At 44.2% G+C, this 144179-nt stretch overlaps 1 protein-coding gene across 2 annotated transcripts; it reads left to right on the forward strand.

Moving 5' to 3' along the window:
* The first annotated feature begins 8846 nt into the window (after positions 1 to 8846).
* LOC142489292 (uncharacterized) lies at positions 8847 to 97451 on the forward strand. Of its 2 annotated transcripts, XM_075589795.1 has the most exons (4): positions 8847 to 9186; positions 10800 to 10843; positions 78307 to 78434; positions 94010 to 97451. In XM_075589795.1, exons 2-4 carry the CDS (start codon positions 10808 to 10810, stop codon positions 94518 to 94520), a joined length of 675 nt encoding a protein of 224 aa, XP_075445910.1. In that variant the 5' UTR covers positions 8847 to 9186; positions 10800 to 10807; the 3' UTR covers positions 94521 to 97451. The 2 variants fall into 2 exon arrangements, 1 of the variants encoding a protein (XP_075445910.1); XR_012799834.1 differs by lacking the exon at positions 78307 to 78434.
* The last annotated feature ends 46728 nt before the right edge of the window (positions 97452 to 144179 follow it).

Here is a 144179-nt window from a genome sequence, read left to right on the forward strand (position 1 = left end):
AATGCCTTTCGGCTTATGTAATGCTCCTGCTGTCTTCCAGGATTTCATCAACGACGTCTTTCGTAAGGTACTCAATATTTTTGTTATTGTATACTTGGATGATATCCTGATTTTTTCCAAAGATCTCCAGGACCATATACGCCACACCTCCTACGTCCTTTCCCGTCTCCGTGAACACCATTTGTACGCCAAACTGGAGAAGTGCACCTTTCATACGACCTCTACTCTGTTCCTGGGATATATCATTTCCGATGAGGGATTTATGATGGACTCCGGTAAACTTCAAGCGGTCACTGAATGGCCAAGACCCAATTCTCTCAAGGCCATACAACGTTTTTTAGGCTTCGCTAATTATTATCGTAAGTTTATACAGAGTTTTTCCACCATTGTGGCACCCCTTACTGCGCTCACCAAAAAAGGAGCTGATCCTTTTGCTTGGTCATCCGAGGCCATTTCCGCCTTCGAGACACTCAAGAAAGCCTTTATATCCGCACCTATTCTCCGTCATCCCGACATTGAACTTCCCTTCGTCCTGGAGGTCGACACTTCTGATTGCGGCGCTGGTGCCGTTCTGTCTCAGAGACCCACGTCCCAAGATAAGTTACATCCCTGTGCATATTTTTCCAAGAAATTCTCGTCTGCCGAGAAGAACTATGACGTGGGTAACAGGGAACTTCTGGCCGTGAAAATGGCTCTTCAAGAGTGGAGACACCTGCTGGAGGGGTCGAAAGAGCCGTTTACTATTCTCACGGACCACAAGAACCTTCTTTACATAGAGAACGCTCGACGCCTTGGTCCACGACAGGCTCGTTGGGCTCTTTTTTTTTCTCGATTCGATTTTCACCTATCTTATATCCCCGGGACCAAGAACGTAAAGGCAGACGCACTCTCCCGAATACATTCTTCTGAAGAGAGGCCAAAGGAGTCATTGGAGACTATCCTTCCACATGAGAGGATTCTCGCCACATCTACTTTCAAGAATCTTGACAAGATTTTGCACTCCCAGAGACGCATTCCCAAGGACTTGGTCGTTCCCGACAACAAACTCTTTGTACCATCCAAATTTGTTCCAGAGGTCCTGTCTTGGGGTCACTCCTCTAAATCTGCAGGTCATCCAGGTTTTAAGAAGACTACTGAGCTCATTCATCTGAATTTCTGGTGGCCAAGGATGTCTCAAGATATTCTGGAGTTTACCCGCGCATGTCCCACGTGCGCTCAAAGCAAGACTCTCCGTCAAAAGCCTCAGGGTGTTCTGTTACCCCTTCCAGTTCCCGACCGCCCCTAGTCCCACATTTCTATGGACTTCATCGTGGAGTTGCCCAGGTCCAGAGGAATGAACACTATCTTGGTGGTCGTGGACAGGTTCTCGAAGATGTCCCATTTCATTCCACTTAAAGGATTACCCACCTCCCCCGCCCTTGCTGATATCTTTACGGAGCAGATTTTCCGGATTCATGGGATTCCTTCGTCCATTGTTTCTGACAGAGGTTCTCAGTTCGTATCCAAATTTTGGAGAGCTTTCACGAAGAGATTGGGCATCTCTTCTTCCTTCTCTTCCGCCTATCATCCTCAGTCCAATGGACAAACGGAGAGAATCAATCAATCCCTGGAGAAGTACCTGAGATGTTTTATATCCGATTTCCAGGATGATTGGGCTCAACTCCTCTCTTGGGCAGAATATGCCGTCAATTCTGCAAAAAACGAGTCTACCCGGGAGTTATAAATACCCTTCTTTATAAATTATGGGTTCCACCCTCCCTGTCTTCCCATCCCCAACATTCCTTCTGGAGTACCAGCCGTAGATGAACGCATTTCTTCCCTCCAAACCACATGGTCCAGGATTCAGTCTACCCTTCTCAACTCCTCCCGCAGTTCGAAACTACAGGCCGATCGTCGTCGTCTAGTAATCCACTGTGACAATCAATGGTTTTATGTTTCAAATGTTTCTTTATTTTTGTTAATTACTGTATGTGTATTTTATTTTGATTAATGTCCAAAACCACTTCAAGCCTCATTTGGCTTATAGGGATATTGGTCATTAGTCTCGAGGGGTGGGGTGAGTGGTAAGGCGGGAGGGTTTAACCCCTTCAGTACCGTAGCAGTTTGCCACTAAGATAATGAATCTTTGCTTTTAGTTTATTTTTATTTTAAGTATGCCATATTGAAGCAGGAGGTCTCCAGAGCTGAACTCCATTCATTTCAGGTCTGGGAATCTGGTGCTGTTTAAATGTCCCGGTCACATGGGCCATGACATGGGGAGTTAAACTTGCAGGAGATACTGGCACCCCATACAAGGCCTGTACCTCGGGAAACATGGGGTCCCTGGACCTATTATTAATGCGGCTTAGCTCTGGAGATGCCCTGCTTCAATACTGCGCACTAAAAATAATAATAAAAATAGTGAGATCTGCTGTAAAGCTGCACAGGGAGACACAGAGAGGGGGACTGTGTCTCTCTGATCTTTCTGCACAACTCTTACAGACTGTGGTGGGCCGTTGGATTAATGCTGTGGGTGTTCCATTCACAAGGAGGGACCCCCACTGCGTTAATCCTTCTGGGAGTGTCACTCGGTGCGTCATGGTTGCCACCACTCGACCCTTACACTACGGTTTCTGCTAGGTATCACCGGGTTACGGGTTTAGGTTTTAAACCCCTTGGTGGAACAGGGCCAGATAGGATGTTTGGTGCAGGGATACGTGCGGGTATCGGCTCTTACCTTCTTCTTACCTTCTGCACTGGTGGCATCATCCGGCGGCATTTCCCCTGTTGCTATGACAATGGGACGTTACGGCGCAATGAGCCATCACGTTGTCACGGTAATGCCACAGGACGTCCCATTGTCACAGCAACATGACGCCACTGCACCACGTTGTCATGCTAATGCGGCACCACAGGACATTCTGTTATCATGGCAATGTGACGCCATTTGATATTGCGGAGCCATGTTGACGGGACCACGAAAATGGAGATGCCACTGGATGATGCCACTGCTGGAGAAGGTAAGAGAGTTAAATATATAAATACCGGTATATAAATTAAAAATATAATAAATAAATAAAATGAATTGTAAAAAATCTCTGGGTTAGCCTTGACCAGAAGGGGACAACCCTGGCCGTGATCGCTCTTGGTCGCGATCACAGCTGTACTTGGCCACGCTCCACTTGCTCCAAGTGCCGCACAGTGAAATTAAATCACGCTGCATCTATATAAGGCTATTGATGCTAATAATTTGCCATTCCTTATCCATCTATCATTTGGGAATTAATGGTGTTAAACTGCCATAGTGCCGATTGGGGCACTATTGCACAGAAATTTCCATTGACTTAATTGACTCCATCTCACTATGTATCGTTGATACACTACACCAGCGGTGCGCAATCTGTGGGGCGCGACCCCCAGGGGGGGCGCGAGACTGCCGACGGGGGCGCGGGGTTTACAGAGGCCCCGCGCGCTTCCCGAAGGCACTTAAATTAAGTGCGGGGGGAGCTGCAGGGCCTCTGTAAACCATACTTACCCGTGGCTCCGGCGGCTTCCTCCCGGCGTCGCCATGGCAACGCGGCGTCAAAATGACGCTGCGAGGTCATGTGACGTCACGTTGCTATGGCAACGTGACGTCATTACGCCGGTGCGAGGGTAAGTTGGGGTTGGGGGGGGGGGGGGCGCGGGAGTGAGGGGACAGCCGGCAGGGGGGCGCAGGGAAAAAAGTTTGCGCCCCCCTGCACTACACTATATTATTTTCTGTCAAATGTAAGAAACTGTAAGAAAGAGAGTTTTTTTGACACATCAGACCTCGTGTAGAATTATTAGAGAAAAAATTACATGCAGAGACTCAGAATTTGATACATCACATTATAACAGAAACCTGGTGAACATAGGGCAGAATTAGAGCAAAGAACCTTGATACCCTCACTCATCGTGAAACTGCATCAATTGTGCTTCAAATTTACCTTGATACAGTACACCGACCCCCAATGTTTCTTTCTGCCTATAAGAGACTGTAGAACCATGTGTGGAAGCCCTAATTGCAACCTGATGCATACTGGGGTACTGCTTGATCCACATTTTCGCGGCTTTGAAAGGATCCATTTATTCATACCACGTTTACCCCCATAAGTCAGGACCTAATATATTATCACCATGCATCTTGGTGTAAGCATCTGTAACCCATAGACGCCCCCCCCCCCCCGTTTGCAGATCGGACCCCTAGGGTGTACTAAGGTCTGGCTACATGTGTCTAGGTGGTGCATACCTGTGAGGAACAGGAGGGCCTGAGTCTCCCGCGATGGTATGGGGGACAACAGGGACAGGTTTCTGGGGTTCTTGCCTTCATCTGGTTCTAGTGGTGCAACGCCTCCATATCTGGCAAGCCCTATCAGGGTATGGTGAAATCCTTCCAGAGAACCCCACTCAGGGGTGAGAGATTTCAGTCTCACTCAAGTCTTTGTAAAACAGCAGCAGCTTTCTTTATTGCAGCAGCACACAGCAGAGTTATTGCAGCAACAACAGCATATGGTATGGCAGGTACAGGGTCTTCTCTTCCTCCACACTGCACACCCTCAGGATGGTCTGTGGGTGCTCACTGTCTCCCTGCCACCACCCCAAGTCACGGGCACTCAGGGTGGGGCTAGCTCTTCCCTCACCCCCTAGGCAGGGTGAGAGGCACTGGTCCACCGTAGCTCTATCAGCTCTACTGAGGGCCTGCCTGAGCTCCTCCAAATGTAACACACTAATCCTCTCCAACTCATTACTCAGAACTGACACACTACTGACTCAACACACCTAAATTGATTGTGCACTGCCCTTTATGACTTTGGCAGGCCCCTCCCCTATGTCTCTTGCCTTAGACACAGAATCAGGTGGCCTACCTCCACCACTCAGGGCAGGGCTTGAAGCGGGGGAAACCCATGATAACTACTGGCAGCCTGCCCTTAGCAGGGCTTATACCAGTAGGAGGATAGACATATAGCCCCATTTCTTACCAGGGCTACACATGTTTCTCCTATTTGCTTAATCAGGGGAACCATGACAATAAAGATTTGTACACAACCACTTTTTTAGTAACTTCAGACATTGTCATAAGGTTTCCAGCATGTGAGGCCCCAAAGATTGAAAGAGCTGTCTGTGAGCAGGTTTTCTGCCTATACACTTCTTTAACCCAGGCTGTACGTAAAAGCTGTGTAATACGGCAGGAATAAGCTTGTAGGGGTCCATTTAAAAGGAACAAGAAAGCAAAAAGTGACACACTGCGAGTGCTCATTTGCATGTCATTACCCAGAATCCTTGGCTACAAAGGAAGCATTGTATGCTAATAGATAATCGGGAAAGACAGGGTTGCAGACCTGTGTGAGACATGCAAATGTCCCCACAAGTAGTATTTTTATTTGCTGTACATTGTACGATGGATGTTTTTTTGTCACCTTTTTACTCAACATAAATTGTTTTGTGTCCAGCATGTGAGGAAACGTCTTTACATATATATCATGTGACTTTTCTGGGGCACCAAGAACTGCAGGCAGGTTCGGTTAGTATCAAGGAATCTTTATTTACGAGTGCACAAGGAGATGACACATCAACAAGCAGTTTCAGTGTGATCTGAGGTGGGGTCATCCCAGTATTTATACATTACATATAACCCTTATCTTATATGCATATATTACCACTTCATCTAATCCACAAGTTCCACATTGCACATTCCAGCTATCCCATAATAGCTGTTTTTCCCAAACTTAGGTTTAAATTCCCAGGAAGTATATGATTTACCTGGGATAATCCCAGAGCAAACCTTGCCCAACCACACATTCCATCACGTACACAGAATGACCAAAAAAACTCTTATCAGATATACACACACAAAACAGAGGAGACAAAATGGAAGACCAGTAACCCAAGACCCTTTCTCTTCTCTATAGCCCTCCTGTCCATAATTTATTCACAATCATCCCGTGGAAGATTTTTTGGGAGTGAATTCCAATAACAGATAAACATTGCTTATATTATGGCAAGACACTAAAATATCTACTTGCAATGTTCCTGTTTGTTATTTTTGGATGTACTGACCGTATCTTACCTTTCCATGCTTTTCTGGAAAAGGTTTAAAGTTGTTTTATATAAATGTTGTTTCCACTCCCATCAAGACTTTTCACCAGTCAGCAATCATTTCTAGAGCTTTACATAGTCATTGTTATATTTCTCATAATCTTAGTTATGTTGATAAAATGATATACACCAGCAGCCTCCTGCAAAGCTTACTGAATTGTTAAGCTCATCATCACTGGTTCCTGCAAGAACAGATTCAATACTCAGCTAGTACTGTTTGTGCTGCTTTAGCTTTGGATAGAATACAGGAACCATCTACACAGCAAAGTTATTGTGATGCCTATAAAGGAAAGTGGTAACATTACATTCTTTATGACGTCTTATTAATAATTCAAAAGAGAAAGTTACTTTTACTACGGATCGTAAGTTGTGAGAGAATTTCCATCCATATATTCAAATATCGATAACCTTTTACAACTACTGAAATGATTCTTCCAGATGATGCGGCTGCAGTCATTAACATTTCTCACCTTTGTAAGAGGTTGGCCCAACATTTGTTTTTTTAAACTGTTTATCTTAACAGATATTATGTGGTACAAAAAGAAGAAGAGGGAACATAACACACAGAAATAAGGAGCAGAACAAAGCTATGTATAAGAGAAGGAGTGGCTCAGTGAGTAAAGACACTGACTGACACTGAGATTGCTGCAGGGGAGCCTGGTTCAATTCCCGGTGTCCACTCCTTGTGACCTTGGGCAAGTCACTTTATTTCTCTGTGCCTCAGGCACCAAAAACATAGATTGTAAGCTCTACGGGGCAGGGACCTGTGCCTGCAAAATGTCTCTGTAAAGCGCTGCGTACAATTAGCAGCGCTATACAAGAACATGCTATTATTATTATTATTATTATGTAGACTCGCATGTGAGTAAATATAAACATAACCCCACCCCTGCCCCCCAAAAGGAGAAGTTACTGCCTAGATCCCGCTGACTTTCCACCAGGACCCCGTGTTGTGCCATATCCATCAGCTCCAGCACTTGTCTATCAACCCTAATTCAACTCGTGAGAAATATTACAAGAGAGCTAACTCTATATCAAGCCCAAGGCTACATTCAGATGCCAGCCATGGGCCCCATGTTACCATAAACATTCTCTTCCTCAGAAAGGCCATGAGCCTCTCCATGGTCAAGAAATGCCAAATCCTGCCTTTAACCGCATTCGTATCTGAGGCTTTACTTTTCCTCCATAGGGCTGCCACTGTAACGTGTAGCTCACCACAAACGAGGCGCGACCGTGGGGCTGAGGTAGGGATTGGTATAGAACGCCGATCACAACCGTGAGGGCACGTCTAGAGTGTAGGATAGTCTTGCAGGCTGGATCAGGGTAATAGAGGACAGCGTAAATGTGGTACTTGCCGGGTCTAGGAGTAGCGGATCGTTGGGGTACGTAGCCGGAGTCAGGATTGGAGAGTGTAGAGCAGTTGTAGAGCCAAAGCCAGGGTCAGTGCAGGAAAAATCAGCGTCGTCGTATTCCAATGCCAGGGTCAGTGCAGGAGAGAGTAGCGTCGTCGTATCCAAAGCCAAGGTCAGCGCAGGAGAATATCACAAGGTACAAGGTTCCAGGCAAGGACAGGCAGTAAGGTAAGGCAGACAGGCATGGAGTAGTGAGGTTCAGCGTCACACACAGAAGTTATGCTCGGCGAGGTATGGAAGTGCAGAGAGCATATTTAAAGGACCTCCCACCAATGGGAGGCATCAGGAATTGGGGCTGCGGTTCCTGATAGGCTGCTGGATCGTGCAGGTGCATCCTATTGCACAGCCAATTGAGACCGCATCAGACTGTGCACGCGCGCAACCCACGCATCATACTGGCGACCTGGTTGCGCACCGTCATCGTGCGCCACGACACCCGCGCCAGTACGGGGGCAGAGAACAGAAGCGGGACCGCGGGAACAGAGGAGGAGCACGGAGCACAGCCACGCTGTGTTGTCCTGACGTCAGGGTGTGGCGGGAACAAGGGGCGGAGACCGCAGACCGTCAGGGAGACCGCGCACAGCGCTCGCGCCGCGCGTCAATGCCAGGGGAACAGGAGCACGCCCTGTACCCAGAAGCAGAAGAGGCCGACGGAACCCGCCCAGTGCTCGCGCACCGCACGTAAGTACCACCGTTAGGTTGCCTCTCTTGAGTGCCACAGGTATCAGATGAGCGAGTAAGGGTTAAAGGGACAGAAGCACCAGAATGGCGAATCCTCACAGCCACACAGCATCTAGCTGCCATTATAATGTGGCTTATACGTTTAGAAGAGCTTTTGGAGAGATCAGTAAACAGAAGAACTATCTGGGGCTCGGGCCTCAAAGAGCCTCACTTCCATTTTAAATTTGTAATTATTGTAGAAATTGAAGAATAGAATTAAAAAAAAAAAAATCTAGCTGGATTGTTGCTTTAATTAATTACTTGATGAATGGATGAATTTATTTGGAAGTGTAAAATAGTAAGTAAATACTGTACGTGAATACTTTCATTCAAACACCATTTCCAAACTGAGTTATAAACACTCACATAGCCAGTTCAATGATAAAAACAATTTCAAAAACAGAAAGTGTGTAAATCACTTACTGATGTTACATGTCAGAGTAACTGGAAATAGTGGAAACTGTTCATAGCTCTATATAAAGACGCTGCAAGAAAAGGCCTGTGCACAGTTCAGATACATTTTATGCAGATTAAATGCATTTACTGCAGCTCACGCAGCTTATGTACTCAGCAGGGATTCATGGGGTTGGATATCAGTCAACCACAGCCAGCGGCTAAACCACAGGGCACAATCTGCTATTGTGCTTCAGAAGAGTCACTTAATCTAGCCTAATGGGGGGAAAACCCATGGGACAAATGTCTATTAAAGGCAGCAACTTAGTTGTTCGGTTGAAGTAAAGCTCTGAATACGTTTGTGTGATAACACTTTAAAATTTTATTAATGGCACTAAAATCCTCTTGAATAACATAGTGTTTGGATTGAGAGAACAAGACCACTGTCTGGCATCCGTACACGGTTACTGAAAAAAACCCGACCCAACTGTTTTGAAGATTAGCATCAGAAATAGAAACCAAGAAGCAGAACGCAGCACAGATTTTCACCGGCCAAGATGGACATGTAAGTTCTTATTCTTATACTGTATAATAGACATACAAACAGCCCCTTCCCCATTGCTTTATATTCTACATTGTGTACAATATTTGTGAATGTTTATATATATTTAAAAATCTTGAAACATGCTATTTTTGCAAGGTTAGTGATCTGTTCACCATGCCAAGCCAATTACTAAATTGCACACAAACTAACTTATTATAACATGGTTTTCTGACTCAGTGTAGGCTAGTCTAGTTTAATTGTGCTAGACATAACATACATACATTGCTCCGAATTAATCGAAGTACGATCGGCTGTATTGTGCCCGAATCATCAACATTCGCCATTGCCTTTTATAGCAGATATCGCTGATTCGGGCGAGATATAGCTGATCGCACTTTGATGACTCTGGGGCAATGTGTTAGAGAATGATCAAATGTGAGTATACCAGGAAGCAGATTAGTAAAAAGTGCTTGTCAGAATTACATGAAGGAATAAAAAAAAAAATATTTCCTATTCATCAATTCAAACAAAATTTGTTTTACGGTTAAATTTACGCTTAGGAAAGTGATTTTGATATTTTTTTTACCTATTATTATGTATTCATTAAGCTGCGATAGTGCTGATCAGAGCACCATGCCCAAGTTTTAGGGGTCTATTCTTGCAGTTTCGATAATTTAATTGCAACATCGAATTTGTTGGCTTGTTCCAAGCACACAGTATGAAGTTTGTGAAAAATGGTATTCACTATTGCAAATCGCATGTTACAGTATATATCGTTTGTTAAAAAAATGACATACCACATTAGTTTGTAGTTGCTTTACATCGAAATGATCTAAGGTACGATTTTCCTCCATCAGTCTGTAAGAGCTGTACAGAAAGAACAGAGAGAAGCTGCATCTCACTGCACAGCTCTTACAAGAGATCACTCTGTTTTTATTTAAATTTGTAGTACATAGGATTCAAGCAGGGGGTTTCCGGAGCTTAACCGCATTAATTTCAGGTCACCCTTCTTCCCGAGGTACATACCTCCGTATTGGCTGCCGGTATCTCCTGCAAGTTTAAATCTCCCGCAGCATGTGACGGGACATTTAAACTTGCAGGAGGCCTGTATCTCTGGGAGCAGGGGTCCACAGACCTAAAAGTCATGCAGTTCAGCTCTGGAGACCCTCTGCTGCAATCCTATGTAATAAAAATAAAATAAAAGCAGAGCTTCATTACCTTGGTGGATATCCGGTAAGGTAATGAAGTGGTTAACCATCAGTACCTGATTTGTTTGTGGTCGAGGGGGTCGGTCAAGGTTGTAGTTGCCCCAGGGTGGGTGGTTAGACCTTTCAGGGTGGGGTTAATCCCTTCATTACCTTAGTGGTAATTAAGGGTTAACCCCTACCGCTACCCCCGGGAGGCCTAAACACCCATCCCAGGGCAACTACACCCTTCACCCAGACCCTTCTACCACCAACACCACACACAGGATTGGACAATATCCCTATTAGCCCAATATGGCTAATAGCACTTTTCCCCATTTAAATATACAGTACAGTGCAATACAATAAAATACAAATTAAAATACAAATGTAAAACAAATAGCCATGTAAACCATTGGTTATCACTGTGGTTATCTATGCCCTCAACAGGAGCACACATGACGTCACACCCGATAGCGCGATGGACAACTCAGGTATGTATAAAGAGGCAGCTTATGTAGTATCTTGTCACCTTGATAAAGTGCTGTTGCACGAAACGCGTAGGTGCGTTCGTGTGGTCCTGTTATTGTCTTTTTAGCCTGCAATGAACCTGACCTCATTGCTATTTTGGAGTTGCTCGCTTTCTTCCTCCTTCTTCATTCAAGTTAGAAGTTGGATGTTCCTGGCTGTGCTACTCATCATCTGCTGTTACCCACCGTATGAAAAGTAGGGTGAGTGTAATGTGTGTGAGCGTGAAGAGTGTGAGAGTGAAGTGTGATGAGCATGGGTGCAATGGGATTTAAAATGTTTTTTTCCAGTGGTGCCCATGTTCAAACAAGATTGAGAACCATTGCTGTAGATGCTCCCTGAATGTCATAGGGACACACGGAAAGTTACATTATATTGCACCTTTTTATCCAACTAGCATCAGTGAGTGTTTTTGGAGCAAAAGTAGAAGTCAGAAAAAAGATATTTGACTCACTTACAGTACTTGACACAACCATACTGATATAGATTGTATGAGTGTTTTTGTTTAAAATGCTTATACATTTTGTACCATAATTGGATTGTGGTCATATTTATCTGTTTAGAGGTTAAAAAAATGGAAAGATTGAAGAAAATACTGTTTGAAGAATAAATTGCGACAAGGGTGAAAAAAAAAACCATCTGGCTCTTTTTACAAGAAAAATTTATATTTTCCTTAAGTACTTTTGGCAAAACCAGCTTTCTATCTTCGGCGGTTTTCAAAGGGAAAAAATAATTGAAAAAAATCTGATCATGCACAGTGGGGATGTCTGCTGCATTCAGGGCAATCTTGGCACATGGTAATTTAATATACTTTATGCAACAATACAGAGTGTTTTGTTCATTACATTCTAGTGATCTCTGTACGACCAAATATTGGGTCTCATTAGTCAATGTCCTCTGGTTCCCAGCAGTCCAGAACAATTTATATGTAAATGGTAGTAATATAAATGTTTTCCTGTGTAGCGCAAATAATTTCCACAGCACTGTATATACAAGTACCTGCCCCTAAGAGATTACAGCTTACAATTTTCCATGCCATGGGCACGGGGCAATAAACTAGCCAAGTCCAAAGTCACAAAGAGAGCTGACACTTGGGTTTGGGTTATCCACATCAAAAGCAGTGTCCTTAACCCTATGAGGAGTAATTCTGTACTCTGAAGCAGGGCTGCAGACAGATTTCCCGGGGCCCAGGACTAGAGTTATGACTGCCCCACCCCACCCGTGTCGGCGGTGTTGTGAGCCCCCCTTATTTCCCCCCTCTTCCAAAATGTATTTCTCTCCCCACCGTCTCACTCCCTCTCTTCCTCAATCTCCCCCCTCCACCAATTACCCTACTCTCACTCAATCCCGCCTCGTATGTATTTCTCTCCCCTGCGCCTCTCTCTTACGCCCTCTTTTCCTCACTCACTCCCTCACTTCACCCCCTCTCTTACACCCCCTATCTTCTCTCTCTCCCCCTTCCTCCACCAATTACTCCACTCCTCACTCATTCCCTCCCCCTCACATAATCCTCCCCACAAAATACATACTAAAAAGCCCCACCCCCCCACCCAAATACAAAAAATCTTTCCACCACCAAATACATTAAAAAAATCTCCTCCCCCCCAAATATATACAAAATATATATACAACCCTCTCGCCCCCAAATACATACAACCTCTCACTCCCAAATACATATAACCCCACTCCCAAATACCACCCCAAAATACATATAACACCCTCCCAAATACATAAAAAACACCGCAATACATAAAAAAAACACCCCAACAAATACATTAAACTAAAACCCCACCCGCAAATATATTTTTAAAAAACCCCACCCCTCAAATATTTTTTCTAAAAACCACCCTCAAGTACATTTAAAAAAAAAAACACCACCAAATACATAAAAAAACAAATACATTAAAAAAAACCACCCACCCCCCCAAATACATTAAAAAAAACCCCACCCCTGAAATACATTAAAAAACACCCCCAAACACATTAACCCCACTACCCCCAAATATATTTAAAAAAACACCACTGAATACATTAAAAAACATCCCCGAATGCATTCAACCTCCCAAATGCATTAAAAAAACCTCCAACCCCCAAATACATTAAAAAACCACCCCCCAAATACATTAAACTTCCCCCACCCCCCAAATATATAAAAAAAACACCCCCCAAATACATTAAAAAAACCAGCCCACAAATACATTAAAAAAAAAAACAACCCCAGAATATATAAAAAAACAGCCCCCCAAATACATAATAAAAAATCTCACCCCCAAATACATAAAAAAAAACCTCCACCCTCCAAATACATATACAAAAACACCCCTAAAATACATACATAGCCTGGGTCCCCCTGGTCCCCTGTTTGTCCCCTTACCTTTCCATAGGAGTATAGCAGCAAGGGGAACTGCAAGTTCCAAGAGCCTCAGGGGCTGCAGTCCACATGTTGCCAGGTAACCAATAGGGCTGAGAGATACTAACAGTTGGGATTCTGACAGTAAGGCTGCGATCCCAGTCATCACTGTGACACACGCGCCCGGCGGGGGGGGGGGGGGCACACGGAAGACGCTGTGTGGTGATCGCGGTCTGTGGTCTGGGACCAGACCACCGCGGTGTTAACAAAGACTCTTAAAGGTGAGACCCTCCTACCGGAATCCACCCATCGCAGAGGCAGACACCATCGCTGAGGGCCACGTCGCGGATCCTCATTTCTAAGTCGGTCGCACCGAGTACTGGAGTACTCGGCAGGTACCTCAACAAGTGCACCAACAGTTCACGGGAGAGCGCTACTCCTTACACTTTTGAGTGAGCTGGACACTGGGAAAGGGACAGTAGGGTATTGGTGCCTAGCACCCAATGTTCTTTTGGGGCACTCACTGGTGGTACTGGGTGGGGTGCTCATTATACTGTGATGTGGTGTTATGTTGCATAGTTGTTGTTATAAGTTACTGTTCAGTAAATACTGTTACATATACCCTTGTGTGCAATAACTGACTGTATTGTCTTGGGAGGGGCTATCCCACTGTTTGAGGATCCTACCCAGGTGGAGGCGCTGTTAGTATATTCATTACACACACCCCAGGCTCCCAGTGGCGGAGGATCAGGCCTCCTGTTTGCCACTCAGGTAATAGCGTCACACGTGGTCACCCTAGACAAGGGGGGAAAGGGGGCTACACATATAGAGAAACCCTCCACCCCCAAATACATATTAAACAACCCCCCACCCCACAAAAACATATAAAAAAAGCACCCTCCAAATACATTGTAAAAAAAAGTGTGTGGGTGCCGAGCACGTGCATTTTAAGTGAAACTTCTTTGTCTTTTGTCACTGTTTTGTCACAGAGGTTGTATTTGTGATGGTGATGTTTTTAATTAAAAATCAAAACACAATTTCAGTGCCAAAACAAAAAGAAGTTTGACTTAGAACTCATGTTATAGCTATTTGCACTTCTATATTTATAGTAACTGTAATTTCCTTGTGTTGTGTCTGTGTCTCTGTTTGTGTGTGTCTCTGTTTGTGTGTGTGTGTCTCTGAGTTAAATACATAATGGCATGAAGTGACACATTAGCGAAGTCTGTTTAGCATTTCATTGCTAGAAAGACTTCAGTGACATCTGATTTTAAACGATCTGCTTTACCTGACTTTATTTGAAATCATTTAACCCCGTTAAGTTTCTAACCAGATACCTTTCGTTCGAAACATACTTGTAGCGAACAACTTTTCAATCCCCATCTGTATAATAATACTCAGTGTCAGAAGGACCCACAGTCATACCTGTGCTCAGAAAAAGACTCCCTGTAACAGGCCTCCTGGTTTGCTGCAACAGCTCCCGATCACGGATCGACCATGGACTCACCTCTCCATGGATTTGATCATGGAACTACCTGTATCCAAAGGTAGGAACACCATTCTGGTTGTAGTCGATCGATTTTCAAAACAGGCCCACTTCATACTTCTCAAAGATCTACGCAATGCCCTCAAACTATCCGACATCTTTTTAAGGAGGTGTTCTGCCTTCATGGGGTTCCCAAGGTCATTGTGTCAGATCGAGGCTCCCAATTTATCTCAAAGTTTGGCGGGCCTTCTGCAAGCAACTAGGGATCTCTCTGCACTTTTCTTCTGGCAATCATCCTCAGACTAACAGTCAGACGGAGCAAACTAATCAATCACTGGAACAGTTAATCCGTTGCTTCATCTTGGATACCCAACTCGGATAACTGGACGGATCTTTATCCTGGGCCGAGTTTTCTCATAACAAGCTTCGCAACGTTCAGTCAACCCAAGACTCGCCATTCTTTACCAACTTCAGCTTTCATCCCTCAGCTCTCCCTATTGCAGGACCCAGGTCCGGGGTACAAGCAGCAGACAACAGGATTTTGCATCTTTGTATTGTATGTCTTTATTTATATAGCACCATTAATGTACATAGCGCTTCACAGTAGTAATACATGTGGTAATCATATAAATAACAAATAATATAAATAACAGGTCATGGGGATAAGTGCTTCAGACATAAAAATAACATTAAGGAAGAGGAGTCCCTGCTCCGAGGAGCTTACAATGTAATTGGTAGGTAGGGAGAACGTACAGAGACAGTAGGAGGGAGTTCTGGTAAGTGCGTCTGCAGGGGGCCAAGCTTTATGTATCATATGTCCAGTATTATCCACAATGCTATTCATATGCTTCTTTAAGCAAGTGTGTCTTAAGGTGGGTCTTAAAGGTGGATAGAGAGGGTGCTAGTCGGGTATTGAGGGGAAGGGCGTTCCAGAGGTGCGGGACAGTCAGTGAGAAAGGTTTAAGGAGGGAGAGGGCTTTAGAAACAAAGGGGGTAGAAAGAAGACATTCTTGAGAAGAACCCAAGAGTCGGGATGGTGCATAGCGAGAAATTAGGGCTGAGATGTAAGGAGGGGCAGAAGAATGTAAAGTTTTAAAAGTGAGGAGGAAAATTGAGTGTGAGATGCAGGATTTGATCGGAAGCCAAGAGAGGGATTTCAGGAGGGGAGACACTGAGACAGATTTAGGAAAGAGTAGAGTGATTCTGGCAGCAGCGTTTAGGATAGATTGTAAGGGAGACAGGTGAGAGGCAGGAAGGCCGGACAGCAGGAGGTTACAGTAATCAAAACGGGAGAGAATGAGGGCCTGAGTCAGAGTTTTAGCAGTCTAGTAACAGAGGAAAGGGTGTATCTTTGTGACAGGTTTTAGAAACGTTTTGAATGTGAGAGGAGAATGTAAGAGAGGAGTCGAGTGTGACCCCTAATCTGTGTGCTTGGGCTACTGGGTGAATTATCGTACTTCCAACAGTTATGTGGAAGGCGGTAGTAGCGCCAGGTTTGGGAGGAAGTATGAGGAGCTCTGTTTTTGCCATGTTAAGTTTAAGACGGCGGAGGGCCATCCAGGATGATATCGCAAAGGGAGATTAATTGTAGCTGCACAGCTTGCCTACCTACCACCAGGATGTGAGTATTGCTTACTTTCAGGGGAACCTGCCGATGAGACTGAGGGTGAGTGGGCTTGTACCATCTACCACCTGTCTTCAGGAGGATTGTACCCATACCATTGCACATTAAGTACTATATTATTTTTATTAGTACCCTGGTTTAGTGGTTTGGCTTATTTTATTCATTGTACCTGCATTTGAGCGCTTTAGCCACTTTCCACATTGATATCGCAAAGAGACCTGGGCTAAGATTCAGGAGAATCTCCGTAAAGCAGTCTCGGTGCAGAAAAAACAGGCTGACCGACATCGTCGCGAGACTCCTACATACAACCTGGGACAAAAGGTTTGGTTGTCCACAAAAAACATCCGATTGAAGGTTCCCACAGCTAAATTGGCGCCGAGGTATGATGGCCAATTTCCCGTTATCGAGAAAGTCAATCCAGTGGCCTACCGGCCATGAAAATTCCATTAGTGTTCCATACGTCACTACTCAAGTCCTTCATACAGGACCCTCAGTCTCCAGCTTCGGTGTCCCCGCCTGAAACACTCTTGGATGAGGGACAACAGGAGTTCGAAGTACAAACTGTCTTGGACTCCAGGCTTACCCGTGGTAATATCCAGTATCTGATTTATTGGAGGGGCTTTGGTCCCAAACAGCGTTGTGTTCCTAAGGACCAACTTCACGCCCCTAGGCTTGTTCGGGCCTTTCATCAAAGGTTTCCCTCCAAACCATCCCTAGGACACCCGGAGGTCGCCCCTGAAGGGGGGGTACTGTGAGGATTGGCCTTCGGCCTAACCTCTGTGATGCGACCCGTGATGAGACGGGTGATGCGCTTCATGCTACCAGGCTGGGGGACACCGCACGCACCACGCTTTAGCCCCACCCCCATGACACATCCCGTGATGTGACAGGCGCGGCCCGCCACACTACCAGGCTGAGAGACACCGCACGGATCACGCTCAGGCTCCGCCCATGACTTCACGGGTGATGCGCACTGCACGCAAGCTATGCGCAGCCGCCGTGTTGCCATGGGTACGCGAGGGGTTAATTCCATCCACAATTATTCTTCACCTGCACTTCTCCCTGCCCCTGCCTATCAGTGGACTGAATATATCTAAGGGGTGTTTATTCATTACCCTGCAGCTGTCTGCTATTCTATCATTGGCTGCCTGTTCCTTAAATGCTCAGCCAGCCCTGCTGTAAACTGGCTGAGCGAGAATGGCGGACTAATTCCGCGGCTGCTGCGCGGGGCAGGAAGCGTGCACGGGGGAAGCTGAATTGACGCCATTTAAAAAAAAATATAACGGGCCCGGCCATGCAGGGGACCCGGGCAGCCAGGCACCCTGACTCATGGGGCCCGGAACGCCAACCCCGGCAGACCCCACCTGTTGGTGGCCCTGACGGCGAGTATTACGACCATTCTGACCTCTCCTACCCTGAGCCAGCTACATGTCTACCACTCTGCACTCCGGACACGGTTACGCGGTTGTAGGTCGGTGTATATCAACATCCCCACCTCAGCCTCTCTGTCCCATCCAGTTTGTAGTGAGCACGCGTTACACCGATTAAACGGATGACGAGGGTGCGACCATCTCTGAGGTACCGGTCGGGGCCACCCACGCACCCGAGTTGGAGGTTGTCCTGCCCGTTCCGGAACCGGATCTCTGCACTGGGGTGGTGATCTGGGATGTCGACCCCCGCTGGGCACACGCCCAGGGAGCTGCCAGTCAATTTCTACAGCGGTGCCAGGAGATGCGCGAGGCCCGTGCACGTGCTGCTGCGTATGTGGCGGCCTCTGTGACACACTTTGTGGCCCTGGGTCTTCAGGAGGAATTCAACAAGGTAGTACTGGCCGGTACTACTTCCTCTGCCTCCATTCTTATGCCGTCCCCATGGACGGAGGGGGTTGAGTGGGTTGAACTATCCAGAGAGTGAGTGATCACGCACAGACCCTTTTCTTTGGCAGTGTCGGGGAAGGAAGGAAGAGAGAGATCACCGGGAGCCTGAGGTCGTTGCTGCAGCCAAGTATATCACTGCTCGGGGACGTGGTAGACTGAGCTTTGCCGGGACTATGGACACTGCCATTGCTCCGCCAAGGGAGGTATCTGTAGTTCCCCAGAAAAAGGACTCTAAAGTGCCAGTCCCGCCCCATACCACAAGTGTACCCTATTCCGACCAAATCTCTAGCTATAAACCCCTATAACCTTGGCCCTTGTCACTTGTGATGTCTGTGGCTCCAAGGGGCAATTCTGGTCACATGTATGATATGTATGCTACATATGTGGGGTGGGCATATTACCATGGTGGGACTTATTGTATAGAGGGTATGTGTCACACCTGAACAGGACACGCTTCGTTCTGGAGAAGGATGAAAGGTGAAATGCTGGTGGAGGGAGGGTCAGTTAACTCTGGAGGAAGAAGCAGAGATAATGCGCGAGCGTGTTAAAAAGTCTCAAGAGGATAAGCTTTTATCTCCCGGCTGTGAGGAGGGCCCTATGAAACTATTATGGGAGGGGTCCCTGTATTGGGTTTTGCCCGGTAAGGCCTGTGGCTCAACCTGATGAAGTGTAGTCATGCAGAAAGGGTGCTTGTACAATGCTTTAGGAAAATGGGATATGATTATCCATAACTCCCTAAAACATTAATGAGAAGTGCTGAATAGCATAGGGATGAGTGGGTGAAGTCAGCCATTCTGGATTATATTTTTAGTAGTACTAAGGGTTCAATGCTTTGTGGAGAAGATGGAGCTAAGGACTTAGTGAAGGTAGGGATTGTGTGTCGCAATATCCACTTCGACCAGGTGGAGTATGTATCTGAGTCAGGTAGGAGGCGCTGTCATTTCATCACAGTGGCAGATAGTGAAGGCAGGTTAGTAAAGAAGCCTGACCCTGAGCATTATTATTAATCTGGTTCAGTAGTTTAGCTGCGTAGGGCCAAGGGTTCTACAGGAAAGAGGTACCAGTATGCCATATTGCTAAATGTAAGGATGTGTATACATATATATGATGGTTCCGCGCTGTCACTGACATAGGAAGCGCCATACTGTTCTTTGCCAGCAAGGTCACTGAGTAAGAGTCAGGCTGCGCATGCGCGAGGAAAGCACGCGAACGGCAACCAATCTGGAGAGACTTTGGGGGTTGCACTCTGAACTCTGAACTGTGAGAGAGTCAGCTGAGGCTGAGGACCAATAGGGTGCGAGACTCTGGATAGAGAAGACAGGATGCGTGTGGGCGGTGGGACACACGAGTGAGAGGTGAAGGAGGAAGGTGGCGGAACCTCGTGTGCGCGAGCGGAGGGTCAGTGACCCTTCCGCTTAGGTGAAAGACATTCCCCAGCCCCCAGGAGCATTACCCCTGTCATCGTAGGGTGCCGCTTTTGTAGGGACGGCCGTAGTAGTTAGGGACCCACCCCTTAGTGCGGTTCAGCTGCGGAGTTGCGGATGCCATCTTGGTCTGGAGGACAGACCGCACAGCATAACGGAGTGTCGGCGAAAGGCTGGAGCAACACTGGGTACCTGTGTGAAGTGGTGTGGTCACCGTAGTGACCAGAAGGTATCTTTAATCAGCAAGTGCACCTACACCGGTCATCAGGCGCTGATCCCGCCTCCCACTAACTAATTGGGGGCACCAGTGTGCCAGCGTACTATGCTGTACAGACACTAGTTACAGGACATACTCCTAGGGAGAGTGGCAGAGCCACCTGTGTACAGAACATTATACCTAACAAGGTGTGGCTGAGCCACTGTGTGTGTGTTACATGATGTGATATATAGAGTATAAGGGTTAAGACGTGTCATGTATATTCTCTAAGCTTTCGTTACATATTGCAATAGTAAAAGGTTGCCTGTTGCACAATACCGTTGTATGTTTCTTACTCAGGGCAGATTCTCTAATATGGGGATCCTAGGTAAGTGGAGGCGCTGCACCATGATAGTTAAGGGTATGACCCCAGGCTCTCCCATGGCGGAGGCTCAGAGCTCCTGAAACCACAGGTATATACAGCACACCAGTAGTTCCCTTAGATCTGGGATTCACAAAAAGGGCTACATTTGGAGGCACTGCTGAGATACTTAGACCTGGGGTGCCCCTCATTTTTTTTCTCATATTTTGCAACCAAAACACATCATGTCGGTGCCCTCGGCGCTCGAGGTGCGCAAGTGGGCCCAGCGGCGTGGGATTCCCCTAAATCGTGCTTTCGCGCTGGGCCATGTTCCCGCCACAATCTCGTTAGGTACAGTGACCGAGCAAGTCCGCAAACTCCCGCTCCTGGACAATGCCCAAGTACAAGACCATTTCTATGACCGCGACCATGCCTGGCGCCGGGTCTTGTATGCCACTGAACAAGATATATGCCCCGAGGCCTTGCCCCGTATACTGCTGTTGCCCGAGGCCCCGGGGGTGCGCTGCCCCATAGTCCAGGCGGACGCCCCTGCGCCTCTGGCCACTTCCACCCCACAGAGAGAGTATACAGCCGCAGTAGGTGCCGCGACTGGGGTCACAGACCATTCCCCTGACCGTGGCCTGCAACTGCGCTGGCCAGCAGCCCTGAACCTAGGCTCCTCGGCCACCCCGCCAGGCCTGCGGTCCAGCCTCAACCGACTTAGCTTATCCAGACTGGACACTTACCCCGCAGTCGGGGATAGCCTACCGGGAGACACCTCTATTCCCGCGATAGCAGCCGCTCTCCACAACACAACCCAGTCGCTCCAGTATAGGAAGTTAAAGGCCTTCTCCGGCGAGAAACCCACGCCCCAAGGGGAAGTAGGGATAGAGGACTGGTTGGATCACACAGAACAAGTGCTGCCTGAATGGACCTGCACGGACGCGGTCCGAAGACAACGCATCGTTGAGTGCTTACGGCCCCCCGCGTCCCACATGGTGCACTACTACCGAGATGACAATCCGGAGGCTGATGCAGCAGATCTCATCTACTGCCTGACAAAGGCGTATGGGGCTCCAGTGGATACTTATGCGTTGATGGCCAAATTTCACGCGTTAGCCCAGAAGGAAGGGGAAATGGTATCCGACTTCCTCAGGCGACTACACCTGGACTTATGGAATCTGGTGAGGAAGGGCGTGTTGCCAAGGATAGAAGCCAATGGACTGCGCACCACTCAGCTGTTGAGGGGGCTCCTGCCCCTACACCCCGTGTCGGTACGGGTTAGTAGCTGTCTAATTCCCGGGCAAGCCTTATCGTTTCACGACCTAATGGATCGGGTCCAAGCGCACGAGACGGTGTTGTTAGGACGTGACCTGGCTCCTGGGAAAAAGCCCCCGCCCGGCAGTAAGGAAGTCAAGAAAGTGGAAACCAAGGCCGACGGAACTGAACCTGGGGACCTCGATCCCGACCACGAGGACGCCAGCACGCCAGTGGCGCCCCGCCCTCGTCTCTCGACCGGGCGAAGCTCACCAACCGGGAAAAGCGAGAATTACCTCAGCCAGATTCAGTGCTACGCGTGCGGGAAGATGGGACATCTGCGTGCCCGTTGCCCCACCTTACGGAAAACGGCATCCCGGCCCGCGCAGTCAATGCCGTGCAAGACTCTGGAGGATGGAGGGACGTCGCCGCCATCCCCAAGCAGCCGAATCGGCCCCGCCGCCATCATTCGGGTAGTTATCGAAGGCATCTACGCCGCCGCATTACTGGACACGGGATCTCAGGTGACCATCGTATACCGGCCCTTCTACGATCAACACCTCCATCGATTACCGTTACTCTCTGCGGATGCCTTGCGACTGAGGGGATTGAGTCATGAGGATTACCCCATAGACGGTGTAGTAAAGGTGCAGTTAGACATCCCACAGCTGAACACTGGTAAACATCATCCCATGGAAGTGGAGGCCCTAGTGTGCCCTGAACCGCAGGATCACCCCAGTGCACCGATCATCTTGGGCACTAACGCTGACATTGTGCGCGCGGTGTTCCGCATGTATTTGCAAGAGGCGGGAGAAGCCCCGCTGTTGGCCCTGGCCAACTGCCCTGCTCTCCAAGAGGTCTGCGGGAAAATCGCGACTGAAGAAGAACATGGGATGCTCTATAGTCAAGAGTGGGGACTGACTCAAATTCCCCCGGGGGAAGGAAGAATGATGGTCGCCGCATGCCACTACCCGGGTCGACGCCCGGAGGATCAGCTTTTCTCCTTAGAAAGTGTGGCCCAGGATGAGCACCGGCTGGGCTACGAAGTGTTGGCCTCCGTCAAGAAGTGGCCTGGAAAAATCCCTGAGCGCACCTGGGTATACGTGCAAAATATCTCCCCATATCCCATGAGCATTGATCGACGCCAGCCACTAGGCAGAATATACCCCGTGACCCCCGAAGAAAAGAGCGTAACGGGGCGACCCCATAACTATGGTCATACCTCCGGATCCCGGCTAGAATTCGACTTCGGAGATTCGCCGCTCCCTGAGGAGTGGAGGGAAAGGCTGCGGATCGAGTTACAAAAGCGCCAACAGGTGTTCTCCACCAGTGACATGGATGTGGGATGCAGCCGCAGTGCCCGCCACACCATTCGAATGATTGATGCTACTCCCTTCCGGGAACGTTCTCGACGACTCGCCCCCCGGGACATAGACGAAGTGAGAAGGTTAATCGCCGAAATGGAGAGGGCTGGGATTGTGCAAGGGTCCCGGAGTCCTTACGCCTCGCCCATCGTGGTAGTCCGCAAAAAGAACGGGACCGTACGCCTATGTGTGGACTACCGAACCCTAAATACCCGCACCATTCCAGATCAATACACGCTGCCCCGAATCGAAGATTTATTGAACGCTCTGACGGGAAGTACTTGGTTCAGTGTACTCGACCTCAGGTCGGGGTATTACCAGGTACCCATGGGCCAGGAGGACCAAGAAAAGACGGCCTTCATCTGCCCCTTGGGGTTTTATCAGTTCACACGCATGCCGCAAGGGATTTGCGGGGCACCCGCCACGTTCCAGCGATTAATGGAAAAAACTCTCGGAGACCTGAACCCGCAAGAATGCCTGGTGTACCTGGACGACATTATAGTGTTTGGGCGGACTCTAGAAGAACACTCCGAGAGACTAATGAAGGTACTGGATAGGCTTCAGGGGGAAGGCCTCAAACTGTCTCTGGACAAATGTAAATTGTGTCGGTCCTCTGTGACGTATGTGGGCCACATCGTATCGGCCGAAGGGGTGTCCACCGATCCTGGGAAGATAGAAGCGGTGGTGAACTGGCCTAGGCCTCAAAATATTCAGGAGCTGCGGTCGTTTTTGGGATTTTGTGGCTATTATCGGCGGTTCGTGGAAGGCTACTCTAGCAAAGCAAAGCGGCTGAACGATCTCCTAAAGGTGTACCCAGGGGAAACCGAGAGGAAGGGGGTCACGGCGCAGACGCCCTTTGGGGAGAAATGGACCCCAGAATGTGAACAGGCCTTCCTGAACTTAAAGACTAGCCTCACTCAGGCTCCGGTTTTGGCCTATGCGGATCCAGAACGGGAATATGTCCTACATGTCGATGCTAGCCTTAGCGGGCTAGGAGCGGTATTGCATCAGAAGTATGAGACAGGGCTACGTCCGGTGGCCTATGCGAGCCGAAGCTTGACCCTTAGTGAGCAGAACTATCCGGTCCATAAACTGGAATTTTTGGCCCTAAAATGGGCCGTGGTGGACAAGCTGCATGACTACCTGTATGGGGTACAGTTCGAAGTACGCACGGACAACAACCCCATGACCTACATAAATACATCAGCCAAATTGGATGCCACTGGACACCGTTGGTTAGCTGCCCTGGCCAACTATAGGTTCAACCTCAAATACAAACCCGGACCCACCAACATAGGTGCCGACGCTCTATCTCGTCGACCTGGCCTTCAATCTACCCCTGATGAGGAAGTATGGGAAGAAATACCGGGTCCCGGGATTCGTGCTCTCTGTTCCGTGGCTGCGATAGTCGACAATCAGGTAGCATTCTCGGAATTACGGGTTGCTGACTCTTTGGGATGCCATTCACGAGCCATTCCTCGGGCCTATCAAGGTCGAGAAGGGATGAATATCACGGAAGACAATATCATCTCATGGAGGGATCTAGTGCATTACCAAACTCAAGACCCCATAGTGAAGATGGCTCGTCAAGCGGTACAACGAGATGATCCTTCTATACTGAAGCAAGCCCCCAAGAACTTGGTGAAACTCCTGTTGAACGAGTTTGGGAAGTTCGAAATGGACAACTGTTTGTTATATCGGGTGATACCATATCATAACCATCCCGATCGGCGTCAGCTGTTTCTACCGGAACGCTTGAGGACCCTAGTCCTTCGGGCCCTTCACGATGACCATGGCCATTTGGGCATTGATAAGACATTTGGGCTGCTACAGGATAGGTTCTACTGGCCTAGGATGAGGGAGTCCGTGGCGCAGCATTGTCGAAGGTGTACCCGCTGCCTACAAAGGAAGACACTGCCCACCAGGGCGGCTCCCATGGCACACTTGAAAAGTTCGGGCCCCATGGATCTGGTGTGTATGGACTTTCTCTGTATCGAGCCCGACAGTCGGGGCGTTAGTAATGTTCTCGTGATCACTGACCACTACACCAGGTACGCCCAAGCGTTCCCTACGAAAGATCAGAAGGCCGTAACGGTGGCCCGAGTCCTGTGGGAGAAGTATTTCATTCATTATGGATTACCAAATCGTCTTCACTCTGATCAGGGCAGGGACTTTGAGAGTACACTGATAAAGGAACTGCTCACATTACTAAACATTGCCAAGTCACGGACTACCCCGTACCACCCCGAAGGGGATGCGTTGCCCGAACGGTTCAATCGCACCTTGTTAGACATGTTGGGGACACTGACAAGCCCACAAAAGACGGAGTGGAGTAAGCACGTCGAAGCGTTGGTGCATGCGTATAATTGTACCCGGCATGAGTCCACTGGGTACACCCCGTACTTTTTGATGTTTGGAAGAGAAGCCCGGTTACCGGTGGATGTGCGACTACGGATATCTACCGACGGGGTATCCAATAGGACGCATTTTCGATATGTACAGCGACTGAGGGACAGTTTGCAGCAGGCTTATAAATTGGCTGAACGAACGGCAGCACAATTGAATGCGGGAAATAAAAGACGCTACGATCACAAAGTACGTCACAAGGAAATTCACCCCGGGGATGCGGTCCTCTTACGCAACTTAGGTGTTCCTGGGAAACATAAATTGGCGGACCGGTGGCGAGAAGGTGTGTACGAGGTGGAGTCACAAATGCCTGGCCTCCCTGTGTATCGGATCAAGGACTCCGATGGCCGCGTAAAAGTGTGGCATAGGAATCATCTACTTCCCATACCTCAAGTAGGGAACAAAGAGTTAGAATTTTCTGCTACGCCAATAGATGGAGAAGCTGAAACTCCAGAGGATGGCCTAGAGACTGTAAAAATTGCCACCTCTGAGGATCCGATGGAAGGAACCTCTAAAGGGGCCTTCCGGCCGCGGGGGCATCTCCCGAAGGAGCTACGGGTAAAGAGCCTCTTGGCCCGGACATTGATAATCTGACTCCAGTGAGTCAGTCCCTAGATCCACAAAGCCCATGTTTCACACCCCAAAGAGACTTTAATAATGTTGAAAACCCCTCAAGGGTAGAGACGGAAATACCAGATGAGACTGGATACTCTGCAGAGGAAGCAGAGGAGAATCAACCTCGGCGAAGTCAAAGAACCAATCAGCCTCCCATGCGAATGGCATATGATCAATTTGGGGCACCCCATTATGAGGCTCAGCAGTGGGCTCGGCATAGAATGCAGGCTATGGTGGTACTGTTCAATGAAATGTGTAACCTGATCTAGGAAAGAGAGAGGGTGTAAATAAGTTCACATATATGTTGTTTAGATAGTCCAGCGGGGACATTGGAATCTGGAGAGGGGAGAATGTAAGGATGTGTATACATATATATGATGGTTCCGCGCTGTCACTGACATAGGAAGCGCCATACTGTTCTTTGCCAGCAAGGTCACTGAGTAAGAGTCAGGCTGCGCATGCGCGAGGAAAGCACGCGAACGGCAACCAATCTGGAGAGACTTTGGGGGTTGCACTCTGAACTCTGAACTGTGAGAGAGTCAGCTGAGGCTGAGGACCAATAGGGTGCGAGACTCTGGATAGAGAAGACAGGATGCGTGTGGGCGGTGGGACACACGAGTGAGAGGTGAAGGAGGAAGGTGGCGGAACCTCGTGTGCGCGAGCGGAGGGTCAGTGACCCTTCTGCTTAGGTGAGAGACATTCCCCAGCCCCCAGGAGCATTACCCCTGTCATCGTAGGGTGCCGCTTTTGTAGGGACGGCCGTAGTAGTTAGGGACCCACCCGTTAGTGCGGTTCAGCTGCGGAGTTGCGGACGCCATCTTGGTCTGGAGGACAGACCGCACAGCATAACGGAGTATCGGCGAAAGGCTGGAGCAACACTGAGTACCTGTGTGAAGTGGTGTGGTCACCGTAGTGACCGGAAGGTATCTTTAATCAGCAAGTGCACCTACACCGGTCATCAGGCGCTGATCCCGCCTCCCACTAACTAATTGGGGGCACCAGTGTGCCAGCGTACTATGCTGTACAGACACTAGTTACAGGACATACTCCTAGGGAGAGTGGCAGAGCCACCTGTGTACAGAACATTATACCTAACAAGGTGTGGCTGAGCCACTGTGTGTGTGTTACATGATGTGATATATAGAGTATAAGGGTTAAGACGTGTCATGTATATTCTCTAAGCTTTCGTTACATATTGCAATAGTTAAAGGTTGCCTGTTGCACAATACCGTTGTATGTTTCTTACTCAGGGCAGATTCTCTAATATGGGGATCCTGGGTAAGTGGAGGCGCTGCACCATGATAGTTAAGGGTATGACCCCAGGCTCTCCCATGGCGGAGGCTCAGAGCTCCTGAAACCACAGGTATATACAGCACACCAGTAGTTCCCTTAGATCTGGGATTCACAAAAAGGGCTACATAAATATGTACTGTGTTGCTGCATATATGTATATGTATGTATGTTCAATTTCATGGTTGTTGGTGCAGTATGTCGATGGTATATATATTGTATTCCTCAGCGAGGTTGTGGAGGTTTTTTTTTTACCACAAGGAGGGTGTAGCCTAGTCCCCTGGCTATCATCTTTTCTTTGGCCCAACAGTATAAGTCCTGTTAGACACAGGCACTGTGGGGGATAAGCTCTCTCATGCAGGCCTAGCTTGTTGTTGCAGCCTGGATACACTATGGCTGTATCCAGGGGCCTGGCCTAACAACAACTAGAGAGTGTCATCCTTGGGGAGGATACTGGCTGGGTCACATGCCCATGATGTGATGCCTGTCAGTATCGGACCTGCCCTGTTATGGGGCAGGGTTACAAGTCCCTCCCCTGGGGTACATAAGCTGACACTCTCCCAGAAGTCAGGGGCTTTCTCCCCCCCCCCCTGTGGAGTGGAAGCACTTACCCTTTATCGCATTAGGGAGTAAAGAAGCTGAGAAGGGGCCTGCAGGGCCTCCAGCCCTGTGGGTACTACTTCAGGGAATGTGCCTGTCATGACTACATGTATGCTGCTAATAAAAACCCAGTTGAATCCATCTGTTGTGGCTACTTGACTGGGCCACTACCTGAGTTGCCAGTGCAGACCATCCTGGCTGCACCAGGATCCTCACCGGCTGGAGGCGCTGCACTTTAAGGATTATCACTGAGAGCCTCTCCTGATGCCTCCCCATACCATCACGGATTTCCCAGGGCCTTCTGTTCTACCAAACAGGCATGCATCGCACCAGAATACACCGGTAGCTATATGATCTCACTTAGGGTGGGGGAAAGGTGCTACACATATAAAAAATACCCCCAAACCTCCAAATACATACAAAATACAGACTTACCTTGGGGATGGTCTCAGAGATCTGGCCAGGCCCGGTGGCTGCGGGGGCTGGTCTCTCCCCCAGCTACGGGCCTCCCTCACTGATGTCAGTGCGTGTCGGACCACTCTCTCATGCTGGTGCACGTCGGAAGCTGAGCACAGCTTGCTTCCGGCGCACGCGACATCAGAGAGGCACATTGCGTGCCAGAATCAGAAGCTCACGTGGGACAGTCAGTGAGGGAGGCCCGCAGCTGGGGGAGAGCTGGGCCCTCCAGCAACTAGAGCACCGGTAGCAGGGCTCCAAACAGCCACCGGGCCCGGGACACATATTAATCTCCGACACCTGTCCCGGCTCTTCCCCCCTGTCAGCGGCCCTACTCAGAAGTGGCCGTTGACTTCAATAAGGATTTTTGGCCCAAAATAGCCCCTTTTGGAGTATATAGAATTACCCCCTAAACTACTCGTTCAGCCATTTAACAAAGTACAATGTATATAAGGTGTATTAATTTACTCTCTGCATGATCGAGAGATACCGTTTTAGCCCACGCTCCTCTAAATTGAAGTTAATTATACAATAATATTTGAAGTGCACTGTGTGGCCTAAAATGGCTGACATGGGTTACACAACAACACTGAACTATATAATCCTACTGTGTCCTCTTTAGCACCAACCTGGTACTCCCTCATCTTAAACTATTTATGAAGCCTATGCAAAAAAATGTAGTTGACTGTATATTGCCAGTTTTGTTGTGCAAAAAGAAAGACTGATCATTTCTTTAGTAGTGGAGAAATGACCTCGGAAGCTCTTCAGAGCAGAAACTACATCTACATTACTAAGATGCTCTCACCAAATTCACTAGATAAGAACAAAGCCTTATTATTATTATTATTATTATTTTACGCAGCTTATTCCCGCAACGATTCTGTATAATATCCTTGCTACACGCCTCTGGTTTTCATTGCTCTCCTGCAAATATCTGCTTGTCCCAATGCTGATGTGCTTTAGCATTAATTAAGTACATATCGGGAGCACTGATGCTCACCCCTAACATTTCTAGCAGCACTGCTCCCAGCACATGACTTGGGTCTAGGCCATGCAATGCTCCCTACCAGCTGAGAGAGAGGCTATTATTGAAAGGATGCAAGCTTGCAGTGCCCTTTTTCTTCAGCTTTCATACCAGACCCAGGGTTATTTTAATTGTTTACTTGTCAAATGTAGCTGGGCGCATGCATCTTTGAAGCACTGCCAGTTTTCCTTGCTGTGCTGTCAGCTTCTGTCTGGCTTCAGACCAAACAGCACAGCTTGAAAAATGCACTGTTTGGTCTACAACCTGACAGTTACCAACCTCCTGTTTGTGAGCACAGTGCTGCTAGAAAGCGGCTATACTGTACGCTGAAGTCCTCTCTCTGCTCTTGTGCTTTTCTTCTACAGCAAATTATGGCTGCAAAGCTGGTTCCTATAGTGATCACTCAGTCAGAGGCAAGATATGCATGCCTGTATTTCTGCAATACACTATTTCAAATGCACAAATACAGCAGTGTTTTTTTTTTTTTTTAAGGGCAACAAGGTCCTGGAACCTTAACCTATACGTGTCCTAATTACGTCCCTGGCACAGCATGGGCCCTTATGTTGAACCATGCATGTCATGGACACTGGTTCATTTTCTAGGGACTGATCTGTTGCCAGCATCTGGGGTCTGGGCAAGTCATGTAATCCCTCCAGGGATCGGCCACATGATGCTGAAATGGGGGGACCCCTAGCACTGTAAAGGTTAAGTAAGGAAAAGTAATTTATGTCTAAACTACAATATAGCATTCATTGGTATAAAAAGCACATATCCACTCCCAGTTACTAATCCAGGCCCAATGCTGCTTTTTCAGAATCACTTAACAGAATTTCTTGTTGATCTGTATAAAAGGGCCTGAAATGGATAAACAAGTCCTGGGACTCCGTTTCCCTGAGTTCCCCTACAAATCCTACTTAGGCAAATAATGAGCAAAACAGCATTTGAGATGATATTGGTATTGAGAACAGTGTTTCTCAACTACAGATGGCCCACGATTTTGAATGTGGGAATTTTTCTCTCTTTATAAATGTGGTGCTGTTTATATTCCACTCTCGTAGCCAGGAGACTCTGGTACATAGCCTACAAAATATGAGTAGACAACTGTTAAATTTCTACTTCCCAAGCATTGTGGATGAATGGAAAAAGACTTGTTGTGAAGTCATCTTCCATGTGACTGAGAAGCTTTTAGTCCCGTTTATATTGAACTGGGGCCAAAGACTCATCTAGACTACTCCAGAGCTCTTGGGGTTATTTAATAAAGTCTCTCAGCTGCCAAACTAGGGCAAAACCTGTGCAAAAGAAAATCACCAGATTTATCAAAGGAAATATGTACAGTAGAGGCAACTCTTATTCTAACAAAAACCAGTGGCAATTCCCCAAAAGACCCAGGTACATTCTGAATACATGCCTTAAACTTTCCTTAAACTAGCCCCAGCATTTCTGCATTGATTAATGGCCTATCAGATTCACAGCGGGGGTCCATGGCAGTCCCATTCAAACTGAATTGGACTGCCAGGGATCCCTGCTGTGTTAATCCTATGGGTCGTTAGTCAATGCAGAAATGCCTTAAACGTGCCTCAAACTAGCCCAGAACATACCCAGCACATACCCAGCACATACCCAGAATGTAACCCGGCTAGTTTACAGCAAATGTTAGAATAAACGTTGCCTCTACTGTATATTTTGTTCTATAGAATTGATTTGGCCCAGTTTCGAAGCCGGAAGACTTTTGTAAATAAACTCCCTTTAAACCAGTTTGTTTGCCTGTATGGTTTACTTGTGTCTATTCCAGTCATACTTTAACTGTATGATTGTATTCTCTGCCACCACTTCTGCTGGAAGCCTATTCCCTGCCTCTTCTATTCTTTCAGTAAAAAAAATATGCATCTTCACGTTTCCCTGGAATATTCTCCCCTCTAGCTTCAAAGCAGGAACCTTTACCTGGTTTTTCTTTTCTACTGAAAAAAAAATATTTCCCACCTGTACCTTATTGATGTGAGGAATTTTAAAGAATTAGAAGGACGCAAACTGTTTTATTCCAACTAGTGTTTTTCTCACAAATGTTTCTGTGTGCCCCGTGAAAGCTTAAACTCATTTAGAAAGAATTGGGCGGGCCAATGAATGCATTTCCTGATAGGATGCAATTCTGTATATTAAAAAAGCCAGTACATGCTAATTATAAATATTTGGATAGACTTCACATTCAGTTCAAAGTGATGGCAATGTGCATGGAGTTTTCTTCTCTGGCAAATTAATAGTAAGGATCAGTGCAGTTTTTCCCATGAATATATGCAAAGTGTTTGTTACTTAAGGGACAGAAGTACAGATGGTCTAAAAAATACTGGTCTGAATAGCCGTTGGCCACACCTGATACCAATCTATTGCTTATAAAAGCCATTCTGTCATTGAATCTGCGTCTGTCACTCAGACAGGGAATCCATTAAATAAGCAATTATTTCCTTCAATTGCTTATGACAGCATTTCTCTGCCCCACACCCCTAACACATGACAATGTTTAGTCCCTCAGTCTCATTTATACGGGATACTGGTTCATATAAGCAGCAGTAATACCAGTGGTGTAAACATACTCACAAACACATTATAACATCCTCTCTCACCTTTCCTGTCACCTGGCTTCTTCATAGGCTACGAGACGGCTGTTCTGTGATTGGTTTTGCTGCCACATCAGCTCCCACAGCACTTGTGATCGAGAAATAAGACAAAAATGTGCTTACTTTATGGAGTGAAAATGGCCCCATTTTTCTTCAGTGCATTTTTTTTAGCCAATGCCATTTTTTATTGTGGTACCATTAGCAGGGCTCTGTTTCTTACATGTCTACTTACACTCAACACATACTGACATTGGCAATGTTATCCTATTGTAAAATGGTCTTCTTTGGACATACTGTAGTGCCAACTCCAAATGATTGTATTTAACTCTTAAGTGCTAGACGGGAAATGCAACATATTACATTGCATACACCTCCAGAATCTAAGATTACAATGATAATTGAGATGTTTATTTTCACTGGATGAAATTGAACAGTTTCAAATGAATACAAGGTATGAACCAATTTTTTAAAAAAGCTCTCATGAATGATAATAATCATATAAATAATATTAAGAGTAAAAACATTCTGTGAGCTGAATGATCCTGTTTCAAATTAATACACGGTATAGACCAATTAAAAAATAAATAAAGCTCTGATATAAATAACAGAAATAGTAATATTTAAAGTAAAAACATGCTATGAACTGAGCGATGTGTAAGCTGGTTGAGGACCTTTAAGCAGTTGTTTAGTTTTCTCTTGTCAAGAATCACTGCCCTTCATCTTTGTAATGCACCAGTAAATTGTGTAAACTCAAACATGTTAAAAAAAATAAAATGCATAGAAAACTCATTTTTCCTATGTGATGACTGCCGTTTAGCATAAATAGCATATGTTATCATCCACAAAGGATATTGCATATTCAAACCCACCGTTGTCCTTTATTCCCCCGTGTGAAGCAGTCTGGACATGCTTTAGGAAATCACTTTCTGTATTAGCAATGGGTCATCAATCACTAGAGAGAAGCAAAAAGTACATGCGGTCCAGAAAGAATAGGGGGAATAGCGCAGAAATAGCTAGTGAAACAGACAGGATCATGTCTAAACATGAATCACAGATACACGGCGTGTTGGAAAATAAAAGCGGAGTGGATTTTATGATGGCTGAGATGAATCGTAGCGCCATACAATTTTGAGTCTCACTATAACGAGGCAGGGAAGCCGCCAGGTTGCTTTGCATTACCCGACCTTTTCCTAATGTATATATGTGGCACTCAGGTTCCAGAGTGTAAATAAAATGTACATACCAGATCAAGTAATAGCCCTTACTACAGTATGTCTTAGATGTATTTCACTTATCCAAACAGAGAGAGGAAGGAACAAAAGCTTGAGTCTTACTGCACTGAGGCTCTTTTGGGAATTTTATCATATGAGAGATTAACTCTGCCTCTAATTAAATTGGATTTCAGACAACACAGTCCCACGTGTAACAATAGCTCTGTTAACTCTTCTGCCACGTGTGCTGGTTAAAAAGCAAAGCAAGGAAATTGGCTAGTAGCAAAGAACTTTAAAAGACTCATTTTGAACAGTCCACAGTACGAAAGAAGTGAAAGATGCTTTATTAGCAGCGCCCCAAATTCTTGTAGTTGAGAAGTTAGTTCAAGTAGCAAACCTCTCTGCTTCTGAAATAAAATATACTGTATTCTTTTCCCTTTTTTTTTTGATCATTGTGGAGCCCATCTGTTGTTGTACTTCATTTGCACTATTGGGACATTTGTGTATAAAAACAATTTCCACAGTGGGAATTTAAAAAGGCTGCTGCCATGCACACCCAATAAAGAAATAGAAATTACTATGCTACCCGATGATTCCTGTGGGATTTCTGTCTGCACCCTAATAACATATTTAATGATTTGTCCAAGGTGACTATTGGAAGGTGACGCAAGCTCAGGCCTTTAACCCTCCTCCTAAGAGAAAACGGTATCCGTTACAGATGGGGGTTCCTGTTTAATCTTATTGTAGTCAAAGATGGACAGCATCTCGCCATTAGGCACTCAGAGGTGATGGAACAATGTATCTGTATATTGGGCCTACCTCCAACTTCCCAGACTCGCGAGACCCCAAGATGTCAAAGACCGGATCGAGGAGTGGGATCCTCTAGGGCCTCGGAGAGACTTGCGGGGCAAAACGCGCAAAGGAGGGAGAATTATTTTGTAATGCGGGCCAGAGGCCCGACCATGGCTATGACCTGGCCTGCTTATTTTCCTGGACCGGGGTCTAAATGGGAAGATCAACCGTCCATCTGGAATGCCTGACAGGCTGTTACCCTCCATAGGTCTGAACTAAGACCGGGGTGGAACTGACGCACCTCCTATCCGATCCCCAGACACCCCGACCTGGACTCTGTCGCACAGGTTTAATCGAAACATTCTCTTCTTTATCTTTTTTCTAATGTGAGCAAGCCGTATCCTACCTCTGTTGGTCGGATGAGAACTGAGATTTGGGTGGGCAAGAGCCCCCCAGGGTGGATTAAAAAGTTATATGTTATGCTCCCAGTTTGAGCTGTTTAACTGTGTACTCTAATGTAGCATAGTAGAAACCAACTGCCTTTTGCCAAAACGATTCGGGTGCTTGAATTTTAGAATTGAGGCAACAATCCACTAGGATTTATATGAGATAGCTGGTCTATCTGTAGTGCACCCCCCTACTAGGGGCTGGAAAGGAAAATATTTACCAAATTTTATTTTACTGGTACCTTACACCTAGTAAACTGAAACAAATATAACCAGAGATGTCTGGCCTGTGTTGGAGGGGTTGTGGACAAAAGGGGGATATGGTGCACATTTGGTGGACTTGTTGTGCCACTCAAAAATTCTGGCTTACCATACAAGCCATTATTGAAGAAACTACAGAACTGGCTATTCCCCGCGACCCATTGATCTACTTACTCGCAAAACCAGTAGAAGAGATAAGCCGCCCCATGCGGCGACCAATCATTCATTCTCTGTCACGGGACTATAGGAGTGCTCACCACAAACCGGACTGGACCGCGAGGCCGAGGTGGGGATACAGGAAAACCACCTCCCTACAGCCGCGTGTGCGGGTCCGGTAAGCAGAGTAGTGTGAATAGCCTGGGTCGGGGCAGGAGAGTGTAGAATCGTAGAGGTACTTGCCAGAGTCAGGGTCGGAGAGATCAAGAGTAGTCGAAGTCCAAAGCCAAGGTCGAGGAGAAAGGTAGAAGTCCGTAGGGCGAGCCGGGGTTCGAGGGTGCCAGAGGTCGGGAGTCCAGATTCAAGCAAGGGTCTGTAACGGAATACAAGAGCAGACTGCGAAGTAGCTTGTAGCAAGCACAACCAGAGACTGACTATGCTCAGCAATCAGCTCTGGGCTGGTAGCACTAAATACTGATAGGAGCCAATGAGAACTACCAGCGTGAGGTTAGATGAAGGTAGAGCGCTGATAGGCTGAGGCTGGATGCAGGGCAGGTGTGGGAGGAACAAGTACATTGGCGGCAGTGGAGATGGACATAGTGGCGTTCGCGCATGCGAGCGACGCCCGCGATAGAAGGGGAGGCGGGAGCAAGCCAGGAAGGAAGGCAGAAGCCGTCGACGCGCGCGGGGGTCTGCCCCGGCAGCGCGCATGTGCGGGAGCAGATGGAGGGAGGGAGGAGAGACCACGGGACCGGACGCCGCGCGCCCCGGCGGCGGAGGTAAGAGCGGGAGCGGGAGCCGTGGGTGGCGGCCTTACATTCTCACAGCAGCTAGATGCGCTATTGCTGCATCTTGGAAGAAATTAGCCCCCCCTCTAGACAATAAAGTAATTGAGTTTAAGTTGAATCGAAGTCTGGTAATTGGAAGACCTAAACCAAACCACCTAAAAGATAAGAAGACCCTATAAATAGATTCTGTTTGCAGTTAAGAGGACTGGCACTGGCGGGCGAGGAGGGCGGGGAGCCACTCCCTACCCCCGGCGCACCTTTCCCCCCTACCTTCCCCATCCCTCCCTTCTTTCTTTTTTCTTTCACTGCCCCCTTTATAGGACATTGACCTGACAGTGCTAGTTGGTTTCTTTTCACCAACTGCTTGCAAACCTATACACTCACTTCTAAATGTAGGATCTGAGCTATAATTATGACCCGGTGCTATAACAATAATAACCACTGTTCCCCCTTCCACTATACTTATTGCAAGCGTAACTGTATGTCTCCTTCTCAATGTCACCAGATGTTCTTTTCTTTTTCTGAATACTCAATAAAAAATATTTGAAACAAAAAAGGCAATGCAATGAAATAATTGCCAGCATTTAGATTTTTAGCACTCCTGCTCTTAAAGTGCCTTATTGTATATTCCCAAAATAGGCTGTTCTGGCCACTTTGGCCTAAAATTGGCCCGTGAATGGGGATCTTAATCCAAAAATTGCCCCTTCAGACTATTTAGAATGACCCCATAAATCATGTATACTAAGCATGCTGAATTTAATGCCACTCTTATAAAAGTTATCACCAATATATATGAATCTATCATAGAAATGTCATCTCAACTTTTACCTATCACTGTCAGGGAAGGGGGTATCTAAGTCATTAAAATAGGTTTATACTTTATACCAATAATTAGAACTAGTCAAGAAGAAAAATTAAATACAAAAGATGAAGGCAAATAACATAGACATGAGGCCATGAATGACCAGCAAAGCAATACAAATGTTATGTATTATCAAAAATAATGCTAGCAAATCTGATATGATAACTATATATAAATATATATATAGACAATACAAGAAGCTTTCATAATAACTATTCATCCCAAGGGCAGTACAAACGACACAGGGTCATCCCTTAAGTTTGGAGGAAAGGAGATTTCACCAGCAACAAAGGAAAGGGTTCTTTGCAGTAAGGGCAGTTAAAATGTGGAATTCATTAACCATGGAAACTGTGATGGCAGATACAATAGATATCTTCAAAAAAAGGTTTGACATCTTTTTAGAAAGGAAAGGTATACAAGGATATACCAAATAAGTAAACATGGGAAGGATGTTGATCCAGGGAGTAATCTGATTGCCAATATTTGGAGTCGGGAAGGAATTTATTTTTCCCCTTATGAGATATCATTGGATGATATGACACTGGTGTTTTTTGTTTGCCTTCCTCTGGATCAATATACTGTAAGTACATATATAGGATAAAGTATCTGTCGTCGAAATTTAGCATAGGTTGAACTTGATTGACATATGTATTTTTTCAACCTCATCTACTATGTAACTATTGTGACATAGTCCAAAGATGTTAGGCAGCTTTCTGCCCCATTTTAGGTCAGAAAGTGCAGGAATAGTTAAAAATGATCCGTTCCACAGCTTCCCATTAACTCAGGCAGCTGGATGGAAAATCCAGACCACAGATTACAATGGCTCTAGTTCTCCCTCACCTGCTCTTCTAATCACATGCACAGGTATTTAGAGCAGAGAGGTTTTGCATTTCACTCTCTCTCCTTAGAGCCTGGAGGCTGGGGGTATCGCTGCTCCCCGGAATCCAGTTTGGTGTGGACGGCCCCTCCAAGTATCATAGTACCAGAGGATTTGCCTGGACACTTGGGACCGTGTTCCCACCACGAACAGATAAGACAAAACAAAACAAATGTTTATTGCTGTTGCTAAAAGACTGTGCTGTATCTAGTGACCCTAAATGAGAGGGCATTGTTTTAAGCTGGGGAACCAGGTTAGTTGGCCCAGTTAGTTCGCAGTTAGAGGCTGATTCTGATGTGTAGTTAGTTCCCTGAAAGGGATAGGATTTCTTTATATGATTTGGTTTTTATTTCTTAAAAGTGACACTGTGTGAAATGCTATGACACTGATATAAGTGAACCGCTGAATGAAAATGTCTGAGTGCCTCTAACCTACACATGTTAAAGCTGCAGTACCTTACTTGGATGAAAATAAAGCAGGCAGAAGCCTGACTTAAGCAATATAATACTTTGCATGATCCTGTTTGTTGTATAATTAACCCTAGAAGACTGTGTCGGGAAGAACCCAGACAGACGTCAGCACTACAAAAGAGGGGCGTTTGTCACACTATGTAAAGGAAACATTAACTTCTCCTCTATTAAAGACACTCTCCATTTATCCACTGAACACAGATAACAACCAGCCTGTTTCTAATTGTCAATTTTTAGCTAAAATCATTGAAAAACTAGCCCTAAAACAGCAGTGAACCACTTAACCCGATTTCATCTGTTCGACTCAAACAAATCTGGATTTTGAAAACATTGCAGCACTGAGATGACCCTGATAGGTGTCACTGACTTCCTGCTCAACACTGTAGACAAAGGAGGCGCCGCTGCTCTGATCCTTCTCGACATGAGCGTGGATTTCGACACAATTGCTCGCACTCTTTTGCTGAGCAGACTTCAATCAGATGTTGGTGTAACACCCCTTCCCTATCCATAAGGGAACAAGCTGCCACTGGTGCTACCTGTTTATGCTTACAGAAGGCCTGAGCCTCCGCTCAAGGGAGCCTGGGTTGACTGGGTGTTCTCTCTCTCTCTCTCTAGTGCAGCGCCTCCACCTATGAGGATCCTGCGTAGCAGGATGACTCCTCATAGGAACACGTATACATTTATAGTATACCCCAAATAACTCAATCACAACACGATTACAATAACTCCTTTACTGTGGTTCCACAATAGGCCCAAGTATTACCACCAATAATAACACTAACAGGAATAACAATAAGAACAATCCTCGGGTAGCTAATCCCAATAATACTGAGGGTGCTTGGGCATCTATAACCCGGTGTCTGGCAAACAACCAAACCCCAAATGAATGTCTGAGGCCAAACCCCAAATGAATGTCTGAGGTCAATGCTACCCTCCCCCTTGTGGTAGTGCACATATACATTCCGGGTTAAGGCCTTAACCAGGGAATACTTCCAGACGGAGGATGATCGGCGCCAGGTTCCATGCCGCGGGGTTTCTGACACCAGTCCCTCACGCCTCACGTCCGGCTGCTGCTCTGTGATATCTCCCACTGGAAGAACTCCTCTCCTGGCTATGGTTCTGCACCGCTGCTCCCACTCACTAATGGGAGATACCTAGCTGTGTGGCCAGCCCTACACACTCCACTAAGGTGAAGGGACTGCCTGGGGCCTAGGGGTAGTAGTTCTGGCCTTGTCCTGGACACTACCTTCCTCTCTGTTGGCTCCGGATCAACTGAACATGCTGTCCCGAGTCCGCGGAGGAAATCCTGCTTCACTAGGACCTCTTATTCCGACAGCGCCAACCAAAAGATGGCCCCCACACTACACATAGTTACAGTCTATGTGGCTTCTCTCGAGCGACAGAGCTAATTCCCCCCAGGAGGTAAGAAGGGGGAATCCTGCTACACTCTCCCTCTGGTGAAGACCTCAAAATCCCTGCATGAGAAACCAGCATTAACATACAGTTATATAATAAAAAAATGCAATAGCATAACATATAGCATAATAACTTAATAACAGCAGGTATTTAAATAGTTTAAATAGCATTAAATACTTCAGTGAGTACCGCCATTATAGACGCAAGCTTGCTCCGAGACGACTGCTGTGATTCATAATGGGGTGCCCACCCATGCGGGAGGGCGTCTCAATCTCTGACCCCGACGAACTTCTGTAATAAATCACATTCTTCCTCGACATCTTCTTGGTTGGAGAGTGTAACGGTGCTCACCACAAACAAAAAGGGACTGCGAGGCTGAGGTGGGGATGTTAGTATAAACCGGCCTCTAGCCGCGTGAGCACGTCAGGATTGCAGAGTGATAGTCGTATAGCCGGGTCAGGGTTGGAGAATTGAGAATAGTCATAATACTCGCCTTGGTCAGGGGTCGGAAAAGTCAGATGGTCATAGAGGGTAGCCGGGGTCCAGGAGTGGAGAAGGTGGAGGTCCAGATGCAAGCCCAGGTCGAGGTAGAGAGAAGTCGGGGGTCCAGGTACAAGCTGAGGTCAAAACACTGAGGAACAAACAGGAACAGAATGCGCAAGGCAACAATGCAACAGAAGCTTGAGGTAAGCACTACGTTAGGAACAAAAGATTATGCTCAGCTAATTTGCCATAGGGCTGGCAAGCAGCTGCCAGAGATTAGGGTGAACCGCCCACTCGGTAGCAGGCGCCCAATGGTAAACGGAGGCAGAGTGAGCTGCAGGTGTAGGTGATACTAATGCAGAGGGGAATTATGAATTAACCCCTTGTGTGCTCCGTGGGAAACTTCCAATGTGGAAAGTGTTCTGTATGTAAATATTTACATCCAGATAGAAAAACTTTTAGGTCATTTTCTACTGGGAAGTGTTTGATGTCACCGACTTCATCTATTGTAATTCTGACCATATAGTCTATTTATTAGAGTGTCCACGTGGCCCACAATATGTGAGCCGCACCAAACGTAGTTTAAAAGTGCGGGTTCCTTAGCTTCTTGGCTAGAGATAGAGTCTCACTACGCCCGCCCCCTCTCCTTCCAGGTGGCAATGTGGTCCACTGGCAGCAGCGGGGCCAAACCACCAAGGTTTGCCCTGGGAGCAATGAGATGCACGTGGGAAGTATGGCTTAAATGCAAAGGGAAGTATGGTCTGGTAGCATCCCCCTCACAGCTCACCCCCATCTTCGGGAACCCCAAATTCCCACCAGGGTGTTCCCCAAGTCAATTTGACCAATTTCAGAGTCACAATATTAGGATGGTGGCCGATCTGCTGCAGAAAGATGAGATCGCTACTTACCAGGCGCTTAGAGACAAATTCGAAATCCAGGGCCTCCACCTGTTCAAGTATTTGCAAGTTCGACACTTCCTTTTGTCCCTTTCCCCAACCTCCAAATTCCCCCAACTAACTAGATTCGAAACTTTGTGTGCCAAAAGCACTTAACAAAAAGGTCTGATATCCGAAATATATAAAGGATTGGAGTCACCTTCCACTCCACCGAACCACCGTTACATGCAAAGATGGTCTGAGGAACTAGGCCTACCAATAGACCTGGAGGACTGGGAGGAGATCTGGGAGCAGGCCTCTAAAACATCAATTTGCACAACAATAAAAGAAAACATATATAAAACCCTATTTCAGTGGTACCTGACTCCCGCTAGGCTGAGCCAGATCTACCCCGGCACAGTTGACCTGTGCTGGCGGGGATGTGGTCAAAAGGGGGACATGGCCCACATTTGGTGGTCATGTCCGGAGATTCAGAGGTACTGGACCATGATCCAGAAACGTATACACGAAGTCTCGGGACTATCTCTACCCATGGACCCGCTGACCCTGGTGCTGAGCAAACCAATCGAGGACCTGCCCCCACCAATGTCCAGACTAATAACAGCCATATTGACGGCGGCCAGATGCTCTATAGCAGCCGCATGGAAGCAGATTAAAGCCCCCTCGAGAACGACCGTTACTAGGAGAATTAATGAAGTTATGACTATGGAGAAACTAACAGCCATGATCCAAAAGAAAATGCCCCAGTTTCTGAATACCTGGGATCCCTGGCTAGCAAAATAGATCCAATCGAGCTGGACTGCGATGGCGGGCGCGCGCTCCCCCCCTTGGTCCTCAGGGGAGGGGGGGAGGGTGAGGGGGGGTCGCCTGGGTCGCCTGCGCGCCTCTCCCTCCCTTCCCCTGACCCTCCATCCCCTTCTTCCCCCCTGTATGTCTTCCTCCCCCCCCTCTTGCCCCTCCCTCTATTCCCCCCCACCAAAGGAAACGGAAATTGTTATTTGGTCACTCACAGATTGTAATAAGCATCACTGTCATGGGCTCATGACACCCCTGTATGTACTGTAATATCTGAATGTGTCCAATAAAAAAATTGTTATAAAAAAAGTGCGGGTTCAAGAGCATGTACGTAATATTAGGAATGGCTTTGCCAAACATAGTCTCTCGAGGCATTATGCAGTACACCATAATAGAGATCCCTCTACACTTACTTTTAAGGGCATTAAATATGTCCCGAGAAATAGAAGGGGGGGGGGGGGGGTGACAGACTAAAAGAACTCTCAATGAAAGAGATCTTCTGGATACATAAACTTAATACTCTGCATCCAGGGGGTCTCAATGAAGACATTGACATTTGGTCCCTTTATTAAATTGTGATAACAACATTTCCTCCATCACCTTGTGGTCATTAGTTCCCCTTGATTTAATATTGTAAGAAAAATTATACCTAGGGGATTTGTGAATAGATCCATGCACATCTATCCCCCATTCTTTTTGTGCTTTGTTTTGACGTCTTTGTGCTTTGTTTTAATTTTCTGCAATCTGTTATTATTGTGAGTTTTAACTCAAATTGTGTTCGTGGTTTTAACTTCTATTTCTTTTCCGTTCTAGCTCCTCTAGCACTATGTGTGCCTTATAGGGCTTTTCTAAATGTTATGTGCTATTTTAATTATCATGAATTATCTTTTGATTAAAGTTTAATGCCGTTTTTACGGCTGAGTGTTATGTATGTTGTCTGTGGTGCTGACTCCTCCCTGCTCCTCCTATAATTGGCCGAAGGACCCGAGTCACGGACCAATCGGGAGTGAGCGAGCGGTATTTCAATGCCACTAACTTTATTGGCAATTATTCCCTGATGAAGAAACCGTCTTTGGTTTCGAAACACGTTGGGAATACATCACTACTTTAGATCTCAGTGATCAAAGGACATCCCTATCCTCTCTGCTGCTGCTGCTGGGACCCGAGACCTATGAGAACTGGGACGCGCGGCATACGACATACTGAGTCGCAGTGTAGTGATGTCATTGACGGCCGGACTGTGTAACGGTGGGAGGTTTATCCGCAGTGAACTACAGCTATCACACTACCCCCACGAACGGGCTCTTTTCTATCCACCAGTAGCACAATTGTACTTTTGGGATACTCCGATTAGCAGCCATTCCACGGACATATCCTGGGTACTATCAATAGGTATTAGTGTGACGATCTTGGATCTGCCTTATCTGTGGGAACACCAGATGACACCTTGCTGGAGAGACCTGGTCCTGCTGGTTGTTGCTTGGGTAACAATATCCCTTGAATTGCTGTTTTAACTTTTCCTTGATGTACGCAGACTACCTACCGTGTATTGTGTTAACCCAATAATATTTTATTTAATGCACTATGAGCGTTGTGCGCTGTCTTCTGTGTTTATCCACTGTGAGGGCCTTTTGATCTTTGGTGGGGAAGGCTTGGCATATCGGGTATAGTGGTCGGTTATCACGAGAACATTTCCGATACCTCTGGAATCTGGTTCAATACACAGAAAATCCATACACACTATGTCCATAGGACCAGAACTCTTCAGGTGGCCAATTGGGGTTGCCCGGGTAGGCAGCGGTTTACGCTGAATGCACTGCAAGCATCGTCGGTAATGATGTTCTACTGATTCCCTCATTTTGGGCCAGAATAATCTGTCTCGTGGAGTACTAAGGTCTTGTCCACTCCCAAGTGTCATGGTCATCATGCAGGGACCTTAGGACCATATACTGCAATTTCCTTGTCAGAACTAGCTGTCTCCAATCTGGATGGTTGTGATAAGGAACCACCCGATAAAGTAGTAAAGTTGTCTATTTGAAACTTATCACTTTCTTGCCATCCTTATTCTTTGCCGCCTCCTCTCTCTGTTTCCGGACGATTGCTAATCGGGCCTTGTCTGCCTTCGTCTGATCCATCTCACCTGCTAAATGCATCTTCATGTAACGCTCTTTAGCCTTCTGCTTTCATATTACCTCTCTCTTTCTCTGTGACAGCTCCTTCGGCTGATTCAGATCGAGCTGGGTGACCTTATTTTAAGCCTGTGCTGCCCGGTTTGGGTTTTCAATGTCTATCAGACCTTCCACTCCTTTGCGCTTTTGCTGAAGATCATCATCTTCATCACTCTCATACAAACTCTGATCGGTCTTCTCTTTCGTCGGGTCGCCTGTGGCTCCCTCTCAGTCTCTATTCATGTATCTATTGCTATGGGGTGAAAGACTAGTCTGTTGTGAATTTCTCTGTTACCAAACTTATATTACAATATAACAATTTGTGCTTCAAGTTTTTTATTAATAATACTATCAATACATCTCTTCATTTGGTAATACTGTTTGCTAAATTTCATTATAGCAGCACTATGTATTTTTTTTACTAATGTGCTAGAGATATTGGTGGTTCAGTAATTGTATTTATCATTTGAATGAATTCACCTGGGGATTATTTCCTTTATCCTTATTTTGTTCAGTAGACGATCTACCACTCCACACTTGTTATTTATCATACATATGTTCAGGATGTCCTATTATACTGTATAGTAATGTTTATATCCTTGTTATAGTGGGACTTTCCAATATCAGTATCATTAATATGTTAGGAACAATTGCATGCACTGTATGCCCTTGGCTCTGACTTTCCATTGTTAAATTGTATATCTTGTGATCACCATGATCATTTGTGCTGTGTCTGTACATATAGTTCTTTGAATTATGTTACATTTCATCTGTGTTTGGGTCTGAGCTTAAACTCTCCCTTTGAGATAGATTTTCTAATGAATATCTATGTGGTAAAACTATTCTAATGATTTTATATACTTTTCTAAGACAATCTATAGTCCATTGTAAGCACTATTCAACAGCCTTGACTTCCGAACATGCCACATGTCTGTGCCAATATTTGATTCATTAACTGATTGTATTCAGATGTGTCTGACTTCACAGGAGAGCTATAAATTACATACACCTCTCCTTGTCTTTGTACTCCTTGAGAAAGCGCAAGTCCGTTGTGAAACGCGTGGGAGGATTTTTTTTGTCTGTTTTGTATTTTGTTCCATTTTTCTATGTAGTTCAATAAATCTTTTTTAGTTTTGATCCCTCTGGTGAGTTCCTACATTTTTCTATGGGTCTGCTGTACACCAATCATCTGCCTACTTTTTGTATTCTCACCTGTGATTGGAGCGACGCACACAGGCAGTACTGGTCTACCTGCATTACACGCTTGTCACAGTGTTGCACCCACCGAGGGAGAGACAGTGTTATCCAGGAAGCTGCACAGCTCCATACAGAACACCTCTATAAACACCGGGTTGGACTTCCAGTCCAGGCTATGATACAGAGGTAACATATTTGCTTGTTTTTTGATTGCCTGGTAGGTCTGTCGTCAAACCCATACAGTGTACTTTGGTTTTCTCTCCCACGTATTATTTTGGCTTGTGAACAGGATTAGACCATATAGTACTTATGCCAATGTTGTACCCGTCATTATTTTAATTCTCCGGTGTCTTTCCTAGAACTCATACTCAGCCTGTTTTTGTATAATCAATAACACCCCCCAATCAGGCTCTCAAGTCTGTCATTGCCCCTCAACTGATTGAGCCTCAGTTTAAGGTCAATAAAGGTGGAGGGGGAGCTTTTTCCAGAACCGCCCCAAGACTGTGGAATAAGCTCCCTGCAGCTTTAAGAAATCAGGAAGCTTTAATTCCATTCAGAAAGGAATTGAAAACCTTCCTTTTTAAACAAAGCATGGAAAACTGACCCTAATAACCTGGCAGTCAGCTTTCCTGTTCCCATTCGTGTTTCCTGCCCTTTGTGGGTCTTCCTCATCGGCCCCCTATATATTTTCTTTCGGTAGGTCCTGGCTGTAGGTCTGGGATGGATGTCCTCCCTAAGTGCCTAAACATGTTCTAGAACTGAGTTAGTTGGTAAGCAGCGCGTTAGAAAAACATTTGAAACAAATAAATGCTCATATTTTTGGTCAAGACTTTGAGAAAAGGTCCAACTGGATCAGCACTTGGGACTGAAACAGTGAGCAATTAATGTGACATGATAAGCAATACTTTATGTTTTCATTTATCAGCTGGTCATTCACTATATTCGAGGACAAATTGTTATTTTTTAAATTGTAACATTAGAAAGAGTGATACCAGAACCACAGATTCCTCAACAATACTCAAATCAGTCTTTATTTCCACACTAATTTAAACACATTGCATAGTTACATAGTGTGACAAACGCCCCCTCTTTTGTAGCGCTGACGTCTGTCTGGGTTCTTCCCGACACAGTTTTCTAGGGTTAATTATACAACAAACAGGAACATGCAATGTATTACGTTGCTTAACTCAGGCTTCTGCCTGCTTTATTTTCATCCAAGTAAGGTACTGCAGCTTTAACAAGTGTAGATTAGAGGTACTCAGATACTTTCATTCAGCAGTTCTCATTTCAGTGTTATAGTATTTCCCACACTGTTATTTCAAGTAAAAAGAAACCAAATTATAAACAAAATCCTATCCCTTTCAGGGATCTAACTACACATTAGAATCAGTCTCTCTAACAGCTGCTGGCCAACTAACCTGGTTCCCCAGCTTAAAACAATGCCCTCTCATTTAGGGTCACTTAGATACAGCACAGTCTTTCAGCAACAGCAGTAAACATTTGTTTTTGTCTTATCTGTTCGTGGTGGGAACTCGGTCCCAAGTGTCCAGGCAAATCCTCTGGTACAGTGATACTTGGCGGGGCCGTCCACCCCGAAACTGGATACCGGGGAGCAGCGATACCCCCAGCCTCCAGGCTCTAAGGAGAGAGAGTGAAATGCAAAACCTCTCTGCTCTAAATACCTGTGCATGTGATTAGAAGAGCAGGTGAGGGAGAACTAGATTGTGCGTGTGATGGTGCTCTAACAGTGCTAGGACCAGATATGTGGAAGGGAGTATAGACTGGGTATATGATAAATAATTGTACTAAACCTTTGGTGGGCATAAGTTACCCTGAAGGTTGGGGTGGGTAGTCCAAAGACACCCCCCCTTCCTCATTGGGTTAGCCCTAGGTATGTACTCACGTACTGTCCTCCCAGAGTCTCCCTTCCAGGGCGTGCCGCTGTTGATGAAAGTTCCAAGAGCCAGGGTGTGCAGCGCACAGCAAGGATGATAAGAGCAGGTCTTGCAGTAAAATTCTTTTATTGGTAAGTCATCTGGATGTGGGACAGCAGCAAACTTCAACGCGTTTCGTTCTAGAGAACTTTTTCAAGAAGTGCTGTATACTATACTATCACAAGTTTAAATACAGCTGCCCGCCGGGTTTTCGCGTCAAAAAATGACGTCATCCGCATCATCAGACCAATGAGAATCATGCGCGCCGCGCATGCGCCGCGCGCCGGGGCTTTTGGGATGATCTGCTGTCCCAGCCGCACTGCACACGCCCGGCACGCAATGACGTCACCGCCTGTCATCGGGCCAATGGGATTCATCCATGTCGCGCATGCGCCGCACGCCGGATCACTCCGTGAGGCACCGCAGTCCCCGGCCGAGCCCATCAAGCACAGGGCGCCTCTCTGGACAACCCCTAAGCTGAGAGCAAACCCCCGGAGGCTGCGTGTGCCCCCCTCACGCTCCCCGTGTCGGCGCATGCGCAGACACTTCCTCAAGCTGTCAGGGCGCTGAGGGACCCAATGTATACATAACCACTAACCTGGGGCCAATGAGTCTCCAGCATTGGATCTTTGGGAGATGGTTTATCACAATATGTTAATGAATATCTACAGCCCTTTGTAAGGGCATTACCGTCCTTCATTTTGGATTCAGGGGACCTACTCACTAAATTACAAAAAATCACATGGGATCAAGATTATCTGTGGGTGTCAATGGACGTGGTCTCCCTATACACAATCATACAACATGATCTGGGCATGACGGCTGTCCGCCACTTTATAGAATGTCCAGGTAGCTCTATACTCACAACCACGTTTATTATGGAATCTATTCTTTTTTTACTCACTCACAATTATTTTCTTTTTGAGCACGAATTTTATTTGCAACTTCGGGGTACGGCAATGGGCACAAGTTTTGCCCCCTCCTATGCCAACCTTTTTATGGGGTGGTGGGAGAATAACTTTATCTATAGTAGCACCAACACTTATAGGCACAATATTATTTTTTATAAACGCTTTATTGATGACCTTATCTTTATTTGGCACGGGACCACAGACACTTTATTAGAATTTATTGAGTATTTAAATGGTAATAATTTGGATATTCACCTTACGGTTAATTATCATTCACATCACATAAGCTACCTGGACATTCTCTTCTATATAGACATTGATCAAAAAATCCAATCTGATGTCTATAAAAAACCTAATTCGAGAAACTCATTCCTCAGAGCAGACAGCTGTCACCCCAGATCTGTAATCAAGGGAATACCCAAGGGTCAGTACCTCAGACTCAGGAGAAATTGCTCAACTCACAGCGATTTCGTCACTCAGTCTGGGGAACTGACCAAAAAATTCATTGAGCGGGGATATGACCGGGAGACCCTCCAAACGACGTTGCAGGAAGTCACGGAAATTGAACGTGAAACTGTATTACCCTCTGGATCCAGAATGGGGGATGGTTCTCGTATTGCCAGCAGTAAGAAAAGAGAGGTTAAGAAAGATGGGATTTGTCCTTTGTTTATTTCCCAATTTAATAGATCTAGTCATCATGTAAACAAAATTGTAAATAAGCATTGGGAATTACTAAAAATGGATCCCATACTTCGTGGATATACAGAGGAAGGCCCAAAATTTGTATATAGAAGAGCTAAGACATTGGCCACATTTTTATCACCAAGCGTGATATCCACGCCACTAATGGACCCAGAAAGTTTTTCAACTAAAGGATCCTTTAGATGCAACCATTGCAATATGTGCAATTTCATGAAGCCTGTTCGACATGTCTTTTCCCACAGCCCACATAAACGCTATACTATACATAGCTTTATAAATTGTAACACCACATTTGTGATATATCTTATCACTTGTGGCTGTGGGAAAAGATATGTCGGAAGGACCACAAGGGCCCTGAAAACAAGGATGCAGGAACACTGCAGATTGATTCGAAAACAAGATACTGATCATCCTGTGTCCAAGCACTTTACGGAATGCAGACAGGGAGGCATAAACAGCTTCTCATTCATGGGTATTGAAAAGATAATGAAAAAAGAAAGAGGGGGAAATGTGGTAAAGGCCTTAGACTGCAGAGAATCCTATTGGATTTTCACTTTAAAAACAAGACATCCAGACGGGATGAATGTGGAATGGAATCTCAATCATTTCCTTAAATGAGATCATTCAGAGTATATATATTTTAATATTCAATACAGAAAAAATACAGACAAAATATATATATACATACAATAAGACCAACAGTCCATTAGCCTTGGCTTTATTACCCCCACTTGTCCCCAATCAATTCTTGGACCAATTAACTTATCTTTGTGAAAGGGGTCATTACGTATATTTAAATAAAATTATTACTGTCCATGTACTCTGGTTTTCTCTAAAGAGCTTATGTACCTAACAACTCGTCATAAATTATATATCCATCTACGCCAAAATGTATGTAAATATAATATTGTGACAATGCTTAAGAGGAAAACATACTCTACCCACAAACCCACATGCCTACCACATAGTACTCCACATTATGTATATAAACAAAGGCGTTCACTTAACAATATGTTTATTAGGCCATGAACTCCATCTCACATATAGAAGCAAGCAATTTGCTGTTCTCTAGATATAGGTAGAAGATAAAAATATACCTTTTTAATTTGTTTTTAATTATTTCAGGAAATTTTTAAATAATAAAAACAATTCTCATATTACATTTTTGTCCAAACACATAATAGTGTTAGATTACAGTATGTTTTCCTTATATATGCTTACCTATATCTTTTTGTCTATAATATTTGTTTCCTTATAATATTGTATATTATTAATTTCTGTATATATATATTTTTGTGAAATTTCTTTATATCAATGTTTATAGGAATTGTTTAGTAACTACTTCTGTTTAAATTCATTTATTTCTTGTGTATTTTATATGCAGCTGCCTGACTGGTGACTTTTAGTGGCCCATGGGGATCTAATTTAATGTCTCATTGGCCCCAGGTTAGTGGTTATGTATACATTGGGTCCCTCAGCGCCCTGACAGCTTGAGGAAGTGTCTGCGCATGCGCCGACACGGGTAGCGTGAGGGGGGCACACGCAGCCTCCGGGGGTTTGCTCTCGGCTTAGGGGTTGTCCAGAGAGGCGCCCTGTGCTTGATGGGCTCGGCCGGGGACTGCGGTGCCTCACGGAGTGATCCGGCGTGCGGCGCATGCGCGACATGGATGAATCCCATTGGCCCGATGACAGGCGGTGACGTCATTGCGTGCCGGGCGTGTGCAGTGCGGCTGGGACAGCAGATCATCCCAAAAGCCCCGGCGCGCGGCGCATGCGCGGCGCGCATGATTCTCATTGGTCTGATGATGTGGATGACGTCTTTTTTTGGCGCGAAAACCCGGTCGGGCAGCTGTATTTAAACTTGTGATAGTATAGTATACAGCACTTCTTGAAAAAGTTCTCTAGAACGAAACGCGTTGAAGTTTGCTGCTGTCCCACATCCAGATGACTTACCAATAAAAGAATTTTACTGCAAGACCTGCTCTTATCATCCTTGCTGTGCGCTGCACACCCTGGCTCGAGGGAGAACTAGAGCCATTGTAATCTGTGGTCTGGATTTTCCATCCAGCTGCCTGAGTTAATGGGAAGCTGTGGAACGGATCATTTTTAACTATTCCTGCATTTTCTGACCTAAAATGGGGCAGAAAGCTGCCTAACATCTTTGGACTATGTCACATATCCCCCTCCCCAGCTCACACCTACTGGGGTGAGCGGCCATGGACCTCACTGGGGTGAGCGTCCTACCTGAAATACTTGAGCTAACTCCTCAGTACAACATTAAGTATTCACATGACACGAATATGAACTTCATTATATATTTACCAACCGAAAAGGGCATTTTTTTTTCTATATTGTAAGCTACCACTATTTTTTTTTTTTTTTTTAATACTACAGCCTTGTAATCTTAAGGGCCATCAACCCTGTATATTAATTTGTAGTTTAGCTACATTTTCAACACAGAGAACCAATATAACATTGTAATATTGACAAAATGCTTATTCTAAAGGCCTAATATACCTTAACTACAATAGCTTATTTGCATAGTTAATTGTCCGTGACATAGTCCACACGTGTAATAACAAAAAAATATCGGTCAATTCCCCAAACACATTTTTTTTCTTTGACTTCCAGTCCATTACATTTCCTGACTTTATTTCATAGGCCGCTGCAACCTGCAAATGACTGGACTGTTTCTTTAGCTTCTGACTGAACTCTGGGGCCGGATAGTCTTTGTCTTTATATTGAGGCCCAGGGTGGCGAGATCCGGAAAAATTCAAGGCCAGCGTTGACCGTCGTCGCTTTTGCTTTGCAACCTTTGAACCTTTATGGTACTTCTTACTGCCATGTATTTTCTCTCGACCATCACTCTCAGAGATTTGGGATTTCCCCTCTGGGGCAATTATATGGTACTTAGAAGATGAAGCACTGATTACCTTGATGGGGCTCTCACTAACTCCGGCTGTACCCTGTGGCATTTTACCTTTGCAGCCGGCAGGCATGTAGTCTTGGGCCTCTCTTTCCTGAGGCTTACATTTATTCAGGCGGAAGTACCGCTGGATAACCAGTGACGCATTTCTCAGGGTTTGATAGCGAATCCTGTTCTGTGTCATCCTAGTCAGAGACTGGATTTTTATAGTTGCTCCTTTCATAATGAGGAACCTGTTTCGTACCATGCGGGCACGGTAGAATGATTGAAGAACACAGGCTGCTTTATTCCGGCGATTAAACTGATGTATTTTCATCCCTCTGTAGGCAGCCTGTAGGATGATAGTTGCGGCGCGTTTACGCCGATAATTTTCTCTTTCCCATCTTCCTTGGATAAGAGCTTTGCAGTGCTTCTGAATTATTCTAATCCTTTTCTCCTTTTTCAAAAGGTTAAGTTCCTCCACAAGAGAATTCTGTTTTGTGCATACATGTCGCAATTCTGTTCTCAGAGTGTCCATTTCTTCCTGGTACTGGCTCTGAGTGTGCATCAATGCATTCTGTAGTGCTTCCTGCACTTCTAATTTTTCCTGAGTCAACTGTTTCTTTACTTTTTCTGCTTGGACAGTCAAATCTGAATTTTCCAATTTCAGACTCTCATTTTCTTGCTTTACAGTCTCTAACTCACTTAGGGCAACCTCATGGGTTTGCTTCAACATTCCCAGCTCTGTGTTCAGACCGTGGCCCTCCAGGCGTGAGTTTTGCACCTCTGTGCTGAGTACGTGAACCTCTTGTAGAGCTTTCCCGTATTTCTGTTTTAGGATAGTAATTACGGTGTTGGCCTTTTCCAGACTAGTCGTCACCTCTTCCAGCTCACTCCGTAAGAGAGACTCTGTTTTCTTCAAAGCCTCGTGCTCTTGTAAAGCTGGGAGTATACACCTCTGTAACTCTGCGTTCGCTTCTTGCACCTTCTTATAACATTCTCGCTCCTTCCCCAAATCCTGCCACAGGACTTCCTAATCATGGCGGGCAGCTTGGAGTGCAGAAACCAAAGCCTCTTTATCCTGGTTCAAGGATTCAGCTTCCCTTTGCTCCTCCTTTACCTTTGCCACTGTTCCCGTGACAATTCTGCCGGTCCCTCCGGTCCTCAGCACATCTCGGCGCCTTTCTGACGCATGTCCTGACAGCGCAGGTTCAAGTGGCTCGGTCACTTCCCCTGTGACTTGAGGAACAGTTTTCTTTTTCTTCTTCTTTCTTTTTGCTTTATTAGCTCCAGAGATATCAGTGGTACTGGGCACACACTCACTGGTATCAGATTCCACATCTTGCTTGCACTCACAGGGCGTTGCTTGCTTTTGCAGCTGTTTGTCTTTGAAAATTTTGGGGCACACATCTTCCATGTGACCTACTTCACGACAGGCCCAGCATACTAAATTCATCTGTAGATACGGCTCTCTTCCAGGGGCCACATACGAATCGTCGTCATCATCATCGTCATCATCGTATGGCCTGAAGGGACACTGTTTTGCATGATTAAGTACATTATAAAACAAACATTTCACTTCGGCTATTTTAGAAACCCGGCAGGGACAATTTGCTAGCTGCAATTTCACTCACTTCAGCAACTTACATACAGCACTTGCTAGCTGCAAATGCACGCACTTTAGCAAAAGGCATTAGCTTTACACACAGCACTTGCTAGATGCAATTTTTCCTTCAGCAAAACATTTTGGTTTTCTGTTTGGGTTCAGGGTGCTATTGCATCCACACGTCGCACATTCTCTGTGTATGCTAGAAGCACAACTGATATACACAGTGGGACAGACTTCACTCATAGCATCTGTACTTTATCTTCGGCTGGGCGGCCATTTTAAACCCCCGCATTTATTTGCAAACCCACAGACTTTTTAGTGTCGACCCGCATTCTCCACCATATGTGACAAACGCCCCCTCTTTTGTAGCGCTGACGTCTGTCTGGGTTCTTCCCGACACAGTCTTCTAGGGTTAATTATACAACAAACAGGAACATGCAATGTATTACGTTGCTTAACTCAGGCTTCTGCCTGCTTTATTTTCATCCAAGTAAGGTACTGCAGCTTTAACATGTGAAGGTTAGAGGTACTCAGATACTTTCATTCAGCAGTTCTCATTTCAGTGTTATAGTATTTCCCACACTGTTATTTCAAGTAAAAAGAAACCAAATTATAAACAAAATCCTATCCCTTTCAGGGATCTAACTACACATTAGAATCAGTCTCTCTAACAGCTGCTGGCCAACTAACCTGGTTCCCCAGCTTAAAACAATGCCCTCTCATTTAGGGTCACTTAGATACAGCACAGTCTTTCAGCAACAGCAGTAAACATTTGTTTTTGTCTTATCTGTTCGTGGTGGGAACTCGGTCCCAAGTGTCCAGGCAAATCCTCTGGTACAGTGATACTTGGCGGGGCCGTCCACCCCGAAACTGGATACCGGGGAGCAGCGATACCCCCAGCCTCCAGGCTCTAAGGAGAGAGAGTGAAATGCAAAACCTCTCTGCTCTAAATACCTGTGCATGTGATTAGAAGAGCAGGTGAGGGAGAACTAGAGCCATTGTAATCTGTGGTCTGGATTTTCCATCCAGCTGCCTGAGATAATGGGAAGCTGTGGAACGGATCATTTTTAACTATTCCTGCACTTTCTGACCTAAAATGGGGCAGAAAGCTGCCTAACATCTTTGGACTATGTCACAATAGTTACAAAGTAGATAAAGTTGAAAAAAGACATATGTCCATCAAGTTCAACCTATGCTATATTTAGAAGACAGATACTTTATCCTATATTTGTACTTACAGTATATTGATCCAGGGGAAGGCAAACAAAAAACCCCAGTGAATTATAATCTAATGAAATCTCATAAGGGGAAAAATAAATTCCTTCCTGACTCCAAATATTGGCAATCAGATTACTCCCAGGATCAACATCCGTCCGATGTTTACTTATTTGGTATATCCCTCTATACCTTTCTAAAAAGATGTCAAACCTTTTTTTGAAGATATCTATTGTATCTGCCATCACAGTTTCCAAGGTTAATGAATTCCACATTTTAACTGCCCTTACTGTAAAGAACCCTTTCCTATGTTGCTGCTGTAATCTCCTTACCTCCAACCTTAAGGGATGACCCTGTGTCCTTTGTACTGCCCTTGGTATGAAAAGTTCTTTTGAAACCTCCTTGTATTGTCCCCGAATATATTTGTATATAGTTATTAAATCAACCCTTAGATGCCTCTTTTTTTAATGTAAACAAATGAAGTTTAGCTAGCCTTTCCTCATAAATCAGATTATTCATTCCCTTTATTAATGTGGTGGCTCTTCTCTGCACTTTCCCCAGTTCCATAATGTCTTTTCTAAGGAGTGGCGTCCGAAACATATTCAAGGTGTGGTATTACTAATGCTTTGTAACCCTTCTATTGTACCCCACCCGACATGAGATTGGGGGGTACACTCCTTCTGGTCACTCTGAGTGGTCTTGGTGCTGTGACCTGCTGGTAAACAGGAGGGCTGAGTGCTCCGCGGTGTTGTGGGGAGAGCCCAGGACAGGGACAGGACGTGTGGTGTGGTACAGGTTACCTTGTTCTCTCAGGGTGCACAGCGCCTCCAGCCAGTAGGGATCCCCTGGGGTCTCCATAGGAGAGACCCCCACTGACACTCCATTCTCCAGACACCAGGAACAGGGACACACACAGCAGCTTCTTTTCTGTGGATCTTTATTCAGCAGAGTGCACACAGCATACAGCAGAACATCATAGGCCTGATTTGCTCTCTGACCTTCTGCTCATAGCAGCTTAACTCCCCTCCCTCCTCACCCAGGTGGGCAGGAGGGAGAGAACTCTTCTTGGCTTCCTATCTCTCTCAGCTCTCTCTGAAGACTAACTAACTGACACACTAAATTTAGGAAACATGCCTCAATTTGAATATCCTCAGGGAGTGTCTCAAACTTTGAATCATTACAACTCAAAGCTGGATACCGATTGGCTCACACACATCAGGGGGTGTTCCAACCCATATCCACCCTTTGGATTAACATGCTTAAAGGTTGCTTAGGCCCGCCCCTGAATATTGCTACATACTCAGAGCTGAAATGCAAAACAGGCCAACTGAAAGAATTAACCTTTCCACTGCCTGTTCTAACAGGACTGACAGAGGAAAGGCCCAGAATTAGCAATAGCTGCCGAAGGCCAGGCTATAGCATTATAGAGGGGCATAATTATGTTTACTTCTCTTCCATTCCCAGTTTAATACAAGATAAGATCTTGTTTGCCTTTGCAGCTACTGCATGATGGCGCTATTGCTAAGCCTGCTGTCTTCAATCACTCCTAAATCCTTTTCCATCAAAGAATTCTCCTAATTTATCCCCATTTAATTTGTAAATTGCCTGTTTATTCTTGTTTGCCAAATACATAACCTTACATTTATCTGTATTAAAGCAGCAGTCCTTGATGGCGATTTTTTTTTTTAAATGTTTTTTTCAACTTTAATATCTGCATCAATGTAATCCTAACTTACCCAGTGAATAGCAAAGCTGCCGATCAATCCGTTTTCCTGTGATTGATCGCGAAGACTAATTGATACAGGGCGATGTAATGCTCTCTGTTCCCGCAGTTTCCTGTCTGTTTCCTCATTCATTGGAACGCCTATGCATATTCATATGCGTTCCAATGAAGCGTGCGTGCTTTCGATACCCGATCCGCACAGGAGGAGAAGCAGCCACTAACTTCTCATCTCCTGCAGTAAGTTGTGTTTGTCTATGTGTGTGTCTGTCTATGTGTGTGTCTGTCTATATGTGTGTCTGTCGATGTGTGTGTCTGTCTCTCCTGGTGTGGTATCCCCTTTGCCCCTGGGTCTGGGCGGGAGGTGCGCCTGCCAGGGCTGTGTGCGCTCCCATCCCTCTCGGCGCACCCTTCCCCCTCGGCAACCCATTACACATGGTTGCCCGCGCGGAGCGGGAAATGGGCGGCAGGGGGGACCGGGAGATGGGTGGTATGAGGGGAGCGGGAGATGGGCAGTAGGGGGAGCGGGGCAGTGATGGTCTTGGCGAGCGGGTCAGTGGCGTTCGCAGCTGACTGGCCTCTGTTGCAGACGGTGGGGGGACTGGGGAGCCTCCTGCTCGGATCGCTGGCCTCCCCTACCACCCCCCCCACACACATCCAAAGTTGCCTCTCCAGTGTGTGTATGAGAGAGAGTGTCTCTGTCTGTCTGTCTGTCTGTGTGACATTGTTTGTGTGTGTGTGTGTGTGTGTGTGTGTGTATGGGAGACTGTGTGTGACAGTGTGTATGTGTATGGGAGACTGTGTGTGTGTGTGTATGGGAGACTGTGTGTGTGCATGTGTGTGTGTGTCTGTGTGTGTGGGAGAGAGTGTCTGTATGTGTATGGGGCCCCTAGTCACACCCTCCCCCCTCCTCCCTCCCCCTTCTCCCACTCTGTCACCCCCCCTCTCCCACTCTGTCACCCCCCCTCTCCCAGTCTGTCACCCCCTCTCCCACTCTCTGTCACCCCCTCTCCCACTCTCTGTCACTCCCCCTCTCCCACTCTCTGTCACCCCCTCTCCCACTCTCTGTCACCCCCCCTATCCCACTCTCTGTCACCCCCTCTCCCACTCTCTGTCTCCCCCCCCTCTCCCACTCTCTGTCACCCCCCCTCTCCCAATCTCTGTCACTCCCCCTCTCCCACTCTCTGTCACCCCTCTCTCCCACTCTCTCTCACCTCCCCACCTCTTCCACTCTGTCACCCCCCCTCCCACTCTGTGTCCCCCCTCTCCCACTCTGTGTCGTCACCCCTTCTCCCACTCTTTTACAGTCTCTCTCTCTCTCTCTCTCTTCTTCTCTCTTCCTCTCTCTTCCTCTCTCTTCTTCTCTCCTGATTTTTTTAGGAGCCGGTCCATCACTATTGTGTCTATCTATATGTAAGGGTGTGCTAAAACCCGGTGTGTGTGTGTATGGCAGGTTCTCTGACGGCACGGTATATAGGGGGCCGCCATGTTGTTGCGCAATACTGTGAGGACACGGACAAGGTCGTAGGTCGCGCGTGCGCGAACGCGGGGCCAATAAGGAAAGGCTCTGACAATGGACGGCAAGTCCCACGAGCTCTGGGGGCAATCACCTGATGCTAGGAGCCAATGAGAGGGTGGGGATTACGAGAGCGGGAACAGGAAGCGTGGGGGCAGAGACCACGTTAGGCAGAGGAGCTCGGGACCGAGCGAGAGGAGGAGTGTGATTGCAGGGGGTCCGTGACCCGCCTGCATAGGCCAGAGATTACCCCCAGGCCCCTAGGAGATTTTCCCTGAGTCGCCGTAGGCTGCGGTACTGTAGGGACGCCCGGTAGTGGAGAGTATTGTCATCTTAGATAGGGACAGCGCATGGAGTTGTGGACGGTCATCTGGGATCAGACGGCTGGACATCTCGGCGTCCGGAGGATCTGAGCGGGAGCTGCGGACCCTTTGTGAAGAGGCGCCGGTCACTGCCGTGACCGGGAGGTACAATTGTCATTTACGTGCACCAACACCGGTCATCAGGCGCTGATCCCGCCTTAGGAATAACTCTAGTAGGACAGTAGCAAGTGGCTAGCGGACTGCGTACAGTAGCTAACCTATTGCAAGGACAATCCTCTATAGAGCGTGGCAGAGCCACAGTTGTACAGGACATTTTCATTAGGAATGCGGCCGAGCCGCCTAGTACAAAGACTCCAACGTATAGTGTTATAAGATAAGCATATGTATATTGGGCGATTGCCACGGTTCATATAGAGTATAAGTTCATGATTGCGCACAGTAAACTTGGTTGCACGCATTGTTGGTGTATTTCTTGCCCAGGGCGATCTTACGTAACGGGGATCCTGGGTAAGTGCAGGCGCTGCGCTAGACTCATTACCCCAGGCTCCCAGCTAGCGGAGGCTCATATCTCCTGGAGCCGCAGGTTAAGTACAGCACTAGTAGTCCCTTAGGAAGGTGTCCAGAAAAAGGGCTACATATAGATATAGATAGCTGCAGTGTGAGTGTATATGCAATTTTGTTTTTAATTAAAAAAGTATCTATATAACTATACAAAATTGTCTTTTATTTATGAAAATAGCCTACATTTAGCCTATAATATTAATAATCCTCCCAGAACAAAAAAACATACAGCACACAAAACAAAATAGCTTCTCTTCAGCATACAAAAACAAAATAGCTTCTCTTCAGCAGACAAAACAAAATAGCTTCTCTTCAGCATAGAAAACAAGGCAGCTTCTCTTCAGCATGCAGGACACAGACAGTTCATCACACGTGTACTTTGAAAAACAGACCTTATAGCAGTAATCTCTTCAGTATTTCAGTCCTGTCTCCTGACCAGCTAGCTTGCAAATGTGTACTGCCCGGGGGTTTTAAAACACCCTTGATTATGCAGCTGGGGTCAGACTAATTAAGCAGCCCTTCTCAACTGAAACTTAACCTCGTCACTGCTGCACTGCAAGCCTAAACATAGGTTTGCCAGGTATATGGCTGGTGACGTTCATTCACCCTGTCACATTCCTCCCCTGTTAGTGTGTGGCTGGGGCCACACACGGCTGAAGCCTGACCATTCACCCCTTCTCTAGAAAAGCAGTCAGCATTTGCATTGTCATTTACGGGCCTGTGCTGAATCTCAAATGAGAAGGGTTGGAGGTCCATTTACCACCTGGTCAATCTAGCATTGGTGTCCTTCATACTATTTAACCACTTCAATGGAGCATGGTCCGTCACCAGAGTAAAATGGACTCCAGCCATGTAATGCCTCAAAGCCTCGATTGCCCACTTTACTGCGAGGCACTCCTTCTCAATCACTGAGTAGTTTTTTTCCCTCGGGAAAAATTTCCTACTCAGAAAAAGGATCGGATGTTCCACTCCCTCAAACTGTTGTGACAACACTGCCCCTAGCCCTATCTCTGATGCATCGGTTTGCACTACAAAAGGCCTGTTGAAGTCTGGGCTTCTAAGGATGGGACCCTCTGATAGACACATTTTTATGTCCTCAAATGCTCTCTGACACTCCCTTGACCATACCACTTGTGTAGAGGCACACTTTTTTGTGAGGTCCGTTAATGGGGCTACAACTTCCGAGTAGTTGGGGATGAACCGCCGATAGTACCCTGCTAAACCCAGCAGAGAGCGTACCTGCGTTTTTGTTTGGGGGGTCTAAACTTCTTTCAGGGAACTACCTTGTCGGCTAGTGGCCTTACTTTTCCACCTCCCACTGCATACACTAAGTATTTGGTTTCCGCCTTACCTAAGGCACATTTCTTAGGGTTGGCTGTGAGTCCTGCCTCTCTTAGAGATTTGAGGACCGCTTTCAGCCTATTTAGATGGGCCCACCAGTGTTTACTATAAATGACAATGTCATCTAGGTAGGCTGCGGAATAAGCCCTATGGGGTCTCAGCACTTTATCCATGAGTCTCTGAAATGTGGCTGGGGCTCCATGCAGTCCTAATGGCATTGTCACAAACTGGTATAAACCCATGGGAGTGGCAAAGGCTGTTTTGCACTTGGACTTTTCCTCTAAAGATATTTGCCAGTATCCTTTTGTTAAGTCCAGCGTGGATATATATTCCGCGTTACCAAGGGCGTCAATTAACTCGTCCACCCTTGGCATCGGATATGCATCAAACTTGGATACCGCATTGATCTTTCGTAGGTTCACACAAAATCTTACCTTCCCATTGGGTTTAGGGACCATAACTAGTGGACTACACCACTCACTGCATGATTCCTCAATCACTCCTAAGTGTAACATTTCTTGTACCTCCTTCTCTACCAGGGCCCTACGACTTTCAGGCAACCTATAAGGACGGGAACATACTTTTACCCCAGGTGCTGTTTCGATCACATGTGAAATTAAATTAGTTTGCCCTGGCAAATCAGAAAAAACGTCATGGAATTGTGTAATTATTTCTAACAAGTCCCCTTTTTGTTCAAAGGACAACTGTCTACCCATTGGGATTTTATCGTCACCCACGATGTTCTCCCGTGGGGTCTGAGGACCAAAGTCCGTTTCCTCCTCCACTTGGTGGATGAATAGAGACCGCTGCATCTTCCAGGGTTTCAGCAAGTTCACATAGTAAATTTGTTTACCCTTCCTGGACCCTGGTTGAGCGATCTCGTAATCCACATCACCCGTGCGGTGGAGTACTTCGAATGGGCCCTGCCATTTGGCTAGGAGTTTACACTCGCAACTGGGTAACAACAACATCACCTGGTCTCCCGGGTGAAACACTCTCATACAAGCATTTTGATTGTAATGTCTCTCCTGACTGTCCTGGGCTGATCTAAGATTCTCCCTAGCAAAATGGCCGACCACATCTAGGCGCTTCCTAAGGTCCAATACATGTTGCAGGGTATTCTTAGAAGGGGACCGCTGTTCCTCCCAGGACGCCTTTAGGAGGTCTAGGATACCCCAGGGTTGGCGGCCATACAGCAGTTCATATGGAGAGAATTCCGTGGAGGCCTGGGGAACTTCCCGCACTGCAAACAGCAGAAAAGGGAGAAGTTCATCCCAGGCTCTCTTCTCTGAATCTACAAATTTCCTCAGCATCCCTTTTAGAGCTCGGTTAAATCTTTCCACCAATCCGTCAGTCTGTGGATGGTAGACCGATGCCCGAACAGACTTGACCTCTAGTAATTTTAAGACATCCTGCATCAGTTCAGCCATAAAATATGTACCTTGGTCTGTCAACATAACCTGGGGAAGTCCAACCCGTGAGAACAGCAACAAAAACTTGTTGGCTACTTGCTTCGCCATTGCTGTTCTCAGGGGGAACGCCTCAGGATATCTTGTTACATAGTCAACTATTACAAGAATAAACCTGTGTCCTTTCGCAGAAGGTTCTAGAGGTCATACCAAGTCTACTCCAATCCTCTCAAAGGGAACTGACACCAAGGGTAGAGGAACCAAAGGGGCTGGTTTTTGTCCCTTCGGACTAGTTAGCTGGCACTCCGGACATGCCGCACATAACTTAGCAATATCACTATGCATCCCTGGCCAATAGAATTGGGACGAAATACGGTCCAATGTTTTATCCCTGCCAAGGTGACCACCCCAAGGGACAGTATGGGCTAGAGTGAACACAGATTTAACAAACGCCTTGGGAACCAATATCTGTCTGATAACCTCCCCTGTTTGTGTCTGCCTATTCACCCTATACAGGATATCATTTGATAACTCAAAATGGGGGAATACTATCGCCCCCTGTGCATTTAAAATCTGCTCATCAATTTTTACCACCTTATCATACTGTCTAGCAAGGACTGGGTCTTCCCTTTGCCTCTGATGAAAATCAGGGAGGTATAGGTCTGGTAAATCTCCAGGGCTCATATCCCCCTCCCTCTGGCCATCCCCAGCCATCACTTGTGACTTCTGGCTACTAGAATGGTCACCTTGAGACCCAGATTTCTGCAACCAGTCCTGTTTGTCAGAGCGTCTTTGCTTCCGAGTCGTTGGAACCCGGTGTCTACTGGGAAAAAGGTCTGCCAAGAAGGGGAACAGTTTGTTCTCCTGAGCCATAGAATAAGGCTCCTCATGAGAGACTGGAGCCATTAGTTCCAAAAAGAAAGGCCAGTCCCAGTCGAGCACAACGGGGGCAGGGAGCCAAGGAGTGACTCCTACTTCGAGGTAGGCCTCCTGACCTTTTACCTGTAGTCGGATTTTGGCAGTCGGATTCCGTTTTACATCGCTGTGTATACATTCTATACTCCATGGAGAGTCAAAAGAACACACGTTAGGCGGAAACAGTTCCTGGCAGACCAGAGTTTTCCCAGAGCCCGAATCTACAAGGGCCTGGACGGTTTTTCTCCAACCTGGGCTGGAAGTAGATAGTTGCAGATGTTGAACAGCACAGCCAGAAGAATCCAACTTCAAACTTGAACAAAGAAAAGTAAAAAAGCGAGCAACTCCAAAATGGCAATAAGGTCAGGTTTATTGCAGGCTAGACAAACAATAACAGGACCACACGAACGCACCTACGTGTTTCGTGCAACAGCACTTTATCAAGGCCTGTTATTGTTTGTCTAGCCTGCAATAAACTTGACCTCATTGCCATTTTGGAGTTGCTCGCTTTTTTCCTTTTCTTCGTTCAAGTTTGAAGTTGGATTCTTCTGGCTGTGCTGTTCATCATCTGCAACTATCTACTGGAATCTACCATTCGATGGACTGCATGCCACTGGTGTCTGGAGTGTCCTCAGAAGCACACAGGTAAAGGGCCGCAGTGCCCTGCCATATATGTATATGTATACCTGTGCAACTTTATTATCTGTTCCACTTACACCTGGTTGGGTGTTTATTATTGTGTCCTATTTGTGGTTGTCAAGTGGACACCACTAGACACATATCCCTTCCTTATGTGTATTCATTTATTTCTCCTGGACACTCCATTGTCATCTGGATTATCATGCCTATAATATGCCACAGATGGAACTCTTTCTAATTATTGCAGCATCACACTCTACCTCACTCTGGGCTGGAAGTAGCCAGGGCTTGTAATTTTCTCCAGTGAAGGCCGAGGCGACAGTCCTGTTGAAGGAACAATCCATCTGTGGACAGTCCACATGCCGGTGGCCTTGTTCTCCGCAGGCGGAACTTGGAGAGGGTTCCCTCGCAGGAGGGGGCCGTGGATAGCGCTCCGCTGGACCGGATACTGGAGACCAGGCATTTGGTGGGTCCTGTGGGCGACGTCCTCAGAAGTTCCTCTCATTTGGTGACAAGCCAACATCAGGAAGGGGATGAGGGTCTCGGCGGTGCCCGGCGTTTTGACTTCTTCCTTGTTGGAAGGACTGCTCCTTCCGTGGCACTTGGCGGTTGCGCATGGAGGGGCCGTAGTTTCCCCATTGTTCCAATCTCCCTCTTTGGGTCTCCGCAAGTGCTGGGGAAGTTGGATCCGTTGGGTCCAGGGCACTTGCCTGATCCTCGGCCCCAAGGAAGTTCTCAACGAGTCGGACCGCCAAAGCTAGGGTTTCAGCAGCATGGCGTTTTACCCACGAGCGTGCGGAAGGGGGTATTATCTGTAGGAATTGTTCCAAAACCACTTGCTCAAGAATTGCCTCCTTAGTGCGCTCCTCAGGTTGTATCCAGCGAGTACACAGGTCCAACAACCGCTGAGCGAGGACCTGGGGTCTCATTTTAGCGGTGTACTTCAGGTTCCGGAACTGCTGCCGGTAGGTCCCTGGGGTCAGACCTAAGCGATCCAGTATGGCGGCTTTTACTTGTTGGTAGTCCATTGCCTGATCTGCTGGGAGGCCTTGATATGAGACCTGGGCTTCTCCTATGAGGAGCGGGGCCAAAGCAGTTGCCAGCGATCTGCAGCCCAGCCTTGAGCTTCGGCAACCCTTTCAAATGTCAGTAGAAAAGCCTCCGGATCCTCGTTCTGAGCCATTTTCCTCAGGAGGACCGGGGGTTTGTTCGCAAGTTCTGGACTGGCAGACCTCTGGAATTGGGTCAGCAGCTTTGCCATCCGCTCATCCTGTGCTGCCTGCTGCTGGGTTAGGAGCTGGGTTTGCTGCTGCAATAGTAGTTGGGCCTGCTCCTGCATTAACAGTCCCTGCTGTTTGGTCTGCTCCTGCATTAACAGTCCCTGCTGTCTGGTCTGCTCGCACAGAAACTCTTTGAAAAATTCTTCCATTTTTCTCATTTTTGTGTGTGTATTTGTGGTCCTTCAACTGTAGGGGCCTCTCAAAATCCCGGTACTTCTGACACCATATGTTGCAGGGTACATGCAACCACACACGCGGGTTCTCTTGATAAGGCTTCTTTATTGAGCCTTAAAAACATACAGCACACAAAACAAAATAGCTTCTCTTCAGCATACAAAAACAAAATAGCTTCTCTTCAACATGAAGGACACAGACAGTTCATCAGACATGTACTTTGTAAAACAGACCTTATAGCAGTAATCTCTTCCGTATTTCAGGTCTGTCCTGACCAGCTAGCTTGCATGTGTGTGCAGCCTGGGGGTTTTAAAACACCTTGATTATGCAGCTGGGGTCAGACTAATTAAGCAGCCCTTCTCAACTGAAACTTAACCTCATCACTGCTGCACTGCAAGCCTAAACATAGGTTTGCCAGGTATATGGCTGGTGATGATCAATCACCCTGTCACAAAGAGGTTGTGCCTTTCTAAAGGGTTGCTATAGGAACAAAAATGCTTGTTACATTAGAATACATTAAAAATTGTCTTTTAAAGTTGTTTTTTTTAAAAAAAAAGAAAATGTTACAAGTATTTTCTCACAGTATAGAACTCATTTATTTAAAAAAAAACACACATGCAGGAAATTGCTAGGACTGCAGCTTAAACCTCATCTGTTATTTACTGTACCTGGCCAAGTTTCCAGTTTATCCAAGTTCTTCTGAAGAAAAATTACATCCTGCTCTGATTCTATTTCATTACACAATGTAGTGTCATCGGCAAAGATGGAGACTTTGCTCTTATTGCCAAACTCAATATCATTAATAAACAAGTTAAAAAGCAGGGGTCCCAGTATCAATCCTTGAGGTAATCCACTCACTGCTTTAGCCCAACCTGAAATAGGTCAATTTATGACAACTCTCTGTTGTCTGTCCTTCAACCAGTTTTCAATCCAGGTGCAAATATGTGTACTCAGTCCAATTTGCTTTATTTTGTACACTAACCTCTTGTGTGGAACCGTATTAAAAGCATTTGTAAAATCTAAGTAGACCACATAAACTGCATTAACCTTGTCTATATTTCTACTTACCTCCTCAAAAAAATCTAATAAGGTTAGTTTGGCATGATCTATTCTTCATCAATCCATGCTGATTATTACTAATAATTTTGTTTTCCATTAGGTATCCATGAATATTATCCTATACTAAGCCTTCAAGTAGCTTCCCCACTATTGATGTCAGGCTTACAGGTCTGTTATCGCCGGGTGTGATTTACAGTAGCTTCCTTTTAAAATATAGGTACCACGTAAGCTTTACATGAATCTCGTGGTACTGAGTCTGTGGAAATGGAGTCCTTGAATATTAAATGTAATGGTTTGGCTATTACTGAACTTAGTGCAAAAAGAGAAGAAGAGAGTGCTACTCTCGAAATGCGTAGGGTTATTCCGTTTGGCCCGGCATAGCCCAATTTGGTCAGTGCACTGAGGCTGAGACTTACAGACGATCTCCAGCTTATCTCTTCATACTGAAACCGGCTTTCTCCCCTCACGCGAGACTTGAGAGGAGAGTCCGTGGAAACTACAGGAGGCAGCAGGAGAGAATGGCGTGAATACAGGCACCCTTTCAGCTCTGTCGGAGAGATTAACAAATTGATGCCATCAGCTGGTCTGGGATGCGGCATACCATGGACACTATCGGGCTATCCTGCCACAGATGAGAGGGGACACTCTCTATAAATATCCACTGCGCATATCCTACCTGCGCCTGGTATTATTGTGGTCACTTTGTGTTGTTATATTATATGTTTTTTATACTATTTTAAGTAAATGTACTTTCCCCCTTTTTTTCTCTCACCTGCTATTTTCACCTATTTCCTCTGAGGTTATCTTCTAGCACCATATCTCGTGCTGTCACAAACACCAAACAGTATTATGCTACGTATTATTTTTCTTTCATTTCATGCACTGGGAATCCATCTAGATTGCATTTCGTTTGGAGCAACCAGGATATTTGTCTTTTATCAGTTGTATAATACATTTATGTGATATTTGTCATACTACACCGAGACTTTAATATCAGGCGCCGAATATATTCTCTTCCGTTTTATTACTTAAGAACTCTTGAGTGTATGCCATCAGGGCAAGGTGCCTTGTTTACTTACATTTTATCAAGCTACTTATGAACTTCTCTCTCAGTTAATTATTCGTTAATATAGAGGTTGTGCCTTCTTCCTGCGGCACTACTATTGCAATTGATTCTTCTCTGGTAAACACAGAGGCAAAGAATGTGTTTAATACCTCTGTCTTTATCTCTAATAATTTGCCTGCCCATCTCACACTGGAAGCGTCCCATATTTTCTTTTCTAATTGTTACTATTATTAAGGTACTTAAAGAACTTTTTAGGGTTGATCTTACTTTCTGAAGAAAAATTACTTTTATGACGCAAGACAATTTATATATCACAATCTTGGTGTGTGAATGCAAAACCAATGTGGGCTGGTGTCCTTGAAACTCTGCTCAGAATTCGGAAACTCCTCCATGGATCGTAATCCGGTCATACATGCAGAGAAATAGACAAAAGTGCAAGCATAGTGCAGTATCCCAATTAGTTCAACATTTACATTGCTTGGGGTAATAGTATCCAATGTTGGGAATTTTGTGTGAAATGAAATATCCCTGGTATAAACCAGAAATTCACTTGGGGGACAAAATGAAAAAATGTTTAATAAAAACTGATTAAAAACAAATTTTGTGTACAAGGTTAAAAAACCCAATACAACATTTTTGCTGAATTTATCCTTTTCTTGACTTCAACGACGATGAGTAAAATTGAAATCCTACACACGAGAAATTGCTCAGACATGAGCCAGGTAAGCAGTGGTCATCATGGTATTTGATTAGATTTCTTCACTTTGCTGTAGATGTGCTGTATCAGCTTCTCCTTGCCTGTCGCGTTCACAGACCGACTACTCTGTATGACGTCACTGATTACAGTGGGGAAACCTCCGAAACGCTCCTGCATTAACTCTTCACCCTACGCCTTTCCTCGACAAGATGTCGCTTTCTCAGGATTGCTGGAAATGTGAGTGTCAATGCTTGACTGCTATTTAAACATTTTGAATTAAACCCATAGATGCTCCTTTCGAAATTGGTTAATCTACTAAAGTCCACAGGTTAATTGCAAAAAAACAAATTGTGGATAGATTTGAAAGGAGATAATTGGAAAAGGCACTTTGATATAAATAATGTGTGCATTCCATTATATATCTATGCTCCACATAATTGTAGCTAATCTTCAAAATGTACATATTTTACTTAAAATATAGAGATACTTAGTAAGCAATTGCTAGACATGTATCACACATACTTTGCTGTAATACTCATTAAAAAAAACTTGGCAAACACAATTTTGAAAGTCCCTTGGCAAACAAAACCACAACTTTGTAAAAGACAAATGAAGAGGACACATATATATTTATGTAGTTTTGGGTGGACTAAAAGTGGTTGGTTATTGTCTTTAACAAATAATATTAATGTATATAATATATTATATTGTTAATAGATATTATTTGCCCAGTATAATTTTTTGAAATATATTTTTTGAATACTGGCTTTTTGTACTAAGACAGAAGTGCATCTTGTCTAAAGTTCCTAACTTTATGAGGTTATTGTGCCACTAAATCTACTAGTGATACTATTACAATTTCAAGATTGCGAATGAATGTAGGATTGTTGGTTACCCCACACTGACTTTACTCTTGAAATCAGATGATATCTAGATGAACTTCACACATTTTAGGAGATACTATACTGAAATGCCACAACACATGACAATATACGGAACTATATACAGTACACTTGGAGATTGTATGGTATACACATGTATTGCAGGTCACAGTACAGATTGATTCTTATACTGTACAAAGAGGGGGTTGACAATGAATATTTACAATGAATACTACTTTTATGGAAAAATACCATTATAGAAAAATACGCTTTGGAAAACTATTCTTTTAGACAACCACTCTTTTAGAAAACTACTCTTTTAGAAAACTACTCATTTAGAAAACTACTCATTTAGAAAACTACTCATTTAGAAAACTACTCCTTTAGAAAAGTGACCACATTCCACGTCTAAACCTTTTGGGGGTAAGAGTTTGTAACTCGTAAATCCTGTATGAATCCAGCACGATTTCAATTTTACTCATTGTCGTTGAAGTCAAGAAAAGGATAGATTCAGCAAAAATGTCATATTGTTTTTTTTTTTAACCTTGTACAGTACACACAATTTTTTTTAAAATCAGTTATTAAATATTTTTTCATTGTGTTCTCAAGTGAATTTCTGGTTTATACCAGGGATATTTTCCACAAAATTCCCAACATTGGATACTATTACCCCAAGCAATGTACTGTAAATGTTGAATTAATTGGGATACTGCACTATGTTTGCACTTTTGTCTATTTCTCTCCATTTATGACTGCATTATGATCCATTGAGGAGTTTTAGACAGCTGAGCAGAGTTTCAAAGACACCAGCCCACGTCGGGTTTGAATTCACACACCAAGTTTGTGATGTATCAATTGTCTAGCACCATAAAAGTCGTTATTCTTCAGTTCAACATTTTCTGATTTCCCATGAAAATCAGTGGACTTTTTAGGCAGTATATTTTGTCATTGGACACTAAGGGGTTATAGGGCTTCTATAAGCCTTCATAACCCACTTATTGAGGCCTTTTCGCCCAAAATGCCTACTTCTATTCTGTAAGCCTCGATAAATGGGTGATAAAGGCATAAATCGCCAATTTTTTCATCCATTCAAAACAGATCTCCGGGTGAGAGGCGGCGATAAACCCCTTATCGGCAGGTTGTGAAACTCGTGCAATATCTAGTAGCCTTGATCAGGTTATCTAGGCTAATCGCGGCTCTGGAATGGCGAGTTTCTCCCAAAATCCTCATGCCAGGAAAAGTTGGCGTGAGGCTGTGGGATATCTCCAAAAAAGGGGATATGTGCTTATAGCGTGAATGCAATTATTAATCTAGTGTAAAATAAACACTACTAGTGAATACCAAAAATAACCCTATACCTTTAGGATAGGCTGCCGGGATCAATGAGATCAATACAAATCACATACAGAATACAACAAAAAATAATCCGGCGCCTAGAACAAATCCAGAAATATACAGTGAAAAAACCTGACCATATATAATGTCCAGTTCTGTTGAACTAGGGGTCTTCAGAAAGATCTTGAATGAAGTCTCACAATATGTGGAGAAAAAACCCAGAGACCAATCATAGTGTTTAAGTGTAAAACTACTGATAAGACAGACAATACAAACACAACAAACAAACAATGAACACAAAACAGACCAACTGACACTAACACTAAACTAAACAACAGCTAGTGATGAGCCAAAAAATGACTGATTTAATAAAATGTACTTAAAATGAAATTGTAACATACACAGGGGGTGAAGACGTGAGAACTCTGCTTCGGTAGGGAAAAATTGAAAACCTACTTACTTATTAGCTGTGGAATATCTGTTACCCACACAAAGCTCCTGGCCATTTTTAGCCATCGCTGTCAGTGCACGAGTCATTGATTATACTATTAAGAGGTTAAACAGAGACAGTGTCTCACCCCAATATATTCTCTCTAAATTGGGAATGCCCAACTCTAATTTTAGTTTACTATGATACATATTTTAATCAGGTTATATTACATGTTAAAAACAAAAGACAAAAAGAAGCGCAGGCTCCATAGCATGTAACTGTATAATAAAAAGGTACATTTAATAGAACAAGCAGTCCCAAAGAATTGCACTTACGGGATTTAAAAAAAAAAAAACACACACACATGGGAGAGAAATCTCTATAGGGAGTCATCAACGGGGGTGGAGGAGTCCAGGAGATATAAGGTGCATCTGATCGGATGAAGACCGCATACAGTTCCTGCCACGAGCTGGCGTCACCCCACAGCGTGTCGCAATGCCTCTGTACTTTCCTTCCACTTCAATCGGAATCCTTTCACTTGCAGAGGATCGCAGCGAAGTAGGTTTCTCTCTGCACACAGACATCCCCTCCTCCTGTCTGTTTCCCTACTGGAGCATGCTTAGTACTCCCCACTGCTGTGTTCCTGCTCTCCTCCGCTGGGAACCTGCTTTGCTGCGATTCTCTGCAAGTGAAAGAATTCCGATTGAAGCGGAAGGAAAGTACATTCGATCAGTTGCACCCTATATCTCCTGGACTCCTCCACCCCTGTTGATGACTCCCTATAGAGATTTCTCTCCCATGTGTGTGTTTTTTTAAAATTCTGTAAGTGCAATTCCTTGGGACTGCTTGTTCTATTAAATGTACCTTTTTATTATACAGTAATATGCTATGGAGCCTGCGCTTCTTTTTGTCTTTTGTTTTTAGGTTCAACAGTGGGTGGCTATACCACTATTTTTGAAGCTGCAAAGTGCTCCACGGATCTGTTTGCTGGAAATATTACCTCTCTGGAAGTTCATCAAGTGGAATTATTTGGATTTTATCCTTTTGGATTTAAGACACTTTTTTCACATATCACTTTATGTTTATGTGTAATTAATTTTAGAATAGAATTAACTATAACATATTAATTAATCTATTTTACTATCACTTTAGAATTGCACTGTTATTCATTTTATCTCTATCTAAAGCGCTACTTTGTGTGTGTTTTTATATTAAATGTTATATTTTATTAACTGTGGTGTGCATTGAAGTGATTTTCTTTTGGAGTACTCATATGTAGCCCTTTGCATTTTCTTCTACTCTAACGGTCTCCTTCAGTCCTGTCCACCTGCTCTCTTACTCGTTTTGTTGTTGTTCATTCCTGTGGATCTAGTTTAGGAGACCTGATCTGCTTACTCCCCCAATTACGTGTAACCTACTATTACGAAGCCACTCCCCCACAGCTACCACTGACTAGGGGGAAAGGAAATGTCCAAACTTAATAAGTGAACTCTTGTTAACCACAAACATCTTTACAATAATAATCACCATACATAAAGTTCAAATTCACTAATTCAATATTATATCAGTCTTATTAATCTTGACATGAAACAATATACAGCATAATAAATATACCTTACTTTGTAGTGTGCTTCTGCTATCTGAGGCAGGCATTTCAGCATTAAAAAAAAACATGTTTTGTGTTCATTATTCTTTAAATAGCACATCAATCTGCCTTTCTACTTTTATTACACTGTACTTATACGAGAATCAAATTTCACCCAGTAAAGGTTAATCAGTAGTAATTGAAATTGTTTGAATACGATCCCTATATTGTTTGAATAAGACACTGTAAGCAAATCATATTTCCACACACTCACAATATACTGCACCGACACACTTTATTCGAGCAAATACCCAGTATGTACCTGGCAGATACCTGGAATGCGCCGCTCCTCACCTCTGACAAGCCCCGTTGCGTTTGCCTTCCCAGCCTGGGTTCATGCCTGGCTGACGGGCGGCTGATCTGTTAAATGATAATGATTAGGATTTAATAGGCTGCAATGCTTCGCGTGTCTACCAGATGGCATAAATTCATGAATTGTAATGCAGTATATATATATATACTGTGCAGTATTGCAGCTAGCGGGAATAAAATGCTTCAATCCCTGCTTGGAAAATACCTCAATGCACTCGGGCAGAAAACAGTCACAAACCTCAATACACCCGGGTATATCCGAAATCGTGGGACTAGCCGAGCTCGAATAAAGTGTGTCGCCAGTGTATGGTGTCATGTACAAAATGTGCAGAATTGCAAGCATGTGCATTTTAATGCATTCTTGGCCAAATCATAACAACTGGTAACACTGACTCTATATACCAGGTTGTTGCAACATAAATCATCAAGAATTATCACAGGGATGGTCTTGTGGCTGACAAGTGAAGTTGAGCACCTGCCCCACAAGTTTGCACAGCTTTAAACCAAGCCTGTGCTACAGTATTTTAGATACTGTTTCTTACAGTGGATCTTTTTTGCAAGAAGATCAATTGTGGTATGTTGTTTTCGACTTTGGCTAGTGGTTGCTATAGAAATGAGGATATTTAAGTCAGCTTTGCTAGACTTGCTCTGCTTTTTTTTATTGCTTTCTGCAGAGAGCTAGCAGACAGACAAATGGTTTTATTTGAAAGGATATGTGGATGTGCCGGCCAAAACGACTTTATACTGTAATTCATCTAGAAGTTGTATACACCGACCTAAAAAGTGTGAATAAATTAAACTGTTCCCTTTCGTTCCAATGCTCAGTAAGGGAGGAGAAAGTGTGCAAAAAGAAAACAACAGTGGTGATACACTCTGTATCCTTAATGATAACATAAACTCTTACCAAAATATAATTGAACAATAATCATCAAAGATAACAGTGCATAAGAACCCAATATATTGATTGATCAATGTCAAATGCAAATATACTAGGAGACATTGAAAATGGGGTGAAGAAAGACATGTACACAAAAAATATTTAAAAAATGAATGCTATATACCAAAATTGTAAATAAAAATAAAAAACACACTTACACATCCTTTACAAAATAGTGAAAGGGATGACCACTCACAGATCCCCACAACCCAGGTAAAAAAGATTTATATTAAACAACCCTTTAGGAAGCGATATCAAAAATCAATGTTTCTGGGACATTACGGCCATATTTAATGATTGTCGATTGACAGATGGAACATTCATAGTGAGGCAAGATAGAGAAGCATCACATCTGTCTACACATCAGCTCCCTCTCTGATTGGATGGCCAACTAAACTGGTTCCCAGCTCAAAACCCACAGTCCGGTTTACAGATATACCACATGACAATATCAAAAATCCTTATCATTTTTTGTTGGGGACTCGGCCCCAAGAGAGTCCAGGAAATCCCTCTCTGGATCCAATCACCTGGACAGGACAGCCCTGATTCCACATCAGTCTCGTGTCCTTCACTCTTCCGTGGCTTGTTCTTCCTGGGTGTGCAATCTAGGCAGTCCCAGCATGCCCTACAACCAGCAGGCCTGGGGAACTGTAGCAACCAGCTTCCTCCTGGCTGGGGAAAAAGTCTTTCCCCCTCTCTGGGGAAAACAATCTCAATGTGTACAAGCCACTTCCTGCCGTTTAACTCTCTGTTGATGAGTTGCAGGTGTAGCAAGCTCTTACAGAGGAATTTAACCTCCTGCATGCTGGAACCTACACTCTGCCAGCTCTCTTAGGGCTGGGACCCGCTGCGCCCCGTGGCGCAGGTGGCCACACGAGCTTTCCCCACCAGCAGGGGAATCCTCCCGAGCCGGTACCGGTCCACCGTGGCTGCACAGCTCACTACACGCTGTGACGCGTCAGCCGCTAGGGGATTCAAGAGAATTGTCATCCCTAGTGTCGACGCGTCACGTGGTGTGGCTGTGAGCCAATGAGGAGGGGAGGCTACGGGAGGAGGAGAGGCTTCGGGGAGCGGGGAGGAGTGTGGAGGGAAAGCAGCGTGAGTGCCTGTCTGTGTATGTGTGTGTGTGTGTTGCTTTTGATTACCTTTCATCAGCAGCTCCAGCCCGAGCCCGTGGAGGGAAAGGGGGGAAAGTAGCGGGTCCCTCCGTTCAAGCCACGCCCCCCTCCCGTCAAGCCTCCCACTCCCGCCCACCTACCGCTCCGGCTCCCGCTCCCGCATATCGCGGTCTGTGTCTATCAGCGCCCCGCCTGTCTGCTGTGCGGGCGCGCTGACTGAGGGAGCGGGGCCTTAGCCTTAGTCTACAAGGACAGTGACTCTGTCACACTAGGTATATTGTTCAAACTTTCATTGTATAATTAAATCTACCAGTACACATGTCACTATACATCTTCTTCAACACCTGTTGCCACCTTCCTGCCACTTTGAGATCATACGATAAGGATTTGAGGGAATCTACAAGCTGCACCTGGGGAGGTCCAAACGACTACAGACTATCCCTGATTGGGAATGTGAGAATTTCCTAATGGAACTGTTTCAGATTGGGTTATGATTAATTGTTTTAGCACAATTACACTTGCATGTGTTTCCTTTTCTTTTTCTTCTTTTTGTACCATTTAGCCACAGTTGCTGTTACATTACAAATTTATAACTAATACTGTTTGCAACATATATTGTGACTATTGAATATTCATATACTGTATCTATGTTTACTTACACATATTGCTTTAGTAGAATTTATGAGTGGTGATTGTGAGCAATATGGGAATTCCTAGGGCATTCTTTTTTTAGTATCTTCATTACTTGTTTTTAGTGCAGCCTGTTGAACCCCATTTTGTGTATTTGGATTGTTGAATTACTGTGTAAGATTTGAGTTGTACAGCTGCTTATCAGTTGTATATTTGGGATTTAAGTATGACTTTTGCTTCGATGGCTACTAGATCTAATAGATCTCAAAATAGATTGAGTGTTTTTAATGAAGAAAATGTACCTAGTTTGAGTACTGAAAACGAAAATCTTGACTTCATATTTTTAGGTTGGAAAAATTATTTTAACCTTTGAGAGGAAAATGTGGTGGGATGTAGTTAGTCTTGAAAAATATTTGGACGTTAAAAGAATCCCAAGAGGTTTGTGAATTTAAAAATGGCTCCAACATTTAGATGTAATAATAAGCTCTTAAGTAAGGAGTAGGAAAGAATTCAGGATGAGTGCTACCTTAAGCTTATTAAAGTTATTATCTATGAAAGGATTTTTAAAAATAAATAAATGGAGAAAGAGATTGTAGCAATACAATGTACAGTAATCTAGAACCACTGGACAAGGTAGAGGATTTGAACAAAAATTGAGTTGTCATTGAAAGAAAAAAGGGAAAAGGTGGAATGCGATACTACAGTATTGCACTGGAACAAAAGAAGTTTTATAGAGATAAGTCTGGTTATGAATTAAATAAACTAATAAATTGGAGTAGGTTTTCTAGAGAGAAGACTATTTATGAGGAGAACAGTGGGAGAAGTACTAGTAATAATTTTAACTAATTAAGACCAAATGAATATGGAGGATACTCATTTACTGAAAAGCGCCAAGTATAAAAACACCCAGATATTTTGATAAAGGGAATGGTAAAGGATCAAATTGGAATAAAGAGAAATTCCATACAGGGTTTATGTATGCTAATGAAGATAGGTTTGAGAGACACCCCAGGGATAGATTTAATGTAGGAAAAAACCCCAATTGAAACAGCATTTTTTTGGAAGAGATTTGAAAATAATGGACAAAACAGATTTGGGTCTATTGAGAGACACTGACTGAGTGATGACTGCATTCCTGCTATGAAGATAAAGAAGGATAATCCTAAACGAAGAAAGAGAGGAGGGAGAAAAATACAACAGAGAAAGATAAACAACAAACAGATAGAGAACAGTAGAATTTGTCATCTATCTTCAAAAATATAAACTTTGAAACAAGAGGGGGGTTTAAATAAGGGCCTATCTTTTGTGCTGAGCAGTGGACCTAATGCTTCCAGCTGTTTATAGACCTTAATAAATTTACAAGAAATGTGACATTAAAATGACACTTTGCAAGAATTGATAATAAAATAAACATAATTCTTTGGGATTTTCATCCTGAACAGAAATAAACAAGAGACAAAATAGATATTACTATACATGAAGAGCTTACACAGAAAACTACATATTTTACTATTGAATCTCGTAGTAGTTTTATAGAGGCTTTTCATAATTGAGTTAAAAAGGATTTTGAGAAATTGTGTAGTAAGAAGGTGTTTATTAAGCATAACTTATCTGCTATTGAAAAGAAAGCAAGAATTGCGTTGAATTGAAGAATTAGTTCAACCTATACTAAATTTAGATGACAGATACTTTATCCTATATCCCTACTCACAGTAAATTGATCCAGAGGAAGGCAAACAAAAAAACCCCAGTGACATATCATCCAATGATATCTCATAAGGGGAAAAATAAATTCCTTCCTGACTCCAAGAATTGGCAATCAGATTACTCCCTGGATCAACATCCTTCCCATATTTACTTATTTGGTATATCCCTCCATATCTTTCATTTCTAAAAAGATGTCCAACCTCCTTTTTTAAAAATAAATATATTGTATCTGCCATCACAGTCTCCATGGGCAATGAATTCCACATTTTAACTGCCCTTACTATAAAGAACCCTTTCCTTTGTTGCTGGTGAAATTTCCTTTCCTCCAACCTTAAGGGATAACCCGTGTCCTCTGTACTGCCTGTGGGATGAATAGTTCTTTTGAAAGCTCCTTGTACTGTCCCCTAATATATTGTATATAGTTATCATATTACCTGCCAAAATGCCCTAGTTGAAGGCCTGAGGCGAAGCCGAGCCATGGCGGGATTGGTCAGTAATGCCCTGTTCTGAGGGGATTATTACTATTATAGGCTAAATATGGGCTTTTTTTTCCATAAAAAAATTTACATTTTTGTAGTCATATTGATTTTTATCAGCATGATCGTTTACATTCTTTTGCTTTTATTGCGTGTTTAATAAAATGAAATTGTACATACACACAGCCCCCTCTATATACACACACACTGCAGCCCCCCCTCTATACACACAAACACACACACTCTGCAACCCCCTCTATATACACAAGCACACTCTGCAGCCCCCCTCTTCACCCACAAAATACACTCTGCAGCCCTCCTCCACCATTTACACCAGGGGTGCGCAAAGTTTTCAGTTTGTGCCCTCCTGCCTGCTCTCCCCCCCTGCTTGCGCCCTCTCCTTACCTTGTCTCCGATGTCAAATGACGCAGCGGGGTCACGTGACGTGATGTTGCCATGGCGCTGCATCACCCGAAGCCGTCGGAGACAAGTTACGGGAACTTACAGAGCCATTGCGTGGTCCTCCGGCATTTAAATGCTTTGCTTTGGGGAAGAGTGTGGTGCTTCTGTAAGTGCCACCCCCCCGCCCCCAGTTTGCGCACACCCCTGCTCTACACTCACAAAACACAGGGGGAAAGGTGATGTTTGGCAGTGCACTGCTGCAAAACAAGCCTGTACTGCTGATTTATCAAAAACGCAAAATGTAAGGGAACATACAGGAACAAAGGAACTCCCAAGGTGCGATCGCATAATACAATGTTGCCGTAGGGGCTGGTGCACGCTGGTGCCACAGCCCTATGGCACCCACTGGGTTAATACACATGACAACCAGAGCGGATGCAATAAAGTACTATTTATGATTAAACTCTTCTGTGCTAGAGGAGGCAGCAGCACAAGCCCCCTTTGGTTCTGCAGGATCAGTGTACAGTCAATAATCAGCAAACCTATTTTTGGTGAATTTGTAGGGGCTATACTTTTCAGTTAGGCCAAATTTTTCCTAGGTGTTAAACTAGTTAAACTTTATTTCTGCTACAAGTGATTAAGAGCGGAGGAGCTGAAGGCAGTACCCAGATCAAGACATTAGCAACAGCAGGGATAATTCTTCTGTCTAATTACAATTATGAGATGCTTCTTCCTTGACATTTTCAAAACTGCCACACTGCAGGAGCTAAGATGAAGGATAATCACCGCCACATTAAATCAGCTGATCTTTCAATGGCCCATAATGGGGTGATTAGTTGGTAATAGATTTTCCCATCCAGTGGCTAATTTGCTCCAGTGTCGCAAGTGTGAATACGTAAAGAAAGAGGTGTTTCACAAATCTAATTATTGATTCTTTTTTGTACATAATAGTGACACGTGATCAAAGTTTTCTCTCTGGAAAAAATTCTATTTGAGCTCTTTTTTCCCTTCTATTTTTGAAACTTGTGTTATTGCCTAGAATACAGAGTTTGTGCCTGTGCCTTTGTCGAGTTTAATGACCAACCCCAGATATGCAGATATAGCAAAAACAGTGAGTAGTTGGAGAAAAACAGCGGGACACTGAAGCTGTTAAAACTAAAACCTAACAAATAAAAGTGATGAAGCCCCACACAGGGGAGGGGGGGAGTTGACATGCATTGTATTACTTCATAAGAGGAGTCTTTTCTAAGGGAGTGGTCTAAAATTCATGGAGTAGCCATCCACAGTATGATAATAAAAACAAAAATCACACAAACCGTGCCAAGGTATGTGGGAAATATGCACCCCAGGGCTTTCTACTGTCTTTTTTTTCAATGTTTTGCAAATAAAATCTCTTTCTCCAACTATAAATATAGGAAACTATGTATACTGTACACGAGTTATGATAGAGTGATTGGGTAACTCAGAGAGGGAGACAAATGATTGTTCAGAAATGAAAAGATGGAGGTGTCATGTGTTACTGTGATTAAATGCAGCTGTATTCTACTATCGCGTGGGCTAGTACAGCATTGCCCTTTAACTATGATTAGTGGCAATGGTGTATCCTTCTGTACCCCTGTACATCTTCATGTAGGATGATCTTCGTGAATAAGGTAAAAAAACAATAGTGCAGACTAATATAAAATACCCTGTCAAATATATGGGAAGTAGATTCGTCAAACATCACTCCTGATGAAATCGCCAGCTGGTGAAACGCGTTGAGTGAAATCGCTGTGAATCACTGTGTAGGACGCTAACTCAGTGCTGCCTTTACTGTTTTTCAGCATCCGGGACTAAACCCGGAAGCCAACACGAGAGATGCAACAACGCTGAGGAGGAGTGGTGAGAATGCCGTGGATCCCAGCCTGCTGCACTCTCTGATGTCCACAATGCTTTTACTATCTGACACCATGTGAGTGTATAATTTTTATCCATTTATTGATAAAAAAAATTCTATATAAGTCTGCACAATTGGATTTTTACCTTATTCACGAAGGTCATCCCACACCAAGACGTACAGGGGTACAGAACGACACATCATTGCCTCTGATTTACTATATGCATAAAAGGAAGGGGATTATGTACGTATATTCCCTGCTGGATTCAAAGACCAATTCCATACACTGCCACAAACATTGCACTATTGTGTGTTTTTTTGTATTTTCATGTACTGCGTTCCCCAAGAACTGGAAAACTGTGAACACAGGATTGGAAAAGCAATCCACAAAGGGTTTGAGCTGCCACCAACGGCTATCATTTATTATTCGTCTTATTATAAGGCTTTGTCCCCGCTGGCGCTGAGCGCACTCATGCTTGGAGAGCTCTACAAGCATGCGTGCCGGGTGTCCTTTACATTTTCGCAAGCGCACGTGGGGGGGGGGAGGGGTGGTAAAGGCGGGGGGGGGGGGGGACACTGCAGGGGAAGCTGACTGTGCTAGGAAGTTAAAAAAAAATTTTTTTTCGGTCCCCCCACTGGGGGACCGAAACGTCGGTTTATGTGTCTTTTTCAATACAAAAACTTGTGATCAAACTTACCAGAGTGCTGTCTCCTGATCTCGTGCTTCAAACGGTATCGTATGGTTTATTATTGCTTTATGGGACAAGCACCCAATTTTTTCTACTTGCAAGTGGAGTGCCGGCTGCTTCTGTGGATTATATATATATATGCAAGTCACCTCGCCAAGCACCGCCTGCTCAGCGAGCTCAGCGCTAGCGGGGACGCAGCCTAAGACTTGCACTAATTTTGGTTTAAGCGCCATCCTGATACTGTAACACTCTGTTTTCTACTTTAACTATGATACATGGAAGCAGTTACCTTCTACTAATAAGATAACAGCTTATGAATACGCCCTCTCATGTCTCTTAGTAAGACAGTCATTGTGATGCCAGTTATCTTCAGAAAAAGACGTACCTCTGCTTTGTTAAAAAGGGAACCTTATACAGTATGTTTCATTATAAAAAAGAAGGCAGCACTCCTAAATGTCAGGATGTACAGTAGACATGTAAATAAGTAATGGCAACTGGGAAAACTGATCAAACCAAGTAACAAATTAACTACAGTATAAGAGGTGAGTAAAATACTGTAGTTTGTTACTATGACCTATTGGTATTTATATTCCTTCTTACTTTTATTCTTATGTACAGTATTTGCCAGTTGTGATCAATTCAATTGCTATTACTTGTATAAGAAGAAGCTTTGTAGGGTTGACCATTTTTAAAGTAATAATGATTTAATTATTAGCAATATAGATAAAATGTCAAATCCCAGAGAAACAGAAAAAATAATTTTGCACAAGACACAAAAAATAATGTCATATGTGTAAGGAAGTCAACTACGTTGATAATTCACTAATGTATTTTTTTGGGCATGAGACTGCCCCATTAACAATGCTCCTGATATTTGGTTTATAGCCTGTCTCACATGGGGTCAGTTACTTAGTTTATATTTTTAGGATTGAGAATTCCCACTAGCAACTTTATTGCTAAAGACCCAAAGAAGAAGTAGACACTGTTTTGATACTCACTGTTCCAATTACTGTGTGTTTTGAGATGAAATAAAACTGGAGTGGTTCTGTACTGGAAAAAAACACTGTGGGGTTTGCAACTTTAAATGTACTGTCCCACATAGGACCAAAGTGAGCTCATGAAGAGTTGGAATGGGTTATATCAGAGAGCAATTTGAAAGCATCTTCTCATCTTTTTATGGAAAATTAAAGGCTGCTAAAAGCTTTTCCATTAAAAATTATGCCAAATAATTGAAACAATTACTTAAAATGTGTTGTAAAGATACATTTTTACTTGTGCATGGAACCGTTGTTGAGAGTGAAAAGTTGGGTGTGAGTTGTTGAGCATGGAGCAGGGGAAGAGGCTTAAAGACCAAGGAGGGCCATACTTCACTGGGTCTAAATGCTGAAGGCCAGTCCACCTCCCTTACTGGGTCTGAGACAACAACTGTGGCTGCCCCATTATGTTGGCAGCCCTACTTTCTGGCAGTAGGACCACATGATCGTACCTGTCCTTGTTTGTCAGGAGAGGGAGATTAAGTCCTTTTCTGTTTTTACTATGAGCAAGTGGAGTTGGTTTTGCGGTCACTCTAACAGTATATATGAGTGTCAGCTCTTGTGACACAGTGGACCTCAAAATGGCACGAATCCCCTCACTGTCAGAGGGGCCTGCAGTGTATTGCTTTTTCAATGCTTTGCCAACCTCTCCAGCATCATAAAACAATCAATATTCTATGAAGCTGCTTCCACATATTTGAGAAGGTTTTAGTGCTGTTCATTTAAATGGAGATGCACTCTTCTTTAACACTGGGAAGCAGCTTAACATACTGTACTGAATAGGAGAATAAGGGTTAAATTGCACGCTGACTTGTCAATATCTAACATTTTCACTGGATAATAGAACCTATTTCCGCACATACTAACTCCCACAATTTTTATGTTCAGTAATTTCAATCTCTGAAATATATTTTAGCCCAAAAGGCAATAATGATGTTAAAGAAATATAAAAGCAAAATACTGTATGTTGCTTAGGGCGCTCATCTGTCAGTTCATTAGTTTGGCTTCCTTCTTATGGATATTCCTACAAACAGCAAGCTGTGTGCCACAGCTGGTCTGATCTAAAATGCCTCTTTTTACTTGGAACAAATAACTAAAAGAGTGATTAAAATGTAATTGTGATGGTTCAACTCTACCCCTGAAATGTATGTCAATATGCTGCAGGCCCCTTCAACACAAAACACATAGAATACACAAAACACAGTCTTCACAATCAAATAATGCCAGTGGTCAACGTATCCTGAGAGGAGGTGGTACAAAGAAACCCTACTTTGTTTATTTTTAAATCTAATCTTCAATTTCTGTTAGTCTAAATATCCTATGGAAAGTCCATCTATGGTCAAAAGAATTATGGAATAAGCGTAGCCTGTCCCAAAAAGAGCAACCCAAAATCTGCAATGGCAAAATTAAATATTAAAATACTAATTTATTAAACACACATATCGAAAAAACAGAACCCTGACATTTTGGTCTCCAGAGGGGCCTTCTTCGGGGTTTGTTCAAATTAAATAAATAAGTATTTTAATATTTAATTTTGCCCAGTGCTGATTTTGGCCTGCTCTTTTTGGGATAGGCTATGCTTTTTAAAATTCTTTGTTAAAGGGGGGATCTGTTTTAAAAATAATGTTCTTTTTTCTGTAGAATTTTTTTTTAAAATGGTGTCCAAAATGAGGCACCTTCTTCAAATGAATTGGACACTTTTGCACATAAACATACTACTGCTACATGTTTTAAAGCATGTCAAGCACTGCCTAAAACCCACTCAAAAAACTGTATTCCCCCTCAAAGCATTTGAGGCAACATTTAATAAATAGTGCTATGGCATAACACACCTTCCAGTGATGGGAGACACCATATGGCTCATTCTCTTGAGTAGGTCATAATTTGTCTTCCAGTGTCAGAAGGTATCATATGGCATAGTACTTCTTAGTTAATATGGGCCTTAAGTCCTTATATAATAGGTTGTGATGTCGGTTCCCTGTGCTATCAAAATTTTTAATCCCATTCAGTTGAATGGAGGTGATATTTTCCCAGCACTGGGAAGCAACGTGACAGCATTATAATTAATCTGGAGGTTACCCTAGAACAGGACTTCTCTGGTCTGGAGATATGAACCTCCAATGTCTCCAAACGTTCTGCAACTATAAGATGGGACATAGCTATGATAGCCAGTAAGTGAGGGTGCTTTGTGCACATTTTAGCAGCTCGCCGGCCAAGAACGGACCCCTGAGCTATGAGTGAGGGGCCGCATGACCGCCGGTAGGTGATTAAGCACCGTTGGCACTCTGTCAGTGGTATTAGTAGTTAACTGTATATTGGTAATTTAATAATTTTATTTAATAAAAGCTTTGATCGTTTGAACCCCCAGATCTTGCTGTGTGTTTTATTTAAGGGTATGATTGTTCAGGGGGGAGGAGCTACTTTAATGGCTCTAGGGTCAAGTGCAAGCATCATTTGTCATATCTCAAAAGTGCAGGGACATTGTAAGTACATATCTTATGAACTGGGAGCATGATTTGAGAGCTCAGTTAGGCAAACTGAAGAAAAAGAAAAACAAAACCGGGGGCATCACTGCTGTCTAGAAGTTTTCTTTAATCATTATTCATCAGTGAGATACTAAACCTTTGAGTTCCAGGAATGACTGCTCTCAATGCATTGCTGGCCCCTATTGCACAAAGGTATCTTGTAAAAGCGTTTCTTTTACCCCCCGAAGTGCCAGAGCCGGCAAAAAAATGAATGTACACTTAGTAATTTTATCCATAAGAACTTGACTTTCTGACCATTACACTAGCTGAGAATTAAAATAAATAGCATCATGGCAAAGCAGCAACAATATAAATATGAAATCTACCTATAAAAACATGTGTGCAGTTTAAAAAATCAATTCTTCGGCCCTATGACAGACTGGCTTGTAAGTGATGTCAGAGAACATACTGTGATATATTGAAGCAAAAGGTGTTTGAGGGGAGGTACATAGAACCCAGCACTTTCCAGGGTGTGTTCCCTTCACTCTCACCTGAGCCCTAATTAATGAGCTTCAAAGTTAAAAGGCAGCACAGACAGCTTCCTGTGCTGCTGCTGTGCTGGTCTGAAGGCACACACACAGGCAGCCCTGTTAGAGACTGCAAAGGGAAGCTGCAGGTACAGTGTCTAAAGTGGGGAAAGAACTTAGTTTTTCCCACTGGTAGTTAGGGACTAAGCTGTATTAGTCAGAAAAAGAGTTAGGTTTTTGTTTCTGTTTTTATCTTATAAGTTAACCCTGTTCCTGCTTTGTACCTGGCAAATAAACCCTCCTGTGAATCAACACTACGTTTCCCTGCCTTTGATCTGGATAAAAGAGACTGCAACGTGGTGTGGACATCACAATTGGTGGAGTTTAATACGGGCAGTCCACAAGGCAGTGAAATGGAGGCGTTTCTATCCTCGCTCCAGTACAAGCAATTTTTTGGGCGGGGTTCCTGCCGTTAAACAGACTGTGATAGAGAAAGGTCATTTAGAGTGGAATAGGATGTGTGAAGTCAAAATAGATGGGATACCTGTAAGTGCAATGCTCGACACTGGTAGTACAGTTACGTTGGTCGCTGCACATCTAGTCCAGTCTGGGTTTCTACCAGGGGTCTCCTTACAAGTAACCTGTATCCATGGGGATGATCGCACTTACCCGGCTGCACGAGTGTACATAGAAAACCCCATCGGCCCAGTACATCATCAGGTCGGAGTAGTGCCGAATCTGATGTATGAGGTACTAGTGGGTCAGGATTTCCCATGGTTTTGGGAACTGTGGGAAAAGGAAGTCTGATTGTGTTCAGGATGTGCCCTTGAGGTCTGAGGTTCCTGATCCAGTATACCTTGGTTCTGTGTTAGAGGTTATGGCAGGTGAAGGACCTGAGGTTGAGGACACTCCAGAACTAGATTTTCATGATTTACAGGTTGCTCCCGTAAAGTTTGCCTCTGCCCAACTAGACGATTTGATGCTAGTAAACGCCAAAGCCACAGTAGTGAGCATAAATGGGGTACCAGTTAATCCTGAGGTTACGCCATCACCACCCTACTTTATCTACAACAATGACTTGGTGTATAGGGTAGAAAGAGATGACCCTGATAGGTTAGAGCAGTTAGTGGTGCCAAAGCCCTTTAGAGGTCAGGTAATGGACCTGGCCCATAGCCATGTATAAGCAAACAGAAAATGCTGCTATTCTGTTGCGGGGTTTGCAGGAGATGTCAACATCCCATAATGAGAGCTTACAACAGATTACAAAGTTACAAACGGAAAGTACTGCGTTGTTAGTACAGCAGATGGCGCTGTCAAGACTCTTAAACATATGTTACAGAAGGCCATAGACCGAGATGGTAAAAACTGGGATTTTCTCTTGCCGTATTTATTGTTTGCCGTAAGAGAAGTCCCTCAGGCATCTACAGGTTACTCCCCTTTTGAGTTGTTGTATGGGAGACACCCACGAGGTATACTGGATATGCTCAAAGAGACCTGGGAAACAGAGTCAACACCCCACCGTAGCATAATCGAGCATATTTCCCAGATGCAGGATCGCATTGCAGCAGTGTTGCCGATTGTGCGACAACACATGCAGCAAGCCCAGAGGTCACAGCAGAACTCTTATAACCGGAATGCCAGACTTAGGGTGTTTGGGCCGGGAGATAAGGTGTTAGTGCTGGTACCTACAGTAGAATGTAAATTTTTGGCCACCTGGCGGGGACCCTACGAAGTCCTAGAAAGAGTAGGAGAGGTCAATTATAGAGTTAGTCAGCCCGGGAGGAGGAAGCCAGTACAGTTGTATCATGTGAATCTCTTAAAGCCCTGGAAAGAGAGGGAAGCGGTTTTTACTGTAGTTCGGACTGTACCATCTAGGGAACCTTCTGTTCCTGAAGTGAAAGTTGCTGACACCTTGTCTGGCCCTAAGAAACAGGAGGTAAAGGAGTTTCTTGTGCGCAATGCACGAGTTTTCTCCCCTGTACCCGGGAGAACCTCGGTTATTGAGCATAACATCCATACAGAACCTGGGAAGGTCATACATCTTAAACCCTATAGACTACCTGAGGCTAGGTGACAGGCCGTTAAAGAGGAGGTACAGAAAATGTTGGACCTCGACGTAATCGAGGAGTCATTCAGTAACTGGTCGAGCCCTATCGTGTTGTTTCCGAAACCGGATGGCTCGATCAGGTTCTGTAATAATTTTAGGAAACTAAATGCAGTCTCCAAATTTGATACATACCCTATGCCACGGGTAGACAAACTGATAGACAGGGTAGGGGATGCCCGATACTTAACTACCCTTGATCTGACTAAGGGGTATTGGCAGGTACCTCTAACACAGGCTGCTAAAGAAAAAACGGCATTTTCCACACCAGGCGGGCTATACCAATATAAGGTCCTACCCTTCGGTCTACATGGGGCTCCAGCAACCTTTCAGAGATTAGCAAACAAACAATTATAAGCCCTCTAAGAAGCGCTGACCTACAGATAACAATGTGATATAGTGATAACAATGATATCAAAATAAGGTGATTAACCATAAAGTGATCAAAATTAATCAAAAATTAAAGCAGCCTATGGAACAAAAATCAACAGACTATTCCAAATCTGTATAAAACAAATAAACATACAAATTAATTGTCCCAGGCGCTGTGAATAAAGTCCAATGAACCCAAATACCGTGAACCAATTAGGCAGTCTTTAGTACAGGCTTCCTATGTCAGATAAATGATCTTGATAGTTGTTGGACAGGCAGGGGTGTTGTCTATTATGATGTGCTGATGTCTCTGAAATCACAGAAAAAAACAGCAGGGCACGCCAATAGCGTGGTATGTTTTATCAATTACCCCCCTACCTAGAACCCTGAAATTCCTCCCTGGGAGGAGGAGCCTAGTGAATTGAGTGCCCGGGCACCCGTAGTTCCTGGTGTGAGGAGAGTTCCGGTCTGCCCCACTGCTGACGTCACTCTGATTTCCGGAATCAAGTGCAGCGCGCGGCGACCTTCCCCTTGGCAGCATTAGGAGCTACACAGGTTGCGGACGGCAATGTGAGCTGTGCTTGAAAACTTCAAACATTGTAAGTGTGATTTTAACGCTGTTGTATGTCATTAAAAACCCTGTACGTTATCACACTAGTTTGTTCCATATCTTCCCCGTCTCAAACCCCCCCCCCCACGCATTCATCTGTGGGAGCGTTGGAGTATATCATCCCTACCACTAACATCGCTGAGTGAGGGGCTCCTTCAGACCAGACCACGTGGGATCCGTGAGACGTTCTGAGGAGCAGAGACGTGAGGCACAGATTCTCTCCACTGTACCTTGAGAGCCCTTATCCTGTAAGTAGGATTTCAGTGTTCTAGGTAGGGGGGTAATTGATAAAACATACCACGCTATTGGCGTGCCCTGCTGTTTTTTTCTGTGATTTCAGAGACATCAGCACATCATAATAGACAACACCCCTGCCTGTACAACAACTATCAAGATCATTTATCTGACATAGGAAGCCTGTACTAAAGACTGCCTAATTGGTTCACGGTATTTGGGTTCATTGGACTTTATTCACAGCGCCTGGGACAATTAATTTGTATGTTTATTAACCTTTCAGAGATTGATGGACCGGGTGTTGAAGTCCCATACAGACTATGCCGCGAGCTACCTGGATGATGTGATCATTCACAGTAATGACTGGGACTCTCACCTGGAAAAAGTACAGGCAGTTTTAGACTCCCTGGAGGAAGCGGGTCTGACGGCAAACCCTGCTAAGTGTGCTATCGGTTTAGAAGAGACCAAGTACTTAGGGTATACGGTTGGTAGAGGGCTTGTGAAACCACAGGTGGCAAAGCTGAAGACAATTAGGGAGTGGCCGAGACCAGTAACTAAGAAACAGGTTAAAGCCTTCCTCGGCCTGGCCGGTTACTACCGTCGCTTTATACCAGACTTTGCCACCCTCGAAACCCCTCTCTCTGACCTAACGAAAGGGAAGAGTTCAGTCATGGTGAAGTGGTCTGACCAGGCGGAGAAAGCTTTCCAAAGCTTAAATGACGCCTAATGTGCTCATCCCGTCCTGATCACCCCAGACTTCACCAGGGACTTTCAGGTTCAGTGTGACGCTTCCGATGTAGGGATAGGAGCGGTCCTGTCACAAAGAGTCGGAACGGAGGAACACCCCATCATATATATCAGCCGAAAGCTAACTTTCCATGAGAAGAGATATGCCGTAGTTGAGAAAGAGGGCTTGGCCATCAAATGGGCGTTAGAGACTCTAAAATATTATTTATGAGGGAGAAAATTTACCCTAATAACCGACCATGCACCCTTAAAGTACATGCAACAAAATAAGGAAAAGAATGCTCGGGTAACTCGCTGGTTTTTGAGTCTCCAGGGGTTCCAGTTCACAGTTGAACACAGGCCAGGCTCCAAACATGGAAATACTGACGCATTGTCCCGAGTATACACCTCCCTATTTTCAAGTGCTCACCCGATAACGATTGAGCAATGGGGGGGGGGGGGATATGTGATATATTGAAGCAAAAGGTGTTTGAGGGGAGGTACATAGGACCCAGCACCTTCCAGGGTGTGTTCCCTTCACTCTCACCTGAGCCCTAATTAATGAGCTTCAAGGTTAAAAGGCAGCACAGACAGCTTCCTGTGCTGCTGCTGTGCCGATCTGAAGGCACACACACAGGCAGCCCTGTGAGAGACTGCAAAGGGAAGCTGCAGGTACAGTGTCTAAAGTGGGAAAAGAACTTAGTTTTTCCCACTGGTAGTTAGAGACTAAGCTGTATTAGTCAGAACTCTGAAAAAGAGTTAGGTTTTTGTTTCTGTTTTTATCTTATAAGTTAACCCTGTTCTTGCTTTGTACCTGGCAAATAAACCCTCCTGTGCATCAACACTACATTTCCCTGCCTTTGATCTGGATAAAAGAGACTGCAACGTGGTGGGGACATCACAATACACATGCTGTACTTGTTTTTAAATATTCCTCGGGATTTTATTCAGAAAACAAACCAACATAAAATATTAGGGACACCGTTCCTTTAAGCTAAACACAAATCATAAAAACAAAGCCTACTCCACCTTGGGAGACTTACTAGACTGGACCAGGCCAGGTGAACCCTAGCTACCTGACTGGCTAGCTAGGCCAGTTATCAGTCTAAGGCTTGGGTTCCGCTGCAACCGGCGGCGCGCACAACTGCATGCACGCCACTCACCAGCTCCTTACTTCCTTCCTAGTCGGCCCCAGTCCCTCCTCACTGCCAGACTCACTTCATGCTGTGATACGTCAGCCAGCAGGGGCTACAATAGGATTGTGATCCCGAGCGGCGACACGTCACGTGGCACGGAGCTAATGAGGAGGGGAGATCGCCGGCAGGGGGGTGGATCCTTCCTCAACCATGCTCAGCCCTCAATGCTGGACACACACACACTGACAGACACACAGACACACAGACACGGATCAGAAAATGTGCATCATGGCCACGCCACCCCCCATCATGGCCCCACCCACCCGACCCGTTTTGGCCATGCCCCCGCACCTAAAAACGGCTTCCTACAGACCGCAGATAGCGGTGAAGTGCCGTGCATGCGTCGCCAGGACACAAGGTGGGCGAGCCGGTGCGTGTAGCCTAAAACACATAATACAATCTCTGGAAATATATATTAAAGTCTTTGTGTGCTTGTCCAGCGTTTCTGGTTTCTCCAAGCAAACTACAGATTTACAAGCTTGTCTGTAGTGCGAGGTTTTTGCATCCCCACGGTTCCCAGGTAGATTCCTTTGAGAACAGGAAGCCAGTGTCTCCAAGTATTTTCTCTAGTTTGGCACGCCTTGCCCATTCTTGTTCCGCTCTGGATTTTTGTACAGTTAACTCGGTGAGACTGTCACGAGTTCTTCAAATGTTTGCTTTTCCATGATGGGCTTAGCTTCCTCAAACCTGCAGAAGACTTCTTGCACCAGCTCATCTTTCCATTTCTCTAACTCTTCTTTTATTCGCTTGGCGACCAGTTTTCCTATGCGTCTTGTGGTTCTGATCATCTGTCTGATTCAGCATTATTGGGCTCCAGTACGGTATCCTTAGCAGAGTTCTAATCAACTCTAACTGAACCCCATGGCACATCTCTTTTGTAATTGGCAGACTGAATCTTTATGGTGGATGCTTTCATGGTAAGGAAACTGTTTCAGACAACATGGGTAGTATAACTGGATTTGTATTGTAGTTCTGAGTCGCAACTTGGCTTTCCTATTATGTATTTTGCGGATGGCAGACTGTAGCACTGCATGGCATTGCAGCTACAATTATAGGATTGCACAGCTTGATTGGTTATGACGTAGGATCTATATCTGAACTGAATCACAGAAGCAGCTTTCTTTATGTCTCTTTGTTGCTGACACTTTCTCACATTGGACTGGAGCACAATTACACTTTGCCTCAAGTGTCCATATTTCCTTCTTTGTCGGTGCATTCGCCAAACGGCCTGAAGAAAGCAGGCGAATTTAACCTGGCGACACTTTCATTCCGTCTGTATGATGACAGTTGCGGAGCATTTATGCACATAGCTTTCTTGCTTCTTTCTTTGTACATGAGCTCTGTAGTATTTCTGAAGTGTCAGAATGCTTTCCTTCTTTCTCTGAGTTCGTTCTTATCCGTGAAAGTTCTAACTGAAGACATAGTGACTTGCTCTTTACATGCTCCAAAGCGTCCTCTGACCTTTCTTGCACTAGCAGAAGCTCTGTCTTTTCTTGCTCCACTTGTTTCCTCAACTTTTCTATTTCATAGAGGCTCCTATTTCCTTCACTGATCTGTTCAGATAAACCAGAATTCTCCTCTTTTCTGTTCTTTCTTTTTACAGTCAGCTGAATACCCAGGACCACTTCATATGCATTCTTCAACAGACATAGCTCTGCTCTAGACTATGGACCTCCATCTTAGCGACTGCACAGCTTAGGAGCCTGTGCCTCCTCATAGTTCTGCTTCCAGTCAGCAATGACTTGATCGATGAGGTTCTGGTTCTTGGAATCAGCAGCGTTTGACCTCTCCAGATTAGTCACAATATCCTCCAGCTGGCTCTGCAAGTGACACTTTGTCTTCTGCAAAGATACACATTTCACAAACGCTGTGGACAGATACCTCTGTACCTTGGCCATAGCTACTTGCTCCTTATTTAACCATTCACAGAGAAGATCAGTCCTGCCAGGCAGTTTTCAGTGCATGAGCTTGTGCATCTTCGACGCAGCTCAAGGAATCATCAAGCTTATCCTTTTCCTTTGCGGCCTCCTTTTCAATCCACACCTTAATCACTGGATATTCCTTTGCCGCCTCCACTTTCTGATGCTGTGTCAGAATCAGAAAAAGGTGAGGGGTACAATGGACTGTACTCCAAAGAAAATTCACTTAAATGCACACTACCTATATTTAAAATGTAACTTTTAATGTCATATACTTAAAACATATATTACAAAAGAAAATGTGTGATAACTATTAAAAATAAATTAAATAAAGTCACTCGGTCTACCAAGAAAGCCTCTCATGTGTAGATACTCCAATGTACCATTGAGACTGGAGTATTAGAGGCTACAAGAGGTGCACACACTCCCCATTCCCTTCCTTTTGCTCTTTGTGTCAGAATCAGACAGCTTCTGGATACAGGGCTTCAGCACTGGGAATCTGCTATCTCAGGACCCGTGCTGTGGATCGTGCCCAGCACCTGTTCCTTAGAAGCCTCTCGAGATTCCGCCCTTCCTGGGATGAATCCGACAGTCACTCTTGCTGCAGAACATCTCGGCTCCCCTCAGACACACACTTTCCTAAAGTCGGAGGGTCATCTTTAATCGTGTCTGCAACTTCCACTGTAAGTTAAGAACCTCTTTGTTTTTCTTCTTTATTATTATGGAATCAATCTCCTTTCTAGATGGGGATAATCTATTTTGCTCCGGCATGGCTTTCTTGGCCCTATAATACTCTGCTTGCTGTTGCAGTGGCTGGGTAAATTGTTGCTGTTGTTGCTGCAACTGCTCCTATTGCTGCTGTATCTACTCTCCGTGTTCCAGAACATAGCAATATGTCTGCTCCATGTGACTGGCGTCATTACACGCTCAACAAAACAAGTGCTCAGGGTTGTCATCTGATCTTTGTTTTAGCCAGCTTGTCTCCAATCTGCTGGTCACCTATGGCATGCTTACGAGGACCTGAATTCTGGGTCTGTGTTGCTGTGGCAGCTGCCTGCCCCTTTAAAAAAAAATATTCTGGCCTTATCAGGCGTATTCCTTACACTGACCACAAGAGGCGCCATAAACTTGATAGCTTTGTGTACCTTCAACCTTTACACACTTTTCTGCATATGCTACGGTAACAGCTGGTAGTCATATGTGATAGGGCAGATGTCACTTCCAGAATCAGTACCTTGCGTAGGTCACTGTCTGTAGCTGTCTCTCTCTTTCTCTTTACTACCAGAATCCATACCGCTTGTGGGTCATCGTCTGTAGCTGCAGTGATCCTTGTCCTTCTGCCTAGATTTCTGGCTTTTTATTTGTGTGTCCTCTGCATGTATTATATCTGCTTACCTCCAGAGGCACTGCATTCCACTTCTAACTCCATATGTGATTGTCTGGCTTGTAGGTGAGGTCAGAGAACATACACATGCAGTACTTGTGTTTAACAACCCCTAGGGGTTTATTCAGAACACAAGCCAACATAAAATATTAAATACACCATCCTTTTAAGTCAAACACAAATCATAAAAACAAAGCCTATTCCACCTTGGGAGACTAACTAGACCGGACAGGTCTAGATATCTGACGGGCTAACTAGACCAGTTACCAGTCTGAAACACATAACACAATCTCTGGAAATATGTATAAAAGTCCTTATCTTTCTGTGCTGGTTCGGCATCTCCGGTTTCTCCAGGCAAACTTTAGATTTACAGGTCTGTCTGTAGAGCAGGGTTTTGCGTCCCCGCTGTTCCCAGGTGGATCCCATCTTGAACAGGAAGCCTGGGTTCCTGAAGACCTGGAGCTGTTTCTGTTTTTTGGGGGGGTCCTGCCGGTTACAGATAATCCTTCTGTGACCCTCCACGCTTCCTGGAGCAGGAACACTGACAAGAACTTCCTGTTTTTTAAACCCTACTCAATCAGGAGTTAATTTGAAGCAGCCCAGGAAACTCAACACTAGTGTATAGTTTCCTGAGAGCACAGAGAGTTTTAACTATTCACTCTCACAGGCCCTTATGTGCAGATTGTAAGTACCATGTGTTTGTGCATTTAAGCAAGTCAGATAGGTGTCACTCCCTTTAATTTACAGATTATATGGGCACTTATATTGTTAACAACAAAGTAAGTTAAGATAGGTCACACAAAATGCAAGAGGCAACAAAACAAAAACAAAAGAAATTAGTTCATTAAAGATACTCATCCTATTGTAGACATAGGCTTCGGGTCCTGAGGAATCAACTCAGGTAGTCATTGGTGTTCCTCTCTTGTTCCTATGAACGTTTGCTAACTCCTAACTATTAAGGGCTATATCCACAAAACTCCATTAAGTCAGGTCTCTTAAGAATTCGTTATCAAAATCCAGAACATAATGGAGATCCCTAAAGCTAATTTTATGCAAAAACAACGTATGTTAGTTAGCTCATTAGCATTGGTTTAGCAGTATGTGAAGAGGCTTTTGAACGTATGTGCGTTAAACATGTTAGCACTAACATTTACTAAAGCACACATGCGTTAAACCATAGTTGTACACAACCCAATTACAGCAGGTCTCATATGCGTGTTAACATCTAATAAAACCCATGCACCAAAAAAGTAGTAGAGCACATGTGCTTTAGCTTTCTTTAACATGCATGTGCATTTCGTCATAAACAATCTAGCTGTGCAATTTAAGTATAAATAGAAGTTTTAAGCGTCCGGTAGCATCTTCTGGTTCCTCGGAGCAGCCAGGTAGTATCAGGATGCAGTGGTTTACATAAACGGCAGAGTAGACAATTATGCAAAGCTTTTTGGGGAACTGTGCTACCTCCCAGTATCTCTGAAAAAAATGGGATATAGAGGAATATCCTAGAGGTAAAACATGCTCTGCGCCATGCTGTGAGAACAACAGATATGCTGAAGAAGGCAGAAAGAAAGAGGAAATTGTCTGACCATGCAAAGGCTGCAAGAAGGACAGGAGCTGGTCCACCTCAAGAGTTCACTAATCCCACATGAATTAACGATGAAGTGATTTCATCCTGCCTGATGGTTGGTCTGCCCAATCGTATAGACACGTCAGATCTGAGGCTGAAGAAGCTGGTAAGTGATCTAACATTAGATATTCATCACAATGACATACCAAACACATTTATATTACATATCTGAATTGCACAACCAATTGCAAATATATGAACTCTCTAAAATAAGCTTGAACTGTCCCATTATCCCCCCCAAAATCGATATTAATTATCACCGTGCTATATGAACTATATATACAGGTGGTCCTCGGTATATGCCACATAGTGCAGTCCGCTGGACGTATCATCCGATGTCGGAGCCGATTATCCGATGCTCACCGCCGCGGATTAACATGGACCCGCAATCCGACGTTCTGTTATCCGATGGCGGTATACGTTGGATAAGTGAGGATCGGCTGTACTAATTAAGAAAAAGTAACAAATATAAAATGTTAACTGATGTACAATGCATTTTAAAATGTTTTACAGCAGTATATGGAGCATGAACCATATAGTTAAGATTGCTATTGAGTCATTATTTAAGTGAATACTTCATTACATTACGTCTCAAGTAGTTACTATGTTAAACATGCACAGTGGTTATTTACATAACCTTCTAAAAATGTATTAAACCAAAAATAGAATAGAGTAAGATATGAGTGAACCATGCAACTAATAAACAACACACAAAAGATACAAAGAATAATATATCCTATTAATAATCTCTCTTTCCCTTTAGCCCAGGTGTACCACTCATCCAAATGAAACAAATCCAAAGAAGAAATAAACACCTACAGTATAGCGCAACAAGGAACAAGAAAGCTGAAAAAGATGTTGGCCATTTCATGGGAGAGCTCTGCCGCAACAGTCTTGCATGGCTGAAAGCTTATGTGAGGGCTCGGACCTCTAACCCATCTCATACTTCTAGCTCTGAAGTTCTCGATGTGGGGAACAAGAAAGGGGGGCTCCACATGTCCCATTGCTCTCAAGTGGCCCCTGTGATAACCACAGTATCACCCACCGGGTTCCCTGGATGCCCAGCCCTGGTCCAGGTGAAGGCCGCATGCAACCCACCCGGTAGGTCCGCAGGGGCAGCCGTAGGCCTGCCAGGGCAAAGACCGAACCTCACCAGGAAATTAAAGGTATCCACTGGGTCTCTGGTGGATGTTTCGCCTCCATCCTTCAGTACCCCCAACCTGAAGGAATGCCCCATTTGTAACGGACCCCTTTGCCACGCAACACCTCTGTGACCAGCCTCATGTTGCGTATTCTCTGGAGTGCGACAGATGACAGATCGTGGAAGATCTGTCGGGAACGACCTTCAAAGTCCAGCTTCCCCTTGGTCCTCGTCACCTCAGTAATCATTTCTTTGTTTCGGAAAAAAAGGAATCGCAGGACAACATCTCTTGGTCAGTTGTTATTGGGGTTCCTTGGACCCAGAGCACAGTGGGCTCTATCCAATTGGAGCTATGTCTCTGTGAGATCAGGACACAAGTGGAGGAACAAGATGTGGAGATAATCATCCAGGACTGCAAGGTCCCCAGTGAAACACCTGATACACATGTTTTTCCACCTTTGGCAGTTTTCTTGATCCTCCTGACCCTACAAGAGCTGCGCAATCTGTTTCTACGTGAACTGAAGCAGTTCTGCGTGGGAGCACAGGAACTCGGAGACGTCGGCCATTTTGTTTTCCAAATCGTTGGTTCTCTCCTCAAGGTGCTTAACATCGCCCTTCAACATTGTGCTTCTTGACCACCAGCTGAATTTCAGATTCAAATGCAGATTTCAGCCTTGGATAAAGGTTTTCAATGTCTTGCTTGGTAGAGGCCTGAGCTACTGGGTCCTCCCCGGGTTCGGCCTCCGCCCCCTCCTTGTGCCATCTTGGGTGGCACTCGCTGTCTCAGGTCTCCTCTGAAAAAGGTCTGGGATCTCTCCTGGATTGGCCTTTTTAGGTTTTGGCATGATATTACCGGTCTCGGAGAGGTGGGGGACCAGTGGAGCTGCAATATGACTGATTAACAAGTTTTAAATTGTGTATAATTTTGTATGCTGTGTTGACCTGGCCAGGAACTTCAGCAACGTGGGACTGTTCAGCTGAAGAACCGTTCAGGCCACGCCTCCATCGGCTTTCATTTTTGTTAATGTTCAGATATGACTAAATTATTATTTTCTGAGGAGAATATAGGCCTTTAACATTCATGGAAATGACCTTCATTGTAGCTAAAAATAACACCCTCAGGCACAAATGGCAAAATCTGAAATAAAAAAAGAAAGGCAAAAAAAGGTGACGTTATGTATATAAAAATGTTAACAGTTCAAATTAACTCAATACAACTCTTAATAGGACAAATACTGGTTGTTGGACACTAGATTATAAAAAAGTTAGACCTCTACTTTAGCCAAAGTAGGGGGGGTGCTGCTTGGATGGTTCTCAAGCTGTATTGTTTTGCTTGAGAGATGTTTGGTATAGTGAAGATGGATAGTTTCTTAGTATATTAGACAAGAACCCCATCTAGAGGAAAATGTATAGCCACATCGTAGTAAGAGAAAACCTATTATAAATGTGATTAGTGCTCAATAAATTTCAAACATGAATAACAAAATAACAAAATGAATAACAAAATAAACATTTATTTAAGTAACTATGCAAAAGCAGTTGGAGAGTAAAAGGTACAGTCCTTTAAACACACAGATTCAGGTGACTTCAGTGGAGTGCGTCAAAGATTTCTTGAACTAGGTTTTGAAAACCCGTATTGGTCTTATAGGCAAATATTGATGAGTCTCTTTCATTTCAGGAGATCCAACATGAATCGTTGTCTTATTTGCAAAATTCAGTTGACTCAGGATTTCAAGTGTGTGAACTACAAGCATACCCCGTTTTACGTACACCCACTTTACGTACACTTGCGAGTATGTACATATTTGCAACTACACCATACCCCTGTTTACGTACGCTCGCTTCGTGAGTACGTACAATAATTTTTTCCCTGCTGCTTTACGGCAGAGCACGCGCCTCTCCCTCTCCAGTCACAAAGAATGAGAATCAGCAGGGAGGTGAAGGACTGGTGAGAGGTGCGCATGTGGGACTGGAGAGAGGCGCGCGTGTGTAATTTACCAAGGGAAGCCTTGTGCCCTGGGACCGGAGGTGGGAATGTGGGAGAAGATGTGAGGTTCCCACACACGAAAGTACAAACACTGTCCCAGGTAACCTCATCAAGTCATATGTTTTACAATGAGTGATAATGCCCTTTGATCCAATACAGCCTGGTTCTGAAGTGTTTCTAAAAACATATTTTGCTATTCGCACATATCTTACAGACTGAACTGAGATCCTAAATCACATCTAAGGCTCATCTGACAAGCAGTGCGATCTTAACCTGCTTCCTTACATAGAAATACAACTAGGATTTGGGTTAACATTTTTATTCCTTTAAATGTGTGTATTTGTTATTCGGGGCTTTGTTGGTAACATTGATACATGATGATTATGTAAATATATTTGTTTAAACATGTTGAGAGCATTTGTGTCCCTTCCAGTGGGGACTCTAAGACTTTGGTTTGTTATTTGCGAGATCCATTCATTTCCTATTGAGTGTATTAAGCCAGATCCCATGTTTTGGAGAGGAAGAAGGCAGGGGAGGATTTGCTCCTTGTGATAATTTTTATTTTTCATCAATCACTTGCAATTTGTCTAAGTGGACAGGACAGTACACCAGCAGCCCTGCTGACTGAGGTCAAAGTGACAACACAGCAATGGAGAAGAGCAAATTGCATTTGCTCACAAACTCACAGATCCAGATTACTGTCTTTGCATGGAAGGGAAGTAAAGGAGAAGTAAATGCGTTTTTTACATCAGTTATGCACATATATGATGTTTGCAGTACAGTACATGCATTGTAAAGTAGAAAAAAGGTAGTACTTCACTTTAAGTACATTTTTGCTTTACATACATGCTTCGGTCCCATTGCGTACGTTAATGTAGGGTATGCCTGTAGTATTCTTTTGCCTCATAGACTGGTGTCACGTATAGCTAATGCAGGGCTGGAGTCCAGTGGCTGGGACAGGATAGCAAGTGGGTAGCGAGGGTCCGTGGACAAGCCGAAGACAAAGGCAGATCAGAGTCTGGCAGGCAACAGTACTCAGTAAGCATGCAGAGGTCTGGTAACAGCAAAAGATGAAGGCACAGAGCTTGCTTACAAGGAAGAACCAAATAAACAGGCACAGGAAACAGGAAGCAGATATACATGTTTATAATGTAGGACTGGTTGGAGTTGACGGACAGGTCCTGGGAATTTGATCAGAATCCTTCAGAAAGTTATTTGCAGAGAACAACAATAGAACAACAGCAGTCCCTGTGGCAGAGCGGAAGGACTCCAGGCTGGAGTTAACCAGGACCAGGGTTCAATCCCTGTCCAGGGATGTCTTGGATGGTTTAAAGGATATGTGTATTGAATATCTTGCTTTCTTAAAGCACTTGTTAATAGGATCTGTCCTCTCTGTTTTTGAAGTGTATGAATAGACAGGTCAGTGTAAAGATCAAATGCAATATCTTGGAATTGTAAGTTATCTTTATTTCTTGACATTTTCATAACCTTTTCTTTTGTTTGGAAGGATTAAAATCTGAGGATTATGTCACGGGCTGGTTAGATGCAAGAGGATTTTCCAGGACTCTGTGGATTCACTCAAAATACATTTGAGGAGGTTCTCCTCTGTAAATTTAGATTCCATGAGATTTTCTGTAAACTCAAAAATAAATTGTCTCCGTCTGCTTGTTCTGGCATGCCTTTAATTCTTTTTTTATGTCTCATTCTGTTTATAAAATCTTATTGTTGAAGTTGAAGGGCTTGATTGTTCTCTTCCAAACAGGTTATTCTGTTTTCTAGTTGTTTGTACCTGTAGACTGATGTATGTTAGGACACAGGTTTCTCATTGTTACTTAAACGTATAGGGACAAGAAACAGATAATGGACTCAATAGAATAGATAGAGAAATAGCAAGAGGTCATGGAGGTAGAATCAGGACAAGTGCGAGTTTGAAAACATACAGGACCCCTATAAGCTCATATTGAACCCCCAAAATAACCACAACATATATATGCGTATAAGTGTCAAAGAGGAGTGCTACTGAGCATGGCAATATATATTTAAAACCAGAGACAGAACATGAAACACAGACAGAGCCCAGTGCTACATCCAATGACACAAATACACATTACGATGCCTAAATATATATATATATAGATATCTTTTAAATAAAATGGTCTTTTAGTTTAACTCTTTGGCCAAAGTGTTGTAAGCCCTTGAGCCCCTCTAAGGCAGACCATGTCTCAAGGGTCCTAACACTAATATAAATTCTTAATAACCTGTACATTGCCAGGAAGAATGATTTATATTAAATCTGTCAAAATTAGTTGCATAGTTCTAAGTCTGATTGAAGCTCTTATTAACCTGTATAATACCAGGAAAAGCACTCTGTATTAGATTTGTCGCAATCAAACTGCATGCAAGTTCCCATGAGAGTGGATGGTGGAATGGAGTGAGCTTTAACCATTTAAAAGTGGGAGGGGGTGAGTTTCAAACTAGGGAAGGAGGAGCCACCCTCCAAATCAGCTAGGACCAGCTGAACAAGAATTACAAAGCATACAGGACCCCTATAAACTCATATTGAACCCCCAAAATAACCACAACATATATATATATGCGTATAAGTGTCAAAGAGGAGTGCTACTGAGCATGGCAATATATATTTAAAACCAGAGACAGAACATAAAACACAGACAGAGCCCAGTGCTACATCCAATGACACAACTACACAGTACAGTGCCTAAATATATATAGATAAATAGATATCTTTTAAATAAAATGGTCTTTTAGTTTAACTCTTTGGCCAAAGTGTTGTAAGCCCTTGAGCCCCTCCAAGGCAGACCACGTCTCAAGGGTCCTAACACTAATATAAATTCTTAATAACCTGTATATTACAACAGACGACAGAGAAGCCCAATGCTACATCCAACATGAAACAGAAATACACAGTAAAATACTTATATATTCTCTTGAAAAGGGGTCATTTAGTTTAACCCTTTGGCCAAAGCGTTTTAAGCTTGCGAGCCACGACAAGGCAGACACCCGTTCGCAAGTCCTAACACTACCAGATAAAATACAATATACCTCTATTAGGATTAAAATTCTCATTTACCTCTATTATGAGGGAGAAAGACCACATTGGATCTAAATCCGGCAGAATGAAAGGACCTACTAACTTGGGAAGTGGGGAGGGGCGGGCTTAAAACCTGGGAAGGAGGAGCCACCAACCCCCAACAGCTGAAACAGCTGAGAATAGGTTAACAAAACACAAAACCCCAGCAAGCTCTTTTTGGGAACCCCTGAGCCCCCACAAAATATATGTATGTATTTAAGGATTAAAATTCTAATTTACCTCTATTAGGAGGGAGAAAGACCACATTGGATCTATATCAAGCAGAATGAAAGGACCTACTAACTTGGGAATCCTAATAGAGGTATATTAGTATTTTATCTGGTAGTGTTAGGACTTGCGAACGGGTGTCTGCCTTGTCGTGGCTCGCAAGCTTACAACGCTTTGACCAAAGGGTTAAACTAAATTACCCTTTTTCAAGAGACTATATAAGTATTTTACTGTGTATTTCTGTCATGTTGGATGTAGCATTGGGCTTCTCTGTTGTCTGTTGTATACATATACCACGCTCAATAGCACTCTATTTTGACACTTAAATACATACATATATTTTGTGGGGGCTCAGGGATTCCCAAAAAGAGCTTGCTGGGGTTTTGTGTTCTGTTAACCTGTACATTACCAGGAAGAATGATTTATAATAAATCTGTCAAAATTAGTTGCATAGTTCTAAGTCTGAGTGAAGCTCTTATTAACCTGTATAATACCAGGAAAGCACTCTGTATTAGATTTGTCGCAATCAAACTGCATTCAAGTTCCAATGAGGGTGGATGGTGGAATGGAGTGAGCTTTAACCATTTAAAAGTGGGAGGGGTGAGCTTCAAATTAGGTAAGGAGGAGCCACCCTCCTTAAACTAAAAGACCATTTTATTTAAAAGATATCTATATCTATATATATATATATATATATATACATATATATATATATATATATATATAGATATATATAGATTTATATATCTATATACAGTGCTTGACAAATCACCCAAAAATCTACTCGCCGAACCAAAAAATCTACTCGCCACCTAGTCCCGCCCCCAACCCCGCCTCTAGTCCCGCCCCCAGCCACGCATTTTAAAAAAAGCCATAAATTAAATAAATTGAATAAATTCCTAGTAAGAACATTCGTTTTTGATATTAGTTTATTTATTGTATTACATTATACTACAATTAGTCCTTGGTGTGTGTGTGTGTGTATTAATGTCGAATCTAGAAAAAAAAAGCCAGATGTGAATGACTAGTTTCCTGCACCCCTTAACTAGTGTCTGGATGCCCCCGCTTCACAATATTTAAAGCAGCAATCCCGTCTGGGATCTTACCTGATCCGCAGACCCTCAAAGTCCAGGTACCCTCATTCCCGCAATGTTATACATAGGAGGAGAGGTGTTCGTTACCTGTCTTCTGGGTTAGGGGGGGTTCGATGTCTTCCGTGTGAAGCTTGAGTCAGATCTGGAAGTAAGCAGTATAGGTTATTTCAGTGTAGTATAGGGCAGTAAAGATATCCAGATCCAGAGTGTGAGAGTGTGTGGGGGAGAGAGAGAGAGTGTGTGTGGGGGGAGAGAGAGAGAGTGTGTGGGGGAGAGAGAGAGTGTGTGGGGGAGAGAGAGTGTGGGGGGGAGAGAGAGTGTGTGGGGGAGAGAGAGTGTTTGGGGGAGAGAGAGAGAGTGGGAGAAAGAGAGAGTGGGAGAGAGAGAGAGTGGGAGAGAGAGAGAGTGGGAGAGAGAGAGAGTGGGAGAGAGAGAGTGGGAGAGAGAGAGTGGGAGAGAGAGAGAGTGGGAGAGAGAGAGGGAGAGGGAGAGAGTGGGAGAGAGAGAGAGTGGGAGAGAGAGAGAGTGGGAGAGAGAGAGAGTGGGAGAGAGAGAGAGTGGGAGAGAGAGAGAGTGGGAGAGAGAGAGAGTGGGAGAGAGAGAGTGGGAGAGAGAGAGAGTGGGAGAGAGAGAGGGAGAGGGAGAGAGTGGGAGAGGGAGAGAGTGGGAGAGGGAGAGAGTGGGAGAGGGAGAGAGTGGGAGAGGGAGAGAGTGGGAGAGGGAGAGAGTGGGAGAGGGAGAGAGTGGGAGAGGGAGAGAGTGGGAGAGGGAGAGAGTGGGAGAGGGAGAGAGTGGGAGAGGGAGAGAGTGGGAGAGGGAGAGAGTGGGAGAGAGTGAGAGAGGGAGAGAGTGGGAGAGGGAGAGAGTGGGAGAGACACAGAGAGAGAGAGTGGGAGAGACAGAGAGAGAGAGAGAGAGAGTGGGAGAGACAGAGAGAGAGAGAGAGAGAGAGAGAGAGAGAGAGAGAGAGAGACACACACAGAAAAAGAGGGACACACAGAAAAAGAGGGACACACAGAAAAAGAGAGACACACAGAAAAAGAGAGACACACAGAAAAAGAGAGACACACAGAAAAAGAGAGACACACAGAAAAAGAGAGACACACAGAAAAAGAGAGACACACAGAAAAAGAGAGACACACAGAAAAAGAGAGACACACAGAAAAAGAGAGACACAGAAAAAGAGAGACACACACAGAAAAAGAGAGACACACACAGAAAAAGAGAGACACACACAGAAAAAGAGAGACACACACAGAAAAAGAGAGACAAACACAGAAAAAGAGACACACACAGAAAAAGAGAGACACACACAGAAAAAGAGAGACACACAGAAAAAGAGAGACACACAGAAAAAGAGAGACAGAAAAAGAGAGACAGAAAAAAAGAGACACACAAAAATGAGAGACACACAAAAATGAGAGACAAAAAAAGAGACACAGAACACACACAGAGAGAATGAGAGACAAAGACAGAGAGAGGGCGAGGGCGACACAGGGAGAGGGCGACAGGGAGAAGGCGAGGGCGACACAGGGAGAGGGTGACACTCACAGACACACACTCACTCTCACTCACTCAGACACTCACAGACACGCAGAGACACACTCACGCAGACACTCACGCAGAGACACACTCACGCAGAAGACTCACAGACACTCACTCACACACACACACACACACAGAGACAGACACACAGACAGACACACAGACAGACACACAGACAGGCACACAGACAGGCACACAGACAGGCACACAGACAGGCACACTCACAGACACACAGGCACACTCACAGACACACAGGCACACTCACAGACACACAGGCACACTCACAGACACACAGGCACACTCACAGACACACAGGCACACTCACAGACACACAGGCACACTCACAGACACACACACAGGCACACTCACAGACACACACACAGGCACACTCACAGACACACAGGCACACTCACAGACACACAGGCACACTCACAGGCACACTCACAGACACACAGGCACACTCACAGACACACAGGCACACTCACAGACACACACACAGGCACACTCACAGACACACTGGCACACTCACAGACAGACACACAGGCACACTGACAGACACACACACAGGCACACTGACAGACACACAGGCACACTGACAGGCACACAGACACACTCACAGACACACAGACACACAGGCACACTCACAGACACACAGGCATACTCACAGACACACACACACACAGGCACACTCACAGACACACAGGCACACTCACAGACACACAGGCACACTCACAGACACACAGGCACACTCACAGACACACAGGCGCACTCACAGACAGGCACACAGACAGGCACACAGACAGGCACACTCACAGACACACAGGCACACTCACAGACACACAGGCACACTCACAGACACACAGGCACACTCACAGACACACAGGCACACTCACAGACACACACACAGGCAGACTGACAGACACACAGGCACACTCACAGACACACAGGCACACTCACAGACACACAGGCACACTGACAGACACACAGACACACAGACACACTCACAGACACACAGGCACACTCACAGACACACAGGCACACTCACAGACACACAGGCACACTCACAGACACACAGGCAAACTCACAGACACACAGGCACACTCACAGACACACAGGCACACTCACAGACACACACACAGGCACACTCACAGACACACACACACAGGCACACTCACAGACACACAGGCACACTCACAGACACACAGGCACACTCACAGGCACACTCACAGACACACAGGCACACTCACAGACACACACACAGGCACACTCACAGACACACAGGCACACTCACAGACAGACACACAGGCACACTGACAGACACACACACAGGCACACTGACAGACACACAGGCACACTGACAGGCACACAGACACACTCACAGACACACAGACACACAGGCACACTCACAGACACACAGGCACACTCACAGACACACACACACAGGCACACTCACAGACACACACACAGACACACACACAGGCACACTCACAGACACACACACACAGGCACACTCACAGACACACAGGCACACTCACAGACACACAGGCACACTCACAGACACACAGGCACACTCACAGACACACACACAGGCACACTCACAGACACACAGGCGCACTCACAGACACACACACAGGCACACTCACAGACACACAGGCACACTCACAGACACACAGGCACACTGACAGACACACAGGCACACTCACAGACACACAGGCACACACACAGACACACAGGCACACTCACAGACACACACACAGGCACACTCACAGACACACACACAGGCACACTCACAGACACACAGGCACACTCACAGACACACAGGCACACTCACAGGCACACTCACAGACACACACACACACACACACACACACACACACACACACACACACACACACACACACACACACACACACACACACACACACACACACACACACACACACACACACACACGCACACTGACAGACACACAGGCACACTCACAGACACACAGGCACACTCACAGACACACAGGCACACTGACAGACACACAGACACACTCAAAGACACACAGGCACACTCACAGACACACAGGCACACTCACAGACACACAGGCACACTCACAGACACACAGGCACACTCACAGACACACACACAGGCACACTCACAGACACACAGGCACACTCACAGACACACAGGCACACTCACAGACACACATGCACACTCACAGGCACACTCACAGACACACAGGCACACTCACAGACACACAGGCACACTCACAGACACACACACAGGCACACTCACAGACACACAGGCACACTCACAGACAGACACACAGGCACACTGACAGACACACACACACAGGCACACTGACAGACACACAGGCACACTGACAGGCACACAGACACACTCACAGACACACAGACACACAGGCACACTCACAGACACACAGGCACACTCACAGACACACAAGCACACTCACAGACACACAGGCACACTCACAGACACACAGGCACACTCACAGACACACAGGCACACTCACAGACACACACACAGGCACACTGACAGACACACAGGCACACTCACAGACACACAGGCACACTCACAGACACACAGGCACACTCACAGACACACAGGCACACTCACAGACACACAGGCACACTCACAGACACACACACACACACACAGGCACACTGACAGACACACAGGCACACTGACAGACACACAGGCACACTCACAGACACACAGGCACACTCACAGACACACAGGCACACTGACAGACACACAGACACACAGACACACAGGCACACTCGCAGACACACAGGCACACTCACAGACACACAGGCACACTCACAGACACACAGGCACACTCACAGACACACACACAGGCACACTCACAGACACACACACAGGCACACTCACAGACACACAGGCACACTCACAGACACACAGGCACACTCACAGGCACACTCACAGACACACAGGCACACTCACAGACACACACACAGGCACACTCACAGACAGACACACAGGCACACTGACAGACACACACACAGGCACACTGACAGACACACAGGCACACTGACAGGCACACAGACACACTCACAGACACACAGACACACAGGCACACTCACAGACACACAGGCACACTCACAGACACACACACACACAGGCACACTCACAGACACACACACAGACACACACAGGCACACTCACAGACACACACACAGGCACACTCACAGACACACAGGCACACTCACAGACACACAGGCACACTCACAGACACACACACAGGCACACTCACAGACACACACACAGGCACACTCACAGACACACAGGCACACTCACAGACACACAGGCACACTCACAGGCACACTCACAGACACACAGGCACACTCACAGACACACACACAGGCACACTCACAGACACACAGGCACACTCACAGACAGACACACAGGCACACTGACAGACACACACACAGGCACACTGACAGACACACAGGCACACTGACAGGCACACAGACACACTCACAGACACACAGACACACAGGCACACTCACAGACACACAGGCACACTCACAGACACACACACACAGGCACACTCACAGACACACACACAGACACACACACAGGAACACTCACAGACACACACACAGGCACACTCACAGACACACAGGCACACTCACAGACACACAGGCACACTCACAGACACACAGGCACACTCACAGACACACACACAGGCACACTCACAGACACACAGGCACACTCACAGACACACACACAGGCACACTCACAGACACACAGGTACACTCACAGACACACAGGCACACTGACAGACACACAGGCACACTCACAGACACACAGGCACACTCACAGACACACACACAGGCACACTGACAGACACACAGGCACACTCACAGACACACAGGCACACTCACAGACACACAGGCACACTGACAGACACACAGACACACTCAAAGACAGACAGGCACACTCACAGACACACAGGCACACTCACAGACACACAGGCACACTCACAGACACACAGGCACACTCACAGACACACAGGCACACTCACAGACACACACACACAGGCACACTCACAGACACAGGCACACTCACAGACACACAGGCACACTCACAGACACACATGCACACTCACAGGCACACTCACAGACACACAGGCACACTCACAGACAAACAGGCACACTCACAGACACACACACAGGCACACTCACAGACACACAGGCACACTCACAGACAGACACACAGGCACACTGACAGACACACACACAGGCACACTGACAGACACACAGGCACACTGACAGGCACACAGACACACTCACAGACACACAGACACACAGGCACACTCACAGACACACAGGCACACTCACAGACACACACGCACACTCACAGACACACAGGCACACTCACAGACACACAGGCACACTCACAGACACACAGGCACACTCACAGACACACAGGCACACTCACAGACACACAGGCACACTCACAGACACACAGGCACACTCACAGACAGGCACACAGACAGGCACACAGACAGGCACACTCACAGACACACAGGCACACTCACAGACACATAGGCACACTCACAGACACACAGGCACACTCACAGACACACAGGCACACTCACAGACACACACACAGGCACACTGACAGACACACAGGCACACTCACAGACACACAGGCACACTGACAGACACACAGGCACACTCACAGACACACAGGCACACTCACAGACACACACACAGGCACACTGACAGACACACAGGCACACTCACAGACACACAGGCACACTCACAGACACACAGGCACACTGACAGACACACAGACACACTCAAAGACACACAGGCACACTCACAGACACACAGGCACACTCACAGACACACAGGCACACTCACAGACACACAGGCACACTCACAGACACACACACAGGCACACTCACAGATACACACACACAGGCACACTCACAGACACACAGGCACACTCACAGACACACATGCACACTCACAGGCACACTCACAGACACACAGGCACACTCACAGACAAACAGGCACACTCACAGACACACACACAGGCACACTCAGACACACAGGCACACTCACAGACAGACACACAGGCACACTGACAGACACACACACAGGCACACTGACAGACACACAGGCACACTGACAGGCACACAGACACACTCACAGACACACAGACACACAGGCACACTCACAGACACACAGGCACACTCACAGACACACAGGCACACTCACAGACACACAGGCACACTCACAGACACACAGGCACACTCACAGACACACAGGCACACTCACAGACACACAGGCACACTCACAGACAGGCACACAGACAGGCACACAGACAGGCACACTCACAGACACACAGGCACACTCACAGACACATAGGCACACTCACAGACATACAGGCACACTCACAGACACACAGGCACACTCACAGACACACACACAGGCACACTGACAGACACACAGGCACACTCACAGACACACAGGCACACTCACAGACACACAGGCACACTGACAGACACACAGGCACACTGACAGACACACAGACACACAGACACACAGACACACAGGCACACTCACAGACACACAGGCACACTCACAGACACACAGGCACACTCACAGACACACAGGCACACTGACAGACACACACACAGGCACACTCACAGACACACACACAGGCACACTCACAGACACACAGGCACACTCACAGACACACAGGCACACTCACAGGCACACTCACAGACACACAGGCACACTCACAGACACACACACAGGCACACTCACAGACACACAGGCACATTCACAGACAGACACACAGGCACACTGACAGACACACACACAGGCACACTGACAGACACACAGGCACACAGACACACACACAGACACACAGGCACACTCACAGACACACAGGCACACTCACAGACACACACACACAGGCACACTCACAGACACACACACAGACACACAGGCACACTCACAGACACACAGGCACACTCACAGACACACAGGCACACTCACAGACATGCACACAGACAGGAACACAGACAGGCACACTCACAGACACACAGGCACACTCACAGACACATAGGCACACTCACAGACACACAGGCACACTCACAGACACACAGGCACACTCACAGACACACACACACAGGCACACTGACAGACACACAGGCACACTCACAGACACACAGGCACACTCACAGACACACAGGCACACTGACAGACACACAAGCACACTGACAGACACACAGACACACAGACACACAGACACACAGGCACACTCACAGACACACAGGCACACTCACAGACACACAGGCACACTCACAGACACACAGGCACACTCACAGACACACACACAGGCACACTCACAGACACACACACAGGCACACTCACAGACACACAGGCACACTCACAGACACACAGGCACACTCACAGGCACACTCACAGACACACACACAGGCACACTCACAGACACACAGGCACACTCACAGACAGACACACAGGCACACTGACAGACACACACACAGGCACACTGACAGACACACAGGCACACTGACAGGCACACAGACACACTCACAGACACACAGACACACAGAAACACTCACAGACACACAGGCACACTCACAGACACACACACACAGGCACACTCACAGACACACACACACACACAGACACACACACAGGCACACTCACAGACACACACACAGGCACACTCACAGACACACAGGCACACTCACAGACACACAGGCACACTCACACACACACACACAGGCACACTCACAGACACACAGACACACTCACAGACACACACACAGGCACACTCACAGACACACAGGCACACTCACAGACACACAGGCACACTGACAGACACACAGGCACACTCACAGACACACAGGCACACTCACAGACACACAGTCACACTCACAGACATACAGGCACACTGACAGACACACACACAGGCACACTGACAGACACACAGGCACACTGACAGACACACAGGCACACTGACAGACACACACACACACAGGCACACTGACAGACACACAGGCACACTGACAGACACACAGGCACACTGACAGACACACAGGCACACTGACAGACACACAGGCACACTGACAGACACACACACACAGGCACACTGACAGACACACAGGCACACTGACAGACACACAGGCACACTGACAGACACACAGGCACACTGACAGACACATAGGCACACTCACAGAGACAGGCACACTCACACACTCACAGACACTCAGTCTGTCACTCACACACTCACCGGGTCGCACGTGGCAGCAGTGGGGTCTCCGCACGGCAGTGGGCCCTCCACATGGCTGGGGTGCCTCTCCAGCAGCAGCAGCAGCAGCAGCAGCAGCAGCAGCAGCAGCAGCAGCAGCAGCAGGTCCCCTCCCCCCCGAAGCAAGCGAGGATCGGGGGCAGGTGATTAGAGGGAGATCATGGGCAGGAGGCGGACTGGCGCAGGAGGTGCGCACGGGGGAAGCTGGGTTGGCGCTTCCCCCTCCGTCCCACGTGGGGAGCGGAGGGTGCGGGGGGGCTGGATCGCGCGCTTGTTTTGGGCTTCCCCCTCCGTCCCACGTGGGGAGCAGAGGGGGGGGGCTGGGTTGCGTGCGGGGCTTGGTTTGGGCTTCCCCCTCCGTCCCACGTGGGGAGTGGGGGGGGGGAGGGATGCGGGGGATTCTGGGTTGCTAGGGGGAACAGGCAGCGCAAATGGCAGGACACTCTGCTTGCCCTGTGCACGCGCGCCGGGACCACAGGAATCGCCGCCATTTTTTTAAACTTTTTTTTTAAATATTAACAGGCACCCGGCCGGGCCCCCCCTGACTCACGGGAGGAGATCAGGGGGAGGAGATCAGGAGGGGGAGGAGATCAAGGGAAGGGGCTCTTCCCCGCGTTAACCCAATCAGGGAGGGAGATTATTTATTTATTAAAAAAAAAAAAAAAAAAAATTTGGCAGGAGCAGGGGAATTCATAGAGCTGCAGCACGGGTCGCCAGCTGCCTAAATCCACTCGCAACGGGCGACTGGTTATCATTATTTGTCGAGCACTGTATATATATATATTTAGGCACTGTACTGTGTATTTGTGTCATTGGATGTAGCACTGGGCTCTGTCTGTGTTTCATGTTCTGTCTCTGGTTTCAAGTGCGAGTTTGGCAAGTATCGTGATACCCATATTAAATAACGATAATTCTAGAAAACTTCTAAAGACTAAACCCAATTGGTGCAGAAAGGCAGGAGAAGATAAGATAATAGTACAGACTGAAAAAAATAAAAAATAAAAATGCATGCTAATGCAAGAAGCGAGACAGATAAAATGGGGGAACTTGAATTAATAGCTGCAAGGGAGCAGTATGATATAATAGGCATTACTGAAACATGTTGGGATGAAACTCATGACTGGACAGTTCATTTAAAGGGTTATTCCCTTTTTCGGAAGGATCCAGCAAATAGAAGAGGAGGTGGAGTATGCTTATATGTTAAGCCGGATCTAAAACCTATTATAAGGGAATATCTATATGAAGGCACTTATGAACATGTTGAGATTTTGTGGATAGAAATTAGCAGTGGAGGTAAAAGTGCAAAGAAAATGTTTGTAGGGATATGCTATAAACCACCAAATATCTGTGAGATTGAGGAAGCTAAAATACTTTTGCAAATGGAGAAGGCATCACAAAAAGGTCATGTTTGCATAATGGTTGATTTTAATTTTCCAGACATACACTGGGGCAATGAGATTAGCATTACAACAAAAGGAAACAGATTGTTGGGGGTGCTTAAAGACAATTACATGACCCAAATAATTAAGGAGACGGGCAATACTGGATTTGATAATATCAAACAATGTAGAAGTAAAAACAAATATTCAAGTCTAGGAACATTTGGGTAACAGTGATAATAAAATGGTCTCATTTGAAAAAAATTATCAAAAAAAACAGATTTCTTTGCTTCAACAAAGACTTTAAACTTTAGAAAGGCAGATTGTAATAAACTAATGACTAATCTACACGGAATAAATTGGGATGATGCTTTTGCAGGGAACAATGTGGATGATAAATGGGCAGTCTTTAAAACATTTTTAGAAAAGTACACTTATCAGTGTACACCCTTGGGTAATAAATATAAAAGAAATAAGTAAAAAAACAATGTAGCTAAATAAACAGGTAGGGAAGGTAATGGAATTAACACACCCTTTCCCAGCACGCTCAAACCCCAACACCCACCACATCATATATATATATATATATATATATATATATATATATATATATATATATATGTCAAAAGGAGTGCAACTGAGCATGGCAAATGTATACAACAAAAGACAGGGGTGCCCAATGCTACATCCAATTGACAAAACATATATGGTAATAAGTTTGAAGTACAGATACTTCAATACTAATATTTTCTTGGTTATTGAGTTAAACGCTTTGGCCAAAGCGTCATAAGCCTGCACACCACGTCAAGGTATAACCAAATTTGCAGGTCCTATCACTACACTGTGAACCTATCCTTTACATTGGTATGAGGGGAAACAACCATAGTAGGTCCTGTTCATACAGCAAAATGAGAAAACCTCCCAAGTTAAAAAGGTGGAGAGGGGTGAGACCTGAGAGGTGGGGCCACCTACCTCCAAAGAACTGTTGCCGTTTAGAAATTGAATTAACACACTGTGACAGGGTAAATAAAAGCCACCAGCTATATGCCTGGCAGACATATGTTTAGTCTGCAGTGCAGCAGTGATGAGGTTAACTTCAGCTGCAAAGATCATGGCAATTAGTTGAATCCCAGCTGCCTAATCAAGGTGTGTTAAAAACCCCAGGATGTGCACACATGCCTGCCTGGTCAGCAGACAGAAGTGAGTTACTGGAGAGATTACTGAATCAAGGTCTGTCTTCTTGTATACTGCCTGAAGCAGGGAAATACCCTGAAAACTCTGGAGAGAGAACAGCTTGATTTAAGGTCTGTTTGCAAAGTACATTTTGATGAACTGTTCTGTCCTGGACACTGAAGAAAACCTGTTTTGTTTACATGCTGAAGATAAGCTATCTTTCTTTTGTTTGCTGAAGAAAAGCTATTTTTGTTTTGTGTGCTGTATAATTTAAGGCTAAATAAATAAGCCTTAGCAAGAAAACCCTGCGTGTGCAGTTGTATGTACCCTGCAACATATGGTGTCAGAGGTGCTGGAATTTTCGAAAGGCTCCTGCAGTTAAAGGGCAACACACACACAAGAATGGAAGAATTTTTTTAAGAGTTTTTGTGCGAGCAGACCAGACAGCAGGGACAGTTAATGCAGGAGCAGGCCCGGCTGCAAGCGGAGAGAGATGAAAGACTACAGGCAGCACAGGATGAACGGACTGCCAAGCTGCTGACCCATTTCCAAGGGTCTGCCAGTCCAGAACTTGCAAGCAGACCCCCGATACTCCTGAGGAAAATGGCTCCGAACGAGGATCCAGAGGCTTTTTTACTGACATTTGAAAGAGTTGCCGAAGCTCAGGGCTGGGCTACAGATCGATGGGCAACTGCTTTGGCCCTGCTCCTCATAGGAGAAGCCCAGGCCTCATATCAGAGCCTCCCAGCAGATCAGGTAATGGACTATCGACAAGTAAAAGCCGCCATACTGGATCGCTTAGGTCTGACCCCAGAGACCTACCGGCAGCAGTTCCGGAACATGAAGTACACCGCTAAGATGAGACCCCGGGTCCTCGCTCAGCGGTTATTGGACTTGTGTATGCACTGGATAAAACCCGAGGAGTGCACTTGAGCAGGTGGTTTTGGAACAATTTCTACAAATAATACCCCCTTCCGCACGTTCGTGGGTAAAACGCCACGCTGCTGAAACCCTAGCTTTGGCGGTCCGACTCATGGAGAACTTCCTTGAGGCTGAGCAGCAGGCGAGTGTCCTGGACCCGACTCACCAGCACTTGCGGATGCCCAATGAGGGAGGTCGGATCAACGGGGAACCTACGGCCCGTCCCTACGCAACCGCAAATTCCAACACAAGGAGAAGTCGTTCCATCAAGGACGGAGTCCAAATGCTGGTCCTCGCTGAGACCCTAATTTCCTTCCTGATGTCGGCTCGTCGCAAAATGAGAGGAACTTCCGAGGACGTCGCCCACAGGTCCCCCCAGATGCCTGGTCTCCAGTATCCGGTCCAGCGGAGCTTTATCCACAGCCCCCTCCTGCGAGGGAACCCTCTCCATGTTCCGCCTGCGGAGAACAAGGCCATCGGTATGTGGACTGTCCACAGATGGATTGTTCCTTCAGCAGGACCGTCGCCTCGGCCTTCACTGGAGAAAAATACAAGCCCTGGCTACTTCCAACCCTGATTGGGGGAAAAACCGTCCAGGCCCTAGTAGATTCGGGCTCTGGGAAACCTCTGGTCCTCCAGGAACTGTTACCGTCTAACGTGTGTTCTTTTGACTCCCCATGGAGTATAGAATGTATACACGGTGATGTAAAGCGGTGTCCGATGGCCAAAATTCGGCTACAGATAAAAGGCCAGGAGGCCTACCTCGAAGTAGGAGTCGCTCCTTGGCTCCCTGCCCCCGTTGTGCTCGGCCGGGACTGGCCTTTCTTTTCGGACCTAATGGCTCCAGTCTCTCACGAGGAGCCTTATTCTATGGCTCAGGAGAACCCTGGCAAACTGTTCCCCTTCTCGTCAGACCTGTTTCCCAGTAGACACCGGGTTCAAAAGACTCGGAAGCAAAGACGCTCTGACAAACAGGACTGGTTTCAGAAATCTGGGTCTCAAGGTGACCATTCTAGTAGTCAGAGGTCACAAGTGATGGCTGGGGATGGCCAGAGGGAGGGGGATATGAGCCCTGGAGACTTACCAGACCTGTATCTCCCTAATTTTCACCAAAGGCAAAGGGAAAACCCAGTCCTTGCTAGACAGTATGACAAGGTGGTAAAAATTGATGAGCAAATTTTGAATGTACAGGGTGTGATAGTATTCCCCCATTTTGAGTTATCAAATGATATCCTGTATAGGGTGAATAGGCAGACACAAACAGGGGAGATCACCAGACAGATATTGGTTCCCAAGGCGTTTGTTAAATCTGTGTTCACTCTAGCCCATACTGTTCCTTGTGGTGGTCACCTGGGCAGGGATAAAATATTGGACCGTATTTCGTCCCTATTCTATTGGCCAGGGATGCATAGTGATATTGCTAAGTTATGTGCGGCATGTCCGGAGTGCCAGCTAACTAGTCCAAAAGGACAAAAACCAGCCCCTTTGGTTCCTCTACCCTTGGTGTCAGTTCCCTTTGAGAGATTGGGGTAAACTTGGTAGGACCTCTAGAACCTTCTTTGAAAGGGCACAGGTTTATTCTGGTAATAGTTGATTATGCAACAAGATATCCTGAGGCGTTCCCCCTGAGAACAGCAACGGCGAAGCAAGTAGCCAACAAGTTGTTGGAGCTGTTCTCACGGGTTGGACTTCCCCAGGTTATGTTGACAGACCAAGGTACAAATTTTATGGCTACGTTGATGCAGGATGTCTTAAAATTACTAGAGGTCAAGTCTGTTCGGACGTCGGTCTACAATCCAAAGACTGACGGATTGGTGGAAAGATTTAACCGAACTCTAAAAGGGATGCTGAGGAAATTTGTGGATTCAGAGAAGAGAGCCTGGGATGAACTTCTCCCTTTTCTGCTGTTTGCAGTGCGGGAAGTTCCCCAGGCCTCCACGGGATTCTCTCCATTTGAACTGCTGTATGGCCGCCAACCCCGGGGTATCCTAGACCTCCTAAAGGAGTCCTGGGAGGAACAGCGGTCCCCTTCTAAGAATACCCTGCAATATGTACTAGACCTTAGGAAGCGCCTAGATGTGGTCGGCCATTTTGCTAGGGAGAATCTTAGATCAGCCCAGGACAGTCAGGAGAGATATTACAATCAGAATGCTCGCATGAGAGTGTTTCACCCGGGAGACCAGGTGATGTTATTATTACCCAGTTGCGAGAGTAAACTCCTGGCCAAATGGCAGGGCCCATTCGAAGTACTCTGCAGCACGGGTGATGTGGATTACGAGATCGCTCAACCAGTGTCCAGGAAGGGTAAACAAAATTACCATGTGAACTTGCTGAAACCCTGGAAGAGATGCAGCGGTCTCTATTCATCCACCAGGTGCAGGAGGAAACGGACTTGGGTCCTCAGCCTCCACGAGAGAACATCGTGAGTGACGATAAAATCCCAATGGGTAAACAGTTGTCCTCTGAACAAAATGGGGACTTGTTAGCAATAATTACACAATTCCATGATGTTTTTCTGATTTAACATGGCAAACAAACTTAATTTCACATGCGATCGAGACAGCACCTGGGGTAAAAGTACGTTCCCGTCCTTACAGCTTGCCTGAAAGTCATAGGGCCCTGGTAGAGAAGGAGGTACAAGAAATGTTACACTTAGGAGTGATTGAGGAATCATGCAGTGAGTGGTGTAGTCCACTAGTTATGGTCCCTAAACCCGATGGGAAGGTAAGATGTTATGTGGACCTCCGAAAGGTCAATGCGGTTTCCAAGTTTGATGCATATCCGATGCCAAGGGTGGACGAATTAATTGACGCCCTTGGTAACGCGGAATATATATCCACGCAGGACTTGACAAAAGGATACTGGCAAATACCCTTAGAGGAAAAGTCCAAGTGCAAAACAGCCTTCGCCACTCCCATGGGTTTATACCAGTTTGTGACAATGCCGTTTGGACTGCATGGAGCCACAGCCACATTTCAGAGACTCATGGATAAGGTGCTGAGACCCCATAGTACTTATGCCGCAGCCTACCTACTGCACCGACACACTTTATTCGAGCAAATACCCAGTATGTACCTGGCAGATACCTGGAATGCGCCGCTCCTCACCTCTGACAAGCCCCGTTGCGTTTGCCTTCCCAGCCTGGGTTCATGCCTGGCTGACGGGCGGCTGATCTGTTAAATGATAATGATTAGGATATAATAGGCTGCAATGCTTCGCGTGTCTACCAGATGGCATAAATTCATGAATTGTAATGCAGTATATATATATATATACTGTGCAGTATTGCAGCCAGCGGGAATAAAATGCTTCAATCCCTGCCTGGAAAATACCTCAATGCACTCGGGCAGAAAACAGTCACAAACCTCAATACACCCGGGTATACCCGAATTCGTGGGACTAGCCGAGCTTTAATAAAGTGTGTCGCCAGTGTAGATGACATTGTCATTTATAGTAAACACTGGCGGGCCCATCTAAATAGGCTGAAAGCGGTCCTCAAATCTCTAAGAGAGGCAGGGCTCACAGCCAACCCTAAGAAATGTGCCTTGGGTAAGGCAGAAACCAAATACCTAGGGTATGCAGTGGGAGGTGGAAAAGTAAGGCCACTAGCTGACAAGGTAGTTGCCCTGAAAGAAGTTCCGACCCCCCAAACAAAAACGCAGGTACGCTCTCTGCTGGGTTTAGCAGGATACTACCGGCAGTTCATCCCCAACTACTCGGAAGTGGCAGCCCCTTTAACGGACCTCACAAAAAAGTGTGCCCCTACACAAGTGGTATGATTAAGGGAGTATCAGAGAGCCTTTGAGGACATAAAAAGGTGTCTATCAGATGGTCCCGTCCTTAGAAGCTCAGACATCAACATGCCTTTTGTAGTCCAAACGGATGCATCAGAGATAGGGCTAGGGGCAGTGTTGTCACAACAGTTTGAGGGAGTTGAACACCCTATCCTTTTCCTGAGTAGGAAATTGTTCCCGAGGGAAAAAAATTACTCAGTGATTGAGAAGGAGTGCCTCGCAGTAAAGTGGGCAATCGAGGCTATAAGGCATTACCTGGCAGGAGTCCATTTTACTCTGGTGACAGATCATGCTCCACTGAAGTGGTTAAATAGCATGAAAGATTCCAATGCTAGGTTAACTAGGTGGTATATGGCCCTCCAACCCTTCTCATTTGAGATTCAGCACAGGCCGGGAAAAGAGAACGCAAATGCTGATTTCTTTTCTAGAGAAGGAGTGGATGGACGGGCTTCAGCCGTGCGTAGCCCCAGCCACACACTAACAGGGGAGGAATGTGACAGGGTAAATAAAAGCCACCAGTTTTATGCCTGGCAGACATATGTTTAGTCTGCAGTGCAGCAGTGATGAGGTTAACTTCAGCTGGGAAGATCATGGCAATTAGTTGAATCCCAGCTGCCAAATCAAGGTGTGTTAAAAACCCCAGGATGTGCACACATGCCTGCCTGGTCAGCAGAGAGTAGCGAGTTACTGGAGAGATTACTGAATCAAGGTCTGTCTTCTTGTATACTGCCTGAAGCAGGGAACTGCCCTGAAAACTCTGGAGAGAGAATAGCTTGATTTAAGGTCTGTTTGCAAAGTACATTTTTATGGACTGTTGTGTCCTGCATGCTGAAAAAACCTGTTTTGTTTACATGCTGAAGATAAGCTATCTTTCTTTGTTTGCTGAAGAAAAGCTATTTTTGTTTTATGTGCTGTATAATTTAAGGCTAAATAAATAAGCCTTAGCAAGAAAACCCCGCGTATGTAGTTGCATGTACCCTGCAACACACACACTTTCCCTGCACGCTCAAACCCCAACACCCACCACATCACATATATATATATATATATATATATATATATATATATATCAAAGACACAAATAAGTATGTTGCTCACACTATGTATAAGTGGTTAAACCAGACCCCAAATAACACTGACTACCTAGGTATAAAAATTATACCCAGGAAGTCAGGGATAAAATAATTAGGGAGAGCTGCTGGTGCTGGGGGATAAATACAAATATAAACCACACAGAAGAAAGAGACAAAGACAATCCCCTATAATAGCACTCTAATATATACCACAAAAATAATTAAATAGAGTGCAGCAAAAAGACCCGGATGCTCTGTCAAAGCAGAAAATGAACAAGGTTTTATTAATGGAGCAGCAAGAAACACTAACTTAAAAACATAAACATACTAATGGCAGCTGAAAATATATAGGCAGTGACTCTCTAAAAATACACTGGCGACACACTTTATTTGAGCTCGGCTAGTCCCACGAATTCGGGTATACCCGGGTGTATTGAGGTTTGTGACTGTTTTCTGCCCGAGTGCATTGAGGTATTTTCCAGGCAGGGATTGAAGCATTTTATTCCCGCTGGCTGCAATACTGCACAGTATATATATATATACTGCATTACAATTCATGAATTTATGCCATCTGGTAGACACGCGAAGCATTGCAGCCTATTAAATCCTAATCAATATCATTTAACAGATCAGCCGCCCGTCAGCCAGGCATGAACCCAGGCTGGGAAGGCAAATGCAACGGGGCTTGTCAGAGGTGAGGAGCGGCGCATTCCAGGCATCTGCCAGGTACATACTGGGTATTTGCTCGAATAAAGTGTGTCGGTGCAGTAATTGCTGATAAATGAACCAAAAGCTAAATTGTGTCTAAATAATAATACATATAATATAAATTAACACAAAAAAGCTAAATAGAACAAAGAAAAAACCCTTACGGAAAAAAAACCTTGCTACAAATTATAAAGTGTAACTAAAGGCATAAGGAAAAGTATGACATCAATAATCCTATGTACACAAAAGTGTATATAGGCAAAAAATATAACTTTAACCAAGGGAAAAATACAGGGGAGATAAAAGTAATGACCAAACTCATACCCTGATCAGCAAGTACCAAAAATGATAAATAATCAAACAGCATCGATGCATAGAGTTGCTGTGGTCATAACACCTGAGCAAACAAAAACATGGCTTTACAAAATTGCAGAGTGCCAATACTGGAGGATAATTAAAACACATCTGAGTGTAGATCCCACAAGGACCGATGACACCAGGCAGCAGGGGAAATAATACTCAGCTATCACAGGATAGCGAAAGGGATCAGTCCTAGGTGGTTAAGCTCCAGTGTTTGCTCGTAGTAAATCGAAAAAAATCCATAGACACTGCATCAGGCAATCGGAGTCACACCGAAAGAATCATATGTAGCTGCCAATAGCGGACACTCTACGCGTTTCGCCTGTCGGTGGGTTTCATCCCGGAGTGATAGAAGACAGGTAGAGGTGAGCTAGTCTTTATAGGGTATCCGGTAAGTATTCACAGCGCCTCCCAGACCCAGCATCCAATAACAGGTACGCTGCTTGATGGATTGTGTCTCATACACAGGTGTAGGTAGTAAGGTAATTAATGCCGATACACCAGGAAGAGGAAAATCCCAGCTGATGTAATTGCTCAAATGCACATGCGCATGAGCTACATAGGCTCTCATCCTGCTTTTTAAGCCATAAGTGACGTCATCGGATCATAAAGGACTGGCATAGGCAGCATGATAAATTCATTATCTAAACGCTGAAGGTCAGAAAATAAGAGAGACAAGGATGTTAGACATTCAGAGCTCAAATACAGCATACAAAAATTCTAGTGCATAAATCAAAAGAGGGAGCAGGAAAAAACCAGCAAAACATCATAATGAGCGAATATGAAAAAGATAACTAATAGTTAAAAAGATAAATAGTAAAACAGAGGAGGGAAAATAAGAAGGAAACAGCAGAGAGGACACATAGCTCAGCACATATAAATGAAAATGAAAAGAATAATGCTAAAATCCTATCTGTCCCCAAGTTAGACTAAATGGTAATAATCAAGGATAAATAACACCCAATAAAATAATGGGACAATGAAAAACTACAGAAACATAGCAAACCAAAGAGAGTCATTCGTTCCCTCTGGTTGCATAGTGTTTAGAAGGACAATCCAGCGGCATTCCTTTTTAAGAAGGGCTTTTTCTAAATCCCCACCTCTAATGCCCAAGGATACTTTGTCAAAAGCAAATGCTGAAATACATGTGCTGTCTGAGGCATGACACTGTATAAAGTGTCTTGCCACAGAGGTAATTTTTTTGAAAGCATCCAAGTCCCACTGAGCTGATCTAATGTTCGTGGAATATTCTAAGATCCTGAACCGAAGTTCGCGGGTAGTCATGCCTATGTATTTTAGTTGGCAGGGACAGGTTAAACAATAGATGACTCCCTTTGATTTACAATTAAGGGTATAACCAATGTTGTAATTTTTAGTTTGATCACTATTGGAAAAATTGTCGGTCTGAAACATATATTTACAGGCCGAGCAATTACTACATTTAGAAAAGCCCTTTTTTCTAATAGTAAGGAATGTCTCGCTTGTGTGGGGAATATAATGACTATGTACAAGATGGTCTTTTAAGTTGGGAGACCGTCGGCTCGTTAAATTGACCCTGTCACCTACTGCATCCCTAAGTTCCCCATCATTGCATAGAACAGGCCAATGTTTCTGGAGAATAGATTTAAGATCTCCCCATCTGTCATTATAGGTACCAATAAAACGAGTTTTAAAATCACTGGTCTTCATTTTTGGTTGTAGTAATGTTTCACGTTTATTCATCACACTATGTTGATACCCCTGATGAATATTTTTCCTGCTGTAACCTCTAGATGCACATCTGTCACGCATCTCAATAGCCCTAGATTCAAAGCATTCCTCTGTAGAACAGTTACGTTTTAACCTCAGAAATTCACTACGAGGAATGTCCTGAATCTGATGCTGCTGGTGGAAGCTGGAGGCATGTAAAATAGAGTTGGTAGAGGTAGATTTTCTGAAAATGTCCGTACCTATGTTACCACCACCATCAATGAAAATCTTGAGATCCAAGAAGTCAATCGATGTGGTGCTGGACTTACAGGTAAGTCTAATGTTAAGTTTGTTGTGGTTGAGCACATCGACGAAACTCCTAAACTCAACAGCAGAGCACTGCCAGAGAATAAGAATATCGTTGATGTATCTCAACCACAACAAAACATGCGAGGTCAAATGAAGATTGTCCTCGCAAAACACCACCTCCCTCTCCCACCAACCCATACGTTTGCATACGATGGGGCACATGTGGCCCCCATCGCTGTCCCTCTAATCTGTAAATAAAATCTGTTCTTGAAAACAAAAAAGTTATGATATAAAATAAAGGACAGAAGTTGCAAAAGAAAATCGACAAGGTTAGAGCTGAACTGTGACATTTTGAGAAAGAATTCCGCAGCACATAAGCCATCCTTGTGGCTTATAGATGTATATAAAGCCTCCACATCACATGTGGCAAGAATTGTATTAGCATCAACCGTGACACCATCTAGTCTGGAAAGGACATCCATGGTGTCACGGAGATATGACGGTAATGCTTCAACCGCCGGACGTAGAAAGGGGTCCAAAAATTTACTGATAGGCTCGCATAGGCTGCCAATGCCAGCCACGATAGGTCTCCCCGGTGGGTTGATTGTGTTTTTGTGAATCTTGGGTAACAAATAGAATGTTGCAGTCGTGGGATGTTTTGTAATCAAACTATCTCTATTTTTGATTGTTATTGTACCCAGAGCGCATGCTTCACTGAGAATAATATCAAGTTCAGTTTTCAACTTGTCAGTGGGATCGGCAGCCAATTCTGTATAGCACGTTCGATCTCTTAGTTGCTTAAAAGCCTCCTGCTCATACTGGGATTTGGGCCACAAAACCACATTTCCTCCCTTGTCCGCTGGTTTGAACTCGACCGTTGTCATTCTGCCAAGTTCCTTCAAAGCAAGCCATTCCTGAAAGGTTACATTTTTGGCCCCTGGTCGTTCAGGTAATTTTAAAATGTCATTCGTCACCAGAGATACAAATACCTCAATTTGTGGACAGGTCTGGAACGGTGGGCAAAATGTTGATTTGGGGCGGAATTGTGAGAGGACCTTAGACTCACTTAAGACAGGTTCCATATCCACTGTGAATTCTGTGGCCATGTCACAGATAAGTTGATGTTCCATCATATTCCAACCGTCAACGTCTTCTGGTTGGGTGGCGTTCTCTTTAGATTTGGAATAGAATTTCTTCAACAGAAGCTTGCGGCAGAACAGGTGTAAGTCCTTAATCCACTCAAACTTATCCAGAGTAAAGGTTGGAGCAAATGACAAGCCCCTTTTTAGGACATTAGTTTGGTCCATAGTCAAGATAACATCTGACAAGTTTACCACCGTCAGTTGTTCTGTGGCAATTACTTCCGTCATTTCTTCTTCCCTCTGTAACCATAGCGCTGCCTGTCGCGCAGTCTTCTTGCGTCCCCTCCTTGTCCTCCTCTTTGGTTGTCGGATCCGATTACATCACTTATGGCTTAAAAAGCAGGATGAGAGCCTATGTAGCTCATGCGCATGTGCATTTGAGCAACTACATCAGCTGGGATTTTCCTCTTTCTGGTATATCGGCATTAATTACCTTACTACCTACACCTGTGTATGTGACGCAATCCATCAAGCAGCGTACCTGTTATTGAATGCAGGGTCTGGGAGGCGCTGTGAATACTTACCGGATACCCTATAAAGACTAGCTCACCTCTACCTGTCTTCTATCACTCCGGGATGAAGCCCACCGACGGGCGAAACTCGTAGAGTGTCCGCTATTGGCAGCTACATATGATTCTTTCGGCGTGACTCCCATTGCCTGATGCAGCGTCTATGGATTTTTTCGATTTACTACAAGCAAACACTGGAGCTTAACCACCTAGGACTGATCCCTTTCGCTATCCTGTGATAGCTGAGTATTATTTCCCCTGCTGCCTGGTGTCATCGGTCCTTGTGGGATCTACACTCAGATGTGTTTTAATTATCCTCCAGTATTGGCACTCTGCAATTTTGTAAAGCCATGTTTTTGTTTGCTCAGGTGTTATGACCACAGCAACTCTGTGCATCGATGCTGTTTGATTATTTATCATTTTTGGTACTTGCTGATCAGGGTATGAGTTTGGTCATTAATTTTATCTCCCCTGTATTTTTCCCTTGGTTAAAGTTATATTTTTTGCCTATATACACTTTTGTGTACATAGGAATATTGATGTCATACTTTTCCTTATGCCTTTAGTTACACTTTATACTGTACTTTGTAGCGAGGTTTTTTTTCCTTAAGGGTTTATTCTTTGTTCTATTTAGCCTTTTTGTGTTAATTTATATTATATGTATTATTATTTAGACACAATTTAGCTTTTGGTTCATTTATCAGCAATTATTTTTAGAGAGTCACTGCCTATATATTTTCAGCTGCCATTAGTATGTTTATGTTTTTAAGTTAGTGTTTCTTGCTGCTCCATTAATAAAACCTTGTTCATTTTCTGCTTTGAAAAGGAAAAAAGGGGGAGCAAAGGATTAGATGGACCTATATTAACATTACTAAGATGACTTCATAGCATATCTAGCTGTTTAATAAAGGTGGGGTGACGAAATGACAGTATATTGTAATCCAATACTCACACGGCCCTGTGTGAGCACATATGTGTAAGGGTATCTTGTTCCTGGTATCCACTTCTTAGCCCAAATGTTGTTCAGATGGAAGGGGGGGGTTTAGAAAAAATAATAATACACTACTTACACGGCCATGTGTAAGCTCAATCCTGGGAGAGAATAATGTGGGGTTGTCTGATGGACCCGTCCGTGGTACTTCCCGTGGCAACGTATAATCAGCTGCTTGCGGGCAAAGTAATTGCTGGCGGTTCCCCTTCCCTCACACGTTCCAATCCTCCCCCCTCCCCGATTCAGGAAACGGGGATGCGTGGGGTAAAATGATAGCAGGGCGTCAGTTACAGTCTTCAATTAAAGCTCATTTTGAGCCTGAGGAAGCCGTCGAGAACGGCGAAACGCGTTGCTCTAATTCACCACATCATTTTGGACGTTGGAGGCATCCGTAGCAAGTGGAAGCAGACTGCAGTCACAGCCGCGTCAGAAGTTTCCATCACTTCTGAATCCGGATACGGAAGACAGCGCAGCTGGAAGGCGACCTGCAGCCACGCTGATCGGAGTGCCACGGGGTGCTCTAAACATTATTCTGTGAGTCTTTTGTTCTGTTTAAATGTTTAATAAAACGCTCATTTAATTGAAGACTGTAACTGACGCCCTGCTATCATTTTACCCCACGCATCCCCGTTTCCTGAATCGGGGAGGGGGGAGGATTGGAACGTGTGAGGGAAGGGGAACCGCCAGCAATTACTTTGCCCGCAAGCAGCTGATTATACGTTGCCACGGGAAGTACCACGGACGGGTCCATCAGACAACCCCACATTATTCTCTCCCAGGATTGAGCTTACACATGGCCGTGTAAGTAGTGTATTATTATTTTTTCTAAACCCCCCCCTTCCATCTGAACAACATTTGGGCTAAGAAGTGGATACCAGGAACAAGATACCCTTACACATATGTGCTCACACAGGGCCGTGTGAGTATTGGATTACAATATACTGTCATTTCGTCACCCCACCTTTATTAAACAGCTAGATATGCTATGAAGTCATCTTAGTAATGTTAATATAGGTCCATCTAATCCTTTGCTCCCCCTTTTTTCCTTTTTGTTCTCCTATACCTTGAGGGTTTGGATACCCCTCTCTGGGGTCGAGCAGAGGAATTCATCGCAAGCCACGGATTGCACTGTGAAAGACTACATCCATTGGTTTTGGGATAAGTATTTTACTTTATTCTCTACCCTGTACTAATACCCTAAGGTAAGCGCCCGTTTTTTTGCCTGCATTTCACCTTCATTTTCTGCTTTGACAGAGCATCCGGGTCTTTTTGCTGCACTCTATTTAATTATTTTTGTGGTATATATTAGAGTGCTATTATAGGGGATTGTCTTTGTCTCTTTCTTGTGTGGCCCCTCCCCCCAGAGCTGACCCCTCCTCACCTTTTTAACTTGGGAGGTTTTCTCATTTTGCTGTATGAACAGGACCTACTATGGTTGTTTCCCCTCATACAGAGATAAAGGAAATGTTCACAGTGTAGTGGAGGACCTGCAAATTTGGTTATACCTTGACGTGGTGTGCAGGCTTATAATTCTTTGGCCAAAGGGTTTAACTAAATAACCAAGAAAATTTTAGTATTGACGTATTTAACTTTATACTTATTACCATATATGTTTTGTCAATTGGATGTAGCATTGGGCACCCTGTCTTTTGTTGTAGGGAAGGAAATGGAAAAGAAGAGGCAGACGTTTAGATTGTTAAAGTCAGAAGGGACGGAGACATCATATCAGAATTATAAGGAATGTAACAAAAGTTTCAAAAGGGCAATCAAATTAGCAAAAATGGATAATGAAAGAAGGATTGCAATAGAAAGTAAGATCAACCATAAAAGGTTATTTAAATGCCTTAATAACAACACAAATATGAAAGAAAATATAGGACCTTTTCAGTGTGAGATGGGCAGTCAGATTATTGAAGATAAGCAAAAAGTAGAGGTATTAAACAAATTCTTTGCCTCTGTGTTTACCAGGAAAGAATCATTTGCAGTAGTTGTGCCACAGGAGGAAGCCACAACCTCTATATTAATGAACAATTGGTTAACTGAGGAAGAAAGAAGTTCATAGGCGGCTTGATAAAATTAAAGTATATAAGGCACCTGGCCATCATAGCATGCACCCAAGAGTTTTTAAGGAGTTAAGTTCATTAATGCCAAACCATTACATTTAATATTCAATAAGCTATTTGAGGAGATAAGTAGGAATTTAGACCAGGAAATGCAGTTAATATGGTTTACTTAGATTTTGCAAAGGCTTTTAATACGGTTCCACACGAGGTTAGTGTATACAATAAAACAAATTGGACTCAGTAAAAAATATTACACCTGTGACGAAGTTGAGACATTAGGGGGTCTGACGTAAACAGCATTAGGGTCAAAGCAGCCATTTTGTCTGGCTATTTTTGTCAGCCATCTTATTATTGTTCTAGTCCTTGTCTGTCATTTATGTTGTAATGTGCTGTGTTTGTGTCATCCATTTTGTCTTCTGTCTGTATGAAAGCTGCATGAAAGTTATAGTGGGTTAAAAGATGTTTCGCTCTCAGTGTTTACCAGCTCTGGCCAGCCCAGCTGCAGAAGGAGTGAGGGGGCATACAGCCTTGAGGTGTGAGATTAGTATTAGAGAAGACTTCTCACATTTAAGTGCCAGGTAAAGACTTGAGAAGTGAGATCAGAATTAGAACCGACTTCTCAGCATTCGAGTGTCTGGTGGACTCAGAGATAGAAATAATTTCTCACATTCAACCCCTTAAAGAATGTATGTATCATTTCATTTTTGTTATGTATTACAAGATTATGTCATTTTTGTTGACACACACTTACATCATTTGTTATGTATTACAAACTTACATCAGTTTTAGTATTGTTATGTATTACAAAATGATGTCATATTTAGTGACGCGCAAGCCTCCCCATAAACGGGTGGAGCTATAGTTTTAGAGTTGAGAAAAAGCGTAAATAAGAAACACAGTCTGAGGTTATTTTGAAAACAGAATAACACATGCATTTATTCAAGTCAAGTGCACAACGGAGACAGCTTCAAAACAAAAGCTCTCTAAAAAATAAACATGGTATGCCATATATTTATACCCTAAATCCTAAAAAGTGTCCTCCCTCAATGGGGGCTTGTGCGTCATTAATATTACCTCATTTTGTAATACATACTGTAACAATATTAAAGTCGATGTCATTTTGTAATACATAACAATATTGTATAACTACCTGTCAGCTAAAAACCATTCTGGGGTTAAATGGGATGTGCCTATTCTGTCACCTAGCAATATGTTGTGAGAATTGGTTCTACTGCAAGAATCTAAGCTTATCTCATGGGTTCTCATAACTTTTAGCCTGTTTACTCTTTTAATTTGAAGCTGATTGGATGAGGAAGAGTCAATACATTTAGCTAGGAGCGAAAAAATTCCATTCTCTGCTTCACACATTTGTTTATACAGAAATGAAACACAGAAATTAGACTCACAAAGACAAGACAAGATGGCGGATTGAAATATTCACACAAAATGGCTTCATCCTAAATGCTGTTATGTTGTTATTCCAGACCCCCTAATGTCTCAACTTTGTCAGTCCCTCCTCTGATTCTTTAAAACATTGTTTTTTGAGAATTATTGGTATGATGTTAGTCCAGAAACACGTTGGGAGGCACAAGGGTGCTCCATCATCTCATAATGCTGCTTGAGGGTATAGGACAGTGCACGAGGGTGCCTGCTAAATGTAGTCATAGTCTCGTATGGCGTTATAGCGAAATTCTTTTCCAGAGTTAGAACACTGTACTTGGCATCTTCTTTCTTCAAGGGACTGCTGTAGATTGGTTCAGCAAACAATGGCATCATGTCTGCAGAGGGGGTGGCACATTTGTGGATCATGCCTTTGACAAACGTAACACAAATATAGAAGACAACGAGTATCACAATCACACACATTACCGCATTCAAAAATTTCGCTCCTAGTGATCCTACCAATCCAGTCAGCCCCAAAGGGTCCCAGTCTGTGTCCCCTTCCTTCCTAAGTCTTTCTTGAATTTCTTCTATCTTATCTAACTCATGTTGTTCCTTGCCACTCTGATCTTGGATGAAAACACAACATTGTTCTTTAATTAGGGCACATACACCTCCTTTTGATGCTAAAATGTAATCTAAAGCCATTCTGTTTTGTAAGGCCATAAGCCTGATCTGAACCTGTTCTTGGTTTAATGATGAAATTAAAAACTACAAAATTAAGGCCACATCCTTCCTGTAAATTGTTATCTGACTAACATACATTTTTACACAGGTTTCATTGGTTGGTGGAGACACTTGACCCATAAATTGATTCTTGTTCCTAGTGTGTGATACACCCTTTAAAGAGGTTCCCTTAAAAAATGGGAAAATACAGAAATTATACACATAATACTAAAAACCTTATTTTATGCAAGCAACCTTTCTTTGGATATGCTGTTGCTAGATAAAGGAAATTGCATCTATCTCTATCATCATATATTTTCAGAATCATCACAACATTCTATTACTGAGAATTGAGGGGGTTTGGTATCTGTGGAAGCGAAATGCATGATGCTCACCCTGCACGCATTGTATACATCATTCACTCAGAATATCAGAACAGACAATGTCTGCGATGGTCAACATGGCTGACTTATGATCCTTTCCTTGTGGCTGACACACCCCCTGGGTGACCCCCTCCTCTCGGTGGAGGTGCAACACACTTCTGGATCAACGTTTTGCTGCATATGACACATACATAGAGAGTGATGAGTACTGCCAAAACACATACAACAGCTTTCACAAGCCACGCTTCCAGGAAACCAATCCTCCCATCAAGGCTCAATTGTACATACACCTTAAATTTCTAACTTAAACACACTCTAAAGAATAAAAATATTGAGTCTCTGAAAAATGAAATGTTCTGATAGAAATCAGGAATATTGAGTCTCTGAAAAATGAAATGTTCTGATAGAAATCAGGATATTATTGAGTCTCTGAAAAAATAGAATGTTTTGAGTCTTTGAAAAAATGAAATGTTCCTGATAAGATCAGGCCTCTGCCTGGTATCTTATTTTCCTCGTTCGTTAACAGTCAAAGTTTATGTCTCGTCAAAACGTTAACTTGATGCGGCTGTGCTTTAGGTGACTTTGGTCTTTGGTGGAGCTGGAATGAGTTTTATGTGAGCACGTGGATCCAGGATTCTCTGACTTTAATTGCTGTATTGGTGGTTAGTTTGGTCCTTTTCATCTGGGATGAAGAGCATGCTTGTTTAGGAACTACTTGACCTTTAACTCCGTCTCGTGTAGGTGCACTTTTATCATACCTTATGCCTAGAGAGACTCAAAAAATGTAATAGTGGCATACAATACTTATTAATTGTTTTATTACCAATAGATGGTCCCTAATTTGTTCCTTTGAACTACTGATAGTCATAAGTTCTCCCATAAGTGTCTCATAGGGAGATAATTTATACCTAGGAACAAATTCTTGTATCAATGTGTTTACTACTGTCTTAACATCCGCATATAAACAGAGGTATCTCCTATTAATGCTCCTCATATTTAAAACTAAGCAGCTAATGTGGACTTTACTGTACTACAATCTAAGTTCCTAAGGCTTTGGGCCTCAGCCATTGTCAAACCAATTGCTTCCATAATCAACTCTATCCTGTCTACAGGCCATATCCCTAAGACCTGGAAAACTACCAGAGCTGTCCCAATCTTCAAAAGTGGGGACAAACACTGCCTCAAACTACAGACCAATATCTCTTCTCCCAATACACACTTGCTCTCATTCATGCCTCACTATCATCTCCTCCGATGCAAATGGTATCAACCTTTTCATAAAATACTAACTAACCTTAAAACTTGCCCTACAAATTAAACATCAAAATAGCCTGCACTCATGGCTATTATTTCACACACAGTCACTCCTACCACACCCATTGTGGCCAAGCACTGCCATCTACAGCACTTATTCCCTCACCTGCTATCTCTGAAAATTTCCCTTACACCTTAGATTGTAAGCTCTTAAGGGCAGGGATTTCCTTTCCTATTGTCTGATTTTGCTGCACTTATTATTCTATTATAATTCCCTCTACTGTATTCTTTATGAAGTGCTGAGTACATTTTTGACGCTATACATAAATTCATACACTACAATACACTACTATCCAAAGTCATGGACAAAAATGTGTTCACTCCCAATTAAACAATTACTATACTAAGACAAATGCCCCTAGCCAATTCCAGGCAGGCCTCCACCCCAAACATTCCATTGTAACTATTCTGCTAAAAATATGAAATGCCTTGCATATAATGTATACCCTGCTCACTTATGTAACTGTATTTGCAACTAGGTATCACCTGTCCTTTAACTCTATACCTAGAACATATCCAAAAACGAGAGGTGACTCCCAATGCACCACTTTGGCAAAACATTCTACAAATATTTTAACAATAACTACTGCTTATAATAAATTAGAACACCTATGGAAAAAATAAATGGTTAGAAGTTATAAAATACATCACATTTTCATATAATAGTCAAATGCTTTTGTATAGGACTTCACACTAAATTTCTTGTAATATAATCTCTTGCACAGTGCCGAACACAATGACAGCGTTATTTTTTAAAGACACTCAGAGAAAAATTTCAGAGCTTGTTTATCTTGGGCAATTTGCCAGCCCGGGCGTTTCGCCAAAAAAGACCTTGAAAGTGCAAAGCAGATAACAAAACAGTTTCGCCGTCTTCTAAATATTAATTACTGGATTGAAACTTCAGCTCAAAGTTAAAAATGGAGCTCTCTCCACAGCAATAAACCCGAAAAAATGTATGGCCTCTCAAAAATAAAAATATGGCCTCTCAAAAATAAAAAATATGACCTTTCAAAAATAAAAATATGGCCTCTCAAAAATAAAAATATGACCTTTCAAAAATAAAAATATGGCCTCTCAAAAAATAAAAAATGGGACAATTAACTAAACTGAGGTTAGATCAACTTATGAACACACCCTATATAATTTAAACAATACGTGCAAGCTTAAAATCTCTCCAACATATCCTAATCCTATAGAAATGCAATTGACATGTTTTTACTGGTTTACACATAATACAGAAACCACAATACAGACACACAAAGAACATAGACACAAACTTCTCTCCTACACAGCGAATCAGCTTCTCATATAAATAACCTGCTTTTATTCTCTTTCTAGTTGCCATTAGAACAGAAGGAAAAAGAATATTTTCTGGTTCAAAAGACCTATTCGTGTGGCCAGTACGAACAAACCTTTTAAATTCCATTCTTTTTCTTCTACTCTCTCTCTTAGGGCTGCTCTGCAATTACTGGCAAAATGTCCTACCTTTTTACACTTACTGCTGCGGCCAAGTTTATTCGAGCATTTGCCCGTTCTTGGCCGCAGCAGTATCCTGGCGCGCGCCGCAGGGTGACGGGCGCGCGCCGAAGCAGCGGAAGAGCGCCCTCCGATCGGGGCGCTCTCCCTACCGCTGCCGGGTCCGCCGGGTCCCACGGAACCCCCTGCCGCCGTCCCGCGATCGCGGGACACCAGGGCTCCCTCGGGGAGCCCTGGACGCGCGTGCAGGGGGCGCTGGCACCCGATGATGCGTGAGGGAGTGCGGCTCGCAAGCCGGGACATTTCCCGGCTTGCGGAATGAGCCGCACTCGGATAAACTGTGTCGGCAGTGTATAACACTTTCTGTCCCTTCCAAACACTTTCTGTCCCTTCCAAACAATATATACAGTCTCTAATTGTATCCCAATTTCTGCATATAAACCTGTTATAAAAATAACCCTCAATATCTACTTTCTTTTTCACTTGTTATTATATTAACTTCTTTCCTGGCAATGGTAAAAATTAATGCAGCGGGAGCCTTCTGTCCCTCAACATAATTCTTTTGACCCATATTAATGTAAGGTATCTTTCCTTGTGGGATTCAAAAACACACGAGACGGCGCTCCCTGAGCTTATCAATCCCACAGAAAAAGACCCCTCTTTCATTTAAACATCTGCGCAATTAGTTGATAATAGTACAAACAGTGCCATTCTCTGGCCAACAAAATATATTTATATTGTCTCTTTTCGGTCTCTGTATTCATTCTTTATTATTTTCGTCTGCAGACACACAATCCTGTGAGAATTTTTGGTTTCCCATTATTCCCCTGTGACAGAAATCAAATTTAATTGACCTGTACAATACTTCTTCGGTTGCAGAAATCAAATTTAATTGACCTGTACAATACTTCGGCTACAGCAATCAACTGTTAATTGACCTGTACAATTTAGCGTTACAATAATCAACGCAAGCTGATTACGTACAACTCTTTTGGCATGTTATTGTTCTGAATAGTGTAAATATGCAGATAAGGACCTGTTACAAGACTGCCCAATCACATTTTCTCACCATAACTATATCAAAGAAAAACTTGAATCACTTCAGCGGGTCCAACCCAGTCCTGATAAACCTTATACTTTTATAACATGGATACAGATAAGACTTTCTAACCAGATATCCATGAACTCACTTGGTATGTAAATGACAAAACAGAGCAAATGTACAATCAGGGACCCGTCCTGCTCAGACAACAAAAATATTTATCACAACCCAGGACGGTCTGAAAACAATCCCTTTAAGCACACAAACACACACCTTCATCACCAAAACACCAAAACTTTTAACGGGACTCTTACCTTAGCCACTAACAACTCTTAACAACTCTTACACTTTAAAATGAATACAGGAACAGAGAATAATAAATTCACGTGAAACTGCTAGGGATTCTTACTCGTCACATCAGATAAGACACCGTTCAAAAATCAGCTCCACGCACCACTCAAAACAATTTAATCAGGCTGTTTGTCTAAAAATGCAGGTAGCCTTACCTTGATTCTTTTGAGCGCTCAGGTTTGAGTGATGGAGGAGTGATTCATCCGGGTGCTCGATTCCGATGATATTGAGTCCCTACTTCGGAATGCGCCATCTGAGAATAAGCGTAAATAAGAAACACAGTCTGAGGTTATTTTGAAAACAGAATAACACGTGAATTTATTCAAGTCAAGTGCACAACGGAGACAGCTTCAAAACAAAAGCTCTCTAAAAAATAAACATGGTATGCCATATATTTATACCCTAAATCCTAAAAAGTGTCCTCCCTCAATGGGGGCTTGTGCGTCATTAATATTACCTCATTTTGTAATACATAACAATATTAAAGTCGATGTCATTTTGTAATACATAACAATATTGTATAACTACCTGTCAGCTAAAAACCATTCTGGGGTTAAATGGGATGTGCCTATTCTGTCACCTAGCAATATGTTGTGAGAATTGGTTCTACTGCAAGAATCTAAGCTTATCTCATGGGTTCTCATAACTTTCAGCCTGTTTACTCTTTTAATTTGAAGCTGATTGGATGAGGAAGAGTCAATAAATTTAGCTAGGAGCGAAAAAATTCCATTCTCTGCTTCACACATTTGTTTATACAGAAATGAAACACAGAAATTAGACTCACAAAGACAAGACAAGATGGCGGATTGAAATATTCACACAAAATGGCTTCATCCTAAATGCTGTTATGTTGTTATGCCAGACCCCCTAATGTCTCAACTTTGTCAGAGTATAAATGTATCTCATACCGTATTATCTGGGAGAGAGCTTTTTGTTTTGAAGCGGTCTCCACTGTGTGCACTCTGAATAAACTCATTTGATAACTAAAATGTTTTTTGTAACATTTTTACAGCTTTCACAGATGGTAGCAGAGGATGGTTTCCAATATCTCGGATGCAGAGCACCTGGACAGGCCACTCCTCGGTCACTCAAACCTGAGCACGCATATGAATCAAGGTAATGGCTGCCTATTACAAAAATGCCTGATTAAATAGTTTGAGTGATGTGTAGAGAGCTGGGTCTTAATGGGTGTCTTCTCTGAGTGACGGATAACTGCAGTATCAAGTGAGTTTATTATTCTCTGTTCCTGTATTCATTTTAAAGTGTAAGAGTTGTTAAGAGTTGTTAGGGGCTAAAGTGAGAGTCCCGTTAAAAGCTTTAGTGTTTTTGGTGAAGAGAGGGAGTGTTTGTATGCTTAAGGGATTGTTTTCAGACCGTCCTGGGTTGTGATATATTTTTTGTTGTCTGAGCAGGACGGGTCCCTGATTGTATATTTGCTCTGTCTTGTCATTAACATACCAAGTGAGTTTATTCATGGATATCTGTTTAGATAGTTTTATCTGTATCCATGTTATAAAAGTATAAGGTTAATCAGGACTGGGTTGGACCTGATGAAGTAATTCAAGTTTTTTCTTTGGTATAGTTATGGTGAGAAAATATGAGTGGGGAACAGTCTCGTAACTGGTCCTTAATTGCATATTTACACTATTCAGATCAATAACATGCCAAAAGAGTTGTACGTAATCAGCTTGCGCTGATTATTGTATAAGGAGAATTGTACATTATCAATTACATTTGATTATTGTAACGCTAAATTGTACATAATCAATTAAATTGGATTATTGTATCAGGAGAATTGTACATTATCAATTAAATTTGATTATTGTAACAGGGGAATAATGGGAAACCAAAACTTCTCAAAAGGTTGTGTGTCTGCATTCAAAAATAATAAAGAATGAATACAGAGACCGAAAAGAGACAATATAAATATATTTTGTTGGCCAGTGAATGGCACTGTTTGTACTATTATCAACAATTTGCGCAGATGTTTAAATGAAAGAGGGGTCTTTTTCTGTGGGATTGATAAGCTCAGGGAGCGCCGCCTCGTGTGTTTTTGAATCCCACAGGGAAACATACCTTACGTTAATATGGGCCAAAAGAATTCTGTTGAGGGACAGGAGTTAATATAATAACAAGTGAAATAGAAAGTGAATAGGAAAGAAATAGCAAGTGAATTTGCCGAGAGATAATCAAAGCATATGATGGTGTTGAGGAAGTAGGTATTGTGGGTTATTTTTATGAAAGGTTTATATGCAGAAATTGGGATACAATTAGAGACTGTGTGTATTGTTTGGAAGGGACAGAAAGTGTTATAATTGTAAAAAAAGGCAGGACATTTTGCCAGTAATTGCAGAGCAGCCCTAAGAGAGAGAATAGAAGAAGAGAACGAAAAAGAATGGGCATATGATTAAGTAGCCCTTTAACTGGTAAAAATTTAAAAGGTTTATTCGTACTGGCCAGACGAATACATTTTTTAAAACCAGAAAATATTATTTTTCCTTCTGTTCAAATGTCAACTAGAAAGAATCAGAATAACAGTAGCACAGACTGCGCCCCTCCTTCCCCCCCCTAATACAGCTTGAGGAATGTGCAAAAGATCCGAAAGTTAACTCAAAAGCTCAGGAGCATAAAAATTCGTTTTAAAAGCAGGTTATTTATGAGAATAAAGAAAGAGAAAGAAACTTTGATTAATTTATTTACAGGATGAAATTGTTTTGTAAATAGGTGAGAAATATTTTTATTTTAATTTTATTTGTTTGTTATTTTTGTTATGTTGATTGGCTGTGTATGAGAGAAGTTTGTGTCTCTGTTCTTTGTGTGTCTGTATTGTAGTTTCTATGTGTGTAAACCAGTAAAAACACGTCAATTGCATTTCTATAGGATTAGGATATGTTGGAAATATTTAAAAATATGCTGGTAAAAGCTCACACGTATTGTTTATATTATATATTGTGTGTTCATAAGCTGTCTAACCTCATTTGTATAAATTTCCCGTTTTTATTTTTAAGAGGCCATAACATTTTTTCATTTTTAGGACTGTGGAGTAAGCTCCATTTTTAACTTTAAGCTTAAGTTCCAATCCAGTAATTAATATTTAGAAGACAGAGAAGCTGTTTTGTTATCTGCTAGGTCTGCTTATCTCAAGGTTATTTGGCGAAACGCCTAGAACCAACGTGGCACAACGCCCGGGCTGGCTAATTGCCCGAGGTAAACAAGCTCTGAAATAATTTTTTAATCAAATGAATAATGCTGAGTGTCTTTAAAAAAATAAATAAAGCTGGCAGTGTGCTCGGCACTGTGCAAAGAAATTATATTACAAGAAATTAGTGTGAAGTCCTATACAAAAGCATTTGACTATCAACTGAATATGTGATGTATTTTATAACTTTTAACCATTTATTTTTTCCATAGGTGTCCCATTTTATTATAAGCAGTAGTTATTGATAAAATCACTGTATAATATATAATTCTAATTCTGCCGATTAAGCAAACAACATCCTAGTTGCTAATTTATTTATTTATTTTATTTGTAGACTGTTTTGTCAGGTAGTGGTGCATTGGGAGTCACCTCTCGTTTTTGGGTGTGTCCTGGGCATAGAGTTAAAGGACAGGTGATACATAGTTGCAAATGCAGTTATATAACTGAGGAGGGTATACATTATATACAAGGCATTTCACATTTTTAGCAGAAAAGTTAAAGTAGAGTGAACATATTCTTTGTCCATGACTTTGGATAGTATTGTATTGTAGTGTATGACTTTATTTATATATAGCGTCAAAAATGTACTCCGCACTTCACAAAGAATACAGTAGAGGGAATTATAATAGAATAGTAACTGCAGCAAAATCAAACAATAGGAAAGGAAATCCCTGCCCAGAAGTGCTTACAATCTAAGGTTTGAGGAGAATTTGCAGAGATAGCAGGTGAGGGAATAAGTGCTGTAGATGGCAGTGCTTGGCCACAATGGGTGGTATAAGTGACTGGGTGTGGGATAATAGCCATGAGTGCAGGCTATTGGGATGCTTGATTTGTGGGGCGAGTTTTACGGTTAGTTAGTATTTAATGAAAAGGTTGATACCATTTTCATCAGAGATGACAGTGAGGCATGAATGAGAGCAAGTGTGTATTGGGAGAAGAGAGATTGGCCTGTAGTTTGAGACAGTGTTTTTGTCCCCGCTTTTGAAGATTGGGACAGCTCTGGCAGTTTTCCAGGTCTTAGGAATATGGCCTGCAGAAAGGATAGAGTTGACCATGGAAGCAATTGGTTTGACAATGGATGAGGCCCCAAAGTCTTAGGAACTCAGATTGTACTACAGCCAAGTCCACATTAGCTGCTTTAGTTTTAAATTTAAGGAGCGTTAATAGGGGATACCTCTGTCTATATGCGAATGTTAAGACAGTAGTAAACACATTGATACAAGAATTTATTCCTAGGTATAAATTATCTCCCAATGAGACACTTATGGGATGACTTATGACTATCAGTAGTCCAAAGGAACAAATTAAGGACCATCTACACTGGCGACACACTTTATTCGAGCTCGGCTAGTCCCACGAATTCGGGTATACCCGGGTGTATTGAGGTTTGTGACTGTTTTCTGCCCGAGTGCATTGAGGTATTTTCCAAGCAGGGATTGAAGCATTTTATTCCCGCTGGCTGCAATACTGCACAGTATATATATATATACTGCATTACAATTCATGAATTTATGCCATCTGGTAGACACGCGAAGCATTGCAGCCTATTAAATCCTAATCATTATCATTTAACAGATTAGCCGCCCGTCAGCCAGGCATGAACCCAGGCTGGGAAGGCAAACGCAACGGGGCTTGTCAGAGGTGAGGAGCGGCGCATTCCAGGTATCTGCCAGGTACATACTGGGTATTTGCTCGAATAAAGTGTGTCGGTGCAGTATTGGTAATAAAAAAATTAATAAGTATTGTATGCAACTAATAGATTTTTTGAGTCTCTCTAGGAATAAGACAAAGTTAAAAGTGTACCTACTCGAGACGAGGTTAATAGTCAAGTATTTCCTACGCAAGCACGCTCTTCATCCCAGATGAAAAGATCATTTCAAATACTTCTCACCACTAATACCGCAATTAAAGTGTCAGATTTCTTCTTGGATCCACGTGACTCATGTAAAACTCATTCCAGCTCCACCAAAGACCAAAGTCACCTAAAGCACAGCCGCTTCAAGTTAACGTTTTGAAGGGTAAAAATAAACACCCTGACCGTTAACCCACGAGGAAAATAAGACACGAGGCTGAGGCCCGGTCTTATCAGAACATTTCATTTTTGTTTCAAGGACTCAATATTTTTATTCTTTTAGAGTGTGTTTAAGTTAGAATTTTAAGATGTATACACCATTGGGTCTGCGAAGGTATAACCCACAGAGAGATGACAAGATTGTCATGGGAATGCTCTGCAGAGCCTTTTAGCAATACTCATCTGCCTGTGTTCCTTATACATCGCAGATATCTATCACCATGGTCAAGGTTACACTACACTAAGCACCATCTCACCCACAAACATCACAAAGTCCATTGGTTCCCTGGAAGTGAGGCTTGTGAATGCTCTTGTATGTGTTTTGGCAGTACTCATCACTCTCTATGTATGTGTCATGTGCAGCAAAACTTTGATCCAGAAGTGTGTTGCACCAATACCGAGAGGAGGGGGTCACCCAGGGGCGTGTGTCAGCCACAAGGAATGGATCATAAGTCAGCCATTTTGACCATCGCAGACATTTTTTGTTCTGATTTTCTGAGTGAATGATGTATATGATGCGTGCAGGAGTGATGATCATGCATTCACTTCCACAGATACCAACCCCCTCAATTCTCAGTAATACAATGTTGTGCTAATTCTCAAAATATATGATGGTAGAGATAGATGCAATTTTCTTTAGCTAGCAGCAGAAAGGTCACTTGCCTAAAATAAGGTTTTTAGCATTTTGTGTATAATTTCTGTATGTTTCCATTTTGACACACTAGCAACACCAATCAATTTATGGGTCAAGTGCCTCCAACAACCATAAACAATAGAAAAACACCAAATATTTCAGGGCTGAAAAGTAGTTTATGGAAAGAACAATTTTGGGCTAGTTTATTTCCAAATGTAAGAGTTGGGTTACTATATGACAGGCTTAATACATTAACATACAGTAGAGGCAACTCTTATTCTAACAAAAACCAGTGGCAATTCCCCAAAAAACCCAGGAAACACCCAGGTACATTCTGAATACAAGCCTTAAACTTTCCTTAAACTAGCCCCAGCATTTCTGCATTGATTAATGGCCTATCAGATTAACAGCGGGGGTCCCTGGCAGTCCCATTCAAACTGAATTGGACTGCCAGGGATCCCTGCTGTGTTAATCCTATGGGTCGTTAGTCAATGCAGAAATGCCTTAAACGTGCCTCAAACTAGCCCAGAACATACCCAGCACATACCCAGCACATACCCAGAATGTAACCCGGCTAGTTTACGGCAAATGTTAGAATAAACGTTGCCTCTACTGTATGTGTTAGATGATGTCCTCAATCACACCACTACAACCATTGCATTAGATCAGGCTTATGGCCTTACAAAACAGAATGGCTTTAGATTATATTTTAGACAACAAAAGGAGGTGTATGTGCCCTAATTATAGAACAATGTTGTGTTTTCATCCAAGATCAGAGTGGCAAGGTACAGCATGAGTTAGACAAAATAGAAGAAATTCAAGAAATACTTAGAAAGAAAGGTGACACAGACTGGGACCCTTTTGGGGCTTGGTAAATAGGTAGGATCACTGGGAGCGAAATTTTTGAATGCGGTAATGTGTGTGCTTGTGATACTCGTTGTCATCTATGTTTGTGTCACGTTTGTCAAAGGTATGATCCCCAAATGTGCTACCCCCTCTGCAGACCTGATGCCATTGTTTGCAGGTCCAATCTACAGCAGTCCCTTGAAGAAAGAAGATGCCATGTACAGTGTTCTAACTCTGGAAAATAATTTGGCCGCAGCGCCATACGAGACTATGACTACATTTGGCAGGCACCCTCTTGCACTGTCCTATACCCTCAAGCATTATCAGATGATGGAGCACCCCAAAATACAATCTGTGCCTCCCTACGTGTATCTGGACTAAAATCATGCCAATAATTCTCAAAAAGCAATGTTTTAAAGAATCAGAGGAGGGACTGACGAAGTTGAGACATTAGGGGGTTTGACGTAAACAGCATTAGGGTCAAAGCAGCCATTTTGTCTGACTATTTTTGTCAGCCATCTTGTTATTGTTCTAGTCCTTGTCTGTCATTTATGTTGTAATGTGCTGTGTTTGTGTCATCCATTTTGTCTTCTGTCTGTCTGAAAGCTGCATGAAAGTTATAGTGGGTTAAAAGATGTTTCGCTCTCAGTGTTTACCAGCTCTGGCCAGCCCAGCTGCGAAGGAGGGAGGGGGCATACAGCCTTGAGGAGTGAGATTAGAATTAGAGAAGACTTCTCACATTTAAGTGCCAGGTAAAGTATTGAGAAGTGAGATCAGAATTAGAACCGACTTCTCAGCATTCGAGTGTCTGGTGGACTCAGAGATAGAAATAATTTCTCACATTCAACCCCTTAAAGAATGTATGTATCATTTCATTTTTGTTATGTCTTACAAGATTATGTCATTTTTGTTGACACACACTTACATCATTTGTTATGTATTACAAACTTACATCAGTTTTAGTATTGTTATGTATTACAAAATGATGTCATATTTAGTGATGCGCAAGCCTCCCCATAAAGGGGTGGAGCTATAGTTTTAGGGTATAAATGTATCTCATACCGTATTATCTGGGAGAGAGCTTTTTGTTTTGAAGCTGTCTCCACTGTGTGCACTCTGAATAAACTCATTTGATAACTAAAATATTTTTTGTAACATTTTTACAGCTTTCACACCTGGATTGAAAACTGGTTGAAGGATAGACAACAGAGAGTTGTCATAAATGGAACTTTTTCAAGTGGGGCTAAAGTTGTGAGTGGAGTGCCTCAGGGATCGTACTGGGACCCCTGCTTTTATTAATGACCTAGAGGTTGGCACAGAGAGCAAAGTCTCCATCTTTCCGGATGACACTTTTACACAATTGTGTAAGGTAGTAGAATCAGAGCAGGATGTAATTTCTCTCCATGTATAGCAGAGAAAAGGGAGACCTAGTATTTAAGCACTCAATCACTGCTGATGTAAGATGATATTAATATAATATCATTCTACATCAGCAGTGATTGAGTGCTTAAATACTAGGTCTCCCTTTTCTCTGGTATACACTTATCTCCCTACCTAGGTAGCACCTCGCCGTGGTCCACAACATTAGCTGTGCGGGGGTTCCCCTTTATGTGTAATTTCTCTCCAGAAGGACTTGAAACTTGGGCAGGTAAATGGACAACAGTAGGTGCACTTAGACCTAGATCTGACACTATCAAATCTATAATGTACTATTAGCTGCATTACTTATACAGCATAGTACAGGTCTTACACAAGAGCACCAGCTAGTATATCATACTGGGGCACTATATCTGTGGTTTTAACTGCCGGTATAACTACAGAGACCTCTAGTCTATTCACTCCATATGAGGAACACTAGGGCCAGTGAACTATCCTAACACTGGAAATTAACATACCACTGTACAATCTCTTGGACACACATATCCATTAGATTAAGTAACACTTGGTTATATTTAATCATTGTTTTAAACCCCAATATTTTAACGTTATTGTCATTTAATAAAGTTATTTTAAGTAAATCACCAAATCACACTGAAACAGAGTGCTATCATTAGGGGTTCTGTCTGTCTATTTGTATATCAGGTAAATGGAAGATGAGGTTTAATACAGATAAATGTAAGGTTATACATTTTGGAAACAAGAATAAACAGGCGACATTCCAATTAAATAGGGATAAATTAGGGGAATTCTTGATGGAGAAGGATTTAGAAGTGCTTGTAGACAGCAGGCTTAGCAATAGTGCCCAAAGTCATGCAGTAGGTGCAAAGGCAAACAAGATCTTATTTTGCATTAAACAGGCAATGGATGGAAGGGAAGTATACATAATTATGCCTCTTTACAAAGCATTAGTAAGCCCACATCTTGAATATGGAGTACAATTTTGGACACCACTCCTTAGAAAATACATTATGGAACTAGAGAAAGTGCACCAAATTAATAAGGGGGGTGGGTAATCTGAGTTATGGGAAGAGGCGAGCTAAATTAGATTTATTTACATTAGAAAACTGGCATCTATAGGGGATATGATAACTATATACAAATATATTCAGGGACAGTATAAATAGCTTTCAAAATATCTATTAATCCCAAGGCAGTACAAAGGATACAGGTCATCCCTTAAGGTTGGAAGAAAGGAGATTTCACCAGCAACAAAGGAAAGGGTTCTTTCAAGTTTGGGCTGTTAAAATTTGGAATGCATTACCCATGGAGACTGTGATGGCAATGATACTGTACTGTATGTTCAAAAGAAGGTTGGACATCTTGTTAGAAAGGAAAGGTATGCAGCGATATACCAAATAAGTAAACATGGGAGGGATGTTGATCCAGGGAGCAATCTGATTGCCAATTCTTGTAACCAGGAAAGAATTTATTTTCCCATTATGAGATATCATTGGATGATATTTTACTTGTGTTTTTGTTTGCCTTCCTCTGGATAAATATACTGTAAGTACAAATATAGGATAAAGTATCTGTCGTCTACATTTAGCATAGGTTGAACTTGATTGACGTATTGTTTATTTCCAACCTCGTCTACTATGTAACTATGTAACTATTTAAATATATGTATACTGAAATCACACATTTCTTGTCTTACTTCTCCAATAGACATTGGTACTTTATCTTTGAGAGGGCTATATACTGTACGTCCTTTATTTACTGGGTGTTTTTTTCTGTCTCCCTTGGTCAGGTGTAGATCATCTTTGAATTTTTATGCAGCCATTGGTAGGTTTATCCAGGAGTTATTTCCCATGAAGGGTAAGTATTTAAAATTAACAAATGAATCTTGTATACAATAGGTGTTTATATTGTATTTTTTATCTTGGTGGTAAACAATGCTGGTTATTGAGTACTTCCCTCAATATTTGCCTGGTTTCGTTTTGGTTGCCCCAGATTTCTCCCGTGTGTGTGTTTTTAGAGAGTTTAATGCTATGTGGCCAATGCCACTGCCACTGCCTCTGTCTCACATCCCCTGATTCAGCGCAGGGTTAGTGGCTGTCAGGTTGCTGATTTCAATCACTCTGGTCATTGGTTGTTTCCTGAGCAGCTACTCTCAGTTCATGGTGGAGCACATCAGGCGGGGACCCACATGCTTTGGAGCAGGCATTCAACACGTGTGTCCGGCTGCCATTTTGGTTCGTGCCATTTGGTGGGAGTGGGGAAAAAGAGGGGGGAATACTGGAAGCAGAACTAACCCCCAGGTACTGCTGAGGTACAGCTCTACCACCGCCAGTCCTGATCCAGCTACTCTGCCAGCCATTCACCATTCAGCCCTCCTTCTGGTATGGAGGCTCAGATGGGGAATTGCACCCTACTGACCGGTGGTCATTTTGGTTTCTGCGGCTCGGCAGGAGAAGGGGGGATAGAGATTCCGCAGTAGGGTTCACTCCACTGCTTCATTGTAGGTTTGATTAGTACTTGATACTATATTGGGGAGATTTGGGGGTCAGATTTGTGGGGATGGGGCACTTATCTCCAATATTGGGGACAGTGAGATCTTAATCATGAAACATATTTTTTATTAATCTTTTAATCACCCCAGGCTCCCAGTGGCAGAGGCTCTGGCCTCCTGTTTGCCAACAGGTGATAGCAACATTGGTAGTTCCTTACCGGGTACGGGGGAACAAGGGCTACATATGGAGGCGCTGCTGAGATCACAGACACGGGTGCCCTATTCAGCAGTCTAAAATTGCCTACAGATGCAGCGGCCATTATTCAAACAAATCACGTACAGTAGAGGCAATGTTTATTCTAACATTTGCCGTAAACTAGCCGGGTTACATTCTGGGTATGTGCTGGGTATGTTCTGGGCTAGTTTGAGGCACGTTTAAGGCATTTCTGCATTGACTAACGACCCATAGGATTAACACAGCAGGTATCCCTGGCAGTCCAATTCAGTTTGAATGGGACTGCCAGGGACCCCCGCTGTTAATCTGATAGGCCATTAATCAATGCAGAAATGCTGTGGCTAGTTTAAGGAAAGTTTAAGGCATGTATTCAGAATGTACCTGGGTGTTTCCTGGTTTTTTTGGGGAATTGCCACTGGTTTTTGTTCGAATAAGAGTTGCCTCTACTGTAGCCGTTTTCGTGTGTTCTGTTGTATTCCAAGCGGCATTAACGCGTTCAATCACACTAGTCACCCGTGTGTTTAGTTGCTGTGTTTGAATTTCATGGATTCTGTTTCTTTGTGTGCAATGAAATGAATGAATTGTAATGTGTACAGTACTGTGCTAGTGTGTAAATTTCAGGTGTTTAAAGACCAGAACATTAAAATGCCATTTGCTGCAGTCGCCTGCACTCGCGTCTTAAGGCGGTAAGGTTGGAAGAAATCATGCGCCATGACATAGGTATTCCTATGCACTAGCACTAATTAAAGAAATGTGTGTAGCTTTGTAAGAGAGGGATATATTAAGAAGGGTCACCGGAACATACTGTACCATACTGCTGCGGCCGAGTTTATTTGAACATTTGCCCGGTCTCGGCCGCAG

Source organism: Ascaphus truei, chromosome 3 (assembly GCF_040206685.1).
Source record: "Ascaphus truei isolate aAscTru1 chromosome 3, aAscTru1.hap1, whole genome shotgun sequence".
Taxonomy (NCBI): Eukaryota; Metazoa; Chordata; class Amphibia; order Anura; family Ascaphidae; genus Ascaphus; species Ascaphus truei.

What these genes read in the sequence shown, in the direction of transcription:
- LOC142489292 (XM_075589795.1), top strand. Translation starts at nt 10,808, where the DNA reads ATGACGTCACACCCGATAGCGCGATGGACAACTCAG. An exon ending in TAGCGCGATGGACAACTCAG is followed by an intron (nt 10,844 to 78,306) that starts GTATGTATAAAG and finishes ACTGTTTTTCAG; the next exon opens with CATCCGGGACTAAACCCGGA. An exon ending in CTTTTACTATCTGACACCAT is followed by an intron (nt 78,435 to 94,009) that starts GTGAGTGTATAA and finishes CTTTCCCTTTAG; the next exon opens with CCCAGGTGTACCACTCATCC.